This window comes from Chamaea fasciata, unplaced genomic scaffold (genome assembly GCF_029207755.1).
Source record: "Chamaea fasciata isolate MVZ Bird 193981 ecotype frontalis unplaced genomic scaffold, bChaFas1.0.hap1 SCAF_24, whole genome shotgun sequence".
Taxonomy (NCBI): Eukaryota; Metazoa; Chordata; class Aves; order Passeriformes; family Sylviidae; genus Chamaea; species Chamaea fasciata.
Window position 1 is genome coordinate 4325013 of NW_027094109.1, and position 121896 is coordinate 4446908.

Genomic DNA, 121896 nt, shown 5'->3' on the forward strand with positions numbered 1-121896 from the left:
AGCCCTTAACGACGGCGATCCCTCGGAGAGCGCCGGGATTTGCAAATATTGAATGTATTTCCGTTTATGTGGGAATTGAAGGATGGAAAATTCAAGGAAGTGGCCAGGTCCTTAGAGAAGAGCTGGAGTCTTGACCTCTGCTATAGGCTGGACACGCTGGGATGCTTATCCTGGCAGCAGAGCAGTGGGAATAGGGCTGGGATAATGCTCCTCACTGGCAGTGCCATTCCTGCTTGGGAAACGCCCTTTCCTTGCACATCCAGCCTGTGGCTCCAGGTTGTTGTTAGTCCGGGTAGGGAAGAGCTTGTGCCACACTAAAAGGCAGCTTGAATTAGGAGAAGAGCAGGGAAAATACAGTGTTGGTGTTTTTAGGGTCGTTTCTGGTGATGGTCCCAGCAGGACCCTCACCCCTTACTCCTGTCCCAGCAGTGCTGCACCCTCAGCTGGTCCAAGAGCAAGGCTGGGCCCAGGAATTCCTCTGGGAGCCCAGATACGAGGTGTTAGGGCAGGTAATTGCCAAGCTGGGTTGATTTTCCTCTGCATTTCCCAGCCGCGGATGCGGATTTTTCTGTTTTTCTGCAGAAAACCCGCTTTCTCCTCGCCCGCATTTTTGCGTTTGCCAGCGCTGGGGAAGAGCAGAGCGGAGCTGGCTGCACCAGCGCTGCCACTCCTGCCCTGCAGAGGCTAAACCGAGGCACGGAATTGAATCACTTTTTTGTGGGCATCTGAAGCCCCACAGGGAATTTAATCACTTTTTTTGTGGGCATCTGAAGCCCGCAGGTGGGACAGACATAGGGCACGGCTGCCGAGGTAGGAGGAGAATCCTCACCAGCATCCCTGCGAGCATCTCGGGGATTTTTAGCCCAGGGGAAGGATGCACCAGGGGCTGGGGAGGGACCAGAGCCAGGTCTGTGTCCTCCGCCGGCTTTAGCTGTGCTTGTGCCTCCCCTAAACGTGCTGCATTTTTATCCGTGCGGCGTTTCTCCTTCTCGTGCCCCCCCTCCCTTTTTTTTTTTTTCCTTTTTCCTCCTTCCTCTCGCCTTTTATAGGCACGGCTTCGAGGGGCGAGGGCAGCTCGCCAGAGCCTCCGAGCTCCCCTGCCAGCGCCCATGGCTGTCGGGAGCCCAAAATTCACCCCGAACGCCGGCTCTGGTGCGGCACCCGCTGCATCCCCAGCCGCTGCCCGTAAATACATAAATAACGGGAGAAATAAAGCGGCACCTCCAGCAGAACGCCAATGCGGGGCTGGAGGTGCAGCCACCCCCTTGCAGCCCTCACCGGTGAGCAGTAAATGGAACTTTGTTCCCTCTCGGAAGGGTTGTTTTATTTTTTTTTTTTTTTTTTCCCTCATTTGCGGGTTTCTAGCGGTGCTCGAGACCTCCAAGAGGTCTGGGCGCGGATTGCAGTGACTTCCAACCTCGGCTCTTTGTGCCAGCGGGGCATTATCTGCGACTCTCCTCCTTTTTTCCTTCTCCCTCTTTCTTTAAAAAGCCATAAAACAGCGAGTACTGTTCAGCGATTAGGATTATTTGGGTTCGCTTCAGTCCTGGCACGGTGCTAATAAAACAAATTATTAAAAAAAACCCCCAAAACTAACCCGGCGTTAAAGGGTTTGTTCTCTCATTTGCGGAAGAAACCGTCTCACTGTGGGAATGAACAATTAACAGCGTTTAAATGAGCCGAACTTGGTCCTTTTCTCCCATTGTCTTTGTGCCTTTTGAATCATCTGGAATGGGATTTTCTCCGCTGTCTATTTTCCGGTGCGCTAAAATGTTTTACATAAATCAGAGAGAGGGAGCAGCCCCGAGCCGTAACCCCCTCATCCCCGCCGTCCACAGCGCCGGCTAAAACCACGGAAATGTTGTGCTCTGTCACCTGGATCTGTTGCACGATTACAACCTTTGCAGATTATGATTTTTATTATTATTATTATTATTATCATTCCCGGCTATTTTTATTTTTTTTTCCTTAAAGGAAATACAGCAGAGGGATGGGGAGGGCGTTCTCTCCCCGGTTCCGTATCCGCAGGCATTGCTGCCCTCATTAATTAAAAATGATAGCGAGGAGGAGAGCGAGCGGAGGGGTTTGATCTTTACATGGGAAAGGCAGCGTGCAGCCTCTTCTAACACCTTTTTGGCCACGGATTTCAGCTCTTCTCTCGCGCTGCAACCTCAGCGGGCTGCATTTGTATATATTTTATATCTTTATTTTTTTTCCCGGGTTATATCCAATATATAAATATATTGAGTATACAAATATATTGAGTATATAAGTATATTGAATATATCAATATATTCAATGTGTCAGTCTATTCAATGTGTAAGTTTATTCAATATATATGTATATTGATTATAAAAGTGTATTAAATATATAAATATATTGAATATATAATTATATTGACTATGCCAGTATATTCAATTTATAAGTATATTGAATATTGTATAATCAATGTAAGTATATTCAATATTGTATGTTGATTATACAGGTGTATTAAATATATAAGTATATATATTATATATATATTTTATATATAAATATATACTTACATATAAATATATAAGTATATTCAGTGTATTGAATATGCCATTACATTCAATGTATAAGTATATTCAGCGCATTGAATATGCCATTACATTCAATGTATAAGTATATTCAATACACTTATTGATTATATAAGTATATTGACTACGTAAGTGTATTAAATATGGAAGTACATGGAATATAGAAGCATATTAAATACACACCGATATTAACTACTCCGGGAAAGGGATGCGACACGGAAACCAGACATCTCGTGCTGCTTTGAGCGCTTGGCGGGTGATGCTCGGGGCGGGTTTATCCTACCGGGGCAACCCCAGCGGCGGCGGGGGGAGGTCGGGACGGGGGGCTGGGGGCTCGGCCGGGGGCGATGGGGGCCGGAGCCGGGGCAGGAGGGATCGGGGCCGGCTCCCCGCCGCCCGCGGCCGCCGCCGCACCTCAGATGAACCCGCCGGCGGCCGCCTCTGTTGCCAGGGCGTGGCTGGGAAGGCGCGCGCTGATTGGCTGAGACCGCGCGCCGCCGGCCAATGGGAGGGCGAGGAGGAGGGGCGGGGCGGGGTGCGCGTCCGAGGCGTGGCCCGGGTCCCGCCCCATCCCGGGAATGGGGGAGAGATGGCCCAGGGAATGGGGGAGAGATGGCCCCGGGAATGGGGGAGAGATGGTCCCGGGAATGGGAGAGATGGTCCCGGGAATGGGGGAGAGATGGCCCAGGGAATGGGGGAGAGATGGCCCAGGGAATGGGAGAGATGGCCCAGGGAATGGGGAAGAGATGGCCCAGGGAATGGGGGAGAGATGGCCCAGGGGATGGGGGAGAGATGGCCTCGGGAATGGGGGAGAGATGGCCCAGGGAATGGGGGAGAGATGGCCCAGGGAATGGGGGAGAGATGGCCCAGGGAATGGGAGAGATGGCCCAGGGAATGGGGGAGAGATGGCCCCGGGAATGGGGGAGAGATGGCCCCGGGAATGGAGGAGATGGCCCCGGGAATGGGGGAGAGATGGCCCCGGGAATGGAGGAGATGGCCCCGGGAATGGGGGAGAGATGGCCCCGGGAATGGGGGAGAGATGGCCCCGGGAATGGAGGAGATGGCCCCGGGAATGGGGGAGAGATGGCCCCGGGAATGGAGGAGATGGCCCCGGGAATGGGGGAGAGATGGTCCCGGGAATGGGAGAGATGGTCCCGGGAATGGGGGAGAGATGGCCCAGGGAATGGGGGAGAGATGGCCCAGGGAATGGGAGAGATGGCCCAGGGAATGGGGAAGAGATGGCCCAGGGAATGGGGGAGAGATGGCCCAGGGGATGGGGGAGAGATGGCCCAGGGAATGGAGGAGAGATGGCCCAGGGGATGGGGGAGAGATGGCCCCGGGAATGGGGGAGAGATGGCCCCGGGAATGGGGGAGAGATGGCCCCGGGAATGGAGGAGATGGTCCCGGGGATGGGGGAGAGATGGCCCAGGGAATGGGGGAGAGATGGCCCCGGGAATGGGGGAGAGATGGCCCCGGGAATGGGGGAGATGGCCCTGGGAATGGGGGAGTTGGCCCCGGGAATGGGGGAGGTGGCCCTGGGAATCCTGAGACATCCCCAGGTCCGGCCCCATCCCAGGAATGCTGAAATAAACTGGTAATCCTGACATATCGCTAGGTCCAGCCTCATCCCAGGAAAGCTGAGATGTCCCGGGAATCACAAGATATCCTTGAGTCCTGAGACATCCCCGAGTTTGGCCCCATCCCGGGTATCCTGAGATATCCCAGGAATCCTGCCCCATCCCCGGGTCCTGCCCCGTCCCATCCTGTGGCTCTGTGATCACTGCCATTAAGCCCGTGAAGTTTTCCCCACGCAAAGGGAAGGAAGCTCCACGGTGCTGCATCCACTCCATGACAGACAGTGATGTTCAAGGTCCTTTCCGACCCAAACCATTCTGTGCAGGAGGGAGGAGATGGGAGAGCAGCTGGTGGGAAAGCTCAGTTCCCAGCCCTGGAGAAAATCCACCAGGATCAGGGTCTGTGCAGAGGTCTTTGAGCAGAAAGTATCGGTTTAGAAGAGTTCAGCTGAGCAGGAGCCCGTTGTTTCAGCCCCTGGCTGTAAACCTGTCCCTGTCTGGGCTGTCAGCAGTGACAGAGGAACAGCCAGGTCAGCAGATTTTCCTGCCTCTCCCCCGAACCCTTTGCTATCGCGATGCTGCCGCAGCAGAGATGGTTTTCTTACATAACCACCCGGCTTTTCCACAGCAGTGCTCCTCCCCAAGCTCCTCCTGGGCCACCAAATCCAGCCCTCGGCTCGCCAGCAGCCACAGCCCATCTCGGGGAGGGATGGAGCTCCCTCTCCAGCCTCCCTGGGGCTGCTGTCTCTTCTCTTCATCACTTCCTTCTCATTGCTTTTCCTGAAAAGTCATCCCCACCTGTCCCTTGTCAGCCAGGAGCCCCAGACCGCCATGGGGACACATGGATTGCCTCCAAGCCATCCAGCAGTGGCTCCTGGACCCCCTCTGTGGCCATCACTGGGATGCTCTGTCAGAGCCGGCTGTGCCCCTGGGGGTCAGTGGTCCAGTTAACAAAACGATGGGATTTGGGGGGTCTGAAAGGTGATGGTGGCTTCCATGAATCCCTGTGGGGTGCAGGGTCAGAGCGGTGACTCCTGATTGTCCTCATGTATCAGGAGCATCTCCTTGGAGCTCCACGTGCTGGTGTCACCCTCTGAAAAGGCAGCAGGTACCATGTGGGCCAGCGCTGGCTGCTGTTAGAAGCCTCAGGTGGCTGAGGAGCTGTCAGGGCTGCAGGATGGAAGGAAGAAGTGCCCCAAGCTGCCCAGCACAGCTCTTTCCTCCACTGGGGGATGGCTCTTGCTCTGCAGCCCAGACAGAAACCCCACCGGTCCCTGGGGACTCCACCATGTCATTCCTACCAGCCCAGCAGCACCAGGTCTGACCTCACCAGTTCCACTTTTCAGAGCATTTGCATTCGTGGCCCGTGTCCAAAATGTTGGGTTTTTTTTTTTTAAATTTTCTCTGTGTAACCAGAGCTCATCGCTGAGGCAGCCAGTTAACCCTTTCAGTTCTCTGTCCTCCCAAAGCAGAGCTGCTTTTGGGGGGTTTTATGGATTTCTCCAGAGGGTGAGGTGTGCTGAGCGTTCTGTTGCTGTTGGGGTGCACATGGATGTGTAGGGGCAGCCCAAAACCATGGAGCAAAACCCTCACCGCATCCCCACCCATCACCCACAGCCACCTCTGGGCAGAGCCCAGATCTTTGTGGCTGGGGCAAACGTCCATTTCCAAGTTCATCATGTTAAAATAAATGTAACTCCTCATAAGAGCCTGTGGGGGTGAGGAGATGGAACACAGACACACAACCTGGGGCCCTTCTGCGGAACGAGGGCAAAAGTCTGGCCTTGTTTATCCTCATGTAAATTCAGAGTAAACCCAGGCGATTTTGTCATCCCGCGCTCTGACGCATTACTGTAAATCCGACTTTCGTAACTCGGCCATTATTTATGAGTATTACTGCAGTGCCGTGTGAGATCAGGGCAGAGTTATGCCTGCTCACGTGGGTGTTTTAAGGACCACAGCTTGGACGTTGGAGTAGAGGAGACAAAGGCAATCGATCATCTTCGTTTCACAAATAGGGGCGTAGGATTACATGATCTGCTGGAGAGCTTGCAGGAAGCCGGTGTCTGGTCTGGACAGGAAACCGTTTTCCTGTCCTGAAAAACTTTTCGTAGTAGAGGAGGGAAAAAAAAAAAAATCCTGTTTGATGTTTGGGGTGAAGGGTTTCGAGGGCAGGAAAATGAGATCAGAAAGTGCCTGATGAGGGTTTCAGATTTGAACCCCTGGTCTGCAGGGAGCAGAGGAGGGATGTGGCCTGGCAAATACTCACTGCAGGTCAGCAGCTTTCCCCTGGCTGGGAGGGGGTTTATGGATCATTCGGTCCATCAGTGCAGAGCACAGATTTTCTGTCTGTGATCAATGGCGATCACTTGAGCAGGATGGATTCCTGCTCAGGACTCGAGGTTTTGTGTACTGCAGCATGTTCAGAGCACGATAGAAAAGGGAAATACAAAAGGGTTCTGAGCAGGTTTTGCATAACCTGGCAGGACAAAGGCAGTTGGAGGAACAAGCAGGTCTCCAGATGGAAGGCTCTGTATGTGCACTGTATATATCTCCGTACAACATCACCTATTTAATCACCTCATGCCTCAGAATGGGCTCGACTGAACATTCCCATCCCCTGCCCTGGCTCTGGCTGGCATTGCCCTTTGTCTTGGAGCTGCTGGGAAGGATTTCCCTCATGGTTGTGCCAGCTTTTCCATCTCCAAGCTGCCAGCCTGTGCTACCTGCTCCTCCAAGACTTGTGGCTCGGTGGGTTGTTACATGCTGGTATCTGTTGCTGGCACTCAAGGACTTTCCTCCTCCTGCTTTATTTTGCCATTTTATTTTCCCATCTTGAACTGGAGGACTGAAATCACAGAGGAGAAAAGTAAATCCCTGCCTTTCTCCAAGGAGGTCACTTGTGCAGCGTTCACACTGTCCCTGCCTCCCCTGAATCCCACATCCCTGCACAATTCCTCGCTCCCCACCTGATTTTCCATCTCCAGCCCCTGCTCAAGCCCCATCAGGTAAATGCAGCACCTCAGCATCGACCCAGGGGGGGAAAATGACTTTCTAATCTGTTGGGGAGCAGTGTTTCCTTCTCAAATCAGCCTCCTCCTCCCGTGCAGAGCCCGGGAACGAGGAGGTCTCAGCCCGTGTATTGCAGAGGAACTGCCTTTGTTGTGTGTGGGTACTGCAAAATACTTGGGAGAGCTGAGCAGGTATCTTTCAGAGGGGGGAAAAAAAAAATTAAAAGGCAATTAATTAGACTAAATAAACATATATTAGGGTTCAAAATATGCACAGCCAAAATGAGAGTCGCATTCTGGTTCATTAAATCTGAAAAGACTTCACACGTTTTAAACCTGTAATCATGTTCACAGATGCAGCACCCCCTCCCCAACCTGCCCCCCAGCCCCTCCCGCAGATTTCACACCTTGGGAATGGCTATTGTTAAAAAAAAAACAAAACAAAAAAAAAAACACCAAAAAAAGGAGAGAAAAGGAGCAGGGGAAGGTTTGCTGCTGCAGGGCACGGGCAGGAAAATCAGTCTTTGATGTGGCATCTCTGTCGTGGCAGCACCGGGCTGGGTTCAGGTGCTCGAGGACGAGGAGAAGGCACAAAATCTCTGCCCTTCTCTCCTTCCCCAGCCTGCTCCCACCCGACCCGGGGTCTCTGGCTGAGTTCCCCCCCCTGCTTCCAGGCTTCTCCCCCTCCCCTGGAGGGTGTGATGTTACCAGGGAGCTGAGCTGCAGAACATATGGAAACGTCATGCGTGTATATATAGAAGAGGAGCGAAAATGGATGCTCTTGGGTACAATAAACATTAATGTATCTGCAGGGGGGGGCAAAGAATTTCTGCTATTTGCGCCGCTTTGGTGGATGTTTGTCGGGGTGGGGGTTTCACTGCTGTTTGTAGCCATGAATGCGATACATATAATTTATTTGAATTAGGGAGTCGTTCTTTACGTGGAAATTCTGCTTTATTCCGAAGCGGCACAGTCAGAAAAAGGAGGATGTTGTGACTGCGTGCCAGCAGATATTTGTAAGGAGACATTTTGAAAATCTGAAGGGAACGTTTTCAAGATGTTGGGGGTTGTTCTGGGGCACCTTGGTGATTCGGTGCTTTCTTCTGGCTTTAGGTAAAATGAGATCGAAATTCAGATGTTTCTGGTATGCAAATTCTCACCAGCAGCTTCGTGCACCCGTTTATTTCTTTCAGTATATTTTGTTTTCTGATTTTTTTCCTTTTGAAAGAACCAACATCTAGCGAAGGTTTCTCTCTGCCCCGGTGTGTTTGTGTCTTATTCAACAGGGTGCCAGCTCCCTGGGCTGCAGCTCCCTGTATTCTCCTTTTCCAGGGGAGCAATCCCAAGGAATTCGATGCAGTTACTGGGGAAAGTAAGAAAGCCCAGCATTAGGTGCCTTACACAGAAACCTGGATATCATATCAGGCTTTCCGTGCCTGGATATCTTGATCAGTTTAAGCTGATTAGAAAAGCTCCTCGGTTCATTCTTGGGCAAGCTGGAAAACGATCCCTGCTTTGTATAATGAAGTATGTTATCTATCCTGCCCTACAATAAATCCAGAGCGGGGCTGCAGGGGGATTGGCATCTGGTCTAAATTAGCATTGCTCCAGTGCTGTCGGTGAAGTCCTGACAGTGCTCACCAGGTGAGGATGTGGCCCATTTAGGGAGCTCCCGTGGGGTTACAAAAGCAGCATTGAGGACCCCAGTTTGAGAGGAGGAAAGAAGCCGAGAAAGGAACAGGACAGCTTGCAGGGAATCTTAAATGACATTAATTGAAATCTTATCACTTCCTTCATCTTAAGGTGAACCCGGGGCACAATAAAGAGCAATTATCTGCCATCTTCCTTCATCTGTCCCAAGTGCAAGGAGGGGAAGTGTGTATCCATCACTCTTTCTGCTCTGCCTTTTTTTTTTTTTTTTTCCCAGAGACAATCCGATATATTTACAGACCTGTCACCCCTTCCAACCCCTCCTTTCACGGGAGAGCTGAACAAAAGCAGGTAAAAGCAATGGAGCTTGGAAAAGAGGGGGGATCTGGAAACTGGAACCAAGTGAAAACGGGGGTATCAACCCTCCGAGAAGCCACTGAAGGGACTTGAGTTACCACATGCCAGAGGAATGGCCATGAGAGGCTTGTGAGGTGGCAATAAACAGAGCTGAGCAGAGGGCTGCTGCTCTAAAACCTGGAGCAGCACTTGCTGGAAGCTGAGAGAGACAGGGAATTCTTAACAGGTCATGGAAATGGGTGCAGCGCCCAGCACAGGGACCGCTGGCAGATTTTCCCCCAGGTGCCCTCATGAGATGAGATAGAGCCCATGGTCCCGTTTAAAGCCTTAGCAGGGCTGGCAGCAATCCCTCAGCTCTTTAGGAGAGACCCAGAAGCTGGATTTCATCTTGGTGGAGCAGGAGAGAGATGGTTTATGCCCTGTCCTTTCATGTTTTCTGTCTATTCTGCAAACACAGCGAGGACAGCAGTCCTGGGGCTGCTTACTCGGCACAACCAACCCAGACTTTTGTTCAGGCAGCAGGGAGGGGATTTCCACAAATCACAGGAGGAAAACATGACGGAAACCTTTGAGATGTCTGAGCTGGTGGGAAAAGAGGGGCAGAAGGAGCTGGTGCCGCCCAGGCGGTTCTCTGGGGCTCCGTGTGGGGCCGTGGTTTGTGCCCCCACTCTCCCCAGCGGGTTTGAGAGGAGCAGGAAGGGGCAGCGACATCTGAAACGCCAAGTGCAGCCCGTGGCAGCGAGTCGGGGCGTGAGAGGGGCAGGTTCCAGGTGGCTGGGTCTGGGCTGTGTGTACAGAAACTCCAAGGCCATGTTGCTTTCTGACAGCAAATCGATGCCGCTGTAAACACGAGAACAAAGGAGCTCGCAGAGGAGAGGGGGAAGGAGCACGGGAAAGGGAGAGATGGAGAAACTGCTCCGCAGCCAAAGCTGCAACAATGTTGGGAAAAACTGAATGACTTCAGCACCTCTTCATCCCCTGGCCAGAGCTGGTTGCTTGCCCATTCCCAAGGCCAGCGAGGAAGAGGTGGCTGAGGTGTGGGGGCTCCAGTCAGGAGCAGGGGGTGACCCAGCTTCTCCCAGTCCTGCTCCCAGGGTTTAGCAACTGTTCAGGCCCCGAGGCCAGGGGCTGGATGAGGCAGACACTGTACATGTGCAGCTGGTTAGGGCCCAGCGTGCCCCTCCCTTGTGCAGCCTTGTGTCTCATGATGGATATCACTGGCAGGGTGAATTCCCATTCATTTGTCCCGTGGCTTCGGCACTGCGAGCGGTTTCCGTACAGATCCCACAGGAGAGAATACCGTGGAAAAATGGGGCTTTGGGAGCCAAGATGCTGGGATGTTCTTCTGCCCAGCTCTGCAGCAGAACAGACGATCTGGGGCCCGGCAGGTCTCAGTTTGGGACAGGGTCTGGCTCCTGACCTGATGTTGGGGTCACGTCAGTACGTGGGTTTGGGGTTTAACCCGTTGCAGGCTGGTGAGGGGGGTATTTAAGGCAGAATCACAGAATCACCCAGGCCCCGTGCTGATCCACACAGCAGGAACACCGTTTTCCACCAGGACTGAGGGAGTGGGAATGCAGTCAGAGGCTTTGCAGGTACAACATGTCACTGGAAGGCGCAGCCCTGGAGGAAAGCAGGTTTTCTTATTTGGTTGGGGGTTTAATTTCAGCTATTTTCTCTGGCTGTGGTTGGGAAGGCCACATGGAAAAGCTTTAAGGACCCATCCGGGATGGGGAGAGAGAAATTTGGAGCGCTCAACTCAGCCCCTGAGCCTGCCCATCTGTAAAGAATCAGCATAACAGCACTTAATGTACTTCCCCAACATGGCAGTCGTGGGCCTTAATTAAACTGTGCAGGGTGCTCGGAGATCCTCAGATTAAAGGCTGTGTGTACAGTGAATTACAAAAGCAAACAACATGAAATTTTCCATGTGTTGTGCTAGAGCTGTCTTCGTTTACCAGCAACAAATCATTTAATGCACCTCTTACATGGAGCTTGTTTATATGAGATGCGCCTGTTATTCCAGTAGGAGGGAAATCTGGTAGTTCTGATTATTGTTTCTCAATACTTCATCCAAAAAAAAAAAAAAAAAAAGGCATAAAATTTGAATATGATAATAAAATAATACGGTAATAAAATGAGGGGTTTTAAACTATATGTGTGTAGTTAGCTCTGGGAAACCCCATCAGTTTTAACAGGCCTGAAAGATGGCGGGAGGTAAATTTAATATAGCATAAAAAGATAAAGGTAATCCCAGCAAAAGACAAGCGTGGAGCAGTCGCTGGAGTCACCACAGGCAGAGACAGAACATGTTTTGTGTCCAACAATAGCAGCGTACGTGACTTGAAATGCTCTTTCCTTATAAAACAAAATACCCACTGGTTTGGCTTATTAGTGCTAATCTTCAAAGGGAGAAGCAGTGCTGAGGTTCCTGGTTCAATTCAGAAGTTCAGCCCCGCTCTGGCAGCGCTGCCTTGACAAAGTGCCATTGTTGCCCGTGGCCGGGGCCGTGTGTGTGTGTGTGTGTGTGAGGTTTTAACCTTCTGCATTTCCCCTTCTCTGCTGCACGAGGAGTGCCCAGAGCCGAGCGGAGAAAAACGTCTCTGATGTGTGGTTTAACACGTGAAAATGCTGCATTTGAACTTGCGCTGACTCTGCCCAGAGTGGATCGGGTTAAATGGACTATTACAATGGCGGGAGCTCATCTGGAACTAATAATTTTTGAGGCCACCAAAAGTAAAAAGTAAAAGAAAAAAAAAAAAAAAGGTGGGGGGAGGAGGAGGAGGAGGGATCCTTGTTTGGTGGCCAATGACTAAAGCTTCTGCTGCCATCTACTGCACATGGGTGGCAGTAGGGCCAGCTGGGAATGGCTCACTTTGGACCGAACTGGCCAAAAAAAACAGGTTAAAAAGTGAAATATCGGTTCTGTTGAAGACAGAGCTGCCTGTCAGCTCTACCCTCCCATGAGTGGATCTGGGGTCAGGCTTTGGGGGGTTTAGGACCAGTACAGGGCATCTGGTGGGGCTGTGAACAGGGAGAGGAACATGGTGCTTTAATCGCCGCAGGTTTTGGGCTGCGCCCTTTGGCATTGTCACCCCCTTGGCTTTGTGGCCTCTTGGCTTTGTCACCCCTTGGCATTGTCGCCCTATGGCTTTGTTTCCCCCTTGGCCTTGTCACCATTGGCTTTGTCACCCCTTGGCATTGTCGCCCTATGGCTTTGTTGCCCCATTGGCATTGTCACCATTGGCACTGTGGCCCCTTGGCACTGGAGCCCATTGGCTTTGTCGCCTCCATGGCTTTGTCACTCTCTTGGATTTGTCACCCCCTTGGCATTGTCACCCCCTTGGCATTGTCGCCCCATGGCTTTGTAGCCCCTTGGCATTGTTGCCCCTTGGCATTTTCGCCCCCTTGGCCTTGTCACCACTTGGCACTGTTGCCCCTTGGCGCTGGAGCCCAGTGGTATTGTCACCCCATGGCATTGTCACCCCATGGCTTTGTCACCCCATGGCATTGTCACCCCATGGCATTGTCACCCTTGGCACTGTCGCCCCTCACTTAGGATTCACCACCGCCACGGCAGAAGTTTTTGGCTCCATTTCTGGGGGCTTGGGAGGGGCATTACCAAACGCCCCCGGCTCCGTGGCGGGCGAGGAGGGGCTGCAGCACAAATCACCCGCGGAACGGGCGCGGGGTGGGCGACATCTGTTTTGTCTCAGCACGGAGGAGCCGGGCCGGGCCTGGCCCCACCCGCTGGAAGCGGCTCAAGCATTACCGTGCTTGGCCAGACTATAAAAGCAGCCGATTTATTTATGATGGCTGGACCCTTAGCAGGTCACTGGCACGGTCTCCAAGGGCGGTGCGTTCGAATCCCTCCCTGGATTCTCCCTCTTCCCATCTCTCCAGGCTGCCTTCTATTCTTTGTGCCTTCGCTCCCGGGAGATCTGGGCCGGGAACAAACAGCTCGCCATCCTTGTGGCTCTTGCTTGCGAGGTTAAATAAGTTTAGGAGGGAAAAGTACATTTGGAAATGGTGTTGATGCCGAAGAATGAGCCAAACACGCTATTGTCTTCACCAGCCCCGAGTCTGCCGTGGTAATTTGCAGGGTACAGAGACAGGCTGGCTGTGGGTTTCATGGAGCTACTGCAAAGTGGGGCTGGATGGGAAACCAAGCTGGTCCCGTGACTGAGCTCACAACTGGGATTTGGCCTCCAGGCTTCTGTTCCTGGCTCTCCGAGGGATCCCGAGAAAGCCCCAGCGGGGGGGAAGGAAAGCTGTGTCACTTCAGAGCCAGGCTGAGCCCAGAGGGGCCGGCGGCCTCAAAGGGGGAGCGGGGAGCGTGTTGGGAGAGGAGCTGCGGCGCTGCTCTCCGCTGGAGCTGGGGTAGGGGTGCGAACAAAGAGGAGATGTTCGGCCAGGACTCCTCTCCAGCCTGCAGGGTGTGTGTGCTTCAGGAGCTGCCTGGCTGCAGGGGGGATGTTCTCACCCAGCTCTCGGCTTTGGGATTCGGTTCACGTAGGCTGTGGTGTCTTACAGTCCCAGGGCTCGGTGTGAGGCAGTCGCCGTTGAGTTCCCGTTATAGCGTTGAGTTCCCTGGCCTATTTTAGGATGAGGGAAGTACTCTCTGAACTGCTGTGCCTCATCCTTGGCTGCAGACGAGGCCTGGAGTGACCCTCTCAGCTTGGGCAGGGGTGAATCCTGCCTGCTGTTACACGAAGCCCAGGCCAAGAGGAGCCTCCGAGCTCTTCTCCATCTTCTCATTACCCTTTGGGATCTCTCTCAGCCTTGTGGAGGTACAAAACGCACAGGCAGCCATTCTCCCAGAGTACAAAAGCGATTGAGAATGGCTGACTCAAGCCCCAAATGTCCATTCAGGCTCCAAATTCCTCCTTGAACGGTGTCTGCTTCCCTCCCCTGGCTACAGAAAGATCCAGGGAAACTAAGTCTTCTCTTTTGGCCAGGACAGCCTGGAGATGAGAGGCTTGGTGATGTGAATGTCTCTTCTCGTCCACCTCTGCCTCAGGTCCTCCACCCTAAAACATTCCCCTCCTGTAGAGCCAGTGTCATGTTGGAGCTTCAGGATGGATTTAACGGCCTCCTGCTCACTGAGTGTCTTTCCTTCTTTCCCAAACTGCTGTCTAGCCCCTTTTCTATGACCCTCCATCACCCTGGGATTTTTTCCAGCACAACCCCACGCAGGTGCTCTGACAAATAAGAGGTCAGGTCTGCTCCCTAAATCAATCCCAGGTCTGCAGAGCCAGGGGAGAGAAAATCTTCTGGGCATGATGTCAGCCCGACTCTGAGAGTTTGAGGTTGTGGGCTTCTGGATGCCTATAATTTACAGGAAAGAAATAAACCTCACATCCTGGAAGATGCCGTTTTTCTTGCATCCCACACTTGGCAGGTTGGGAGGTTTGTGGTGGGAGCCAAGATGTTGATGGTTAGCATGAATCTTCCCTTCCCACAGACCTTCTCTTCCTTCCTTCCTTCAGCTGGCCTATCTGGGAGCTCTTGGCTCCTCCATCCCAAAATCCAGCTTGAGTTCTTCTGTGAAATATCCTCAGTTATTTCATCTTCCCCGCTGAGAAAGGCTAAACACAATCGTTCAGGAGTCTGGCACCAGGCACTGGGAGTGCTTGCTCAAAGGAGGAGCAGTGAGCCAGAACTTCAGCTGCTCCCTCTCAACATCAGTCCATTGATTCTGTGGAAAGCTTAACCCGTGGTGGGATGGAATTTTTTTTTTTCTGTATTTCCACCTGGTTTCCTCGTTCCTGCAGGCAGGATCCAAATCTCCCCCTCCCTGTGGCTGCAGGAAGCAGCCCCTGATGTTATTTGGGGTAAAGAGGTGAGTTTTTCAGAAGCAGCAGAGGGAGGGGAGCCTGGATCCAGCTCCTGGTTGGGTTTGTGCCTTGTGCTCCATCCAAAGCTCCTCCAGGAACTGCAATCTTCCTCTTTGATGGGTTCTCATCACAGTGGGCAGAAACGTTCTAACTTGCTGTGGTGAAGGCAGTAAAGGCTCAGGGTGGAAATCTTCCCCGTCCACAGAAACCTGCAGGTTTTGCCGGGAGAGGAGGCAAACTTCCATTCCGTTAAAGTTCTCCCAGTGACAGCGCTGAGGCTCCAGAGTCACGTCCAGCAGAAAGTCGGTGCCTGGGACTGAGGTGGAGCTCCTTGTACCCCCTGGGGGGAACAATCTATTCCAGCGGCAGTAGGAAAAAAAAAAAAAAAATTAGCTTCATTCACGACCGAGGGGGCGACGGGGAGGAAGAAACAACTGTTTGTTAACGTTGCCTTAAGCTAAATGTTAATGAAGTGCAACACTTAAGATGCTCGTGCGCCTTCAATTATGTCCACCAAGATCACATGTTGCCTTTCCAATTATCTGGGCCGGGAAATGAGGGACGTGCGAGGAGGCGGCTGCCTGCTCATTACCTTCCCTGCCAGGAGAAATCCTGCCGGATTCCTGCTGCTCAGGTGCCCGGGTGTACCTGCACACACCCCGTGCAGGGGCGGGATTGGTGCGCAAAAGGGTTTGAAGCACAAAAATAACTCTTGGGGTGGTGTTGTGCAAATGTGGAGGTGAAGCTTGGACAGGCTGGAGATGGTATTTGGTGTCTGGAGGTGTTGGTGACCTTGAGGGAAGGGACAGGCAGACGTGACTGCGTTGGGAATGAGGGTGGCACCTCTCAGGATCTGCTGCTCCTTCGGCACAAAACTCAATCTTCCTGATTCTCATCGCCCTTGTCCTGTCACTGCTGCTTGATCAGGAGCACTGACAGGATGGGAACGGCTTCAAACCGACACAGGGCAGGGTTAGATTGGATATCAGGGAGAAATTCCTCCTTGGGAGGGTGGGCAGGCCCTGGCACAGGGTGTCCAGAGAAGCTGTGGCTGCCCCTGGATCCCTGGAGGTGGCCAAGGCCAGGCTGGATGGAGCTTGGAGCAACCTGGGATAGTGGAAGGTGTCCCTGCCCCTGGCAAGGGGTAGAAATTGGATGATCTTTAATGTCCTTTCCAACCCAAACCATTCAGTGATTCTCTAATTCCGTCAGGTTTTGTAAAACAAAAATATGCTCAGAAAAAAAGTCTCCTTTTTCCTGCACTAGACACACAGAGGCTGGACAACAATTTCAGAAACCAGAAAAGTGTTTTGTTTACCCAATCCATTTTTATTATTATCATTAAGTGGGGGGGGAAATGGACAGACAAAAATTCCTTCAAAATTGTGCAATAATACATAGCAGAAATCAATGAATGAAAAACAAACAAACCAACCAACCAAACAAACAAAGGACACAGAGTAGCAATTCAGACAGTATAACATTAAACTTCACTTAAAGAACCTGATTAAAAGTTGACACTACCTCCATGAGAGGCTGGCTGCTTGTGGACTGGTGCAGGTTTGGAAGGATTAATTATAATGCTGCAGCTATTTCCAGGAACAAGGATGCTCTTGGGGTCCAAGAGTAGCTGAGTTATTGCACCATTTCCCTTCTCAAGTCCATTTGAAGGAGACTTGAAAGCTGTTTCAGAAAAGGTGGAGTTTTTTTGCTGAAAAGAATGACATTTGACTTTTCCATCAGCGAGCAGGTCAAATTTGTGATTAAATTTACTCCGATTCCAAGCATGGAGATGCTCACACTGAGCTCTGCCCTGCGAGGAATGGGAATTCTGCTCAGAGAGACTTCCCCTGGCTCAGGTGGGCGTTCCCTGGTGGATGATGTGAGGGTTTTGGACACTCTGGAAACAGGAGGAGTGCAATAACGTGGTGACCACCACGGTGATAACCACGAGGTCACAAGAGGTGGATGCTGGCAGCCAGCTCTGCCCTTCTGCTCTCCCCTCTCCTTCCCGGCTGCTCTGAGCTCCCAAACACCCCTGTAACTCGATCCGTGTCCAAGGAAAAGAGGCTTTTCCCGGGGCTGACACCTGAGGCTGTGTCAAGGTGGGAGCACCTGGAACAGGTCAGAGCTGGGGCGTGAACTCGCAGCACACCAGCTCTTCTGCACACGAAACACCTGAAGCCAGGGGGTTTCACCCCAATTTCCACCCCTCTGTGAAATCCCCTTGCAGTTTTCCTGGGTCCTCAGCCAAACCCTAGAGGGGCTGGAAGCTCCTGCTCCAGCTGCTTCCTGCATGGGCTCTGCTCTCTCTGGGTTCAGGGAGATTTTACAGGGCTGGCAACCCACAGGTGGGGTTTGTTCCGACTGAAAAGAGCCTTTTTCGGACCTTTAATAGGTCTCCAGCCTGGGAAATGGTACCTCCTTGTCCTTTCTTGTAAAAACCAAAGCCCCAACACAAAAAAAGGAAACCTCACAAAAAGCCTGAGCCAAAGCAAAAGGAGCCTCATGGTCCAAAACCTCAACAGATTTTGGTGTTCAACCTTTAGTCTTTTGTTCAAATGGACTTGAGAGCACCCACGGGCATCTGAAATGGATGCAAACGCAAATGAACTGCTCAAAGTTCCTCCTAACCAGGGTATTTTCCACACCTTTTTTTTTTTTTGTTTGTTTTCCAGCCGGATCCAAACATTTTACCGGGTTGCCCTAAAGCGAACCCAAATCACCTCCCGAAATTCAGGGTAGCAAGTCATGTCACATCCACGTAAGGCTACTGAAATGAAACCAGAATGAAATATACATCCACATCCACGTACCATATTTACAGCAGGACCCTCCCACCCCCTGAACGTCTCCGTGAACAAGATTCCGTGCTTCAAAAGTTCATAAAAATATACAATTTACCCCAGAACTGCATCGGTTCCTCCCCACCTGGAGCCCAGACTTCTCTATCTCTACATATAAAATACACTAGCCCTGTGAAAGTTGCTTTGCTGAGAGCACAGTGGTGATTTTTGCAGTGAAGGGGAGGGTTGGGGACAGCTCTGGGTGACAGGGCTGTCCCCACAAGGGGCTTTGCAGTGTCCCCAAAGCCCTGGGCACGCAGGGGTGACTCCACGGAGGGCTCTGCTCTGCCCCACGCTATGTTTTAGAGTTAGATTTAACCAGGAGTGTTGGGGTTTGGGTACAAAATGCTTTGCTCTGCGCCAGTGTCCCCAAGCCAGGAGCCTTTCAGAGTGGCCAGGAGTGACCTGTCCCCCAGGTGATGCTTGGAAATCTCCAGGCGAGGGATTTCTGCAGGATATCAAGTGGTTACAAGGTTCCCCGTGGCATCTGGCTAGACAGAGATGGGCTAGACTCTAAATTCTGCTCATTTTACTGCAGCAGGATTTACCCTGGGGGAGTAAAATATCAGAATTAAACCGCTCCTAACCCTCACCAGAGAGGCACCAGATTTTGGGATGCTACATTGTGATTTTCAGTTACCTGTGCTAAAAAAATTGACTTCATAAAGAAGGGGTTGAATGCTCTTTATCTCTGTTTTTAGGCTTCCTCTCCTGCATAAAACCTTTGGATTTATGTTTTTGAGACTGGTTTCTCCTCTGGGTCAGAGTCTGGTCTCTCTGTGTAGCTGTAACTCCAGGGCAAGCTGAGCAAGTGTGTACTGGGTTGAGTTCACTCAAAATTTCAACTCCTGAACATCACCTGATCCACTGACAAGGTAAAAATATTGCAACTCTGCGAGCTTGCTGCTACTTACAAAAATCTGATTCTAGTTTGGTCCCAGCTTTGGGGAGGGGGGGCGGGGAGGAATCTGTCACCAGTAATTGAAAATAGAGTCAGTATTTCTCTAGAGTATCAAACCACCCAGACTTCAACTTTTTTTTCTTTTTAAATACATTTTTCTACTGTGAAATTAAACGGATCAGTCGCGTATCAAAACATAGTTGGCCTCTCTCGTTTCATCTGTAGGAAGACTGCAATTATAACTTAATTTACACAGCAAAAATACCTTTTTGTTTTTTGTTTTTTTTTTTTTCTTCACAAAAACAGTGTGACAAGACAGTGTGCTGCATTTTCCTGGTGAGAAGTTTTGCATATATCGAGCACGGCCAGGGGAGAGCCCTGAACATCCTCTCCTGTCGTGCTCCTGGCTTGGCAGGTAGTGAGGTTCACAATTTTTTTTTTTTTTTGGTGAAATTCACATTTTGCTGTCACAAAAATCAAAGCTCCAAACAGTGGCAAGCAGACCTTTTTTTTTTTTTTTTTTGCATTTGGCTCTGCAGCCAGTATTGTGTCTGCTGGGAATGCGAGATGAGAAAATAACACGTGTGTGTGTGTGTGTATTTATATTATTTCTAAAGCTGTAGGTAAAACTACAGCTGCTTTTAGGAAATTCCGACGAGGGAGCATCAGATCCCTGCTGTGGGCCAAATTAATTTAAATTTTCAGTAATTATTGCTCTGTGTGAGTGGGGAAAATCGGGATTTGCACACACTGGAGGCTCCCCCTTCCGTCCCACCAATGTGCTGGCATCTGAGGGAAGCTCCACAGAGCAGAGGTATCCTAAAAAATACCTGGGAAATGAGTTTTAAGGTGCAAGTGGCAATTTTTTTTTTTGTTTCAGTGATGTGGTGGTCATAAGCTCCAGATTAATTAAGGGCAGGGGCAGCAGCAGGAGGGGTTTGGGCAGCACATCTTGATGCGGGGATATTTTTGACTTCCCACAGCAGCAGGAAGCTAAAACTCGCCCCTAAAAAAAAAACAAAAACAGTGCTGCTGTACCTTAAGATTGCTCAAAGATTGGGTCTTTGAAAGGGAGAAAAACCATGTGAAAATGAGGGGGTTTATTATCATGGCAAGGACAACGATGGGGATGCCAAGATACGACTGCCTTGCAAGATAAAGTGGCACATGTTCTACACAAGAATGTGTACAATGTCTGACGACTCTGGAAATCTGTTCCGCAGCAGATTTCCCAATAAATTAACACAACAAAAATACTTTCATATAAAACAAAGTCCAAAGGATTTTTTTTTTTTGTTTGTTTTTTGTCCTAAAGTAAAAGCAAAACCTTCAGGGACTATATTATCTCTCTCTCTACATATATAATCTCCTGAATTTTTTTTTTTTAAATAAATTTATTCTCGTCTTAGAAAAATAAAATGAGTAGCCAATTTAGTCAACGGAAAATATCTCACAGACTTAAAAGCATGCCCAGCAAGCATAGCCTTGTAAGACTAAATTAATGTTAAATCAAAGCAATTTGTTACTCAACCAACCTAGTCTGCAATTCACAGTTGATTACTACAAAGTGTATTCTTAAAATTATTATTATTATTTTTTTCTTTTTTTTTTTTTTTTTGGCCCATATAAAAATAACGTATTGCAACTCAAAGTGCATTTTTAAAATAAACAATCAACTATTTTTATCAAATGAAAATATTTACACCATTTGGTTTTGTACAGTCAGAAATGCGCTTCAGGCGATGACCATGGGGACGTCATCTGAAAATCCAGTTATCATCGGGGCTTCGTCGTCCTCATCCCCTGGAAAACCAACCCAAAAGAGAGCTGTTAGGGGCCCCTCAGCACTTGAGACTCTGCTTTGAAGTGTTTGGCCTTGGAAGGAGGGATTTAATTGGATAAAAATATTGGTTGGTGAAACTTTCGGCGGTTGGACTTGATGGTCTTGAAGGCCTTTTCCAAGTTTAACAACCCCATAATTCTGTGATTTGTACTCTGAGACCAAATCCATAGAGATTGTGGTGCCAGAGTGGCCCAAACCATGACGAAATAATCAATCCTTGCCCTGATTTCACATCCCCAATGCGCTTCTAAGTGATTTGCATTGGAAGGAGAGGTCTAAGTTGAAAAAATATCTTTGGCCGGAAAAACTTTTGGCGGTTGAGCTTGATAGTCTCGAAGGTTTTTCCAAGCTTAATGACTCTGTAATTCCATGATTTATACTCTTAGACCAAATCCATCGAGATCGTGATGCCAGAGTGGCCCAAACTACAGTAAAATAATTAATTCTTGCCCTGATGCCACCCCCCCAGTGCTGTCCCCAAACGCCACCAGGGGCCACGTACCCAGATCGTCCCCGGAGGAGAAGATGGCCGAGCCCAGGCGGGAGCTGTAGTGGCTGTTGGCGAAGGCGGTGAAGCTGTTCTGGAGCCTCCTGTGCCTCATGTAGAGCACCACGAAGCCGATGCCCAGGGTCACCAGCAGCAGGAACAGCACGGGCACCACGATGGCAGCCATGTCCGTGGCCCGGCCGGATTTGGTGGCAGAGGAGTCTTGACCTGGTGGAGGGAGGGGACACTGTGGGCCTGAGAGATTTTTAACCTGCTGGCAGCTGCTAGCTTTTTTCCCAAGGAGAAAATTCTTCTTCTCAAAACAACCTTGGCAAACAACTCTCCTTTCTCAAAACAATCTTTCTCCAGGTGGTGTTTTGCTGTTCTTACCAATGGCACTAGGGAGGTGTCGTTCCTATTCGCCAACCATGTTAAGTCTGTATCAGAACACCTTATAAAAGGCAGTAAGAATTAGACAATAAAGCTTTTTTTCTGTGTTCTTTGCCTCTGAAATATTTGGAGTCTTTTATGTCCTACAGCGACAGGACACAAGTGCTGTTTGTACCAACAGCACATCCCTAAAGAATTTATGAGGTTTCCCTGAGTATTTTTTAAGCAGGATGAGGAGAAAACATCACTCCTTATCACTCTACAGCTCCTTTAAAGGAACTGTATAAAGCTGTAGTCAGGGGAGGTTGGTCTCTTTCTCCAGGCAGCAACTGACAGAATAGGAGGACTTAAGAAAAATAAGAGGACAGCCTTAAGCTGCACCAAGGGAAGTTTAGGTTGGATAATAGGGAAAAGTTTTTTACAGAAAAAGTGATAAAGTATAGGAATAGGGATAAAGAGGGATAAAGTCTGCCCGGGGAGTGGTGGAGTCACCATCCCTGGACGTGTTTAAAAAAAGACTGGATGTGGCACTCGGTGCTGTGGTTTAGCTGAGGTGTCGGGACTAGGCTGGACTCGATCTTGGAGGTCTCTTCTCACCTGGTGATTCTGGGATTCTGTGAAATTGGGACTCACCCGTTCCCAGCTCGTCATAGAGAAGCGTGGCCGGCTCCCCACACATCTGCCCCCCGTAGAGGCACCGGGCCTGCACGGTGAACGAGTAGTTGTGGCCTATCTTCAGGTTGGACACCTTGAAGAAGTTGTCCGTGGTGTTGCCCAGGTAGGCTGTGATGTTCATCAGGCTGTCAAACATGTGAATCTCGTAGCCCTGAGGGAGGGAAACACAAACCCCGGATCATTCGGCTGCAGAGGGCAGGTTCGCTCCTTCCAAAAGGGCTTTGAAACTTGGATCTGGCTTTGATGAACTCATCTGGGAGAGGGAAATGTGGAGCTTCCTGCAGGAACCCCTGCTGCTGTGCACTGACCTTGGCCAGTTCAGGGAGGAGAGAATTCTCTTCTCCCAAGTGACAGGAGGAGAGGACACGGCCTCAAGTTGTGCCAGGGGAGGCTCATCTTGGACATCAGGAAGGATTTCTTCACTAAAAGGGTTGTTAAACTTTGGAAGGGCTGCTCAGGGAGGTTTGGAATTCCCTTCCCTGGGGGTGTTCAAGAAACAACTGGAGGTGGCACTCAGGGCTCTGGGCTGGTGACAAGGTGGGGATCAGGCACAGCTTGGACCCAATCTTTGAGGTCTTCTCCAACCTAGATGACTCTGGTTTGGTTTGTCTGGTCCACTCTGTCCTTAGCATCCACCCACACACAGAGCCCAGGAGGGTGAGGGTTTTTTTTGGTGCAGTTTTCTACCTGCCCATGCTCTGACAGACGACATTTCACAGATTTTCTATCCAGGTCTGAATAATGACAACTTTCAGGCTTCCTGGCACGGCAGGGCAGTGTCCTACTCCCAGTGTCCTACTCCCAGTCCTTTCACACAAGGGACAATTGTCCTTTTCTAGCAGGGTAATTATGTTCCTAAAAGGTGACTGATTGCATCTATCAGCTTCAGAGCCTCAGCCATGACATGAATTTTAGTGAGCTCTTCTAGAGGGCTCGCCAAGGACAGGATGGATTTCAGAGTCTGTGAAAGGAGCCTCGCACTGACTGCGCCCCAGGATTATCTGCAGGACAGCAAAACTTACCCGGCTTTCATTGAAATTGCTTTCCTTCAATGCCAAACTCTTCCAGAAAAGCAGAATATGGTCGTTCTCAGTGATGATTTTTAAGGCGTCCGGTGCAGACAGGGGGACTGCAAATGGGGAAAAGTGGCAGCGGGTGAGGCTGTGGCACTGGTGGCACTTTCCTCTTACAGGAATGGAGTCACTTCTGAAACTCGGTGGGACTTTTTAAGGGATTAGCACAAAACTCTGGAAAAGGGATGTGCTGGAGGAGAGGCTGGGAGGGATTTTTCAGTGGTAGGGCTGTAATGGTGATCGATGATGTGTACCCAGCCAAACCGGTGCCTTTTCCACCTCCATTTACCAGGAGAAAAACACTGGAAATCATTTGAGAAGCTTCCTCTCCACTGCTGTTGTTTGGGGGTGCAGTCACCTGCCCTGGGAGGCCTCCCAAAATTGGGCTTTGGCTGTGGGAGAGGACCAAGAGCTGCAGGAACATTTCTGTCCCTTACCTGTGTTGATCTTCATGCTGGATTCCTTGCTCATGTTTCCCAGCTGGACAATCACGTGGTATTTCCCTCCTGGCTCCAGCTTCTTTATGGTGTACTCCACCGTGCTGTTCCGGCTTTTCACTTTGTAGATTTTATCTGTTTTTCTCACCAAATCTTTCACTGCCACGGCATAGAGCTGGAGGGGGAGGAAATGGATGGGAAAAAAAAAAATCTCATTTTCCTGCAGGATTTCAGCTAAACAGTGGTAGGACATTAGACAGGGCAGGTAAAATTAGCTTTAAACCAAGGCTGAGCTTTTCAGATAGCCTGGGAAGCAAAATTCCAAGCCTCTCTCTGGATCTCTGCCCAAAATCAGCATTTACTGGTACAGAGAATGCAGTTAGTGAAACAGATGAGGGCAGGAGGGAAACCTCAGGTTGTGTTTCTCGGTGAACCACAAGGATGCAACACAAACCCCTGCCCTGTCAGAGTTTCCAGCTCTGCTGGGAAGGTTTGTACCTCCAAACCTTTCCTGGTGAAGTCTCTGGAGCAGAATGGGAGGGGAAAAGCTTGCTGAGAAAATGACTGGCCTTCAATGGAGCGAGACCTGAGTGTATTCCAGCGTGGCAGAGAACAGAACCGGGCTTTGTTGGGGCTGGAGGCAGTGCCTTGCCCTCCTGGGCAGAGCCAAGGCCCAGAAAGGTGTTTTGGCACAAGCCCAGGGCTGTTTTTAAGATTTGCTCAGCAACAGATACCCCGGACCTGGCTCTTTTTAAATGCCATAGTCCTGAGCTAATGGCCAGTAGGGAGGAAATGAACATGTTGGAGGTGTCAGCGCTTTGGTGATGATTTCATGTGGAGCACAGACCTGATCTCAGCCTTCCTCCAGCAGAAGAAAGGCAGGGATCTGCCTCTGAGCCAGGATTTTGTGTGCACAGGGACAGGAGAAGGCTCTGTGAGGTGCTGCTGTTGGAACCCTGGAGGCTGAAAATCCCAGGATTTCTGTTCTAAAAGGCACTGACCCTCAAGCAAACACCACATTTGACCTGAGGCCGTGGAACAGGGTTCTGAAATTGAGTGATGGTGCTGGGGTTGTGTAGTTTGAATAGTATTGTGTGATCTCACAGGGTGAAAAACTTAGATTTGGGATTTTAGTACATAGTATATACGTGGGGCAAGATGGAGGAAGTCTAAATCCTTCTTCTTCACCTTCTTCCTCCTTCTTCTTCAAGGGTTTGGGTAGTTTTCTGTAACTGGGTGGAAAAGGTCTGCATTGCGGGCCTTGGGTGGTCATTATTGGGTCAGAAATATAAATGATATCAGCGTCACCTCGTTATTGGGTGATTAGCACTTAAATAACCTTGGAAAGAGTTCGAGGTGCTCCGTTTTACCTTCGTTTTGTAACTTGCTAGTTAGAGCTAAAGAAATAATAAACACCGAGTCCGAACACAAAACCCTGACTCCCGCATTAATCCCGTGCATTAATCACAAGTCACTAATCATTAGCCAAGCCATTAATTATGACTCCTGTGTATTAATCCTGAGCTTGGCAGGAGAAGAAGCCTGATCCACCACGTTACCATGTCCTGGTCGGGCGAGTCGTAGGGCGATTCCCACTTGATGACGGCGAAGGTCTTCCCGGTGTGCACGGCGTGCAGGTGCCGCGGGGGCAGCCGGTTGTCCGGGATCATCTTCACCACCACGTAGTCAGAGGGGGGCCCTTGGTATGGAGACATCACCCGCACCTGGGAGGGAGGCACAGGGCTCAGGGCTGTGTGCTGGTGGGGCCCCGGGGAGGGCAGAGGGGCAGGGGAGGAGGGCAGCCCACCAGGAACAGGTACTGCTCGTCCCGCTGCACCAGCACCGTGATGTTGTGGGCGCTGGTGGTGCTGTTGTGGGGGCTCCTGTACAGCTCCAGGAAGGACGTGGCGTAGAAGATGCCGTAGACCTGAGGAGGGAGAGCACAGCAGGGTTTGGCATGGCCCGGAGCATCCACTGGATGTCACTTTTTAGGGGCATGAAGCAAAGGCCCGTTTCCCTCTGCACCCTTTTTCCTGCTTTTCCCTCTGTCCTGCCCAAGTTCAATCTGCCCACTTGCCTTTGAACTCCCAACCCAAACCCCCTGAGCTCGGCTCAGGTAACAGCAGTCCATTCAGAGGCTGTGTTTAAGCCACTTCTCACTGCAGCAAACAGACAAGAAGCCTTTCTTTGCTTCTGTTTAAAAGGCAGGAGGTTTCTTTCCTATCGGGGACATTCCGAGTCCCGATCAGAAGCCAAATTTATTGAGCATGCAAGGTGTTTATATAGGGTTTTTCACTTATATAGGGTTCTATTTTTGGCAACAAATTCTCATTGGTTACACGTTCTTTATGACCTCGGTTACTTGGTAATCATTACAAAGTTTCACAACATGTTTCTCGGTCACTCCTGCCGCAGGGAGCATTTATCTGTCTGTCTCTCCCATGGTTTCTGCTTGATCAGGCCTCAGATACCAGCTCCATTATACTCTCTGTTCCAATCCCCATACTTTCCCTCATTATCCCCCCAAATTTTCAGGGCCTTGGAATTCAACCCAAACAAAAACAACAACAAAATATCCTGATTTCAGGGGTTTTGTGTGCTGCTGAGGCTCTGAGCCAGAGCCCAGGGTGGCTGGTGAGGGAAGGGTTGGTGCCTTACCACATTCCTGGGGCCGGTCCAGCTGCATTCCACGGCTGTCTGGTTGATGGCCTTGGCCTTGAGGCTTGGGGACACAGGTCGTGTGCCACTGGTCACCACATGCACAAAAGACAGAGGGCTGTCACCCAGCTCCGTCTTAGCCCAGGCAGAAATTTCATAGGGGGTGTGTGCTGTCAAATTGGCCACTGAGCAAGAAGAGAAAGGGGCACTATTAGGTGAGGCAAAGCACTGGGAGGGCAGGGTGGGAGCACGAGGGAAGGGTCAGCGTCAGCAAACAGGAGCCTGCCTCTCCTGGGCTGTACTCTGTGACTTTTTGCAGTAATTCCCTTTACACAGAAGCACCTGCGTGGGACTCTGGAATCCAACCCCAGCCTGTGCTTTTCTGTGCCCGGATGATTTCCCATATCCACACCGAGATTTTCCCAAGCCAGAAAAGTGATTTATAGGGACATGTGCTGTATGCCAGCCCAAGAAATCCTTGCTGCGTTTCTACTCCCTTTGGCAGATTAGAAAATGGAACAACGAACAAAGCCCCATGTGAGGAGAAAGGACTAGTGCAGCTCTGGGGGTAAATCCCAAATCTGCTTGAAATCTCCAGGCAGTCCTCAAAACAGAGGATTCGCTGCTCTGTCCTGTCCAGATTTAAACAGAATTGTTCAAACAGAAACTACTAGTTTAAAAAAAAAGAAAAATAAAATAATCCTATAACCTCTCATAAATCCTTCTGCCTGGTGTTGACCAAAGCAAAACTTTCTATTTTGAGCAGAATTCACCTTTTTGGATGGACTTTTCTCCTTCTATGACCAGAGTCCTTTTTTCCTGCCTGTGGCTATCGAATGTCCAGTAGATGTTGACCACGTAGCCACTGACCTGTCAAGCCCAAGGACACAGAGCCATCAGCTCAGCTGATGCACACAGGGAACCAGGGTTACTGGCAGACCCCTGACAGTCTTTGCATTGTATTTTCCATCCCAATTAAGAGCCCCGGGGCAGTCCGGGAGCAGCAAGAAATGATTTGGCGTGAAATAACTGGTAACCGCAATGCTTCAGTGGGTGACAGCTTCTCCCAGCCACTATTCACCATTCACCCAGCTCAGATGAAAACGAAAAAAAACTCTCACCTTGATATTCGTGGTCATTTTTAGGCTGAAGCTTATGGAGTCCTCGCTGTAGCTCTCAATGTGGATGACAGGGGGAGGAATGACTGGGAGGAAAGAGAGGAAAGACCTGTTAGTGCAGCACAAAGAAGTAAAAATGTTTATTGAGAGGGGACAGATAAAATACAGCTTTCTGTGGTAACTCCCAGCTGCCAGAACAGCACACCCCAACCTTGCCTCAGACATGTCCCCCTCAGAGAAGACACTGACGTCATTTTTTTAAGTTCACCACCTAAAAGCTGCTTTATCTGTGCCTTGCTCAGTGCAGGCTGGGCCTGGAGGGGTCTGGGCAAAGGGATTTTTTCCCTCTGAACACAGCAGGGTGAGCTCCTATCCCAGTTAACAGCTCCCGGCCTTCCCAGGAGCTGCTGAGGGGGGTCAGGAGATAACGGTGCCAAACACTTCGTGCTAAACCTGAAGTCAAAGCTGATTCTGTTCTTTTTTACCTCTGTTTTGCTAAACCATCAGGTAATTCACATTATCTGATTCCTGCACTTTGAGCAGCCTGGTGTTTTCCTTCCCTTTTTTCGCCTGACAAATCGGCAGACAATTTTGAGGCAGGGATGTAAGTTTGGATGAAATACTTGGCACGAATACAAACGACTTCAAAAGGTTCTTTCTTTTAAAAAAACCCAAAAAAAAACAACAGGTTGGGAAGGAAATGATTTACTGTGCTGTTTGAATTCATCTGCTGTTAGACTGTGATGCTGCGATAGTTCTTGGGAGCTGTGGTTGCTTTTTATGGTCTAAACCTGCAGGAGGAGCCACAGTAACCGTGACCTAAGAGGGAGAAGGATGAGCCAGCGTCCCTTCAGAGTGAGAGTGATGGAGTTGGTAATTTCTTGTCTGTCTGGAGGCAGGATTTGGCCTACAAAAGTCCGAGGGAATCTGTCTGCAGCCTGGGAGAGAGGGGACAGGCTCTTGCTCAGTTCCAGGGCAGCACATCCAGAGGAAATCAGTGACCGCTCCAGACACGCCAGGGAACTCTGAGGCAGCTCAGGCTGAGTGAAAAAGTCGCTTTTCACAGGTCACTGCCAACAGCAAAGCTGCCGAACGGTGTGAAAGGCCCAGCAGGGAGAATACAGGCCGGGGAGGTGTCTCTGGGTGCTGCTGCTGATGCTCCAGGCTGACACTCTGCCCTTCCGTCACCTCCTCTGAGCTGACCCGAACAACAACACTTACCTTTGCCTTTGACGGTGGTTATGGACTTGGATTCGCTCCAGTTTCCCACCCCTCGGCTGGTCACTGCAGCAACCTTTGGAAATGAGGGAACACGAGCAACATCACACAGTGCAAACAGAGCGGGAGGTTAGAGCAAGGTTACGGACCTGCCGGGGCTCCTGGGAAAAGGACTTGGAAGCAAACAAAAGCTTAATTACTTGGCAATAAAATGCTTAATGCAGAGATAAAGCCGACTGCTTAAAGTCAATTAGAGGAATCTAAGAGGAGGGAGGTGCAGCCTCTTTGCAGATAACTGCTCTCTTATGAGATCTTTGAGGAGTCCGTGAGATAAGGAGCTTGGGACTCCACGGGCCATTAAGTAGGTGAGAACCACGCCAGGGAAGTCCAAGCCTTGAATCTACTTCCACAGATTTATTTGGGGACGGGTTATATCGGGAAGGAATGCCATGGGAGGAAAGGCTCCAACCAGCTGTGAGAACAACAGATTTGGAGGAGGAGGTTTATGCCCAGGAACTTCCCCAGGAACTGAGGAGGATGGACAACGGCAAAGCACACATTTCCCAGGGCTCTCTGTGCAGACTTTCATTTCCTGCTCTTATTACTTCTGTCTATAATTACCCAGGCTCTCCCCTGTGCAGACATTCCCCACAGGCAGATCTGCTTCTCTTCCCCCCGATACACCAAGGACCGAATTTATCTCTGGCCCACATCCAGTGCAATTGCAGTGACATTGGAATGGGCAATTAGCAGGGAGGATTTTGTAACCCAGCCTGGCCTTCTGGGACAAAGGAGCAAACCAAGGGCCTTGGAACTATAGACATTGGCAGTGGTGGTGCGGGTTGGCATTAAAGGGCAGGGCTTTAACAAGATGGTTTTTTTAACAAGATGGTTTTTTAGCAAATTCTTGGCTGTGCAGGACTTTGGCCACTCAGTGATGAGAGCTCGCTTAGAGAGAGCTTTGGAAATACTCAGAAAGAGCTTTGGAAATACTCACTCTGACTGTGTAGAGAGTGTTGACCTGCAAGTCCTTGATCTCCGTGTAGTTCTTGGTGGTTCTGAGGGATGACCACTCCTTGGACCCACTGCTGCTGTATTCCACCTAGGAGCACCAAAACAAGGCGTGAGGGCTCACAAAGACCTCAGGTCAGCAGGGCCCTCTGGGGCAAAATATCAGCAGAATGAAGGGAGAAATTAGGAACTCGAGGGCTGTGGTGCTGCCTGCAGCCCCCAGCGTTTCTTCTCCCAGCCTGCCTGATGTTCCCAGCAGATTTCCTCCCCAAAATATCCCATTGCAGGCCCACCCCACCCCGGCTGTGTGCTGCTGTCCCCATGCCACCCAGCTGGGCTCAGCCCCCCGCAGGGGCAGCAGGACTCACGATGAATTCCCGGATGAGGCCGTGGGCGTTCACGGGAGGACTCCACCAGCCCACCACCACACCCTCAGCTTCTTTCTTCAGGGACAGCTGAAGGTTGAGGGGAGCATCTGGTACTAGTGGGAGAAAGAGAAACATCAGTGACAGCCACAGCGCCGGGGGGAAAGCATCATCTCCCCGAAAAATCAGCACACGGAGGGATGGACGGCCCTTTCTCCCAGCCCAGCACAACTCCCAAGGCCATGGAAAGACCCTTGCTGTTCACAGCAGGGATCCGTTTCTTTCTGAGCCCAAGGCAGCAGCAATCTGGCCGGCACTGGGGGGAGCAGCAGCTGTGCTTACGTCCTTCGGGCGCCCGCAGCGTGATGAAGTCGTTGGTGTTGTAGACCCGGCTCAGGCACTGCACCTGCACTTTCACCTGGTAGGTGCAGTCGGGCTTGAGCACCTTCAGAACGCTGTTGGTTTTGTTGCTGTGCGTCTCCAGGATCTTCCAGATGCTCTCACCGACCGTCCTGAGTGACAGAGCCACACACCTCCAGTCGGGATGGGATTTTTTTAAGATTTGTCCCCAAAAATGGAACCATTTTAAAAGGTTGCTGCTCGTTTTGGTAAGGCCACACCACCAGTCTTGAAAAGATGCCGTTGGAAAGCCTCAATTAACTGTGGCTTGGTGACTTAGAAGCCCCTGAGCTTTCCTATAACTCTTGCGCTCAGGTTTATTATCTTTGTTCTTGCTGTTAATGGTCCCACAAAGACAAGGCCCAAATGGGAAAAAAAAATGAATATAACAACTTTACCATCTGAGTAACTAGTCAAGGAGGAAAGCAATGCAGCTTGTCACCAATGCCCTCTGGGTGCACCTATTTTGTGTCTCTTTTGCTACCAAATATTAGATTTTCCAAGCAGAACTTGATTAAGGAGCTCTGAATGTCCCAGGCCTGACCCTGTGTGGTTCTCTGCAGTAAATCCAGGCACACCTGTGCTCATGCCTGTCCTTTTCACCTGACACAACAGCAGGGGAGGGGTGATGTACCTGTAGTAGATGTTGTAGACACAGGAGGTCGAGGACATCCTTTTGGGCCGAGCCCACGTCAGGGTGACGTCCCCAGAGAAATCAGCCGACCACTGCAGGTTCTGGACTTTGTACACGATTGTGTCATCTGAGCAGGGAATGGGGAAAGTTAATTTACTGCAGGGAAACAAGCCCTGTGCCCAGGAGAGAAACAGGAGTTTTGGTTTTGACACCAACAAGGGAGGAGGTACAAACAGCACTGACTGAAGGGGTGTCTGCACCATTTAAATGAGATGTGGAATTTATCAGTGGAGAAGACTGAGCTCACAGAGGGCAGTTCAGAGCAGGGGTTTACCCCTGGTGCTCTTAGTTCTACCCAAAATGTCTTTATGCTGCATCAGGCAGGCGTCCCCTTTCCCCTGAGGACAGATAAAAAGTGGCTGTGATGAAACACTGGGAATTTTGGAAGCGTGTGAGTGCAAACTGCTCAGTGTCACCCTTCTCCTGCTGTGATCAGTCTGTGCCGTCCCTGTCACCAGCCAGGACCTTTCTTTGAGTGTTTTCCCTTATCCCATCTTGTGCTCAGCAGCAGGACCCAAGCAAAGGCGGCTAACTGACGTTTGGGGCTTGCCTTGGCGTGAGCTCTGAATCACTGCCTGACCCTCACTGGGACACTTAGGGGAGGAAAGCACCGTGGAACCCAGCCCTGGCAGAGCTGGGGATGGGAGGTGCTGATCTGAAATTCCCCAAACCCGTGCCCTGCTCCCACCAGGCCATTCCCTGCTCTCTCTGTACACGTTGGAGCCCAAATCCCACTGTTGTGGCTTGGCTCTGCTGGGGTGCTCAGCTTTGGTGCTGAACAGAAGCCAAGCAGAGCAGAGGCAAATTGCTGCTGTTTTGCTTTCCCTGAACAGCTGGGATTAAATCCAGCAGGCACACAGGTCCACGGGCAGCATGGCAGGACAATTCCTCCAAGGGAAGAGAGATGGTTTTCCCTTGGCGTAGCAGCTGAGTAGTGTATCTCAGCATCTCCTTCCCTCTCCCCTGAACCTGCTAGCCTCTCCCAATCAATATTTAATTAAAGAACTAAACCTGATTGATGCCCAGCCCCCCCAGCAGCTCAGTGGGGGAGCAGCTGAAGCTCATGGCTGGCCAGAGGCAGTGATCGATCGCTGTCATCAGCCCAGGGCTGGCTCTGTCCCTCTGCCCCCACAGGGCCACCAAGGCCAGCATGGGACAGCCAGGGATGGCAGCAGGCCACCTGCCACATCCCCCAGGGTCACCTTGCAAGGGAGGGCACAGCAGGAGACTCTTGCTTCACCTGTGGGCTGTGTAAAATAGACAGCTTTGCTCCTATCCATCCTAAAATGATTTTTTTTTTCTTTTTTTGCCGTGTCTGAGGCTGCTGGAAGACAAACTGTCAGCACAGAAGCTGCTGGGAAGTTTGTCCCAGCTGGTGATAAATGGGTGAGGAGGTAGCTCGGACAACCGAGCGGAGGCAGATAAATCAAGGATGCTGGGAGGGAAAGGTCACACATCCAGGAGAGCAGCTGTGTGTGCTGACAGGGAGTGAGGGATGGCGCGGGGCTGCTGCTCACCTGTGCAGTTCCTCTCATCACTGCTGTCTGAGCAGTCCAGGTACCCGTCACAGCGCTCGGTCAGCATGATGCAGGCCTCGCCATCCTCACACCTGAAACCACTGGGGCACGACAGGCTGCTCTGAGTGGCTGAAAAAGGCACAAGAGTTCAGGGCTCGAGGCGGGGAAGTTCCCTCAGCAGCACTGGAATGTTTCCAGGTGGTTGCAATGTCAGGGATGGAGCTCAGGCTGATGTGCCAGAGACACTGGGGTGTCTCCTTCTGGCTTCACCTTCAGAAGAACCTGGAGCTTATCCCGTTAAAATCAACAACTGGACTTGTAATGGGAATAGCACCGCTTGGGCTTTTTATCCTTTTTGTTTGTTTGTTTTTTCTTGTAAAGGATTTCTGGTTTCTGTAAAGGATTTTTTATTTTTTCTGTAAAGAATTTTTTTTTTTTTCTGTAAAGGAAAATCCCCAGGGATTTTCACCAGCAATCAAAGCCTCCTCAGAGGCTTCCCTGCCCTCCCAAGGGAAGGATCCGGGTGGGAGCCTGTCCCTTGCCCACACTCACGGCAGTTCCTCTCGTCCGTGCCGTCCTGGCAGTCCCTCACTCCATCACACCGCTTCCAGTTGGGAATGCACTTGTGCAGCTGCTGGCACTCGAACTCGAAGCGGCTGCAGCGCCCCGGGAGCGCCGGGGACGTGGCTGTGGCGTTGGGTCCTGCACAAAGGACAGACGGGCAGGAAAGCACCGAGGCACGGCCGCGCTGGCACCCAGGACCGGTTATACCTCCTGTCACCGGGAGGGACCGGCTGCTGTCCCCGGGCCCCGACTCCACTAGATGGCAATGTCCTTCCATCCAGCAGGCGGAGGGGATGACGCCTAAGCCATCCTCTCTCCCGACTGCAGAGGGCCGGAAAAGCCTCTGCTGGGCAGGGAATGTCCCAGCTGGCGGCTGGAGGGTGACCACGAGGGTGACCCCCAGCACCACGGGACATTTTACAGCCACGACATAAATTAACCCCGCAAGCTGGCAAGGCTCTGAAAGGCCAGAATTCCCTGCAGACGTGATCCGGGAGAAGGGAAGGGGCGAGGGAGAGGAGAGCTTACTTGAGGTGGGACAGGCCTCCTCGTCCGAGCCGTCGGTGCAGTCCCTGTAGCCGTCACACACCCAGCTGTTCATGATGCAGGCGCCGCTGTTGCAGCGGAAATGGTTGGGCAGGCACGTCGGGGGGATCAGCGTGGTAATGGGATGAACTGGAGATCCTAAAAATACCCCAGGGAGAGCTGAGCTGAGCTCCCTGCTCCTGTGTAAGCCCTGCCTGCTCGCTGCTCACCGAGGGGGAAGCAGGTGAGGCGTCACAAGCCTCGGTGGTTTTGGTGGCGTAGTGTCTGTTATCAGGATATTTATAGAGTAAAAAGATGCATGGAAGTGCCCACTCAACCCATTCACGGGGTGTTTTTGGGACCACGGGGGCTGTGGGAAGGCAGAGTGATCCTTCAGCATGTCCCAGTCCCCGCCCTGTCCCTGTCACAGCCTCAGCAGTGTGTCCTTACCCTCGCAGTCCTTCTCATCAGACCAGTCCCCACAGTCGTTCTCCTCGTCGCACTTCCAGCGGTTGGGGATGCAGTGCCCGTTCCCACACTGGAACTGGTAGTACTTGGAGCAGTTCGGGGCTTCTGTTGGGTTTTCTGGCGGGGAGAGGAGAGTCCCCTGAGCCACAGGGTCACCTCAGCAACCCTCAGCACAGCTGAGAGCTGGGAGCACCTCAGGCTGGCCCAGAGAGCACCACCCTGAGCAGCACAAGCACATTCCTTTCTTTTCCTCCCCAGCATTCCCATTCCTCCCAGCCTTCCCTCTGTTGCCACCACTGCTTTGTCTGTGTTCTTCGTGGCCAGACACCGCCCCTGTCCTCAGAACGAGAGCAGAGCCCACCAGAGCATGGCAGAAACGGAGGAGCAAACCGTGCAACTCCGAAACGAGGCTGCAGCCGCCTCGCCTGGCTGGGTACAGCTCCTACAGCCACCCAGGGAACAGTGGTAAATATTGGGTTTGGCTGAAAACTGCCTGTCTGCTCGGGGCTGGGAGTCTGTGCAGTAAATATGGCCACAGAGGAGTTAGTCAAGCACAAGATGTGCCAGGTTTTCTGCGTGCTTCCCTTTACCTGCCTGCAGTATGAGGGAAATGGCACCGAGCTCCAGGTAGGACACGCTGTGATGTGCACAGGGAAAGCTACACTCACACATAACACGAGTGAAAACATGAGCAAGACGGTGCTCCATGCTCCTGAAAGCCAAAGGGAGCTGGAGTTGCAGTGGCAGGAGGCCCTGGGGGTGCTGCTCACCACAGTTTGCTTCGTCGGAGTAGTCGCCGCAGTCGTCCATCCCGTCACACTTCCACACCAGGCTGATGCACACACCGTTCTGGCACTGGAAGCTGAACTGGTCACAGGTCCGGTGGAACTCGGGGTCCTGGGCTGCAGGGAGAGGTTTGGTGTAAAGATCAAGGGCTTCAGGAAAGCTTGAGCAGGAAGGAGCACACTCAGGGGCGATCACCGATTTCTAAGCAGAGCTTTGAGGTCTAGAGCCACCTCCTCGAAGACCTGGCAGCTTCCTGGTAACCTGCTTCTCCCCACGCCTCTGGTTTCCTCCTGTGCCCACCCCTCCCTCGGCAGAGGTGCCCAGTGTGACACTTACAGCACCCAGCATAGCTGGCATCCTCGTCCGACCCGTCCCGGCACTGGATGATGCCGTCACACACCATGGAGTGGAACAAGCACTGCTGCCGGTTCTTGCACACAAAATCCATGTAGCGGGTGCACAGGGGCTCTGCAGGGGACAGGAGGACAGGGGGTGGCACCTCTGCTGTCCTTGCAAACAGCAGCGTCACCCACCGGTGACCTGAGCACAGCAGGAGGATTTTAAGGAAGTAAAGTTCCCAACAAATGGTTTGAGCTTACAGAAAGTTCCCAAATGGTTTGAGCTGTGTCCCTGCACAGGCTGCCCTCACCAAATAACCCCTCAGGGTGGGCACAGGCACCAGGAGGGGTTTGGTCACCTCCCAGCCTGTGCCTTTTGCTGACGCGCCGATTTCACAGGGGGCTCGTGACTGCACGCTAAGGCTTTCCCATTATCTCCCTGGGATAATGGGAAATATCTCCCATTATCTCCCTTCACTCCCAGCGGGACAGGCTGGGGCAGAGCAGAAATGTGTCAGCCCTGAGTGCTGGGCCCCAGCAGCTCCCCCTGCCCCCGGTACCCACCACAGTGCTGCTCATCCGAGGCGTCCGCGCAGTCGTTGATGCCGTCGCAGTGTTTGCTGGTTGGGATGCAGCTGCCATTGGGGCACTGGAAGCCGTTGCACTTCTTCTCTGAAATCCAGAATTGGGTGCATGCTGTGCGTTTTTCGGGGTTTTGTTAAAGCTGTTTTAAGTCAAGCTGTTTAATTAATCAATCTGGGACAAACCCACGGTTGCCCTTCGCACGGTGATCGCTTTGGGAGGGGTGGGGGCTCTCCCCCTGAGTTTGCTGCTGGTTTAGCTGGGTGGCTGTGCAGAAATCCCTCCCACCCGTGGCAGAGCCCCCCACACACACACACAGGGGACACGTTACCACAGCTGGCAGGGTCCTCATCAGAGCCGTCCTGGCAGTCGGCGTCGCCGTCGCACGCCCAGCGCTGCGGGATGCAGTGGCCGTTGTGGCACTGGAAGCTGGAGGCCTCGCAGGTGTGGTAAACTGCTGAAACCAGAGCAGGGGGACACCTGAGGGAGGGGTGTCACCGTGGCCCTGCTGAGCTGAGAGGGAGCCGGGCCACACCACCACACCCTGCTCCTCCCCCTGCACCAGGATCTCCCACCACAAGCAACCACCCCGTGGACCCCAGGCAGGAGAATTCCATGAGTCCCAGTTTTCCCTCTCTCTGCTCTTCTCCCTCACAAGCCTGCTGTGCCTCAGGGGTGGCTTTTGCAAGGTAGAGATCTCCCAAAGCTCTCCCCAAAGGCAGCAGCCTCTCTCCCTTTGATGCCAGCCCTCGGGGTGTGTGGGCAAAGGTGACAGCGGTGGCATGGGGCCAGAGATGGCGAGAAATGTCACCGAGATCAAGCAAGGCTTGGCAGAGCTGCAGAGTCCCCCGTGCAGGGCAGGACACAGCCAGAGAGAGCTTTTAATTACGGCAAACAAGGCTCTTCTATGTTGCCAAAGCAAACAAGAAATACGATTCTCCCTGGGGGTTTTCCTTAGGCTCCTGTCAGGAAAATATCTGCCTGTGGGGTATCTGGGTTGCAGCCTGGTTTGTGTTGTCACTTCAGAGACAAATCTTGCTCCTCCAGCACGAAAGTGCTCAGAGTTATTGAGAAAAGCAATGTTCAACTTAATTAAACGGCATGATCCTGAGTTTTAGGTTAGAGAGTGACATGCTCTCGCAGATATTTCGAAATAGCACAATCTGGTGGCAGTAATATTCTATTAGGTATTCAGCATGAAATGTAATTATTTTAGATAAGAGCAATAATTGCAGCCCGGTGAAGTCAGACGGAATGTTCCTCAAATAATTGTGATCCTCTTAGATAATTCCAACTCGGGGCTTTACAAACCCGGCACACTTTTTTGAAGTAGGTTCCTCTCCCGTAGTAATTCTCTCTCGAGACACTCATACGAGAGATAAGTGATACCAATATAAATTAAACCTTCTTGGAAAGCCCCACTCATGGAATACTAATGACCAGGATCAGCCCTGGCTGCTCCAGGCACGGCAAATGCCACAGGGGTGAGCAAAGAGGAGCTCAAAGACCTGAAAGGGATCTCTTAAATCCCCGTGCCAGAGCCCCAGGACAGCACCTGAGGCCACTCTGTGTCCCCAAGGCTCCGGGCTGCACCAGAGCCAAGCTGCTGCCAGCATTCCAGGGGCTGTCCTGGTCCCTACAGGCTCCCCATGGATCTCTGCCTCGTGCCATGGAAAGCGTTGCTTTTATCTGGAAATATCCCACGTATGGCTGGATAAATGCAGCCTTGTGTCTTTCACTGATGGGCTGGTGCTCTGCCTCCTCTGAGAAGTCTCTTCTCCTGCAAGCACTGAGGGTTTTTTGCTTGCTTGATATGTCTGCTTGATTGTTTCTAGGGGAAAAGACCGAGGCACTGCTTATCTGTTGATTTTTCTGATGAGAAAAAGGCTCTGTGTGGGCGTGAACCTCGGGAGGCTGCTGAGGAGCATCACTGTGGCGGTGAGGAGGGCGGGGTGTTGTGACTTTCCGCTCCGAACACACAGTGAGCCTCACAGGACTTGCACAGGAGGCATAAACAAGGTTATTCCTGCCAGCCAGGCTGCTTTCATACAAGTTGTAAGCAAAACCAAAAAAACCCCAAGAGTTGGGTCTTCTGTGGGGGACTTCCTACTTAGGACACCCTCTTTAGGGTTTTCGAGCCCGTGGAGCACTGAGGCTGCCAGAGGAGGACTGAAACTGCCAAACCAAACTTCCCAAACTAAATCTGCCTCTTCTTCACGTCAAATAACTGTGGAGAAGCCTGTTTTCTGCGCCAAATTAATGGCAAGGAAACAGAGTGAAAGCTGTGAAATGCGCCAGTGCCCACTGATCACTAATCACTGCCTCCCTGCAACACGGGAGCTCTTTTTGCCAGGAGAATCCTTTGGCTGCTCGGCGGCCACAAAGCCACTTCCCATTCCACAGAGCTTTGCCTGTGGGTGCAACCTTGCAGGTTAAAAGCAAAGCTGGGTCACTGTGAGAATCTCAAGAGCTGCCAGCAAATTCCCAGTGAACCTGGGGGAAAGAAATCCTTGGATTTGGAGCATCACATCACCCTACGGTGCTCTAAAAAGCAAGGAAACTGAGGCACAAGACACTGGCTAGTGTCTCCCAGGCTGGAAGTAAAAAGTAGGAGCAGCAGGAGGCTCTGGATCAACACCTGAGCACTCACCAGTGCAGTTTGCTTCGTCAGACCAGTCCCTGCAGTCGTTATCCCCGTCACACATCCAGGACAGGCGGATGCACATCCCCGAGCTGCAGCTGAACTCATCATTCTTGCACTGGTGAGCCTCTGCAAACCAAATACCGGGCTTCAGCTCACGGGAAAACCCAAGGAGCAGAGCAGGAAAGCTGGATAATAACGGCACAGCGGTCTCCCAGCTGGAACAGGGTGAGGGAAGAACCCGTCCCTCATTTCCCAGTACACGATGGTCCTGTCCCCAACTCCCAAATACCCCGTAAATGCTGGTCCTGTCCCCCATTCCCCAGTAAATGAGGAGGAGACAGCCTGGAAAAACAGGAGCATCTTTCCCTTCATCACCTCTGAGCAGCATCCAGAGGAGGAGCAGCTCTGGGACTGCTGGAGCTGCCCACCCATGCCCAGGGGAGGAGGAACTGAGTGTGGGCACTCACCACAGTGGCTCTCATCGCTGTTGTCCCCACAGTCGTCCTCCAGGTCACATTTGTAGGACAGAGGGATGCAGGTCCCCGAGCCCTGGCAGCGGAACTGGCTCTCGGTGTCGCACACGGTGGTCGCTGATGGAGAGAGGAGAAGGAGGTGGTGGTGGTTAGAAAATGGTTTCTGCTGCCTGAGGGTGTGTACTGAGTGCAGGGAAGTGGAGGGGACGGGGACAGAATCCTGCCAGTCCAACCTGAACTCCCGCTCTTGTATTTTAAGGTCATTTTTAGGCACTCCCCGTAAAGCAGAGCGCACAGGGGTCAGTTTTCTCTCTGGGGATTGGGACTGAGACTCCTGATGTCCACTCCCAAGCCAAGGAGCAAGAAGCCAAGGCTGTAGAGCTGTCTGCTCCCCACAAAGGAGACTGAAACCACAGGTGGCGGGGTGAGACAGAGCAGCCAAAGCAGGGGAGAAGCTGGGCATGAGTGCTGCTGTCCAAGGCAGCACCTCTGTGCCAAGCTGGTGACCTCTCCAAGGAATGGCTTTCCCACACCTGGAGCCATTGAACTCAAACTTGGACTCTGCTGGCTGGTACCTCAACTTTGTCAGGGAAATAAGTTCCTTATTAGTACAAAATGGGCATGGAGAGCCTCTCTCCTGGTCCTCCAGTGATTCCTAACTTCAAACCCAGTCCCTTTTTCCACAGTGCACTAATCCAAACCCTTCGGGCTGTGCAAAGCTGTGGAACACCTGCCCCTCCTGCACACATTGGCAGTTCCTAACTTTGCTCAAAAAGGTGACCTCCATCTTTAATGGGGGAAACTGATTTATCATCTCAACAAGAGGCCCCTGTCAGCACTATCTGCTCTCTTTTCCTCATTGGCTGTGCCCTCAATTAGCTTCAGAAGACAATTAGTGCAAGAGACAGTTGGCATCAGCCTCACCAAATTTTAGACACTCGCGCCTCATCTGGTCAGGGGGGTTGGGACAAAACCCATCCAATCTGCTTTGGGAGTTCACCAAAGGAGCTGAGTTACACCCCAGAGAGCCTCCTGCTCTCCCTGACTGTGGAAGGAGCGTGGAGCATGATGCCAGCACAGCAGAAAGCTGACTGTGGCCAGGCCAGGCCCTCCAAGGCAGGACACTCACGGCAGTTCTTCTCGTCGCTCATGTCCCCGCAGTCGTTGTCGTTGTCGCACTGCCAGATGCTGTTGATGCAGTTCCCGTTGGAGCACCTGTACTGGTTGGGCAGGCACGTGTTCTCTGGGGCAGGGGGGACAGCAGAAACGAGCTGGCATGAGGCTGCGCTCCCAGAAACGGGCCGCTCTCCTCCCCAGCAGAGGACAGGTCACGGTGACCTCTCGTGATGGCTGAGGCCACCTCAGCACCGAGCAAGAGCCAGGCAGGACTTTACCTTCCTTTATGCAGGTGTTGTTCTTCATGGCGTAGCCGCGGGGACAGTCACATCTGAGGTCCCCGCTGGGCAGCAGGGTGCTGGCCACCCCCTCGGGGCACTTGCAGCTGCGGCCGTTGTTGGACCTGGGCAGGCAGAGCAGGCTGCAGGGCTTGGAGATGCAGGCGTTGTGCCCTGGAGCAGGGCAGGAGGAAGGGGACAATGTCAGGACACGGGAACGGGAGTCCCAGTGTCACCTGCTACCCCAGGACACAGGCACTGGAGTCCCAGTGTCACCTGCTTTGGGTTCAGAGCCCGTTTGGAGCCAGCTCGGCAGGGCTGAGTGCTGAGGTCACCCCCAGCAACGCCCAGAGCCATCTGCTCCAGGCAGTCTGAGGGCCTTCAAGGGGGCCAGATTGGCCTTCAAGGGACACAACTCATCCGAGTGGCTTTGGAGGTCTGCCAAAAAATGTGAGTTACACCCCCAGAGTGCCTCTTGTCCCTCCAGTCTCCTGAAGGGACCGGTAGAGCCCTGCAGTGGTCTGGTACCCATCTGAAAAATGGGTGCAAACAGCACACGGGGCTCAGCACTGCCTGCTCACAACACAGACAGACGATTAAAGGAGGACAAAGCCAGTGCAGCCCTGAAATCCTGGGGTTTTTTTGGTCTATACAACACTTTGATGGAAAAGCCAGGATGTGTGACATAAACTATGAGGTGCCAGCACAGCCGAGTGACCCGTGAGCTCTCTCCCTGGGGAGAATCTCTCCTGGCAGCCCAAAAGCAGAATAGGAAGACTCATGAAACTCATTCCTCCTGCCTGTGTCTGAGAGCCTCAAGCCCTGCAGGAACAGGGATATATTCAGGAAATGCAAGCCAGGATGGCCCAGAGGGCTGGGAACCTGTGGAAATGGGGGATGAAAACATTCCTAAATCCCAAGGAGGATCATCTGCACGATTACCTGTTGTCTTTCCTCTGTAGAAGATTTTCATATCCATGATCCCGTTCAGTCGGCCGACCAAGATCTCCATCCTGGAGCCGCTGGTTTTGGATGCTCTGAAAATACTCAGCTGTGACCAGTCGTTCCAGTAGATTTCATTCTGAAACACAGGCTTGGCTCTTAGTGGGAGGAGAGGCAGCACCAGCTCATCACTGCTACCTGCCCTGATCACCCTAAATACTGGATGAGGGGGGACATGGAGAGCGAAAAGTGTCCCCAGTCCAAGGGGGAGAGGAAGAGGAAGGCCTGAGGTGGGATTTAAACAGGAATGGGGGTGACAGAGTGATCTGCTGAGTGGCAAACGTGGCAGCGCAGCTGCTTGGGAATGTTGGTCCTGGATTTGACTGCACTTGCCTGCTCATTTCAGGGATTTGTGGGGGTGTTTCAGGGAAGCAGAAAGAGAGCAAGCGTCGTGCCTGCTCCAAATCACATCCCTATCCTTTAAATCCAGCGTGCTCCGTGCTCCTCCAGAGCCTGCACGCTACGGAAAAAAATTACAACAGGGAAAACAAACCTTAAACACTGCAATGGCATAGGGGTGAGGGAGGCTGTCCAGGATCACAGATCTCTGCATCCCATTGAAGTCCACCCTCTCGATCCTGTCCATGTAGGCTTCAGTCCAGTAGATCCAGTGGTCATCCACAGAGATGCCGTTGGGCCAGCGCACGCCCTCCGAGACGATGCAGCCGGCCAGCGACCCGTCCATGTCACTCCTGTAGATGCCAGCCCTGGAGTCCCCCCAGTCTGTCCAGAACATCAACCTGGCGGCAGGCAGAGAGGTTACTCCGAATGCGCACAAAGGAAGCAGGTTAGGAGAGGCAGAGGTTGGAATGCTTTACATTCCACGTCCCTTGCACGACACGCCTTTCAGCGGGGAGCTCTGCAATTCTAACGAACGCCACCAGCAGGTTTACGAGCAGCACAGAGGCTTTGGAGCTGCAGGCTCTGTGGTGGGAGTGCAGCTGCAGGTTACCTTGCCATGAACCGCTTTGGTTTGTCAGAGCTGCATTTGCAGCCGAGGCCAAAGCCCAGAAAGATGTAACTCGCGTTTGGCTCTTGAATTCGAGCACAGCTCAGTTTCTCACACATCGCTGCAGCTTTCCCCACCGACCAGACCAGTTTTACAGGCAGGAAAAGGGATTTGCTAATGGATATGTATGGGTAGGAAGGAATAAACAGTCGGTGATCTGTGCACTGAGGGAGGTGATGCCTTAGTTGGGGACGCAGTGGTGACAGCGGGCTCCACAGGGCTGTGCTGTGCCTGTCCCCAATTTCACCTCACCGAGCTGTCCTCCCAGAGGAGGAAGTGGTGAAGGAGCAGCAGTTTCCTTGGGAATAGCAGGGAAATACTTGTGATGTTTTCTCTCTTACCCATCTCGGGGAACCAGAGCCAGGGCTCTGGGCCGCTCCAGGATGGAGGAGTTGAGGACGGTGAGTCTCAGGTCTCCATCTGGATTGGCAACCTAGACCCAAAACCAAACCCAGGACAGCTGTGTTTGCTCATGGAACTGCTTGAAGCGACACAAAATCCGTGGCAGGCATTTATTGCTCCTCAATAAAATATTCACTGCCACGGGTGGGCAGAGCTGTACCTCGATTTTGGGAATCCCAGAGTTGACCCAGTAGAGCAGCTGGCTGAGAGGTTCAAAAGCCAAAGCTTCCACAGTTTCCAACCCAGTGCTTATGATTATTTCCTGCCCAGAGCTGCCGTTGAGACAGAGACGCTGGGGGGGGGAAAAAAAAAAATAAAAGAAAAAAAATCAGAATAAAAGACGAGGAACTGCCTGAGCTCGAAGGCCAGGTGACAGACAGCTCGGAGGGGAGGAGTAGCAGGACAAACATTTGCATTTCAGGGTGTGAAAGGAGGCGATGCCTCCCTGCTCCCGGCTCACCTGGATGATGTCCAGAGTGACATCAGCCCAGTACAGGCAGTTGTGCTCGTAGTCAAAATCCAGCGCCACAGCCCCCCTGAGCCCGGCCAGCGGCAGCTCCTCGCTGACCCCCGAGGCGAGGTCGTAGCGGTGGATGGAGTAGCGCGTGGCGTAGAGAATGAACTCGTTCTCCTCTGCAACAACAGTGCCTTATTTAGTGGCTGTTTTCGGCTATTCCAGGGGCAAAAAAAAAAAAAAAGGAAAATAGCAGGTGTTTTTCACCCCTGGTTTTAGCACCTCGGGGAGGCAAAGAGCCTTTGTCTCAGTGGGATTAGGTTAATGGGAATGTGGTAATAGCCTCACACGGGGCCGGGAACACACTGTGGGCATTGTCTGGTCCAGGAGGAGGAGGAGGAGGAGGCACGGCCGGCAGAACCTGCCCCGACCCCTTTCTTCCCATCTTAGTGCTGCCAATGGGAAACAAAATACTGATCTCCTCTTCTCAAAACAAAACAAAACAAAACAACAACATTAAAAAGAGTGGGAGTGATGCAATTCTGCCAAGTCCTCAGGGACACCGGCCCCGCGGGAAATATCCCAGAGTGGGTTTTGTTTCCAAACGGAGCCGAATCCAGGTAATGGGATCCTGGTCCGGGACAAAGTCTCCCGGGCATTATCCCACCACCGGTCAAGTCCAATAATGCTATTAATGAGTAGAGCTAATGGCAGTAAGTAACTCTGGCTGTGCATCCCTAATGAGATTATAGGGAGATATGAAACAGATACTGTACATGAAAGTGTTACCATGGAGCGAGGCAGCGCGGATCCCGAGACGATCCGCAAACACTCTGGGAACGCGGCACTTCAAAGGCCGGCCCGGTGGGGACCACAGGTTTGTTTTGCAATCAGCAGGGCCCTTCTCAGCATGCCCAACACAGCTCTCCAAATAGCTCAAGAGGGCTCGGAGGGGTGAATAACGTGTCAGGAGTAAAGCTGAGTGCTGCCCTGGCAGGAGTCCCAGCACTGGGGATGCTTCCCCGGGCTGTTTCGCACCTGGAATATCTTCTGCACGCTGAGAAATTTTAGGGCAGTGCAGGAGAACCTGCTGCTGGTGGGTCTGGCTGCTCTGCTCAGCTCCCCAGCCCTTCCACGAGCCCCTGCCCTGCCTGAGGCTCTGGAGCTGCAGCACGGCAGCAATGCTGATCACGCAGCTCGTGACGGCAGATTAAATTAAAGCTGTAATGAGCAGAATGCAAATAACTCCGGCAGCACAGGGGCACGGGACTGCTACAGTGCCTTGTACGTTCCAGAGGAGAAAATAAGGATGGGGGAGATGAATTCTGGCAGGCAGAGGTGTGAGGGCTCAAGGTCTGCCCTGGTCTGGCCCCAAAGGGACATCGCTCAGCTGCACATGGTGGATGTCTCAGAGTGGAACCTCCCCAAGGGGACCTTCCCAAGGATGGGGGTGTCTTTGATCTAATTCTTGTCTTTCTGGTTGGGCTCAAGCCAGCTACAGCAAGGACGTGACCAGGAGGAAGGGGTTCCTGCTTGCAGCCTGCCCCCGAGGGCTTCACAGGGCTCTGCACTGTGGGCAGAGGCTGCTCCTGAGCAGGACCCTCAGGAGCTCTGGGCACAGCACAGGAGAGGGCGATTTGTAACCCACCCAGGCTCCTGTGTCACAGGTTTTGTCTGAGAGCCCTCTGGGACTCTGTGCCTGGTCCCTCAGGCACCAGCCAAAGGTTTTATGAATGGAGCCCTTGTGCCCAGAGCAGATCCTGCACACACTCACCCGCCAGCGGGCACGGCACCAGCTCCCCCTCCAGCCGCGACTCGATGTCTCCACCCGTGCAAGTGTCCCCAGAGATCTTTCTGTAGCTGCAACACACAGAGCCAGGCAGTTTATTCCATGGAAAAAACCGTGAACAAACCGCCCCGTGCAGCCAGAATAAGCTGTGGTGTTTAATTGCCATGTATGTCCTAACAGGCCCTGTGTTTGCTGCCACTCTTCCGGGTTTTGTGGTTGTTTGGGGTTTTTTTTTTTAACCACCAGTAAGATAAATTCCAGCACTTGGAACATCAGGTTGCCCCCCCAAGCACAGCACATACCCTCGAGTCTTCTTGTAGGTTGAGCCAACAGGGCAAGGGACTGGTGGGTCATAGGGTTTCCCAGCAAACTCAGGGTCAGGGACACAAATTTCTAAGGATAAGTCATCGCTCAGTTTGAAGCCAAAATCACTGCAAGGAGAAGAAAGATGTAGGGAGAGACAAGGAAAAGCAAAAAACGCAGCCATGCTATACCGCGAGTCGATTTGTGCCCAGAATTTTTAAAAACCCAAAGTGACCATTCATTTATTATCGGTATTTAGCTGCACAGAACATCTCCGAGCCAGACAGGATTTTTCAAGAGCACTTTGCAAATCAGCTTTGCCAGTGGCTGGGCAGGCTTGGGAAGGTGAGGCAGCGAGGCAGAGCTGAGCCAGTGTGCTCCGCAAAGCTGGCTGCAAGCCCCAGCCCTGCTGCTTGGCTGGCTCGGGTCACTGCTCTGTCTCTTGGCTGGTCCTGCTGCTAAAACGGGAGTTACAGTGCGGCTGTTCTTTGGAAAACGCTGTGGGGGAGAGAGGTTTTTGTCAGTGGGGTTTTGTAGGGAGCCCAGGGCTGAATTCTGAGGCAGGATCCCACCAGCCCTGCTCTCAGTCTGCTCGTGGTGAGCCAGGCTTGGTCTCAGCATCAGACAGAAGTCTGGTGTGAGCTCCACTGAAAGCCCAGCCCCTGAAAAGCCGTTCCCTTTCTAACCCCAAACCTTTGCATCAGGTTGCCAGAGTGTGTTTCCCGATCCCGAAAGCTGTGCAGTGTCAGGATTGTGGGAATTGCAGTCAAAGGGCAATAGCAGGGCCAGCTGCATCCCTGTGGCTACAAAATCACAAAGATTTTTAGTGGATCTCTGTCTGTGATGGGAAATTATCCATTATTGTTCGGAAGGTGATGGATTAACAATACTTCCCTCTTCTGTGGAACCTTTCAGAGGCTCCCAAAAGGCTCTAAAGACATTAATTAAGTCTCATGCCCTGTTATTAATGAAAGGATGTTTTCAGTCTGTTTAGTTTCCTCTCCGCTATAAAATGAAGCAGCGACACTCCGAGCTACGTAAATTGGATGTTTGCTCACTCGGAGCGATTGGTCACAGATACTTATCTTGGATTTACAATCCAGACTAGAAGGAATTGATTGGTATCTTACCATTCAAAGTCCTCCCTCGTACAAGAGCAGTTGGAGACCATGACCGGCCTGTCAAAGTCCTCCCCATTGAAGCAGGTCGCATGAGGAGTCCTCCTTTTGAAAACGGTTTTATGCCCCAGCAAACATTCATTGCCTCGCTCGTCCGAGGGTGACCACAGCTTGTAGTCATTCTCTGTGCAAGGGACCCCTGAGAGGAGAAACAAGGTTGGGGTGCAGAAGGGTGCAGCTTTTGCAGGTTTAAAGGCAGAGAGAGGCAGGTGTCCCTGGTGCCCAGGAGTGCCAGGCGTGCTGCCATCCAGCCCCACACCACAGGAATGCCTCTTCTCCCAGGCAGGCACTGACAGAAGGAGAGGACACAGCCCTAAGCTGTGCCAGGGGAAGTTTAGGTTGGACATCAGGAAAAAAATTCTTCACTAAAAGAGCGATTAGGTACTGGGATCATCTGCCCAGTGAGGGGATGGAGTCCCTGCCCTCGGATGTGTTAAAACAAGACTGGAGGTTTTTAAAACAGGACTGGATGTGGCACTCAGCGCCATGGTTTAGCTGATGAGGATGTTGGTTGGGTCCTTTCCAGCTAAAGGTCTTTTCCAACCTGGTTCATCCTGTGGTTCCCTCCCCTCTCCACCCTCTCCTGGCACAAAACCTCCCCCAAAGTGCAAAGCCCCAGGCCTGTCCCACAGGGCAAGGCAAGGCAAGGAGCATTCCAGCTGGGAGTGTGCGGCGGCACGCGGTGACAGGAGGGAGCAGGCAGCTCCCTGGTAGTGACAGGGAATCTGAATGAAGTCGTTCTGGTTACCAAACACATCCGTTCCCAACAGAACGTCGAGGGAATCGGTGATAAATTTTAGTCAAGCAAATTCCTCTGCTGGGTTTAACTGCGCTTTGATTAAAATGCTGCCTCGCAATCAAAGCTGAAATGGGTTATAAAACATTCATAGGCACAAGCCTTCAGAAGGAATTTTTTCTTTTTTTTCCCCTTTTCCTTTTCAACAAATTCCTCAGTGAGGAGGGAAGGAGTACAGGGAGAGTACAGGGCACACAAGTGCCTTCAGCAGCTGTGCCCACGTGGGCGTGAGACACTTGGGACAGGGCAGGAGGAGATGCCCTCTCTCCTACCTGCAGAGCCACCCCAGAGATGGCTCTGCCACCTGTCCCCTTACCCAGCACGTCAGTGGTGTTGATCTGCAGGATCAGCCAGCTGTGGCCATTCTCCTTGTAGGAGCCAAAGATGGTGAATATGGTGCTCTTCTCGCCCGGCTCGGTCAGGAGGCCGTACACAAACACCGGCTTCTCCGAGAACGTGAAGACTTTCCAGGTTTCCCCTTCGTTTGTGCTGTACCTGCACAAAAAAAAAAAAAAGGAGGTTGGGAGAGATGCCAGGGGCACGTCCTGCCTGCTGCAGGGTGCTCTCTGCCATCCCTGTGCAGTCCCTGTGCCCTGACACTCACTTGAGCTGGTCGGTCTCGGTGCCTTGGGCGATGGCCACCAGAATTCCACCGTGGTCACCCCAGGTGTAGTAGTGGGGCCCAGACAGTGCCTGGAAGAGAAAACAGTGCTGAGGGGTGAACAGAGCTGTGCTGAATGAAGGGAAAATGGCTTTGTCAGAGACTCTGCCTGACCCAAGCTAACGCTTCAGCCTTGGCCAAATCAAGTATCCGGAGCACTAGAGATTCAAGCGTTTATAGAACACCATCTGCAGATGAGGAGAGCCAGCCCATTTCCCCTAACAGACGCGTGCAAAAGCTGCCATGAGCCCTGGACTCTGCTCCTCCTGTGCTCTGGGCATGGAAAGAATCAGTGGAAGAAGTGCCATGACACAAAACCAGAGTCCATCACTCCTCCTCTCATTTGTCACCTCTGCGAGGCTTTTCTGACACCCAGCAGTGACTTGTTGCCTTCCCAGGACTGCAGAGAAGTTGGTTCTCAGGCTGTGGAAGGTTTTGTGAATGTTCAGAGAGAAGTGGGGCCACGGCATGCTGGAACAAGCCCTGGGGACAATTCATCCATCCATCCCATGGCAAGAAGCTTGGACTTCACACTCACCTACACCTGCAGCACACAATCAGCTTTGCTTTCCCATCCAGGGAGCCAAGAGCACCTCGGAATGAAAACAGGGAGCATGTCCATGCCAGACCCTGCTCACAGGACGTGCTGTCACACTTGGGGACGTTCTTACACAGGCCACTGAGTGCATTGTTCCTTTCTTCTCTGGGCTGTGAAATCACCCCAGTGATGTGCAGAGCAGTGAGCCTCGCAGCCTGCTGCTGGCCAAAGCTGAGCAGAAGGAGCTGTGGTACTGCTGGGTCGTTCTGCACCTCTGCTCATGGCACAGAGATCAGTCAGGAGCTTGGTGCTGCTGACTTTGGATCAACGCTTCCTCAGAACATTTTAACTGTACTCCAAGGCAAACCTGTGGAGCTGGGCACCTGAAAGTCTCTGTTTTGGACACCCTGCCCCATCTGTCAGCTCCCGCCTGGCTGCAGGGTCCCCACAGCTGCTCTGTGGCTGGGTTTTGAAGCCAGGAGCAGCCTCTAAACCACCTTTGGCACCAGCCAGACCTGTGGCGTGTCCCCAGCACCGCTGCAGCTGCCCAGACCTCACCCCGACCACACAGCACTCGCAGGGGGAGAAGGAGGCCGCTCAGTTCCCGGGATTAAATAGACTGCAGATGTTGGAATACCACATTACACTGGCTGCAGAGTGCACAGGCAGACCACAAACACTGCCACAGACCAGAACATCCACTCAGTAAACAGCAGCAAACTCCCCATAAACCGAGGGCAGCATCCCATTTTTCGGGAAGAAGCCAGAGCCTCTCCAAACACTCTCACACACCAAGTCCTGGCTGTCAGCCCTGCCTAAAAGACACCAAATGACCCGTGCTGAGGACAACTCCTGCCAGGAGTAAAGGAAAAATAGAGGAGGGAGCTCCCCTGTGTCTGAATCCACCACCTACACCAGAGGTTCATCTCCAGCCAACCCACGCCTCGTCCTTCATCCAAAACTCCTTTTTATTTGTTTTAAGGCATTGAGCACCTTCCAGCTCATCACCTTTCATGTAACTCATCTACATTGCTGCCAAAATTCTTCCTGTTCCCCCACCACGCTGGCTGACCTGGCAGGTGCAAGAGCAGCCTTACCTCTCTCCACCTTGCTCCAGCACTGCTCGAGACATAAACATTGGTTTTCCTTGCCATGTTCTTGCCAACGGAGCCTGGGAAAACGGGAGAAATCAATCCTTCTTGAGAAATGCAAAGTGATTGCTTAAAAGGAAGCCAGACACCTCCAAACTATTTTTATCTGTGATTGAGGAGATGGTTTTTCACACTGTAAATTAATCCCTTCAAAAGCAAATATTTCAAGGACTATTACAAGTTTTAAAAGCAGATGGGGGAAAAACCCATGGCTGCAAACATGATTAAACAAAATGTGTGCGTTCCTCAGTAACAGAGCGAGACAAACAGGAATTTCTGAATCTTCAAGAAGCCCTTCACAGGGATCAGGAAAGAGGATCAGAACAGAGCAGGCTTCTCACATCTCTGTGCTGCAGTGAAATGTTCATTCTGTAATTACTGTATGGGGACTGCAGCAGAGAAAGGACAGCAAAATGCGCCATTTAATTGCATTTTATAACCTGCCTGTACAAACTAAACACTGCCTGACAACAACACCCCCCCCAAAGCCAAGGGAAAAGCAGTACCAGTGGCGATGATCAGTCCTGGCGCCGACTCCTTGGAGAGGATGGGCATCCTGCGCAGCTGGAAATTCAGCAGCTGGCTCAGGCGCTGGGCCAGGTGGAGAGAGCAGCCCTGGGACAACTGGGAAGGCAGAACAGTGGATTAACATCCACCCCTCATGCTGTCCAGCCCAGCCCTCTCTGCTTGGAAAGGCAAGGAGGGACTCCTTTGTGGCGGCATTGCCGTTTCACCCTCTTTGAGTGAAAAGACCTCCAAGATCACCAAACCCGTCACTAATAAACCACACCCCCATGTTGCTGTAGGACACGAAAGAAAGATGAGAGGCTCCAAATATTTCAGAAGGCAAAGAGCACAGAAAAAAAGGTTTCATTGTCTAATTCTTACTACTTTTTATAAGGTGTTCTGATAGAGACTTAATATGATTGTATAGGAATGGGTGACACTTCTCTAATCCCATTGGTTAAACTAGAGAAACAGCAAAACACCGCCTGGAGAAAGATTGTTTGGAGAAAGGAGAGTTGTTTGCCAAGATTGTTTTGAGAAGAAGCTTTCTTGAGAAATTTTTCCTTGGGAAAAAAGTTAGCAGCTGCTACCAGGCTGAAATCTCTTTCAGACCCAGAAGTATCAGGTTCACACCCCCCAAATGCCACTTTTGGGTGTCTCCTCGCTGTCCCAGTCACCCCGTGGTTACCTGGCAGTCGATGTGCTCCCCGTAGTGTGTCTGTGCCGGGGGCTGGAGCAGCTCCCAGGTGCCGCCCTTGTCGAAGGTGATGACGGAGCGCATGTTCTCCTCGCTGAAGGAGCCGTTGATCAGCGTGGCGATGTAGACGCCCCGCACGCCTTCCACGCGGTGGAAATCCGCAAAGGGCTCGTTGGCAAAGTACCTGCGGGGTCAGCGAAATGGAAATTCAACCCCCTCTCTTCCCTGTAAGTGGGGATGTGGGGGATTGTCAGGCAGAGGTGTATTGTTAGAATTTGGGATGGCTTAATTAACGATACGTAGAACTCTGGTTCGTCGGAGGGTGACGCTGTTTTACACCACAACGACACAGACTCCGAGCTTCAGAAGACTGAAAATGACTCCTCTATTTTTGGGATGTGTCTCCTTTTTATACTATTCTACACAGACCAATTTGATTGGTGAAACAAAGGCAAAACCTCTTCACTCACATTGGTCAGAGCAGAGGGACAGCAAGAAGAAGTCCCTCCTAGGAAAAGGAATGAATCAGAAAGGTACAGTTACAAAAATATTTCTCCAGTTTACAGAAAATTCCCCAGGAAAAGAATTTCAGAAAACCAAAACACCTCAGGGCACGGAATCAGGGCTACAGGAGGGCATCATAGCAAAATTCACTGAAAGACAGATTCTTTTTGTACCGTGTTTGGGTACAATGAAGAGGATTGCTCCTTTAGAGCAACACCTTCTTGTGAACTTCTTTACCAGTAAACAAGTTGGAAAAACACCAGGTGTCAGGAGGGGGCAACCTACAGGGATTGTTTTGGGTTCATCCTCATGACTTCCCAGGCCAGAATGAGAATGTTAGGTGCCCAGCTTTCTCACAGGCTTCAAGCCATTGCCTGGAGCCTAAAATCTATTTTCCGACCACTGTCAGTTCCCACAAAGGTAACGCATGGATCCAGCACAGCCAGAAGTCACGGATGTTGGTCGATGTTCTCGTTCACTGTTGGGTGAGTCCCGTCTTACCTGACCAAGGTGTCGCTGCCAGCTCCCCCTGGGCTGTAGTAGAGCACATTTTCTAGAGACAGGGAGAACTTCAGGCCCTCTGCCTCCGAGATGTAGAGGTTGGTGCGGTTGTTGTCGTGGCTGACACACACAAACACCTGGTCCTCCGAGGCATCAGCAATGTAATATTCCTTTGGGACACAAAGAACAGGATTTATGTGTGTGCACACAGGGAGGGTTTACACACAGGCCGGTTTGGATTTCCTCTTAGCTTGCTTCCACCTTTTTGGATTTTTTCCACTCAGCAGGTGGAAAATCTTCACTTTGCTTTTCCTGTTCTGTTCCCCTTACAGTGATTCCTGTCCTCCGCCCTGCAAAGCCCCCTGGAAGCAGCACTGGTTGCCAAGCCCCGCAAGTGCTGGATCTCTGGACCCCCCTGGGGCTGGGAGTGCACCCCACTGCTCTGCCAAGCACCAAGAACTTGCTTCTCGTGCCCTTCCTCATCCCCACCAGCCTGGGGACACCATGGAACGTCTGGCTCATGGATCAGGGACTTTTTACAAGCCCCGGTGGTGCCCTGGGCTTCCCCACCTTGCAAAAATCGGATGCTCCAGGTCATGCCAGCGCCATGGGAAGAGGTAAAGTCCCCAAAAGCAAGTCAGAGCAGCAGGATCAGCCCCTCTCTGGCGTCTGGGCTTTGCTGCCAGCCCCCATCCCCAGTGACTGTCCGGGTGCCATCGCGTAAACCACGAGATCATCCCACCGTGAGCCTTTGCTCTGCCAACCCCCCTACCCCAGCAGGGTCATCCGAGGTCCTTTCCCATTCCTGCAGCATCTGGAGCTGCTGCTGACACCACGGGGTGTCCTTGGCAAGGCAGGGAGCTGGGAAGCTGCTCGGGAAGCACCACTTACCTTAATTGGGTGCTTGGTAACGAACTGCGCCACCCGCATGGGCTTGCGGTTGAAGGAGACCCAGAGCTGCACCGAGGGTGGCTGTGAGCTGCCGAGCAAACGCTGTGCAGAGCACAGGGACACGTCAGGAGGGGCTCTCACCCCAAAAAATCACCCTCATCTCCACTGGGATCACCCAGTGGACTTCCCTCTCCCTGCATGTGGGCAAAGCGTGGCAGCTGCCTGATGCTGGGATTGCTGTGGCAATTTAAACCCCACTCAGGGTTTAAATTGCCACAGCCAGGGCTCAGCAAGGAGACAAACTGTCCTTCCTGGTCAGTCAGGTGGGGGAAAAGGAGGCTGGTTTTAATTCCTCCTTTTTCCTCAGAGCACACTGTCCTTTCCTTCCTTCCTATTTTTACCGATTTGCGCAAAACGAAAGGCGCCGGCGCGAAGCCGAGAAAGTAAAAAAGGCTGGGGGCAACCTATTTCATACAGGATGCCAACGGTGAGGACCTAAACCCAGATCTAGGCTCCAAAAATAAGCAGCCTGGTTTGTTGGTTTGGTTTTTTTTTTTTTTTTTTCCCCCAGGCTCTGTATCACTAAGCAACCGTGCCTCCCACGGAAAGGAGCAGAAGTCAGAGCCCTGGGCACCGCTGCCACCCCGCCTGTCCTTTCCCCAGCACCGCCCCTGCTGCAGCCAGGCTGGGAGGGAAGTGCCTCATTCCAGACCTGGGGATGTGATTCCCGAACGAGGGGTTTGCAGCCAGCCTCCCTCTGGCTCAGGGTTTCCCAGCAGTGCTCGCCGTGGTGTGGAATACGGGTGATTTCATTGATGTTTAGTCATCGCAGCTGCAGGAGGAAGTAGGGCATGCTGCCCCGGAGTACCCCAGAAGCAGGAAAAGCTCTAAAGCACCCCCAAATGGGGCCCAAACCCTCCTCATGCTTCCAGGATGCTGTCCCTGAGCTCAGTGGCTTCTCTGCAGAGACACAAACCACCCCCAGTGTTTCACCCTACACCAGCAGCGAGCCCTCGATAAAATCTCCGGCAAACCACAGAGCAGGCACAGCGCCAAGGGGCCGGGCCCCGGGAGTTACAGGCTGTACTACCTGCAAGGGAGACTTCTGAGGAACTGAAATTGCTCTGCCAATATTCCCTGCCTCTGTCAGACACTGCTGTGCCTGCTCAGGGGGCCGGAGGTGACACACCCGTCACTTACTGCCTCGGAAAGCCTCCCTGGTTCTGCCAGCAGCCACCCCTAAATAAAGGTTCCTTCTCAGAACACTCAATGGCAGCTGCAGGGGAGAAATGCATCTTGTGTAAAGAAAGCTGCTCCTTAAATTCTAGAAGGATCAGGGCTTCATCCCTCTGATGCTGTTTCTGATCTAGAAAGGCCGGGCCCTCAGAGGAAGCACAGACACTTTCTCGCTTTCTTTCAGGTTTGTTCGAATTTGGCCGAGAGCTGTGAAAAGCACAGAGAAGCTCCGGCTACAGAGGGGCCAAAAGACCACTTTTGCTCCCCCACATCCTCTTTTCTTAGGAAAGCCGACTGAAAATGCAGCTTTCTCTCCAGGCTGGAGCACATTAGGCTGCTTGGACCTGGTCCACATTTGATGGTAATCTCCTCTGACAAGCGGCCTCCTTTAACCACCGAGCCGCCGAGCCACCTCCCCCTTCCCCTGCCACCCCCATCCCGACGTCCTTCCCAGCCATCCTGGGGTTTTCCCCTGGTCCCAGCCCTCTGCAGCCTGACCTACTTCTGCCCAGCCTGCCGGAGGCAGGGGTATGGAAACACGACGGGCAGAGAGCCACTGCTGTGAGCCCACAGGGGGTGGCAGCTGCTGGCAGGCCGGGTGACACCTCTGTGACAAGCCAGTGAGGTGCAGCAGGGAGTGGCACCATCCCTGGCAGATGCTCTCGCCCTCTGTGGCTCTGCACCACATCAGCCCTCGGCGGCGAGCTCCTCGCGTGTCACTCACCACAGACTTGGTTGCAAACATGTATTTGTCCCTGAGCTGGAAGTCTTCAACGTCTTCCAGGATTATCTCCTTGTTTTCCCGGCTCTGGAAGAAGTCTGTGCTGCGGATGACGGTGGAGGCCCCCGAGGGCTCGTGCCGCTCGATGTACACCGTGGTGGGCTTGTCGTAGGGCTCAACCCCCCTGGGGAGGACAGGGAACGTGGTGGGCTGGGAGAAGAAGGCAGCAGGAGCTAGGAGATGGGGTGGGGGGAATAGGCAACACCCTTGGGTGCCAGTGTGGGTGTCACTTGTCACCCTGCTGTGCCACATCCCCACAGTGCAGGGTGAGAGGAGCAGGGGGCAGGGCTGGAGCACGCCCCGGCACCCAGATTCTTGATTTTCACAGCGCAGCAAACAGTGAGAAGCAAGAAGCGAGGAGTGAGAGAAGACAAGAGCTGAGTGCAATACATACCAAGAAAAGGACTTCACGTGTTCCTGAATCATTATCCAGGTCTGGCCAAAGTCGTCTGATTTCCAGAGCTGCAACAACAAAGGTGAGAGGTGCCAGTAGGATTGGGACACAAACAGACCCAATGTGTCCATCCACGGCTACTCTCATAACTTCTTTTCATGTGGCAGCTCCTGGAGCAACAGCAATTTTTCTAACAGAATAACCCAAACAGCAAAAAAACACCCTTTAGCCCTCCACCAGAAGGATTTCCACTATTTCACCTCCAGGTTTTACTCACTGTGTCTATCCAAATGTGCTGTAACTGTTTTCAATCTTTACCCAATAGCTCCAGAGGGGGGAAAAAAAAATGTTTGTATCCAAGCAGCAATTTGTTATTCAGGACCCAAAGCCAAACCACAGGCCCACATGAAACACTGCAGAGGTCACCCTGCCTCAGCTGCCAGTGCTCTGTGGTGAGCTCTGACCACGAGACTTGGGGTGGTGGATATGGTTGGGAGCAGCGTGGATGAAGGAAAAAAACACAGGCAGGTGTTATATCCTCCCTCTCCAGAGGTAAGAACAAGACAGACTGTAGGGAAGGGGGTGTCCTGGCTGATTTGGCCAGCTCTGCATGTGAGCTCAGACACCCTGGATGGCCAAAGCATGAAGCCACGTGGCCCTGGCACGAGGCACGGCGCCTCTCAGGAACATCCTGGCCGCAGGAACATCCCAGCAGGGCAGGGGTAAGATGCTGGTTGCCCACCTGAGCAAAGCGCTCACCTGTTTTTTAGGGTGAGACCTGTCGAAGCCCAGGAGGAGGTTGGGGTTCCTGCTGTGCAGGAGGAGGTCTGCTGCTCTGAAGGGAATGGAGAAGCCTTGGATGGTGTTGCAGAAGTCGGTGGTGATCCAGAGGTACGGGGCGAAGGCATCCACAAAGATATACTGGCAGTGGAGGGACAGACGGGGGAGAAGAGAAGGTCAGGCCAGAGCTCAGGCTGGCAGGAATGAAGGTGCACATCCCAGGGGAGCCTTTGGGAGGGCAAACTTTGGAGGAGAAGAATTCGGCTGTCCCAGCCACCCCTCTCCCGCCACACTCTGAGCGTCACCAAGCCATACAAGCAGTGCCTGGCACATGTCACCTCCGCCCCAGGGACAGCCCAAGGGGTGTCCAGGCTCCCTGTGACAGCAAAGGCCCAGCTGCCACGTCCTCCTCACCCTCTTGTTGTCAGCGGGGCTGTGGTAGAACTGGGCGATGGCCACCTCGCTGCTGTTCCCCCCATCGAAGCTGAACCTCTCCGAAATCTTCTTAAAACTCTTCCCATAGTCATAGGACACGTAAACCTGCAAAGGAGAAGCCCCACAGTGTGAAGCACAAAGTTCTGAGCTCCCTTCTGACAGATTCGGTGAAAACTCAGTGAACTACGAGGCGAGGAAAGATCTGAGATTTTCCCAAGCGTGCCTTGAACCCATGGGGCAGCACAAAGGATATTTAATATTTTTGTGCCTCTGAACCCAAACTTGTGGGCCTTTTTCGTGTTTCTCAGGACACAAGAGCAAGCCAGGCTGCAGCTCAGCAGCCACCATCACCTTGCCTGGCCCAGAAGCAGAAGATGAACCTGGAGAGGCCCAGGGTGTGTTACTTACATCGCTGTTTTTGGGACCCAGCAAGGACAGGCTGTCCCTGGCCAAGGCCACAATCACGTTGCTCTTCTCTCCTGCCCAGTGAACGACCATCTGATTGTGGGAATCATTGAGGCTGACCTGCAACGCCAAGGAAAAGGACACCCTGAGTCACAGCCTCACCCACAGGGACAGCAAACACCTGCTCATGCCACCCTTCCTTGGGAATACCAGACTTTGGGAAAACTCATTCAAAACTCGTCTCTCCTGAACATGTTGGCAGAAGGTGCCCAGAAGGGTCAGTTTTCCGTTTATCCTTCGTTGGACAAACAGGATTCGAGGAAAGATGAGAATGAAAACTCAAACCAAGGACTGAGAAGTGTTTTCAAATCCAGGCTGGTGAGGCCACAGGGAAACAGAGGCAGCTTTCTCCCTGATGGGAAGGAGAGGGCCAGGCACTGATCCCTTCTCTCTGGTGACCAGTGGCAGGGCTCGAGGGACTGCCTCGAGCTGTGTCAGGGCAGGTTTATGTTGGATTTCAGGGAAAGGTTGTTCTCCCAGGGAATGAGCACAGCCCTGAGAGCTGCAGGAGCATTTGGACAACGCTCCCAGGGATGCCCAGGGCGGGAATGTCGGGGTGTCTGTGCAGGGCCAGGGTTGGGTCCCTTCCAGCTCAGGACACTCCGTGATTCCGTGCTGGTTTCCAGCACACACGGATCCCGCCGTTCCCGTGTGTGCTGTATCCGCCAGCCCAGCACCGGTTTCTATGGGGAAGCTCTCGCAGCACCAGCACGGCGGGAGCTGACGGCGCACAGGACAAACCCTCCGTGGCTGTCAGCAGCCAGCAGGGACAGCCGGCCGTGCCGGGAAAGCCGGGGAAAGCAGCTCAGCTCGGCCATGGATGGGTGCCCCGCTCCCTGCAGCAGCAGAGGACGTGCGTGCCTGAGCCCTCGCACGCCGCAGCTCAGCCCAGGGCTGCTAACCCCGCGGCCTTGGGAAGCTGTAAAAATACAGGGATAAGCCCTGCTTAGGCTTGATACCCTGCAGCTCCCGCTGACCCCGGGATCAGCCAGCAGCACCGCCTGCAAGAAGGGGCTGCTCTAACCTCCAGCGAGCGAAACACTTGGAAAAACAAGGTCTTTATTCTGGAAGAAGATGGGGGTGGCGGGGGGGAGAGCCGAGGAGAAGCCCACAAATCCCTCTTATGCAACAGGCTCAGAGGAGGGGAAGGAGAACCCACCCCAAGCCCGGCAGGAGCATCCCCCGGGGCCGGAGCCCCCCGGCTGCCCGGGCAGGGACCCCCCCACCGGGCAAACCCCGCCGGAGCTCCCGGCTACAAACAGATTTAGGTCAGGCAGCAGCAGCAGCTACAACGCCAGGCAGACAGAGCCCTGCGTGCCCGCCGGGAAAAAAAAAATAATAAAAAAATAATAAAAAAAAATAAAAGGAAGCGACGCTGTTTGAGGATGCAGGGAAACAGGACGGAGAGACAGCCAACAGACAGCCTCGGGTGTGGGACTCAGCTCTGCTCTCCCAGTCCCCCTCCCCTGCTCTGGAAGAAGAATAACCCCGTTTAAACCTCCGACATCTCTGTTGGTTATTTTGGGTGCAGCTTTTTTGGGTGACCGGCTGTGCCCGGGCTGGAGTTGGGCACTGTGAGGAACACAGAACTTGGCCCTTTAGATCCTCCCAGCCAAGAGGGGTTTGTCACTACCTCAGTGTCAATTTTAATAGCACTTCTCTCTTTTTGTTTTGTTTTCTTTTTTTTTTTCCCCACAAGAAATCTGACACTTGGAGTTTCAAAGGCAGGAAAACCAGAGGTGACTCCTATCTGCACCTTGGTTTAACAGTAAACCTCTATATCTTTTTTTTCTTGTAAGATAAAGCAGACAGCAAGATCCCTTTTTGGAGACTTGGGAAGTGTAGTGAAACCCAAAAAAAAAAAAAACCCCAAGGGCAACATGTTTGGGGTCAGGGGAACCAGCTGAGCTTTGTTAGTCCTTGAGGAGCCGGGTGAGCTCAGGCAGTTTGAGTATGGCAGGGCCCCTATATAAAGGCAAACTGGAGACAGGAAGGAGGAGTGCTCAGTGGGAAGGTTTGGAGCAGCAGGAGAAGCTCTTACTAGAGGGTGTAAAGCAGGAGAAGGCAGCACGAGGATGCTGTAAGTCTCCCAGGATGGGGTTGTACAGCGGTGGCTCGGGTTTCTGAGCCTCAGACTTTTGTTTTTGCTGCCTTGCAGCCCTTCAGAGCTCGGTGGGGACCCAAGTGGCTCAGGGGAGCACCAAACAGGACCCCACGGACAGCAGCTGATGTCCCATTAACCAGGATGGCCTTTGTGGAATAAAGCTGCTGTTAGGGACCCTGCCCTGCTGCTGTGGCACTGTCACAGCGTCCCCACCTCCCCTAGCAGGGGACACCTGCCTGGGGAACTGGTGTAACCTCTGAACAGGCCTAATGGAAACAGCATTTAGCATAAATTCCATTTAATGGGGAAGTGTTTTGGTCTTTGCCAAGTGATTAAGTATATATGAAATATGCATGAAATTCTAATTTGTCCTCCTAATATGTAGGGTGCCAAATGGAGTCCAGGAGGGGAAAAGTGGAGCCAAGGCACAGCCGAGGCTGCTTGTAGCTGTAGTTAATGGAGTGAATGTTTCTAGCTTTGCTGTGTATTTATTTCTTTGTTAACAGCGTTTTCCAACAAATGAATGGCCTGCAGGAACGGGATGGGAAGAAGACAGCCCCTGGAGCTGCCATCTGAGAGCAGGTATGAGCTTCAGGGATGCAGCTGGAGCCCGGGAGCTCCAGGCTGGGCTGGCAGAGGAAATGTCTGCGAGCTGAGGTGGAAGTGTTGTGCTGAGGCTGGAGAGGTGATGGATGTCAGGAACTGAGGAGACCTGGGTGAGTGCAGTGCCCTGATCCATGTTCTTTGGCAGCTGAACTCCAGCTTCCCTTCCTGCCACATCCCTCTTAGTTGTCTATGCCCCGATGTGGAGTTTGGAGAAGGATTTTGGTTGCGGAGGTGGCTCACCCCCGGCATGTGACAAACGTAGAAGCCCCTGGTTCCAGCATGGTGCAGGCTGGCCAGGGGATGAGTGACAGGCAGGGACAGCTCTCCGGAGCAGCTCTCAAGCCCTTCCCTCACCAGAGGACTCTAAATCCCAGCCTTGGAGCCCCTGCTCTTGTGGGAAGTGTGACTTCCCCGTGCAGAAATCCCACCGCTGGCTGCGGTGAGCTGCCAGCACAAACACTATGTGCTGGCTGACTTGGAACAGCAGTGACAAGTGACAGGACAGCCTTAGGGGCTGTTCTTGGTGTCCAGCAGGCTTGAGAGTTGGCTGTGTGTGTCCCTGGGTTTGTTTTGTTGAGGATTAATGCTCCAGGGCTGGGGCTGCAGCTCAGGCCGGGCGCTCGTGATTCCTCGGGAGGGGATGTGCCCGGACAGCTCGGGGGGCTGAGGCTCAGTGCTGTAAAACTGAGTGCAGAACAAGGATCCCCAGGGATCACTGGGTCTTTTCCCATCCCCACGGTGGCCTACAAACACATGCAGCTCCCCGAGGATTTCTGAGTAGTTAATAAGTTAGTCCTGCTGTTTGATAAGCGAGGGTGGCAAAGAGCAAGGGTCCTCTGCGGCTGTGAGCAGCTGCTGGAACCGTCCAAGTGCTGCCATCAGCTCAGATCACAGCTTCAGGGCTGCCAGGACACGCTTGGAGAAGGGGAACGGGCTAAATTTTGTGCCCAACAGCTGGGGAAATGAGGATGGCGCTGAAGAAGGGGTCAGAAGCAGAGCTGTGCCTTCTGTTAGTCAGAGGCTAACCCCGTGCCCAGGGATAGCACAGGGCTGAAACAGAAAAGGTGTTCTGACCATGCTCCTCCTCATTCCAGCTGGCTGGAAGCTGCAGAGGACAAGTGCCAGGCCTTTGGTGCCCATTCCCTGTCCTCCCCCCGGCGGGGCTTACGCAAGAGCCGGGCCCAGAGTGCCATGGGTGGCTCCCGGCACGCCGCGTTCCCCGCTCGAGCTCCATTACTGCACCTTCTGCTCTGCTCCCTCCCGAGCATCTGTTTCCAGCCCTGCCATGGTATTTTAGAATACAGCCTGTGCCTGCCGTGGCGCTGCTTGTGGCTTGGACTGAAAATGCCAGGGTCTGAAATCATTGATATGAAACACGGGTGACTCATTTCGGAGAGAGCCAGGCCCCCGTGTTAATTTAGTTAATACTGAAATCATCTGCTCGCAGGGCTGGTTTGTCTCTGCCACCACCAAGAGAGCTCTCCCCGAGCTGCTGTTTCCAGGAGGATGGAAAAGGTAGGGGAGGAGGGAGACTGGGGTCAGGGCAGGAATCCAGAAACAAGCCCAGAAACAACCTGGGTTCTCCTAAATCGGCAGAGGGGCAGGGATGTGATGGGAATGAAGGCTTCCCCAGCAGATTTGGGAAGTGCTGATGAAATTCCTTCCCCCGTAATAAAGGAGGAAGGCTGCAGGAGAGGTCCAAAGTGTGCCATGAGCTTGTCATTGCAGCTCTGGAAAGCTTGAGCGGTGCCCCTGGGACACCACAGCGCTCGCAGGATCTGTGAGGCATCTGCTGGAGGGGAAAAACAATGGATAAAAACACAAAAGCCTCTCCCAGCCACCGCGGTGCCAGGAGCAGGAGCTGCGTGGCTTCCAGGGATCAAGCTCTGGCAAAAAGGAAACGCCAGGAGCGGAGAAACCTTCTCAGGGTGGCCACGAAAGACCCAGCAACGGGGAGGGGGAGCTGCTAACACAAAGAAGGAGGAAAAGGACAGGGCCGGGAGGCAACTGTCACCACCCAGGGCACCTCCAGAAGGTTAAAGTCTGATCTGGGGAGGCTCTGCCAGGCTGGCAAAGTAGGTCAAAATTAAGTACGGTTCAATTGCGATGCGGCGTGACTGATGTCTGCGCTCCCAGGGCTGTGTGGTGCTCACCCTGCAGAGCGATCTCTGCCTCCCCTGAGAGGAGCGGGGCTCTCTGCCAGGCCTGTGCCTCCTCAGAGGAGGTTATCTGAGGCCTCCATCGGCACAGAGGGGTGGGCAGGGTCAAGGTCAAGTGGTGGGCTGATTGGAGGTCAGTCGTAGTAAATGGGCTGGAAGTGATGGGAACTCAGCGCTTTTCTTCAAAGGCAGGGTGGGTCGTCAGCAGGAAACGGGAAGGTTGGGAGCAATGAAATAGTTCCCCCCAGAAGGGGAAGAGAAAAATAATGTCAGGGCAGGCACTAACGCTGGTTGAGGGGACAGGGAGGCACAGAGGTGACAGCCACGTGCAGGGTATGAGCACAGGGAGAGGCTCAAGCCCTGCAGTGACAGCAGAGAGGGGACGTGGCTCCCACAGGAGCCACCAGCACTCAGAGAAGATGTCTTTTGTCCCAGCGTGGTTTAAGGCAAAGATTTCTTGTGAGCTGTGTGCTTTAGGGGGTGGCTTTAGATAAACCCTTTCCGGAGAAAGGGAAGGGATGAGCAGGTAAAGGTTAGATATGTTTTAGCAGTTTAAATGGTCTCGTAACTCCCCTCTCCCCCTTGGGACCAGCAGAACCAATCTGGGCTCCTGCCCCTGCAGTTTTTCCTCCCTGTCTGCCACAGCCGTGACACAACACTCGCTGCACGCCCGTCCCCATGGCCACCCTTCAGCACAGGCAGCCAGAGTGGCTGCTCTTCTCCCGCTGGTTTGTTGTAGTCCATGTGGTTCGTGGCTGGTTTGCACCCAGCAGCCAGGATTGATGTGGGATGGTGGAGAGGGTCCAGGGAAATGGAAAATCCTGGAGCCAGGCCCTGTTCCCAGGCCTCAGCAGGGGGGTGTAGGCAGGAGCAGAAAGGTTGTGAGGGGACAGGAGGGTGGTGCTGGTGGCAGGAGCAGGAGGGCAGGGTGAGGTGCCACGCTTGTGGAAGGGGTTCAGGGAGCCCTGCTGGCCCTGAGGGTGAAGTTTGCTTGCCCTGGGAATTATTCTCTGCTGCCATCCCAGAAAAGCCCTGTCTCGTGCCAGTGCCTGCTTCAAACAGTCTGTCCATTGTAACCCTCACCAACAATCCCACAGAGGTGAGGGCTGTGCGAGGGAACAAAACCTGCTCTGTCTCGAGGTGCACGGACTCCAGAGTTGGGCATTTGGTCTCCTGATTGCTGCTGCTTCCGAGTCAGAAAAAACAAGGAAAAGCCACAGAGGGGGTTAGCCTGCTGGTCCTGTTATTTGGTGATGCTCCTGGGAAGTTTTGCTGGAGCCTGCCCAGCAAGGATGTGATCAGCAGTGAAGGTCCGGATAAAAAAAAAAATCCAAGTAACATCCTGTGCTTGTGCTTCGGTGTCCAAGGCAAGAGGGCTCTGAGCCTGCTCCTGACGGTGCTGAGTAAGCTGTGCTCGGCTCCTGAGGAGCCACAAAGGCTTTGGATGTTCTTCCCCTGCTCGGATCCAGCCAGAGCCATGCATCCCTCCCTCTGCTCCCCTGATGACATCACGCACGCCAGCAGCAAACCCCGCTTTCCCCCGCCCCTGAGCTGAGCCGGGGCTCTCAGCTGTCCCACTAGCCCAGCATCAGGACCACAGGACCACCCTGGCAGAGCCAGGGAAGGGCAGAGAGTTTTGGGGCACGAGCCAGTGCGTAGCATATGGCCGAGTGACCTGCCAAAGGCACGGGAGCGGGATGTGTCCCAGATAAGGGACTGCAGTGACACGGCACAGGGATGCTCGCTCCAAGCACTGCCCCTTATGCTGATGGCCCTGAGAGAGGAGTGCTTTGACTGCACGATTTTCTGCTGCTGTTGGACTGCCAGAGAGAGCTGGGGGAGGGAGGGTCACGGGGATTGTTGGGTGCTTGTGACCAGGCACGAGACCCCTGAGCACGGTGCTGCGCGGCTTTTCCGGCTTCCCAGGCATTAGTAACTTGTGCGGTCAGATCTGTAGGACATGCAGGCTCCCTCTTGTCCCTTTGATTAAAGCAGAGCCCTGATTTAAAGCGCTGCAGCACTTGGGAGAACTCAGGAATGTTGTCTAGTGCCGAGCAACTCTTTCTGGTGACACACCTGGGCTGTGAAATCTGTGTGTCCTGCCCGAAAGCAGAGGAAGGAACGGGTGCTGTGTGCTCTGCTGCCTGTGAGAGCATCTCCATTCCCCAGGCAAATCCCCTCTGGAAGCTTGAGGCAATGAGAAAAGCCCAAACAGTGGGAAACTGTTGAACTCCCACGGCTTCCTATTAGTCCTGTCCTGGGTAGTGACAGGGTTACTGCACCCTCCTGGATCTGCAGCTCCGTGTGCAGGTGACAGGGACATTCCTGCTGGAACACCTGGCAGGTGGGCTGGTTGGAAGGCAAAGTGCCACCAAAGCCTTGCCGTGGATGAGAGACAAGTGTCATGTTTTCTTCTAAAATGGGGTAGCTGTGTTATGCTAAAAACAGCCAAACGCTGAGGAGGTAGAGGAGGCGAAGCAGATTTTCAAGGGGAGGAGGAACAGCTTTTCCCTAAACAAGGGAACAGAAGGGCTTTAGGAGCAGCTCCAGCCCTGCGTGTGCCCCTCCAGCAGCTCCAGGGCCGGGCCTGCCTCATGACCAGCTCCTTTTCATCCTACGAGTAGCAAAAAGGGGAAATTATAGAGCACCAGAGGGGAAAGCACTATCCAAGGAGGCAAAGGCAGATGTCACCGAAGGCTCAAAGCCTCTCCTCAAGCTCTCCGTGGGCTGGTCTCCCCCCATCAGCATTTTGGGCACGTGATGGGGACACGGGCAGTGTCAGCAAGGAGGATCAAGTAGGGCAGCAAAGTGCAGACAGCATGTGGGTACATCAAAAATAAAGCAGAACCTTTAAAAGGCTGAAGCCTTCCCCAGCCGAAAGTCCAAGTGTAATTTGTCATCACCACCCGAAAGAGATGCAAAAGAAGGGGGTGGGGGCAGCCTCCGTGGTCCTGGCAGCAAAACTTGCCAGTGAATCGAGCCCGAGCAGGGACACTTTCAGAAATAGCAGTTTCTGTCTTTTCCTGCCACGAACAACTCTGGATTTCCCCAGGATCAGTGGAGGATGGCTTAGACACGCAAGGAGCCCTTCTCACGGGGAAGGACACGGTGCCTCACAAATAGCCATGCCGCCTTCTCCCGGCGTCGCCTCCCCCTGCCCGAGCTCCCCGCGAGCATCCCTGGAGGCGCCGCTGCCCGCAGGGAATCCTGTCCCTTCCCCGGCGGCGGGGATGCCCGGCCCCGATCCCTGCCGCGTGCCCTTGGCTGCTCCCTCTGGGAGCGCATCTCGCCGGGAACGGGCCCGCGAGTACCACCGCGAACGTGACCGCGGCCAGCCGGGGCTGCGGGCAGAGCCGGGGGGCTACGGGGAGAGCTGGGGATGCGGGCAGAGCCGGGGGCTGAGGGCAGAGCCGGGGGATGCGGGCAGAGCCGGGGACGCGGGGAAAGCCGGGGGATGCGGGCAGAGCCGGAGCTGAGGGCACAGTCGAGGGATGCGGGCAGAGCCGAGGGCAGGCGCCAGCGGCGCCTCAATCCGCGCCGCTCTCAGCAGAGAACCCACGCACCGACCCTTCCCCAGGCGGGACGCGCCGCGACCCCCGGGCAAGGATGGGCACAGGGGGGTGACGGATGGAGCGCGGCGTTCTCCGGGGGGCGAGCCCCGTCTGTGCCCCCCCGTCCCCACCCGCGCTGCGGGCTCACCTGTCCGTACACCTGGATGGGCTCGGGCGGGCGCGGCGCGGCGCGGCGGCCCCGCGGGGGCTCGGCGGGGGCGGCCGGGGCCGGCGGGGCGCGGAGCAGCAGCAGCGGGGAGCGGGCGGCCGCCGGCAGCGGCCAAAGCAGCAGCAGCAGCAGCGGCAGGAGCGGCGGCAGGCGGCCGGGGAGAGGGGAGACACGGCCGGCCCCGCCAGAGCTCCGTGTCGCCATGTTCGTGCCGCCGGGGCCGGGCGGAGCGGAGCGCGGCCGGGAGGAGCGGAGCGCGGCCGGGAGGAGCGGCAGCCGCGCCGCCGCCCGGAGAGAATGTGCATGGGCAGCGCTGCTGCTGCTGCTGCTGCTGCTGCTGAGAGCCCCCCCGCCGCTCCCCGCGGGCACGGATGCTCGGGCCCCCACTCCCCTCCCCTCTCTTCTCGTCTCCTTCTCGCTGTTTTGCTTCCTCTTCCTTCTCTTCCCCGCTCTCCGTGTTTTTTTCTCTCCCTCTGCGGAGGATGCTCGGGTGCCCGGCGAGATGAAGTGAGATAAGTTCTGGTTAATTTCTGGGAAATGGGCTAAAGCTCGGGACCCCCTCCCCGCGGTTCTTCTTCCTCTCCTTTCCCCTGCTCTTTCCCCTCCTGTTTTCTCCCTCTCCCTCTCTGGAGGATGCTCGGGTGCCCGTCGAGATGGAGTGAAAGGATAAGTTCAAGGTAATTTCTGTGAAACGGAGTAAAGAGAAACGAAGCAGCCAGAAATCAAGTTGAAGGGAGCGAGAGTGAGTGGAAGGAAACTGTGATGAAGTAAATGAAGCTGCTTAGGAGGGTGTGGAGTGACAGGGCAAAGGGTTTCATACTGGCAAGGTGTAGGGTTAGATTGGATATAAGGAATAAATTCTTCCCTGTGAGGGTGGAGAGGCCCTGGCACAGGCTGTCCAGAGAAGCTGTGGCTGCCCCTGGAAATGTCCAAGGCTGGACTGGATGGGCCTTGGAGCAGCCTGGGAGAGTGGAAGGTGTCCCAGCCCACGGCAGGGGGTAGAACTGGATGAGCTTTAAGGTCCTTTCTAACCCAAACCATTCTGGGATTCTATAAAACAATCTCAAATAAAAGCATTGCAGCCGCTTCTCTCTGGGGAATGAGTGAGGTTTTTCCCCAAAAAAGCCAAGCCGCATTTTTCCTCCCACTTACATCTTGCAGATGTGTCCCTCAGCCTGGGATGTGGGCCTAAAACACCCCGGGATTGGTGGGAAGTGGCGGAGTTGTCCAGGCTGAGGTTTGATAGGATCATAGAGGTGTGAGCCATGAAATCAAGGTAATATGAGTGTGATCAAGAGCTGATTCTGCTTCTGGATGGGAAGGTGAAGGCGTGGAGGATGGATGTCAAGAGGAAAAGGCGCAAATGATTTCACAGGGTTTTGTGACAGATTCCCCCTGGTATGTTTCTGGCAGCCCTCAGAGCTCCTTATCTCAATTTCTGCCATCTTTTTACCTGGGCAGAGCCGGGAAGGTGAGCAAGACACGGTGGGAGTGGGAAGCCGGAGACCCTCAGGGTCTCTCCAGGGCCTTCTGCCACCTCTCCCAGCCACAGCAGGTGGGTTTGAGCTGTGCCAGTGCCCGTGTGCTTCCCACAGAATACTTGGCACAGGTAACGTGCCCGTAACTCACCCAAGTGCAGGCGGTGATGCTTGGTTGGTTGTGCAGGAACAGCACAGGACCGGTGCCAGTGGCCACAGCTCTGATTTACTGGGGCAGTGCTGGACTCCCAGGTGTGGGGACTCCCCTGGCGCTGCTCCCCTGGTCACTGGGCATCCCTTTCAGAAAGCAAATTGTCCCATCCCTGCCTGGGGCTCCTGCGTGTCACACAGCAGGGCGGGAAGGGGAGCAAGGATTTGAGGCAGGAGGTTCAAATGACACTGGGAGATGACAGGAAAGTTGAGCTGTGCCTGTTTCTCAGCCCCTAAGCCAGAGGTGGTTTTTTAGGCGTGATCTTGCTGCTAAGAAATGGCTCAGGCCTCTTGTGTCTCTGAGGTACTCAGAACACACTGATTGTTTTCAGTCCCTTTGCCTCATGTGCACCATTCCATTTCCACCCAAGAAAATGGATGTGGCCCAGCAGAGAAGGAATGGGAGCCTATAAATCCCACGGACAGCCCCGAGGCAGCCTTGCTCCCCCTTATTCCACTTGCCTTAATAGCAGGAATGTTGTCCAGAGCTTTCCCCGAGGTGCTTTCACCTAGAAACCCAGTTAGAGTATTTCAGTTTTCGGGTCAATACAATTATAAACCCTCCTAATGAAGCTTTTAGAGGTCTTGACTCTGTGTAATGTCCCCCTGGAGGACACGAGGTCACCGTGGGCATGGGCAGAGTCAGTGAGGGGCTTTTGTTGTGTGGGGATCCCTGCAGCCAGCTGCTCTCTGGGCCAGATGAGAAGGATTCAAAAAGGACCCGGAGATGAGGAATAGAATAAGAAATAGGAGGAAATGAGGAACTGCCTTTGCTGAGGTGCTAAATGGAGGGAAATGGCGTTTTGGTGGGGGGTTGCTGTCTCTCTTCCAGCCCTTGTTTCACACTTCTTGTAGGATGCAAGTCCCCCTGTGAGCTCCCTGTGGTGGGCACAGGGAGAGAGCTTTAGCCAGGAGCTCTCGGGGTAACCCAGCCCTGGTAAATGCTCACAGATGAATGGCTCTTTCTTTGTGCAGGGAAACACACGTTTCCCTTGCCAAGGTATTTTTTGTTTCTTGAAAAGAGGCGTAAAGGGGAGAGGGGAACAGTGCAGAGTTTATTTTAAGGTCCATCTGGATTTCATCAGCAGCAAAAGCTGTGAACTCCGAGAGCAAGGTGGGGAGCCCCTGGCCCCCTGGTTTCCCTTCCCCTCTTCCTTGAGACCTTTCCCTGTCTCAGCTTTAGAGGTCCCAGAGGGTTTGGGGGCCTGAGGGGCTGGAGCAGCCATTCCCCACAAATCCTCACTGAGAGAGAAAAGCTGCTTAAAGGAACCATTGCTTGTTGCTGGCGTCGAACCGGGGAGCAAAACAGGGATGCCAGGAGCCAAAGACAGCACCACTGATCTCAGAGCCTTCCTCAGAGGAGGATGAGGATGGTTGTAGGGTTTCCTGCAGCGCTCAGGGCTGTGTCAGAGGCACCCAATTGTTGCATTCACACACCACGGGTCACTTTGTGCGCTGGGGTCTCTCTGAGGGGGATGTTCGGTGTGCGGTACAAACCTGCCCTGATGTGTGGCAGAGCACCGTGCGGGGCGTGAAAGGAGGGAAGGAAATGTTCTGTGTGGGGTGGGACAGGGAAGCTCTTGCAGACAAATCAGCAGAAAAGGCTCTGATGTCAGGAAAAGCATGAGGAACGGGGTCATGGAACTGGAGCAGGGACACCCCGCGTGTGTCCTCTAGGAGAGGCAGCACGGCAGAGCCGCTCCTGCCCCACGTCGGGGAAACGAGGAGGAGGAGGAGGAGGAGGATGAAGGGCATCCACGCAGGTGCAGCTCCGGCGATGGCTGCCGTGAGCAACATCCCCATCTTGTGGCAACAGCAGCACCAGGGGACCGGAGCCGGAGCTGCTGCTCCCCGCGCTACAGTGCCCCAAGGCCACCGCGGGGACACCATCTCCCTGTGCCCGGGCTCTGGGTGCTGCAGATCCATCCCGCTGGGAATGGTGTCCAGCACAAGGGCCGTGGGAGGGTGCACTGGGCACCAGGAGTGATGTCATTTCCTCCCAGGGTTTTACTGCCCTGCAAGGACCCAGCTGGCGAGGGTCAGTCGGTCCCAAAGCTGCCAGGATGGGGTGCCCAGGCATGGGGCTCAGCTAAGGTGGAAGGATGGGGTGATGAGAGCTCTGGGGCTTTTCCCAAGGGCCTCCTGAGGATTGGGAATCAGGCTGGCCAAGGTCTGTGATGTTGTCACCGTGTTCCATCTGGGCTGTGCTAGGCAGGGCTCCAGGCCCCAGGTTAATCAGCAAACAGAGGTCAGGGGTCCTGTGCACGTGGGGAGAGCAAGTTGGGCAGGTGAAAAGGTGAAAGCAGAGCGTGACTGTACTGGCAGGACGTGGGACAGGTGTCCCTTGTGCTCACCAGGTGCCACAGGTGTGGTGGTGTGGCCTCGGGCCATACCCTGCCTGGGGACAGCTGAGATGGATGAGGAGCAGAGGGGCTGCCACCGCAGCAAGGGACTCAGAGAAGGGCCTCCATCCCCAGCCAGGGCAGCAGGCCTCCTGTGACTGGTGAAACTGGGGGACCAGGGAACGGGAAAGCACAGGTGTCACTTAGGTTACACCTTAGGAGGTTTGGGGCACTGGAGGTGGCTCTGGCCACTCTGCATTTTGCCCATCTTCTGCTGTTTTGGCCCGAATTTGCTGCCAGCACAGCACGGGTCTGTGACAAGCCCCTCATGGATGCTGTAGGGCAGAAACAGGCTGCCCCAGGAGACTGTGCACGAGCCAGGGAGAAGGGACCAAGCAGCAGCCAAGTTGGCAATTGCGATTTATTGAACACGGGCCAGCCCCAAAGGTGGGGTGACCAGACTTCAGCAGGAAAATCACAAGCCCTTAAGGGGGGAAGCTGGCCACGAACCCTTGAGTGAGGAGAAGCCCCTGCCCCTCACATCTGGGTGCCTGTTCCTCCTCCCTTCCCCCTCAGTGTTCTCAGGGAGCTCGAGAGACCCACCAGGACTCAAAGCACACCTCTGTCCTACAGGCATGATGTTTCCATGGGACATCCCCAGGCAAGAGGGAGGAGGTCGAGTGCAAGAAGTCCCACCAAGGGAGCCATCAGAAGAAGCCACACCACCTCCAAAAGGTAGGGTCCGTTTTCCAAAATACGGCAGGTCCCGATGGACACCATGATGGGAACGACGAATCAAACAAAGGGGCGCAGCAGGGGAACAAAGACCCTGCCACGAGTCACGTTAATTTGTGCCACTGTTCTATTTGTGCCATGTTATTCTTCTTGTAAAGCATCAGCACAGCACTAAAGCAGCGCAGGGACCTTAGCAGAGATCCAAAGGGAGCTGGGAGGGGAAGCAGTAGGAAAACCAGGGCAGATCTGTGGTGTGGAGCAAGGCTGGACACCGCGGTTTTGGGACCGGAGCAGGTCGGACGCTCACCAAAAAATCCCCCCACGCTGGTCACATCATCAGGGACAGGGGCTCTTTGTCCGTGGAAAACAGTCTTGGGTGGCTGGTCAGGAATGGGACAAGATCCAGCCAGAGAAGGGACACACTTGGAGGAAGCCTACTCAGTCTTGGAGGCCACAATCCCGTTGGACGCTCCCGGGTCTTTCTTGGAGGCCACGACGCCATTGGACGCTCCCGGGTCTTTCTCTCGGAGCTTGCGCAAGTAATCGTGGGGGCCTTTGCCCTCGAAGGACGTGGGGCTCTTGTAGGAACCCCCAATCTTGTCCCAGAGGGTGAAATACTGCCCGTAGTTGTAGTCGAAGTAGAGGTGGTGGTCGGTGTGGTGGGCAGAGCCGTTGATGACGTGCCGCAGCAGCCGCGGCACGCGGTAGTCGCCGTCGTGGATGGAGATGGTCCAGACGTTGACGAAGATGTAGAGGCCCAGGTAGGTGACTTTGTGCAGGGGGAACAGGAAGGGGTACACGTGGTAGGGCAGGCTCTGCATGAAGCCATCCACGGGGTGGAAGGCGTGGCTGGCGAAGGGCGTGGCGATCTTCCACAGGTGGTGGGGCTTGTGGAAGCGCTGCGGGGACAGGGGGCTTGTCAGCCGGGGTGGGCCCTTTTAGAGGGTCCCCCAGCCAGATTCCTGGCCCCAAGGGATGCTGTTTGGGCCATCACCACCCAAACTGAGAGGGGGACATGTGCCCTAAAGGGCTTTCAGCTCCCATCACACGGTGACACCTTGTTCAGCCATTCCCACCCATGCATGCACTCCCTGGGAGCATTTTCCCAGCTGGGAAATGTCACCAGAGCAGGACAGGGACTCCTGTCCAGAGCCCCCTGTCCTGTCCCATACCTTATAGAAGAGCTTGTGGTGGAGACCACGGTGTATCCAGTAGATGCCCATGTCAGTGAAGAAGAGGAAGGACAGCATGCTGAGGAAGACACCAGACCAGCCTGGGGGGGGACAGGGTTGTTAGAGGTGGCACATGTGGACATCAGGAGGCTATGAGGGTGTCCGCAGTGGTCCTCGTGGTGGGAGACACGTCTGAGTCATGTCAGAGTCTGCCCCACTGAGGTGAGAAGCGTCAGGCTGTCCCCTGTGACTCAGGGAAAGTGAGTCAGGTGCTGTTTCACTGGGAGCCACGCCCAGGGAAGGGAAGGATCTCTTCTGTGGAGGGTGGAATGTGTCAAGCAGGAGACACGACCCCGAGTGAAGGCGTATGAGTGCCCGCCCTAAAGAGAACTTGGGTTTTTGGCTGACAGCCTGGGACAGGAGATACCCAGGAGGATTTCTTGGGGTTGTCATCGGGAGAAATGGGGGCTGAGGGAGGTGACCCAGGAGGGGAGAGGACAGGGGGAGCAGGGAGGTCACTCACCATACGGGGAGTCCTCGATGTTGTCGTAGAGTTTGCTGTAGCCCCGCACCTCGGCGAAGAACAGGGCGACGGTGGGGACGCTGATCCAGGGCAGGGAGCGCAGGGCATAGGCGATCTCCCGGCTCACCTGGTTCTGTGGGGTGTGTGGCAAGAGGGGTCAGGGGCACAGGGACATCTCCTGGCTCACCTGGTTCTGTGGGGTGTGTGGCAAGAGGGGTCAGGGGCACAGGGACATCTCCTGGCTCACCTGGTTATGTGGGGTGTGGCAAAAGGGGTCAGGGCTCACCTGGTTCTGTGGGGTCTGGCAGGAGCGGTCAGGGGCACAAGGGACATCAGAAACCCCCAATGTCCCTCACCAGGCTGGGAGGGCTGGTGTCTTGGCCACCCCTTTGTCATGGCATCTGTGCCATGGTGTGGGACACAGGGTGCTGCTCATGTGGGGACAGCTGCGCTTGGAGCAGGGCAGGGCTCACGCTGGGTGTTAGGTTTAGGGGGTTGTGGCTCTTGCTTCTGGTCAGGGATGATCAAAGGCAACCGCAGGCTGAGAGGGGTGGATGTGACAGCCAGTGCCACAAGACTGGCAGGTGACATTTGGAATGGACAAGATGATGGCGAGGGGGACAGTGCCATGCAGGGCCTGGGTGAGGGGTCAGCAAGGTGCACCCACCTCCAGGAACTGGGGATGCTTCTTGAGCTCATGGTCGAAGATGAAGTAGTAGCTAAGGGTGCCGAAGAGCAGGTAGAGGGCCAGGGCGCCCAGGTTGGTGATGACAAAAAGGCTGAGGAGCTGGCGGCACGGCTCGCCCTCGGGCCACCCCGCCGGGTACACGTAGGGGGTCAGGATGTGCCTGTCCGCGGCTTCCAGGACCAGATCCATGGTGGCTCCTGCAGGAAATAAAGGAGTCGGTGTGACTGCTCAGAGATGTCCCTGCCCAGCGCCCACAGGGGCGCGGGAAATCGGGTGCCCGCCAGGCTGTGGGCAGGGGGGTGGCAGCGCTGGGATGCCGTCCATCTGTCCGGATCACCTTAGCTGGGACTGGGAAGCAAATCTGGGACATGCAGGTTGTGGGGGTAAAGCATGGAAGCGGGGGGCTCGCCTAATTCTGCGCTGTGTTGCTGTGGGAGGGCGCACCTATGCCGGGGGACAGCGGGCTGCGGGTGGCAGCGGGATGTGGGTCTGGGGTGCAAAACCCCTTTTGGGGCAGCACATGGGGCGCCGGGCTGCGCTCCGTGCCCTGCGGGGCCATTCCCGCAGCGCTCCTCGGGGGTCCCCGGGCAGGCCGGGTGGCCAAGGGGGGGTCACTGTGTCCGGGAGCCGCGGGTGGCGCGGCCGGCGGCGGGGACGCGAGCGCGGGGTGCTGGAAGCGGGGACAGGGTGACGCTGGCGGGGAGCGCAGCGGCCAGCGGGGCCCCGCCGGCGGCGTCCCCCGCTCCGTGCCCCCCCTCCCGGTACCGCATGCCCCCGTACCCCAAATCCCGCATCCCGTTACCTGCCCGGGGTCCCGGAGCGGCGCGGGGCGGGGGCGGGACGGGGGCGGGGCCGCGCGGTAGCGCCACGTGACGTCACCGGCGGAGGCGCTCGCGCCACCTCGGGCGGTGACGTCAGCGGGGAAAAGGGGCCGAGTTATGAGCTGGGGCGGGGTTATGAGCTGTGGGCGGAGTCACTGTTGGGGGCGTGCTTTTGGGGCGCGGCCTGGAGTTGGGCGTGGCCACGAGCTGGGGCGTGGCCGGGGCGGGGCGTGCGGAGCTCCCCGGTCCCTCCCCGGTCCTTTCTCGGTCCCTCCGGTGACTTCCAGCGCTGCCCATGCGGGATTTCTGCCCGCTCCGAGCCCCTTCCTGCTGTCCCTTCGGTGGAGATGGCGGGAGGACATCCCTGGTGGCAGTTTGGGTTGGGGAGGGACCTTAAAGACCATTCGGTTTATACAGGGCAGGTTTACATTGCACCGGAGTGCTCCCAGCCCCGTCCAGCCCGGCCTTGGACACTCCCAGGGGCAGCCGCAGCTTCTCCGGGCACCCTGTGCCTCCCCACCCTCGCACCCAGTTTGCAACCCTTTTTAATTATTATTTTTTATTCTATTCCCCCCGCAGATTCCTCTGCAGCAGCTTTTAGTCAGTCTCCAGACCCACCTCCTCTCTGCCACTCCCATTTCCCTGAGTTTTTCCCTGACTTTTCCCCAGGTTGCAAATCTCTTTTCCACTTTTCAGGTCACACCTTTCCACCTCTCCAGAGATGGGGACTCCAGCAGAGAAGCACAGCAAGGGCTTCGCTCGAATCATCGTTCCTGCTCATCTCTCTACCCAAATTCCTGCTTCCATGGGAATTCTCTGCTTGCTTTTAGCTGGAGAGGTCTGTACTATGCTTTCTTGTGAAGTTCTGCTTTAGCAAATCTGGGAGGAAGGGGTGGAGGGATTCTCCAAACTGTATTTCTGACATTGCCTCAGCCACCAAAAGCACAGGATTTTTCCCAACATGAGCAAAAAATTGTATCCCCCCCAAGCTTATTTTTATTAAGATACTGTCAATTCTTTTGATTGCTTCCCTAGTGGGGAAGGGAAACTTCAGAATATAAAAGTCAGTCCAGAATATTGTATTTTGTTGAAGTTATAGGCATTAAAACTGGATTTTTTTGACAGAAACACTGACTTATAAGGGAACTTGAGTCCCATTTGTTATTTACAAGCTGCTGGTGTCATAAACACAGACAAGTGTAGGACAGAGACAAGGGGGAAAACAATTTCCAGCGGGACTTTTTGGCAAGGCAGCTGAATAAAAAAGTTATATCTTGACCTAAAGTAATTTTCACTGCTAAAGCTGTAGTTATTCCTGTACTAGCCATGCTTACAAATGGAATTTTAACCAAAAAAATCATCACCAAGTCCCTGTAGCCACTTTATTTCAGGGGCAGCACAAGCTGTTTCACTTGGCTTTAAACCTTGTGCTGTTTTAAACTCCCTGCAGTGCTTTAAAATCCCCATGAATAAAGAAATAAACCAAAAACCAGGGTGGGTTGGGTGGCGCAGGGACTCTGGGTGGTATTTTAGGATGTTTTTCTGTGCTCATCTGTCCAACATTCTTTCCTGTGAGCGTGGGCAGGCCCTGGCACAGGGTGCCCAGAGAAGCTATGGCTGCCCCTGGATCCCTGGAAGTGTCCAAGGCCAGGTTGGATGGGGCTTGGAGCAGCCTGGGACAGTGGAAGGTGTCCTCCTGCCCCAGAACCCAAATCTCCTCTGCTCCTTCTGCCCTACATCCCACCCCATGGCAAACCTGCCAGACCCACACTCCAGCCCCAAACCTGTGCCCTCAGCTCTGGTGTGCCCCTGCCTGGCACCCCAAAACTCCCTGTCCATCCCTCCCAGGGACTCTTTGTGTCCTCCCAGGCCCTGCTGCTGCTCCCCGTGCTCGCCCCCATCACACAGAGCCGGTGCTTACGAAGGATTACAACACTCTTTATTCCCACGCAGCCGTTTCACAGAGTACGAACACAAGACAAGACACCGACACAGACAGCCCCCCCACAGCCACCAGCACCCCAAGGCTGCTCCCCAGCCTTCAGCAGGCACCCCAATGCTGCCGTGCCCGCAGTCCCCAGCCCTGCTCTGACCCTCAGCCCTTGCCCACCACGCTCACACGGCAGGGAATTTCATCCCTCCTTCCTCTGACTCTTGGCAGCAGCTTGTCACCACCACGGCACAATGCCGAGATTTCCAGACCCCCGTGGATGAGTTTGGCTCTCTGAACCAAACCTCAGCACCACCTCTGCTCCGGAGAGCCAGAGGGTGACACGGTCCCAAGGTGTCACAGCATCCAGTGCTGGCAGTGCACCGCTCTGGCCGTGACCTGTGCCCCAACACCTACCTCTGCTCGCGTCTGTGAGCTCATCAGACCCTGCTGGCAGCTCCCAAGGACAGTGGAGACGTGCCGCTGTCCATGTGAGGGGACAGCACGTACTCCATCCTGTCCCACGCTAGCGACAGCGGTGTGGGCCACCTACAGCGCACCCCACAAGGGAGAGCCGGGGGAAAAGCTGCAAAACCCCTCCTTGAGTCCACATCAATGATGGAAAGCTGTAAAAAAACACCCCAAACCCCGGTCCCACATCTCGCTGCTGGCGAATACCCTGCTCGGTCTCGCCGTCGCTGCCGCTGTGCTGTGTCACCTTCACGGCCGGCTCTGCGTCCCCTCTCTCTCCCGGTGACTCCCCTTTCCCTCCTCGCAGCATGGCCGGGTCGGCAGCGGCGTGGCCACGGCTGGGGGGGCTGTCTCCTACCCTACAAAGACTCCGGCTGACGCGAGAACAGTTTTTGGCTGGGCGGCGGGGCCGCGCCTACGAGGTCAGGTGCCGCGGGGCTGAGCGCAGCCACAGCCACAGCTGCGCCGCCAGCACGAGGGTCACTCGGGCTCGGTGCTCCCCCGAAGAGCTGGAGGCTGCCAACACAACGAGATCCATGTGAGCCGGGGCTGTGGCACGCACGCAGTCGGTGCCTCCCTCCCAAATGCCCATCAAATCGTGCCAGGCTGGTCCCACCCAAATGCTCTTTGCTGGGCCCCCAAACTCTGCCCACGGCATTTACTCTGCCCTGTACCGTGCACCGTCACCTCCCTTGCAGCTGCCTGGCAGCGCTTCAGAACCTGCCAGCAGTGCCCTCACAGCCCTCAGGTGCCAGGGACAGTGCACACCCGGCTCCCTGCCCTCCACACCCCTTCTGTCCGCAACACGCCACGTGGGCCTGATATTTCTGGGTCTGAGAGATTTTAGCCTGCTAGCAGCTGCTAACTTTTTCCCAAGGAAAAATTTCTTAAGAAAGCTTCTTCTCAAAACAGTCCTGGCAAACAACTCTCCTTTCTCCAAAAAAACTTTCTCCAGGTGGTGTTTTGCTGTTTCTCTAGTTTATCAATGGGATCAGAGAGGTGTCGTTCCTATTCACCGACCATGTTAAGTCTGTATGGGAACACCTTATAAAAAGTAGTAAGAATTAGACAATAAAAGCCTTTTTCTCTGTGCTCTTTGCCTTCTGAAATATTTGGAGTCTCCCATCTTTCTTTTGTGTCCTACAGTGACAGCACCACACATCCCAGCCACCTTCCCCACACTGCTCACCCCACAGCCCCTCGGTTTGGGGGTGGCAGTGCCCTGCTGTGCCCACCCCGACCCCGGTACTTGCCCCTGCAGCTCTTGCCATCCCCTTGCAGTGTCCCTGTCACACAGCTGCACAAAGGCCCGTCCGCCCGGCTCGTGCAGATCTGCTCACAGCCGCCGTTGTCCTCGCACCAGTCCGACCCTGGGCACAAACAGCAAACGGGGACACCTGAGCCGTGCTCCCACGCCCCAAGCCCCTGGGCCTTGGCTGCCTGAGGCTGGGATGGCAGACAAAGCCCGCAGCCTTCCCTGGGCTCCCACACTTACGCTTCCTCCTGATGGGCCCCACTGAGAGGATCTGCTCCTTGAACTCCTCAGCGAAGGCGCTGGCCATCCTCGTGTGCTGAGGGCAGTTCTGTTCGGGGATAAACACCACTCTGTCACCCTCAGCCTCTTCCCAGGGCCCCTCTGTGCCCCTCCAGCTGTCCCAGCTCCCAAAGGGACCCTGCAACCAGGCTCAGGGAGCACAGGTCCCGAGGTGACCTGAGCATCTCCTCCCCCTGCCTAGAGGGACACACAACCCTCCCACCTCACCCCTAGGGCTACATCTCTGGTCACCTCTCCAAAGCCACATCAGCAGGGCTCACTGCACTCTGGCAGAACCCCTCAAATGAAGCATCCCCTCCCCCTGCACTGGCCCCACTCACGATTTTGCAGGAGTATTTCTCGGAGTCGCAGAGGGAGACGGCGCAGTGCAGGTGAACCTCGTCGTAGTCCCCGATGAACTTGAAGACGGTGACATGGAAGCGACAGGTCAGGGACACCCCGTTCTCCTCTATGCCAATGGTGTTGTCCTTCATGTTTTGACACCTGTGCAAAGCACTGATGGCTCAGTGCCACCCTCCTGTGACTGGCACCCTCCCTGTCCCCATAAGGCCCCTCACCCCAGGTCCCACAGTGGGGTGCTTAGACCCTGCCATGGCTTCTCTGGACAAGGGTGTCATGCCCTGCCTCTGTCAACTCTCTCTGGTGTTTCCAACTTCCCAAAATGCCTGTGCCATGATCCATATCCCCCTGTCTCCTGCAGTATTGTCCACAGCATCACTGACACAAGGAAAGTGCTTCTCTCTGCACCTGGTACTCTGTCACACACAGGGCTTCTGGCCATGTCTGCACCAAGCAAATTAACTCCTGCTCTAACCACACTGCTCCTCACCCTTTCCAGATTTGGATCAACCATCTCACTGGCCAAAAGATCCTTGTCCCAGCTGATGCCACCACCCTTCCAGCACCGACAGACAGCATGAAAACCAACGGGGTGGTGGTCGCTCACCCTCCCTCGATGATGAAGTAGCGCAGTTTGTCGTTGCTGTCCCGTGAGGGGGTGGCATAGCACTTGTTCAGCATCAGGATCAAGTGGTTGGAGTCGGCCCCCACCACAAAGACCCCCACGTAGAGCACGTCCCTGGTGGTGAGCACCACCTCGCCCTGCCGGTACGGGTGCTTGTAGGACGAGTTCTTGTACAGGGCCATCTTGGTGGTGAAGCTCCCTTCCTGCGTCGGCACCGTCAGGTTAATCACGCTAACCATGGCAAAAAAAATACCGGCTCAGTTGGTGGAAAGGATTTGAACCCCCAAATTGCTGCCTTGCTTCAGAACCAGCACTGCCTCACCCGTCTGTGACACAGATCCTGCTCCTACCTCAGCATGGGCCGCACCACTGAATCCAGGGAGATCTTGATGTCCAGCTCATAGGCACAGGAGAACTCCACATTGATGGTCCTGTCCCGGGTGATGATGTTGCCTGTGTTGTTGGCACTCTCGATCCACACCGTGTTCTTGTACACTATGTGAGTGCTGTTGGACTGCAGAGGGAGCACAGGGACAGTTAATTCCAGCTGTCCCCACTTCCCTGCTCCTAATGAGTACCACTAAATGAGCTGTGTGACAAGGGACCTGCTGCCCCTCCACCTCTGGCCAGGAAGGGTATGGAATGGTGGGGCTTGGAATTGCATCCTTACTCTACAAATCCTTCCTGTGCTCTCCTTGACCCCCAGCCCATTAAAGCACCTCCCAAGCATCACTTACACTGACCTGCCCCACGCCTGGAGTTGAGCTGGACTGCAGTGGACTGTCCCACACTCCCAGCCCTGTGTGCCCCATGTCCCAGCTCACCTGCACCAGGTTGCCACAGTTGCCTTTGGTGTTGTTGATCTGGAAGGAAATGAAGTCCTCCCCTTCGATGCCGGGGCAGTGGCGGTCATTGACCCGCACGCCCTCACGCTCAAAGCCCAGCTGGAACAGCTTGCACTTGGAAATGGAAACCTCCATCTGGGCAGCCTTGCAGGTCACCTCTGCATCAATGATGTCGTGGGTGGCTGGAGGAGAAGATGACACAACTTTGGATCACCACAAATGGCCCCTTGGCACTTCTTTCCACCACCAGAAACGGGCTGGGATCATCTCTTGTGGTGTGCTCTGCCCATCCTACATCCCTGCTGCTCACAGTGCTCCCAAAGCCAGAGATGCCCATAATGGGCACCCCAGAAAAGCTGTTCCCTGCTCTCTGCTCCCCTCCTGAACTGTACATGGTCAGGGAAACCCATCTTGGCAGAGGTCACAGCCCTCAGCACGTCCCTTCCCAAAGCCCCTGTGGCATAATGGCCCAACGTGGAGCTCGGCACTGACCCCACAGCCAGGAGCAGAGGACTCACTGTTCCCATAGGGCCAGGAGCAGAGGACTCACTGTTCCCATAGGGCGGGGGCTCGATGCAGCCGCACAGCTCCCCGCCGTTGTCCAGCTCGCAGGTGCGGTTGGGGCAGTCGGCGCCCACGCAGGGATCTTCCACCACTCCTGCTAAACAGCACAAGACACAGCACAAACACAACCTTTACCCTCAGACCGTGGGGCAGCCACCTCTAGCCCAGTGGGACGTGGCTCCCCTCGACCTGAGCAGCCCCAGTTGCCTTACAGCAATTCTCCTTCTCGATCCACTCGGTGCCCAGGATGCCGAAGGTCCGGCAGGCTTCTCCGTAGGCAGCCAGCGAGCCGCACAGCTGGACCTTCTTGTGGTTGTAGCAGCCATCCAGAAAGCAGGACTCGTAAAAGGGCAGCGGGTCCAGGAGGCCGTAGCAGGGCTGGAAGAAGCCTTTCATGTCGGTCAGCTTCAGGCAGTAGCTGTCACTCTGCAGCTCCTGGATCTGCACGTTGTCGCAGGAGGCGGCGTATTGCGAATACTGCAGCTCGTTGCAGCTGTGGGCACCGGACACGTCGTGGGGGCTCCTTTCACGGCCAGCCCTGCTCCCATTCCCGCTCCCTCCAGGTGGGAAAGGGCTGTCTGGCCACTCACCTCTTCTGCATGCCGTTGGTTTTCCAGCTCTGTGCCAGCACCACGCTGCTGACGGCCGGCTTGCCCCGCAGCGTGGCGTAGTCGTCGGTGCGGTCGCCGTTGAAGTTGCCGCAAAGGCCGCACACCTTGTTCTGCAGCCGCTCCCCGATGGTGATTTTGATGATGTTGAAACCGTTGTAGCGGATCTGGATGTCGGGGCTGGAGTCAATGACAAGGAAACCCTCCTGGCTGAAGATCTTGGTGGACAGCCCCGTGACGAAGGGGATGGTCACCTGGCTTCCGTTCACCTGGCGCGAAAGAAGGACATGAAGCTGACGTCCCTCCCATATCCTCTGCCAACAGATGTGGGCATGAGCCACTCATAAAAGATTCCACGGCTGCTTCCCACTATCCCAGCTGTGAAAACATTGACAGTAGTCTGGGGCCATTGTGGAGGCCACTGTGCAGCCTGGACTGCCATCCACTATCCCCTCCCCTGGACGCCCCTGACAAGACCTCACCTTGACAGTGTTCCTGTCAGTGATGAGGATCTGCTCCTCGTTGATGTAGAAGTACACGGGGGAGATGATGGTGAGGTTGGGCGAGGACCACTTGTCGAAGTTGATGATGAGCTGGAAGGAGAAGTCGGGCAGCTTCTGGCAGATGGTGGAGAGGACGAAGGCGCAGTTGGCGGGGAAGCGCAGGAAGGCGCCGTCGAAGGTGCGGAAGACGCCGCCGCCGGCCGCCAGGCAGAAGGAGCTGCGGGTGCTGAAGCAGCCGCGGACGCCGTTGCGCAGCCCGCACTCCTCGTCCGACTTGCAGTGCCGGGGGTCGCACTGGATCAGGTTACGCCGGAAGCAGCGGCACCGCCGGGTGCAGTCCCCGCTCCAGAAGAGCTGCTTGGGCTGAAAGAGGGACCCGTCACCTGCTGCCCTGCCAGCCTCTGAGGATGTCTGGGACAAGGTTTACACCCCTCTGTCACACGACAAGCAAGAGCAGAGGAAAGGGTGCAGAGAACGCGCTGGCAGCTTGCACCTACCTTGCAGCATCTCTCCTACCCACACTCACGTTTGCACTGCCACCACAACCTCCCTCACCTCTTGTGCACACACAAAGCCACAGTGCTGAACACCCCCTTGGCCTCTTTCGTGCATTCTGCCAGCCACCAACCCATCTGCAAGGCAGCCCATATGACAGTGCCCTGGTACTGGCTCCTCATGGAACCAGGTCTGAACCAGTACCCCGATACTGGCTCCTCCTGGAACCAGGACTGAGCCAGTACCCCGATACTGGCTGCTCAAAGGCACCTTACACAGAACAGTTTCACTGGCACAAAATACAACCCACTATGATATGACCAATGCTATCAGCACAGCACTCTGCTGCTTCAAACTCCTGGGTGACAGACAGTAGCTATGAAAAAGCAAATTTCATGTGAAACACTAAATCTGTGATGTGTGAACACCTAGCACAATGTGATCATACAATACTGCACTTTGGCATTCTCATCAGAGAGTCTTCCCAGTCACCACCGTTCTCTCCATCCCACCTCCACCAGCTCCCTCCTGTGCTTGACACCCAGGTCACCTTCACCCAGCAACTGCACGATGGTGTTTTTTGGACAGAAATACTCGCTATGCAGCACACCATGGAAGGACATCCCTCTCCTCTCTAGCCCTGCTACCAGCCCACCCTGACTGTCATCCCCACTCCAACTCTGCCCAGAAACATCATCCAGAGGGGGGGAGCAGGCCACAAGAGCTGCATACTTCGTAGTATTTGCCGTCAGAGTAGCAGCCACAGTTGTGGGGCAGGATGCAGCTCTTGCCATTGAGGACGTAGCCGGGGTCACACTGGCAGCCCTCCACGCAGTAGTGGCTGCAGTCGCTCTTCAGCCGGATGGCAGCACATCGGGGCTGGCACAGGGACACACAGCTCTCGTAGTGGCTGTTGGGGGGACAGCTGACAGCTGAGCAGGGGACAAAGCAGACAATACAGATTAGCTCCGTGGGCACAACCAACCTGGCTCCCCAGCAGGGACTGATTCAGGCCTGTCATGCGTGGTGCCAGTCTGTGGCCTCACCACCCCGTGACAGCAGGGCCCCTGAGCCATGAGCTTGCTTGTTAGAAGGGAAAAACGACACAAATTTAATTTTCAGTCTCGTTAGCAAAGACAATTACTTCCCATCCGATTTGCCAGACAGATTGGCTGCCGGGGACGCGTGCGGTGCCCATCCTCAGGAGCCTGATTGAACAGCACATCGTCATCTTATTGACAAGGGGCTGCAGCTTCATTAGAGCAAACACGCACTGCTGGCACTGAGGCTGGCTGATATAAGCCCTGGTTAACAGTGGGGGATGGCTGATGCCTTCTGAGCTTGAGGCTTTCCATTTTCCACCCCTGGCCCTTCTGACCTTGAGGCTTGCCTTTTCCCATCCCTGCTCCTGCTGTACCACGTGCAGTTTGTGACAACTCCAAGAGAATACGGAGTCCCAGACTTCACCCACCTCACCCAGCAGGCGTGGGAGGGATTGGCTGCCAGGCCATTTGCTTCCCCCTCCCTGGCACCCCAGAAGAAGAAGGACCTGGAGGCAGGGTGGCACTTACAGCACGAGGTGAAGTTCCTCCAGCCAGTGACGGCAATGCCCTGAGTCTGGCACGTGCTGGCATAGTTCTGCAGCCAGCTGCAGGCGGTCTGCATGGCCCCCCCATCCACGCAGGTGTCAAAGAGGCAGTTCTTGTAGAAGAAGCTGGGGTTGATCTTGCTGTGGCACTTGGCAAAGACACCACTTTGGCTGGGGATGAGGCTGCAGAGCTGCTGGGGCTTCCAGAATCCTTCCACCTTGCCACAGGCCGGGCAGCGGTCACCGCAGCCCACGCGGCAGAAGGCGTCCCGCTTGGCCCAGCTCTGCACAAAGTCACTGATGCTGGCAGCCGGTGTCCCCCCTGAGGCCACCAGGTCGTCCTCGGGGTTGCCGTTGTAGCGGCCACAGAGGCCATAGGTGAGGTTCTGGAAGGTCCTTGGGATGGTGACAGACAGGAAGGTCTTCCAGTCGTACACCACCTTCAGCCCGAAGTCGGTCTCCACCACGATGTGGAAACCGAAGGCGAAGATGTTGACTTTGCCTTGGCCCAGCTTCAGGGGCAGGTAGAGACGCTCGTCGTTGACCTGCAGGGAGGAGACAAGGCAGGCTGTGAGGGGGAGTCATGGTGGGAACAGAAGGACACAAATGAAAAAGGAAGGTCCCTGCTGACCTCACCTCCACACCCAAAACAAGGCAGCCAAAACAGAAACCCCCCCCAAAAGCTGTGCCTGGCGGCACCCTAGGATGAACCTGACCCCCAGAGAACCTTGTAAGCCATAAGGCCTCACGTCTAGGGCTTTGCTCCACAGTTTGGGAGTCACACCTGCAGAAATAATCACAGCCCTCATAGCCCTGCACTCACCATCACAGTGTACTTGTAGGCACGGTGGATGACGATGTTGTAATTAAAGACCTCCACTTCGACCTGCTTCACCCACAGGGCCAGAGAGGTGTCCCGATCCTCGTTCTTGGCCGTGACAGTGAATGCCGGGAACGTGTCCGAGCGCTCCACCCTGGGCCGGGAGATGGTGGTGCACAGCACCAGCTCACAGCTGCTCTGGAAGTCGAAGGAGTAGCCATCAAAAGTCAGGTAGTGCCCGTAGCCCGAGATGATGCAGGAGGCATCGGTGCGGACGTGGCAGTAGTAGAGGCCGTTCTCCTCCAGGCAGTACTCGTCGTCCTTGCAGGACATGTTCTCGCAGTACACGCTATTGTCCGAGCCGTTGCAGTAGCACAGGAAGTGGCAGGAGATGTCCATCCAGAAGGTCTGGTTGGTGGCCAGCTGCCGGCCCTCGAAGTTGCAGCCGCACTCGCGGCGCGGGATGCAGCGGGTGCCGCGCAGGGCGAAGCCCTCGTCGCACTGGCAGCCCTCCGAGCAGGTGTCCCTGCACACGGGGCCCGAGGCCAGGCTCTCGCAGGTCTCCACGCAGCTCATGCACTCCTCGAAGTGGCTGTTCTCCGGGCAGGAGAGAGCTGCAGGGTTGGCAAAGGCAGAGCCTGAGCCCCCAGCTCCGACAGCACGGGGTGAGGAACGGGCAAAAAGCGGGTGGTGACGGGTTCAGGGGAAAAGGGGAAACAGTCCCAGCATCTTGTGGCCACTGGTTCATCCCATTCCCTTTGCAACCCCTTCTCCCCTCAGTCATCACCCCTCTCACATCTCAGCCTTGTCCTGCCATGTGCCACGTATCACCTCCTGTTATTTCCCGAACAAGCACCTCCCTGAAACCTCTGAGGCAGAGACAGGCACAGCCTTCTCACCATCTACTTCCACACTCAGGATTTTTCACATTTGCTTCTGAATTATGAATGTTCTCCCATCCACAGCAAGTTTACAGCAGCAGCTAAAACCCAGTGTTATTCAAATTATCCTCTGGTGGTGGCGTACGGCACCGCCAGACACCATCTGCGGCTCTGGAACGCTCCTACAGCGCTCCATAAAACTTCTGCTTCCTCCTGAAATGCCACCCTGAGACCTCTTCCCTGGGAAATCTGTCTCTGCTGGCACCAGGAACTACTGTCTGAGATTCCAGCATCCCTCACCAAAAGCTGCTCTGCCTCTGCACGCCCACAAACCCCCAACAAAAGGGCTCTGCCTGGGTTTGGCGGGTTCCAAACTCCCTCCTCCCCACCCTGGGAGATGAAGAGCTCTGGTGGACTCACGGCAGAAGCTGTGGCTCCTCCACTGGCCGATGTCCACGTCGGCGTTCTTGCAGGCGCTGGCATAGCGTGCCACAGAGTCACACAGCTCCGACACGTTGCCCCCGCTCTGGCACAGGCGGAACAGGCACGTCCTGTAGTAGGCTGAGACATTGACCACGCTGTGACACTCCAGGAAGGAGCTGTTGGTGGGGTCGTTGATGATGCCGCAGCTGGAGCGGCTCCGGTAGGACTTGAGCAGCTCCGAGTCGTTGTTGCACGCCATCAGCAGGTCCCCGCACTCGCCGTTGCAGATCTCGTCGAAGGTGGTCCAGCTCTCCAGGAAGAGCTCCAGGTTGTCCGTGAACTTGCCCTTGGGCAGGCAGAACTCGTCGGTGGCGTTGTCGTTGAAGAGGCCGCAGAGGCCCCCGGTGCAGTTGAAGTAGGAGGTGGAGAGGCGGATCTCCAGGAGGCCGGAGTCGTAGTAGCTGATGGCCAGGAGCCCCTCAGACTCCAGCACGGTGCTGTTGTCAGTGCGGTAGATTTCCAGGCGCCCAGAGGGGTGGAAATAGGGCAGCTCCACGTCATAACCATTCACCTACAGGGGACAAGGTGGAGAGGATTCAGGGAGGGTGGTGTGGCTCTGCCCAACCACACTGTGCACATTATAAACACTTCCTGACCCAGACCTGCCCTCCAAGGCGCAGAGCCTCCTCTAAGTGAGGTCATACAGCTTTTTGCCCGCAAAAAGCAATTTTTCTCCCAGGGAAATGGCAAGTTGCTGCAGAAGGAGGAGGCAGGAAAGCCTCCTCAGTGAACAGAAGGAGCAGTCCTGTGGCAACAACTTCACAGACACCCAAAGGGCCTCCACATGATGGTTCAAACCACAGACAGATAAACCCTTCTCCACTGGATCACACCACAAGCCACCACCTCCCACACTGTCCCTGGGCAGCACCTTTACCTTAATGTCTGACAGCCTGGTGCCTCCAATCTTCACCTCTTGGCCGGCTGCCTGGACCCTCACAACACGCGGCCCATTGGGAGCAGAGCCAACCTTCTTCTGGTTGATGTCCACCTCGATGAAGTCTGGCCTCTCTGGGCAGGTCTTGAGCAGCGTGTAGGACTGTTCCAGCGGGTAGGGGAAGGCGATGCCATCAAAGGTCTGCAGCACCTGGTCCTGCCCCACCAAACACACGGTCTCCCGCTTCGGGTAGCAGCCCCGGTAGCCGTTCTCGATGGTGCAGATCTCTCCCTCGGGGCAGGTGGTGTTGAAGCACCTGGCCTCCCCTCCAGCCTGGCAGTGGCAGTGCACAGTGCAGTCTGGCGAGGCCCAGAAGGACTCCCCGACGGGGTAGTAGCGGCCGTTGAGGTCGCAGCCGCAGCCCTGCACGGGGACGCAGCGGTCGGCGCTGAGGACATGGCCCTCGGGGCACTGGCAGCTCTCGGCGCAGGGGGACGTGCAGGCCAGCGGGGCCGTGAGGTCTGAGCAGGTGGCAGGGCAGCTGCTGGCACACACCGAGTACTGGCTGAGCTCCGGGCACTGCACGGCCGCCGCTGTGGGCGCACAGGGGTGACAAACAGAAGGGCCGTGTTACAGCACAGGGCAGGGGCAGCTGCCACCTTCTCACTGACCGCAGCAGAGACGACACAGAGCCATGACCACACAGAGTTCATGACCCACGAACCCCTCTGTGGTAGGATTGGCCCCTCCATTTCCCACCCAGGCCTCCCTGGCCAGGCCTGGGCTTCTCCAAAATAGCCCCAGAGCCACTGAGCTGCCCACAGCTATTTAAGGCGACAAGGATGGTGGACTGACCAACCAGTCCCTGTTCCACTCCAGCCTCCAGCTCTCCTCATGGCAGCTGATGATCTCCAGAGCAATGTGGAACTCCCACCTCATGCCTGACTTGGGCCACACTTTCGCCAGAGCAAGGGTGTGATGCCATGGAGAGGAGGGACCAATCAGTTCTCTCCCAACTCCCTCCAATTCAGGCAATTCCCTCTCTTGGGTTTCCTCTCCCTCCTGTCATCACTCCTGGGCACACAAGCAAACCCCTGGCATTGCTCCGCTCCTTTCAAACACTCACCACATCCCGTCTGACTCCGCCACTCTCCCACCGAGATGCCCAGGGCCTGGCACACGGTGGCATAGGCCTGGATAGCCTGGCACAGCCCGGTGCCATTGTCCTTGGAGCTGCAGAGGTCGTAGACACAGCTGTGGATGAAGGCGGTGGGATCCACCACAGAGCCACACTCCCAGAGGGGGCCCCCGCTCTTGTTGATGAAGCCGCAGTACTCGGGGGTGAAGTACAGAGCCTCGGTGGCGGGGTCGCAGAGGCTGCAGTTCTCCAGGCAGCCCGTGGAGCACCTGCGCTCGGGGTGGGGCACCTGCCAGCTCTCCCCCAGCTCCGGCACGGACGCGGCCATCCTCCCGTCCGAGCGCAGGACGTCGTCCTCGGGGTCTTTGTTGTAATTGCCGCACAGCCCGCACGTGGCGTTGATGTAGGAGCCCGGCACGGACACGGAGGCGTAGTGCTGTCCATCGTAGGTCACCAGCAGGCCAAAGTCAGTCTCCAGGGCGGTGGACAGGCCGCTTTGGTAGACCTTGATTGCACCCAGTTCCAAGGAGATGGGCAGGGACACCACCAGGTCGTCCACCTGTGGGGACAACACCCAGCAGCTGAGCCAGCGCGTGGAACAGCAGGGGCCTCGTGCTGGGACGCAGGCAGGACAGCCCTGTGGTGGGGTCTTGGGGCAGGGACATGCACAGAGGGACAGCCATTGGTAAGGTACAGGCACTTTGTGTCACCCGTGCCCATTCCACAGGACACACCAGGCCCACAGGTGTCATCCCACACTCTCCGGGCTGCCTGCACAGTGCTCAGAGGAGCTGACCTGGCAAGTTCTCCCCTTGCAGTAGAGCTCTTACCTTTGCCTTCCCGAAGCCGCCCCTGGGGAGAACAATCTTGTGCGAGTAGACCTCCACAAAAATATCCCTCAGCCAGGAGACGGAGGAGCCGCCTCGGTTCTCATTCTTGGCCTCCACGTTGAAGTAGGGCAGCTGGGAGCCTGGCCAGCACTGCCTGGCGAGGATGTAGGAGCAGGAACCCTGGAAGTGAAAGAGGAAGCCGTCGAAGGTGTGGTAATGTGGATCTCCGAACACCACGCAGGTGCTGCTCTCCACCGGCACGCACTGGAAGAATTTGGTCTTCGTCTCACACGCCTCGAAGGGGCCACAGGCCATGTCCTGGCACAGGATCTCATTGTTGAAGTCCAGGCAGCGGCACTTGGTGGTGCAGTTGGCGTTGTCCCAAAAGATCTCCCCTTGACGGAGAAACTGTCCTAGAAAGACAGAAAGGGAAAAGCCCACGCTACATCAACTCTTGAAACACAAACACGCTCTGAGCGCACCCTCGGGGTGGTCTGCTGGTCCTGGGTCCTGCTGCTGGGCTTCTCAGCTGCTTTCCTTGTGCAAACTCCCAGCCACTCAGCAAATCCCAAGCTTTGTTTCTAACATTTGGTGCATCCTCTTCGAGTCCTACCCGCACCACGAGTCCCTGGAACGCTGCGAGTGCTGTCACAAATCCGGGGTCAGTGCTGCAACACGCAGGCTGGAAAACTTGAAATTTATTCCACGCATTTTGGACACCCACCACTCTGGTTCTTCTTCAGTACTGCAGGGCACAAGAGGCTTTTGTGCTGTTTTCCCAAAGGAAAAGCCCCATTTGGAGGCGGTTTCCAGCACTTTTGCTGCACTTGCACCGTCCTCCAGCTCTGCTGTCACTTCCACTGTTCTCCTGCTCACATAACTTTGCTGGTCAAAAAGTCACTCTGTCATCAACAGCCCCAGGAGCAATTTGCTCCCATTCAGGAAGAGCTCGTAGTAGTTACGACACCAAAGAGCTGTTGATAAGCGACTTCCACCCCACACACGAGCCCCAGCAGGGCGCTGAGTGATCGCACAGCCCCAGACGGAGCCGACGTGTTACACCGCCAGAGAGGAAGCGGGTGTGGCTGGTGACAGACAGGAGAGGCAGGGAGAAGGCTGGAGAACAAGGGTGGCAAGTCCCCGTGAGAGTTTCTCTCCCCTCCATCTGGCCATTTTTCACACTCCTCCGGCGCGTGGCTTCTGCCGTGCGCTGCCTGAGTTTACCTCTCCTAAACTTTTTGTTCTCTTCCCTGCCTCCTACAAAAAAAAAAAAAAAAAAATAAAAAACAAAACAAAAAAACCCCCACCCAAAACTCAAACTATTTTCCGCTTCCCCCTGATGACAAATGTCTCCTCTTGGCAAGGCCCACGCTCCAACCATGCTGGTGTGGGGAATTTGGGAAAGGGCTGTCATTCGGATCCAACACCTCGTGCTGCATCTCCTCTCGTGGAGGGCAATCAGCCATCCGCTGTGAAATTTAAATCTACTCGCACTCCTCTTGTCACCTGCAGAGCTGAGACTGGTTTTCCGGCTTCTCTGCCAAGTCCTGCCTTTCTTCCTGGGGTCAGCAGCTGGAAAATGCTGGAGCAGCTGGACCCAAAACTCTGCTGGAGCTGCAAGAGCCTCGGAATCTCGTGGACCTTCACTAGTCCTAAAGTAGGACATAAAGAAGCCACACATCTCAAGTGTCTGTCAGCAAATGACAGTCCTCTCTTGCTGGAAAGGCTCCTGGAGCACAGTGGATGCTCCTGACAGTTTTATTTGTCAAATGGAAATGCAATAATCTTTCAGCAGCACAGTCCCTGTGCAGGCAGTGTGTGCATCGATTAATCCCTTTACGACCCCGCGCTGTCAGTGACAGGCACAGACTCTGTAACTGCTGCAGACACATGGCTTTTGTCCTGCCTGCAAAACCTGCTGCTCCTCCTGCACAAACAAGGGAAATGGCACCGCGAGATCAGCTCCCCTAATTTATGGGCAGGAGGAAATTGCTGTCCCCGGGTCCTTCCTGTTGCCACCAATTATCGCAGGAACTCGGAGATGTGCAAGGACTGAACCCTCTCTTGTGTTTCTGTCCCTGCAGCTGCAGCTCATGGGGATGCCCTGGCAAAAGCGCAGATCCTGCAGCACCCCAACAGCATCACCTTTTGCTACACTGCACCCTAAAATTTGGGGACAAGCAGTGCCGTTTCTCCCTTACCTCTCAGGCTGCAGCCGTTGGCCGGGTCTATTTCTCTGCCATCTATTTTGAAAGCCCAGCGCCCAGGGACGTTTACGTTGGTTGTTTCCTCAATATTGACAATGTCTGGGGTTCTGGAGCCTGGCATGCTGAAAAAGTTGGTGAGATTTCCACCATTGAAGCCAGCCTAAACCAGAGAGAGAGAGCAAATTCCATCACCCTTCTTGGCAACGGGAAAGCGATGCTGCGCTTCCTCACTTCTCTGTTCCACCCTGAGTGCGTCTTCTTTAGTTTTAACAGCTCTTTCTGGAGATTTCTGTTTTCAGGTAACCTAAATTTCCATTTTCAGGTAGCCTGGATGTGAATGAAAAGCTGAACAGGCGCTACAAGCAGAAGGGATGTGCACTCACAGATTTAGGTTTGTATAGTGACATTTGTGTGTACATGGAGATCTAAGGGTGTGTGAATTGAGGGGCCAAAATCAAGTGTGGGAGCAATGCAGGGAGAGAAGAAGTGAGGGAGCAATGTGGGGATGCAGGATTCCTGAATTTCTTATGCAGGAATGTCCCCTTCCTCAGGCAGAGGGACTGGACTGGCTGTGGCACTGCTGCCACCACCAAATTTTGGAGTGCTCATCCAAAACTTCAGTGCAAGGCAATTTCTAGTGTTGCTGAGGGATTGAGGGGCCCGAGCAAGCATGGAAAAGCCATAGGCTGTCATCCAAGGGCTCAGCACGGATGGGGATCCGGGAGCAGGAGCCTCACCTGAGCCATCACCCCGCCGAGACCAGTGAGGGGGTCCCCTCCGCTGGCCGTGCCCGTGGTCCAGCTGATTTCGTGGTAGTTAAACAAGGCAAAGGATGAGACCCCGTCTGTGATCAGGACAGCCTGGAACGTGTTCACCTGTGGAAAACCACGGGCACATTCACAGGTGATGCTGATTTTCTCCTGCCCTTCTGCCGCATTGATGTCTGAGCCTCACAGTGAGGAGCAGAAGTGGAATGAGACCCAAAACCGCTTGTTCTTCCTACCACAGCTCCAGCAGCTCCCATTCCTGCTCCTTCCTCCACCCGGGGGCACGTGAAGACCATCTCTGATCCAAGGGAACACCAATAGATGGCAGCACGAGAATAAGCTCAGGGGAAGGAGCGGCGGGCAGGATTTGGGTGGCTGTGAGCTGTTATCTCCCATTACCCTGTCTTAGCTTCATTCCTGCATTATCTTCCCCAGCTTCCCTTCCACATTCATACCCTACAACGCTGCTGAGGGTGGATTACATCCAAGCCAGCCATGTTTATCCTGCACTTTGCTGGCTGCCAAATCCCCTCCCGACCTGCTAAATCCTCTGCTCGTGTTCTTCCTTTCACTAGAAATGACTCTGCATTTCCAGCCCCACAAACTCCAGGCACATTCCAGCCCGGAGCCAGGTGGGAAGAGCCCATTTTTCCCTTCTAGGGCTGTGCAGATAGACAGTAGCAGCTCTTTCCCTCGGGATATCCCCTCTATCCCTGCAGATCCAGCAGCAGAGCTCGTCACTGGGAACTCAGTCTCTTCTCTCAGCTCCCTGCATTTTCCTGTCCTTCCCACCCTGGGACCACGCCATGAGAACAGCTCCTCCTGCCTTTGAGCAGGCAGGATTTTAGCAGGGCACAAAGTGTGGGCTGCCTCTTCATTAGTTAATCCAGAGCAAGCCTTCGAGCCTGGCTCCCTGGGGAGGAAACCACAGCCACAAAAACAATTCCCAGGTGATTGGGAAAGCCCAGGGATGGAATCATCTCCCACTGGGCGGCACCAGGGCTGATCCTGCCAGGAGCCCTGAGCACTGCAAGCAGTTGGTGGCCGCTGGAGGAAGGGCAGGGCTGGGGGGCACTCGGCACCACGTTCCATCCCCTTGGAGCAAACCCACTGGCTCTGAGGATGCCTCAGAGGGGAGCCCAGGGGATGTCACTTCCAAGGAAACCGGGCCCTGCCAGGAGAACTCTCCAACTCGGAGACGAAGCAGCTCTGGGAGCTGCCAGGAGAGAGACACAGAGAGAGAGAGGTGTGGGCAGAGCTGCCTCCCAGCAGCTGCAAATGGCACAGTTCACACCAGGGCAAGCAGGGCAGGGAGATAGAGCAGAGCCACTTCCACTCCTCAGCCTTTCCCCGGGATTCTTTCTCCCACTCGTGGTTTCCCCTCGCTCACCTTTGCCAAGGTTTTTGCTGTGCTGGGAAGTCACAAACACGTCACTCATAAAGGCAGTGGCACTTGAACAGCTTTTCCTCACAGGAACAAACCCTGCTCTGCTCAGGAGCCTCTGGGAGGGTGGCAGGAGGTGAATCCTACATCCAACTCTCCTCATGAAGAACACTTCCATCAATCTCCAAAATTCCCCTCTTTGGGGCTCCCGGCCATGGAGCACCCTCTCTGTCCAACCAGAAAATGAACCTATTTGCTCAGGTGACATCTCCAGGCAGCACCTGCAGCGTCCCTGAGGCCACATTCCCAAATTTTCTGCAGCTTTTCTGCATTGCGATGGAATTCCTGCTTAAGTTGCACGGTGCTATTCCTCGTGCCAACCCCGAGCCCTGGCTGCTGCTGAGCAGGAAGGCTGCTCTACAGCAAAATAAATGGCATTGTGTTGCAAATGTAATTCTTCAGGCAATACACGAATCTCTATATTGCTCGCCGTCTGCAAATACATGTATATATATAAATATATATATATATATGTGGGGTTTTTCTGCAAGCGCTGCCAGGACTGGCAAAAAAATATGCATCAAATCTCAAGCTTCGCTAACAAATGGAAAAGAGCTGAAGTGTTTACCAGAGCCAGCTCCTTGAGACAGGAGAAGCTGGGTTTTGGCACTCACAGCACACAGGCTAATCCTGAACAACCCAGACAATAGCTGGGATCCCTCACTTGCTATTCAGGAATGGGTTGGATGAGGCCTGGGGCAGCCTGGTCCAGAGGAATGAGGTGATCTTTTCCAACCCGAACCACTCTGATTCTTCCCCAAGCTCCAGCACGGGCCCTCCCAGCAGTGCAGCAGAGACCTCCCCGCATCAGCTGCAGTCACAGCTCACAAATTCACCAGATATTTAAAAGCTGCCCGTGCCCTGACAAACATCCCACTGCCATCCCCCTCCTGTGAGCTACAGCTCACACATTTGTGGCCATGTGACACGGCCGAGTCATTAGTGTGACTCTGATCAGCGTGATCAATCTCCCGTGCAGGCAGGGAGCTGCCATCAGAAACGTCTGGATTTGTATGCGAGAAATGCACTGTGATCAAGCCAAAACATCCTAATTGGTGTCAGAGCCTTGCTTAGATCCTACAGACACTGAGGAGGCGAGGCTTTCCCTGGAGATCTTAAAGCAGGGAGCCAGGCTCCTGCAGGCTCCCAGGGGACAGAATGAAAGGACCGTGCTGCTCCTCTGCCCAGAAGGGAAGTGGGGAGCAGGAACACTGTGGGCTCGATATTCCCTCAGCCTGAGAATTGCTGAGCTCTTCCCAAAGGGAACTTTTCAACAGTTTTTCTTTTTCCCAAAACAACCCCGTGTAAACAAGATTCCTTTCCCATGACAACAGGTGTTGTTGGCTATTTCTGTTACTGAGCCAAGGGGAGAGGTGTCAGCCCTATGGACCAGTAACGTGACTTTTGAACGTTATGAATTGTAAATTTTGGACTGAATGAATTGTAAATAAACCTCCTGATTTCTACTGCCTCCTGACTGGAGTCAAACATCTTTATTTCGTGTTTCATTGTGACAGAACACCAAGCGTCTCACTCAATTTCACCCACAGACAAGACACGAAACACACCCACGAGGCGCTGCTTACCGGCGTGGTGCTGCTTCCCCCGTAGAACGTCACCTCCTCCCAGGTGACGATGAAGACCCAGAGGGCAGAGAAGGAGGCCATGTCCCTGAAGTGCCTGCGGATGTCCCTGGAGGCCCTGCGGAGCAGCTCGGGCTCCGTGCTCTCCCTGTAGTAGATCTCCCCGCGGATGCCGTTGTGCACGTCGGCCCAGAAGGGCGCCACGAAGGCGCGGCCGTCGGTCAGCGGGAAGGCCTCGGGCGTGAACTGGCTCACCAGGGCGTTGAAGGAGATCACCCCGTTGTTGTTGACCTGTGTGGAGACCCCCCCCCCCCCGCCCACTTTTGGTTTTAGCAAAATGAATCAGCGCAGAGCTGCTGGTTTGCCGGGAAATGCGGGGAGAGAGGATTCGGGTGCCTCACTCGGCAAAGAACTCTGAATTAGGTCTGCAGTTACTTAAACAGCTTCAAATATTTTGGGATCTCTCTGCAGTCCCTGTGATCTGAGTTTCTTTCCTGAGGCAGAACAGCAAGAATGTTCTGAGCTCCCAAAAACAGCCACGACTTTGGACAGGTACATTAAACCCAGCTTCAAAACAAACCCGGCTCATTTTTGGGGTTTCTGCAGTGTGGAGGTGTCTGTGCCGTGATTCCTCCCAGTTGTGTGCTCAGACTGGTGCAGAGCTCCATGGAAGAGGATTAATGAGCTGGAAGGAAAGCTACACTTGTTTTTCTGTCTCTGTACCACGTGAGGGTTTCCCTGTCACCCTTAAGAGAAGCGTGGAACTAAGCAAAACCCAGGATGATAAAATTGACCCAAATAGGAACACCACAGACACAGGGTGAGCAGCCCGACCATCCGGGCACAGATTCAGCTTCACCCTAGCCACGGTGGCCAAGAGTTGGTGCAGGAAGCCCCAAAAGCAGGACAAACTCCTGAAAAGTCTTCTAAACAGGGTTCTACAGGAGGGGCACCCATCAGAGCAGGATGGCACCCTGAGACACTGCCTTGGCCTCCTGGGATTGCTCAGCTTTGGGAGGGATGTGGGTGCTGGTGACACAGGTGGCTCCATGGAAAAAGCTTTGGCTTTGTCATCTGTGACACGTCCTGGGGCTCCCCAAGAGCAGGGAGGTGCCACCTCAGCCTCCCCAGAGTCTGCTGGAGATGCGCCCCAAAAGAACACTTTGTGTGAAGAACGGACACCAAATGGCACTGCTGCCCTGGATATGCTGGAATCCCCCAGCACACGAGGGTTTGGAACGGGGTTCTGCTTTCCCAGTGCTGCTGTGCACAAACTCGAGCTGGAGAATGGATGAGTCTCACTTCTGATCCCACAGAGACCACAAAACTCGGGATGTGGCACAGTCACTCTGACTTAGGCCCTGTCTAAGGTTTAGGTGAGCTCAGGTGACCCCTCTCAGCCCAGCTCTTAGCCAGGCTTTTGCTGTGCCATCACCTGGGTGCAGCAGCCCCCCACAAAACTGTTGCCCCTTTTCTCCCCTGCAGGTCCTGCATGTTCTTGTTCCTTGTCATGGAGCAGGAATAATGTCCCTTGTGCCAAGCCCTTCGCTTTGCTGTACCATTTAATCCCCCACAAAGAAAATTTATTGCCTTTTAGATTCCTTTCCTATGAACATTATCCCATTAAATACACCTTTGACTTTCTTAATCATAAAACCTATCAGTTCATGAAATCTAAGAACTTGTCAGGTAGCTGCTAATAAATCTTCCAGTTCCTGATGACAGGCAGAGCGTGTTTAAAATGCAGCCAATAATGGCAAGGAAAAGGATGAAGGGAAGAGCTGCTCTCTCTACTCACATAAATGCTCCTGTACGGGGCTCCAAAATAGATGAATGGCACAGAGATCTTGATTTCAGGCGAGCTCCCATCATCGACTTTGGGGGTTTTGGTGTCGTTCTGCCAGAACGGATACAGGCTTGCCATGGTGTGAGCTGGAAGGAGAGGGAGAAGAGTCCTCAGGGCAGGGTCAGGACAGTCCTGAGTTCAGAGAGGTCACAGAAAACAAAAAAAAAAACCCAGAAAACACAGCACCAAGCCCCAACACCAGCAGCCAAAGGGCGCTTGAAGGCAGGGCAGAGCTGCTGGCTGTGGGGCTGGCTTTAGGACAGGCCCAGGAGAAAAAGCATCCCCCAGGTTACTCAGGGCACAGCAAAGTGACCCCAAGGTGCACCCCAGCTGCAGTTTTTCCTCCCCTGGGACTGTGACCAAGTCAAACCCCCCAAGTCTTGGCTTCACAGGAGGACACCAGGTCCATGCCCTGCTCCAGGATGGGCAGGACTGGCTGTTCCACAGGGTGAGGCGCTCAGGGGAGCAAGCAGCACCAATTCCAACCCCCAGAGCCACGTTCCTGGCAGTGCCCACCTTCCTCCTGCCTGTTCTCCCCTGCCCGTGTCACCTCAGGGCTCCTGGCCCGGGTGACACCTGAGGGGTCGCGACTGCTCCCACATTTCCGGGCAAAATTAACTTAAATTAACTTTCCTGCTAAAAGGCACTGCCAGAGAACATAACTGTCACTCCCAGAAGTACTTCAGAAGACGGGTTTGACACATTTCAGCCTGCTGCTTTTTTTACCAGCCTAAAATCCATCAGCCCGAGGCACAAGCAGCCACTTCAGGCCCCAGGGCACACATCCCTTCCTGTCCCAGCCACCGCCAGACTTCTGCTGTCATTTCACGTCCCGTTCCTCCAGCCAGCTCCTCACAGAGCAAAAGGAGATTTTTCTGGGTTTGCCTCCCCCTTCTCCCCTCTTTGATGTAGGAAAACCTCACGACATTCAATCTGGGATGACAGAGCCCCCGGGCTTGGAACAATCCCGGCTCTGTTCACCTGGATTCAGGACATGCTTTCATTTATTTATTTTCCTGCCCTGAGCTCTTGGGGGCCGCCAGCCGAGGCCAGGTTGTTTTGTGTTCCCATGGACAGGGAAGGAGCTCTCTTGATGCCCAGCTCTGAGGATGCTCCATGCTGGGCATTAAGGAGTCACTGATTGACCCTCCACAGGCTCCAAATTTTAATGGGAAAAGGGAGACAAGGGGAAATCTGGCCTAACCCACTGATTTCCTAAGACATTTGTGTGCCCTGAGTGCCCTGTTGGACATAAAGGGAGGTGGCACTGATGGTGTCCAAGCCACAGCCCTGCATCCACAGACATATCCAAAGGGCCACAGCAAAATCCCTCCTGCCAGGCAGTAAAATAAATCATTTCACAGCTGTTACACACCTGATGAGTTATCACAGCCAAGGCACAGCTACAAGACGGGGATTTTATTTCTTTTTCAAACAGGAGGCTCGGCAGACATTCCTCAATTCTTCTTTAGCTCTGCTAGTGCCACACTACCACACCTGCTCAGCAACCCTAACACAGACATTTCCCAAACTCCTGCTTCCACTGGAATGCTCCAGGTGCCCACACAGCCAGATAAATTATAAACACAGGCATCCCTGAGGATTCTCAGTCCCTCCCTCCCCATGGGAAACACTCAGTTCGCCCTGGTTGTTGTTCTTGCTCCAGCCGAGGAGCTGGGGGTGCTTCCCAAGGAGCTGGGGGTGTTTCCCAAGCCCTCTGGAGTTTTTCCCTAGCCCTCTGGGATCATTTTCCAAGCCCTCTGGGGTCTCTGGGCACAGCCCAGCTGGGGAATCTTTTCCTGCTGGGAGATACTCACCTCGCTGCCATGCTGTTATCACCAAAAGGGCCACCCAGGCTCCCAGAAACGATCTCTTGTTCATCCTACAGAAGGAGACAAACCCAGCCATGCATCACATTGGTAGGAAAACATCCTTGGGGCGATTCCCGGAGCTGCTGGCATGTGGGGGTTTCAGAGCTGGAGGTCCCTCACCTGCCAGGCAGCCCTGAAATGCCCGTCCCATGGATTGGTGTGAGGAGAATCCCCTGGTGGTAACAGCAAATCACCGCCAAAGGAAGCCCAGGAACACCAGGAAGAGCTCATTTCGTGTTTGGAAGCTGTGAACAGCCACGGCTCTCTGTGGGTTCCTCATTCTCCTGAGAGTTCAGGAGCAATTCCTGATCCACTTAGTGCAGGGCTGGCCACTCCTGGCTCCAGACAGCAGAGCTCTGATGTGCTCTCATGGTCCAGGGGCTTCAACTTCAGCTAATCCTCTGCCCTGGCTGCCACCACAACCATCACTCAGGGGGTTGGATGAGCGTGGAAGGAGCACAAACATTTACACAGCTGGGCAGCTCCTTGTGCAGCAATCAATGAGAGGCAGAGAGAGCACAGACACAAAATGAAAGGGAAATCCCGTGCCAGCTCTAATTCCTTCTGTGCCTAATGCAATTTGTTACTCGTTATTAATCCAATAGAAAATATTGCTCCAACACCTGCTTTGATTTCTTCTCCCGTCGATTGCGCTCGGCTCAGGGAGAGCTCGCAGGAAGGTCTGGAGGGAAGGTTTGGAGTTCTCCCAGAGTGCTGGGAAGGGATGTGGGAGCTTCCCACACCAACTGTGTGCATCATGTACAGCCTGGGTGTCAGCAGCAGCCTCCCCACCTTCCCAGCCTTAAAAATCTCCCTAAAAACCCCTTTGTGTTCTCCCCATGGATCTGTTTTTATGGAAAATGTGGGTCAACGGATCCAACTACTTCTAATGACACAGAGCACAGGATTACAGGGGGAACAGCCCATCATTTATCCCACATCATTCCCACTTGACTCCCATTACTTGGAAAGTTTGGAACACAGCGGAAGGGAAGTTCTTTGCTCACATCAACGCAACTGCATTGTCCATTGGTAAAAGTTCATTCCACCAAGGAAAAGTTTTAGCACATTCTCTGTCTTGGGAAGGTGAAAGGAGAGTGAGAGAATTTTGTACAGATTGTAAATCTGAGTCTCACTAGCAGAGACCAGCAGAGAGTGACCAGCGGGGACTGTGGCAGTGCGAGGACAAGAGCAAAACAGGACAGACAGCAAGGAACACGCTATTGAACACACCCCATCCAAAACTACCATTTTTTAGGTATGGGAAAAAAAAAAATTACCAACCTGATTCATAGGCTAGAGGAGCAACCAGGTCTGAAATTTTAGACCAGTCTTGGTAGAGCAGGGCGAAATCCTATGTCAGTGGAGAATGCATGCCCGTCCTCCCGTGCCAATTACTGCTGATGACTGAAACGATGGCTCAGTCCTTTGCTCTCCAACTTGAAAACTCCGTTCTCCTCACGGCTCTTCCAGGGTTGGAGCAGTGTTGAGTTGCAATCACGACTGTTGTTCCTCTATTGATAACCAGCAGGCTAATCTGGAGATCAGATTCTGGCCTGGAGAGGGAGAGGAGCCTCTTTCTTCCCCAAAAGCTCACCCCCTTCAGGTGGATTCAGATGGAAATGCCAGAGAGACGGAGCTGGGCTCGCAGCTCTGCTGCTCAGGGAACAGAAAACCCAACCCTCAGAAGAATCGAGCCCCTTCCTCCTTTGTGTGAAGGGGGGAAAAAAAAAAAAAGCCCATCTATATAAAGTTACAGGATTAGCATTAAACAGTGCTAGGCTTAAAGCGCCGTTCAAAGGCACTGCCCTGGAGTTTCAATGGAGTTGCTTTGCCATCCAAGTCCTGCTTTCACAGGTGGAAAAGGAAAAACTCACCCAGTCCAGCCCCAGGGAAACTTTCCTTGCTGTTCCCATTTCCATCCTCTCTGGAAGGACTGGTGCTCATGGGGAGCTTCACTGGGGGGCTGCTGTTACCATCTTCGCTCGTACAATTGCAGTTTCCACAGGGATTTTTCCCTGCCTCCGGCATCTGGCCTGACCACAGCTCTACATTGGAGCCCAGTCTGTACCCCAGGAAAGATTTCAGCTGCTTTGAGTTGGTTGACACCCATGTTGGATGAGAGGGAGAGCTGGAACAGCAGCCGAGCCACTTTAGAGCTGATTTTTCAGCCTGTGGCAAGGCTCAGGTCAGACGGGCACTGCTCCACCCCAGCAGCGGGAGAACAACCTGATCTCGGCTGATTTTTCCCTCTGACATTGTAGGTGGGGGACTTTAATTCCCTATTTTCCCTGCTAGGAGGTCTTAATTCCTCTTGTGCTCCTCACCCTTTATCAGGAACAGAGAGGAGTCAGGAATGCTGGTAGCCCAACACATTTTTCTCTGGGTGCCTCCAGCAGTTTGTTCAGCAAGTTTCCCCCCAAAATGCTGTTTCTTACCTCAGCAGTCTGTTTTAGCCCATCAGGGCACCAGGCAGCTCGCTGCCTCCACAGCAAATCCCAGAATTTGCTTTCCCTCCATCCTCCCAAGCATGGCCTTGCTAGCAGGAATCTTTCATTTTTAAATTTATTTTTACCCTTTTCTAAGCCAACAGCTATTTTAGGAGGGCAGGGGGATATCAGCACTGACTGATATTCCAGGGGCAGATTACTTCCAGCCTGTATCCCAGCTCTTCCCTTCCCTCCCATACATTTTAAACACAACCAGCTCCAGGAAAATCAATCGACTCTCCTCGTTCTGTTTTGTAACACAGAGAAAACTGGTGAAAATAGGTTTCCCTCTGCTCCTTTGTCAGTTTAATATTCTGGTCCTGTTTATCGTGGACAAGTGAACACTGATGAAGTTTGATTAGGTCTCAGTGTCTCTTTGGGGAAGACTTTGTCTTCCAGCCTCTCTTCTTTTGGCAGGGGATGTTCCCATCGTGCAGTGCTGAACACATTGGAGCTGAACAACCAAACACTTTTTCTTTTTTTTTTTTTCCCTAATTCTTTTAGCAGGAAACTTCCTCCCATGCCTTCCCTCAAGGAAAAACCAGCATTCAAAGGTGCCACAAGGGCTTCTGTGGCTGCCTGACCTTGGCACAGCAGCCACAGGCAGAGCCGTGTCCCGTTCCCATCTCAAGGGCCTGGCACAGCCCATGGAAGATGCCCTGGCAAGGGGATTTGCCCAGGAGCTCTTTCCCACCCAGAGGGGCATCTCTCTCCTCCTGCCTCCCCCAGGGTCATTTGGTGCAGGCCAGGAGGGTGAAATTTGTTTTAACCCCAAGGCCAGTCCCTCCCAGCTTTATTCCTCACCTGGAAGTGGGGATGAGTCCCAGTCATGGGGAAACACAGTCCAGAAGAGGAATAGATCTTCCAGCTCTGGGACTTCTCCTTTTGGCAGGTGCCACCTTGCACAGGTGAGGTGGCCGTGCCCAAGCTCAAGGACAGACCACAAAGCCATCAGCAGGACAAAAAAAATCTCTGCAGTTCTCACTCACACCTTTGGGGTGACAACAAGGGAACATTTTTGCTTCGGGGGACACAGAAGTGCAAAGCTCAGGACACTGGGGTTTTTTTGTGTAAAAACTTACATAAGTTTATTGAACTGATCCAAACCAATGACCTATTTTGGCCTGAATTCCACCGCTACGTCTGCGAGCAAACCAAAGGCAAATTGTGGGAGCGGGAGGTGTATCCCCAGGGAGAGCAACCAGAATAAAAAACCAGATGCACTTACAGTTCTTCTTCTTCTCTGAAATTACATATGGATGCAACATTATCAGGGAGGCAAGAATAGATCTTCACGTTTAAATTATATTTGAAGTTTCCAGGAACAGCAGAGAAGCAATCACAGAGGCAAAGGCCCGAGGTGGCTGAAGCCCCTCTAACATTGCTCTGGGGAAGGCGTCTCTCTCCTGCCTACAAAAGTGCCACATCCAAACCAGGGAGGCACAGCTGCCAGGAATTCATATTTTAGCCTCTGGGCTGCTTCAAGCACCTCGTCTGCATTCTCAAATCTTGCACACGAACAGAACTTACAGAATCTCACTGATAAACGAGGAGGCAAAGCCGCCTCTGAGGGATTCCAGACCCGAGGAGGAGAGGGCACAGGGACAGCCTGTCCCCAGCAGCACTTCCTCTCTCCAAGCCACCGTGGGTCACACCTGCCACCAGCACGCCTGCAGCTCCCAAAAAAACGAGGTTACAAATCCCAGCCAGGGAGCAGAAGACAACCAGCACCCCGTGCAGATCCATAACAGCGATCCGCCTGGAACATCTGGCCAAAACCACGGATATTCAACAGGAACACATCCAAAACCACAAGGGCACGGCGTGGAACTGGGCACACGGAACCCTGTGACACTTTGGTATACAGCTGTCACCCAAGTCCTCGTGGAGCAGGTGCTGTGCCCGTGGCAGACTTTTCTGCATGAACTAGCAGGAACAACACAACAGCTCTCGACAAAAGTCGCCCTCAGATAGGACACACAAGCCAGGGAAGGTTGCAAATCTATTTTGTTTTCTCAAGGGGATGTGACAGACCCAGGGACCTCCAGCTGAAGCAGTGGCTGGACATGGTTTGAATCAAACCTCCTGCCACATCTGCACCCTCCCTCAGCACCCAAACCTCCTCTCCCACTCAGAACCTTCTCCTCTCGCCCCAAGACATGGTCCCTGTTGGGTGGCACACACACAAGTCCCTTCCCCACCAGGTATCAGGATTTGGGGTATTTTGCCACATCCTTGTGTGCCACTTGGTCCCAATTCCCACAGCTGATCATCTCCACACAAAAACTCTCTCTGGGTTTTGGGGCTGAGTCCTTCTCCTTGGGAGGCCAACCAAGATTCTTGGTTTCTACCCCACAACTGCTCCACTATCTGCACGCAAGGTGAATGCCTTGAGAAAAACCTTCCCCTGGAGAAGTGGCAGGGTGGTGATTTCACACCTAAACAGACCAAGGGAGCAGGGTTGGGTGTCAGCATCAAATCCCCAGCACCCGTTAATCTTCTTGCGTTCTCTTTTTCCATCTTCTAGTTCCCACCAGGTCTGCCACAACTAAAACCAGGATTTACTGCCAGTTCTGAGCTGGTGACAGCACCAATCCCTCCATGGACAGCCCAGTTTTTTAGTGGGCAAACGAACTCAAAAGCACGTACTTGGCTCTTCTTTATCATCCCATTCCACTTGTTAACGGCCTTTGTTTATTCTCTTCTCTGAAACCCAGACACTTAATTGTGCTGGGGAAGTTGGTCAAGAGTTACAGCATCTCATTAATAGCAGGTACAACGCCATAAATACACCCACAGAGGCAATTACTGCTCTGGAGAATTGGGTCAGAGATACTTTTGCATTCCCATAGGTCGCTTGCCTCGGACTCTGCAGCCACTCAGGGATAACCTACTTACACTGGAGGTCAAGGGCTGAAATAGGCTTCTAATATTAAACAACCATATCTTCATAAAACTTTGCTTTATAACAAAATATCTTATTAACCACAACTTTTCCTATTGGTAGGTATGTATATATCATACAGAAGTGTTGGCTTAAGGGTTCTGCTTATCAGGAAGGAAAATTATTTTCGCTGCCCAAATGGAAAATACATCTTCAGTAAAGCTCTAGCTTATAAAAGCATCATTTTATGTTACACTGCCAGTATCTCCCTGCTATTTAGTTTACAGGTACCACGGATCTATGGAAAAATCTATGCTACCTATGGAAAAAATCTCACTCCCTTCCCTATTGCTCATCTCAACGGGGCCAAGAAATTGCTATTTTTGGCAGGGGCATGAGGCACAAATTAGTAACTTGTTTAAAATCCTCCCGTTTTAACCCTTGCTTTGGATAAGGAACTAATCCCCTCTGAACAATCCCCACATCCTAAACCTGAAGACTATGAGATAATAATACTTCATCCCCCTCCCCACTGACCCCACCCCACAATCCAGGTAAAATGTGAAGAGAAATACACAACTCCAAGAATACCAAAGGAGCTCGGTGATGTGGGCAAAAGCATCCTGGGAAAGAAAGTGCACGTGGGGATAAAGGGAGCATTTCAAAATGAAGGTCAGGAGTTCATGTGTAACTAGAGCCCTCGCTGCACAGCTCCAAAAACTGCTCTGCAGCTGCTTGGAACCAGGAAATTGGGGAAGTCTTGAACTTGGAGCAGGGAAGACACAGGAAGGCGAAACGAGAGAGAGAAAGGAGGATCTCAGTGAGCAGGCAGGGGAATCTGGCCTGCAGTGGAAAACAGGGACTACGTGAAGCAGCAGCACGCGATGCCTACGAGGGGCACGTGGGGGAAGCCAAGAGAGAGAGAGAGAGAAAGAGGGAGAGAGTGAAACCTGCTGAACGGCCAACGTGAGTCCAGCTGCTTTGCTCCTCCACTGCCAGAGGCTGATCCGAGCCAACACCTCCTGCGAGTCCGGGCCCTACGCAGGGACCCCCGGCCAGGGGCCCCGGGGAAAGTGCTAGGTTTGAACTGGTGCAACAGCAACAAACACAAACTTCAACTTGACTCTTCCTCTCTCCCGGGAGAGGAATTTTAGCCATTCCACTTGCAGCAGCCACTGGTACAAGGTGAAGTGCAGGGGAGGATCTCTTCAGCATCAGGATGGACAACGGCCAACGGGGGAAGCTCCTCTTCAACCCCTTGTTGACCTGTTGCTCTAAAAGCCCTTCCAACACAGCGCTCATCCACCACGTCCCAAAATTCACTTTCCAACACACCTTTATCCCCACAGGCTGCAGGCACCGTGTGAGATGGGTACAGCAGCCAAAACCTCTTTTTTTCGCCAAGAAATCAGGTGGATATAGAGCGTGCACTTTGGAAAGAAGTTCTGGGAAGTTCTTCTTTTTCTCCCCATTTTGTGCACTCACGGAAAGCAAACCAGTGGAGTGAAGTGGATGCACTAAAGTACCTGAGCTCTGAATCAAGCAGAATACTGATGGAGATCTTTCCTGTGAACTCGAGCACAACAAAAGGTTGAGACAGCACCAAGCTGCAAGAAAATACTACAGCAAGCTCGAGCCACAGTTGGATAGCTAGGCCAAAGGGAGCTCTGGTGGAGCAAAACACCAAAAAATTTAGGAAAAGAAAACGACAGGTCAAATTCTGCACCGAGCTGTCTCCTCCCTTATGGACCCTGGCATTGTTTAGCTTGAACAACTGACCATTCATGCCAAATCACGAGTATACCGGAGCATCAAAGGAAACATCAAGGTATTGCCCACACTGAAACACACATCCTGAAGTCAATTGTCACCTCAAGGTCACCTGCAGTGGATGGTGGGCATGGTTCTCAGATCAGGGCACTTCCTCCGGGCTAAGAAATCACCTGCTACAGAAACACAACCAAACCTCAACCAACCAACCGAAATAAAAACCTTGCAAAGAACTCCTCAATGCATGTGTGTGGGTGTGTGGGGGCGTGTGGGTGCGGGCAGAAAGGCTATTTCATTCTGGGCTCCACGTAGATTTTATCTCCATCCCGGATGCCGTAGGAATGCAGCGCCCTCGAGCTGTATTTCATCTCCTCGGGACCAAAAGGAGCCTCCTGGTCCAAGTAGAAGAGCAGCATGTTGCTTGTTGACAGCTGCACCACAGTTTTTAAGTGCTTCTTCAGCTCTGCCACAGTCTGGTCGAGGCGGATGGACATCTCCTCCACCTTGTCCTGGAAGTGAACCTCCACCTTGGCGCTGCTCTGAGGCCGCAGGTCCACCACTGCCAAGGGCTCCAGCTTCCCGTACTTGGTCACCAGCTCGTGATACCTGGAAAATGCAGCGAGTTCAGAGTCATGGTGCAGCCAATGCACATTTCCCAGCTCTGAGAGCTCCCCACATGAGACGACACTGACCCTGATTCCAGCCTGAAGCCCCAGAAAGGCCAAGCACTCCAGTCACTTTGTCCCACAGTCCCCAGGCTGCACCGTGGCACTGACACGAGCTCAGGGTCCCACTAGGGAGAAGTATCTTGCTGAGGAAGGTGAAGTTACCACCAGCCTGAGATGTTCGAGCTGACTGGTCTCAAACCAGCTTCCTGACAGAACTGAGCAGCACAGTTTGGGCTCCCACAGCTTGAGAAATCCCAGCCGTGGCTGCAGTGGGATTTGGAAGAAAGAGAGGACGCTGTGCTCACAACTCCACACCTCCTGCTCCAGTGAAAACACTTCACTCAAGAGTGCCAGAACCAAGCCAGTGCTCACAAAAAGGACACAACCTTCCATTTAGATTCCCAGTACCTGTGACCTCACGACTTAACTGATCATCAGCCATTCCTGCTGTTTTCCAAGAGGCCAGCTAGGTCCCAAATGTTACACTCCACTGAGCACAGGGTCATCAAGATCACCAAAGCAAGGTGAGCTGCTGCACAGTTTGAGAGCTGATAACAAGCAGGGCACTTCTTGCCAGCTGATCCCTCACACCTGCTCTAAGACAAGATGGGAATTTTACTAGCAGAGGCACACACTCCAGTGACACCCTGTCCTTGCAGCCAAGTTCTTTGAGTGCTCTTCCCAAGGTCCCTGCAATGGAAAATCTGTGTCACCCCCACCCCCCTGGTATGGCTCCCATCGGGCCAGGCTGGATCTCCCTGCCTGGCTGGGAAAGAGGAGGAGCGGCAGCACAAAACACAATGGGATTGGGATGACAAAGGCTGGGAGCTGCCGAGGACAGGTAACGTTTCAGAGCCCCTGCACAGAAAGGGCTTTGTGTTTCCGATCCCAGGCGGGGCTGAATGCGATGGGCGCGGTGTCACAGCCCCGCGGCAGCGATGGGATCTGGCAGCCCGGGTGACCCCAGGGAGTCCTGCTGGAGGCAGGAATGTTCCTGGAGAACAGCAGCCCCTCTGTGTGCTGGGCACTGAGGTAAGGGCCGCAAGGCACTGGATTTCCCCAGTCCCACGGACACAACCAGAGGGTCCAAAGGTGGGATGGTGCCCTGCTCTCACAGGCACTGGGGTGGTAGGAGCAGCCCCATTTATCTGGGAAAGCCATTAGTGCTGAGAGAAAACAACACTCCCCTCCTTTAACCCACCTGCAGGCAGAACAAATGCCAGCCAACCTGTCAGAAGTGAGGAGGATTTCTCTTTCTCTGGAAGGATTTGCCAGCAGCAATATCCGACGGGAAAGAGGGAGAGAGGAACCCCCTCCTGCTGCTCCAAACCCTCAAAGGGGCCTCCTGTGCCCCTCTGGGACATCCCTTCAATTCTCAGCAGCAGCTTCTGGGCCAGCCACAATTACTGCCATGATTCATGCACTCAGAGTGAACTGGGCTGATGGTGGGGAGAGGATAAAGAGGGAGACAAATTTCAGACAGGCTGAGAGAGAGAGAACCACCACGAGAGAGCCACGATTACCCACATATGTGCTGTAAATATGTGGTGGGTCAAGCTGTCTGAAATTTTCTCGTCTTGAGGAAGGACGGAACGAGCTTTGCAGCCTGCTCCTGAGTATGTGAGCTGCAAAGAAAGTGTGTGAGTGACTGGCTGCCCTCAAATCAATCAGGACCAAGGCAAAATGGTACATGGGTGTTTTGGACCCCAATAATAGGCACCCTGGAGACTTTTCTAATCACCCCTTGCAGCCTGGCAGATGCTGAGGCTGCTGAAGATCTGAGCCTGGCTGAAAGTGCCTGTGATACTCTGCAGATAAACAGTGGAGCAGACATGCAGAGGGCTCATTAAAACCCCCCAGACACGAGGACGTCACTCCACGAGACAGCCAATATTGGATTGTGCTCCCTACAGCCACGACATCCACAGAGATAAATTGTTCCTTCCATTTCCCTGCCTGCCTGATCCCTTCCAGCTGCAGACAGCAATGCAGCAAGCAGGGGGGTTCTGGTGACAGAGCTTATCACAGGCTGCACCTTGCCAGTCCAGAGGGGGGAAGCTGTCCTCTGCTCCCACTGGGAACTTTTCCGTGCTCCAGTTGTTCTCCCTCTGCTCGAGGCAGCACTGCAATGCAGATGTCAGACCCCAGCCACAACATGTGTGTCCTGATTAGTTTCTAATTGCAAACCGCTCTTGGAGCCACCACACCAGATTTGGGAGCGAGGAAGGGGAAGCTTTAGCAACAGACAGACACAAAATCCCTCTGCAAGGAATGCCAGGTCTCCCTTCGGACAAGGGCTGCTGACTGTGGGCCCAGGAACTGAAACCCTGCACTGGGGACACTCTCAGCCATCTGCAGCCTCCCTAGGAAGGAGTCTGCAGTGGCACCCAACCCCTCCAGGACAGAACAAACCTCTCTGGTAGCTGCAGAAGCCTCTTGGAAACACTGCACGGATGAAGGGATTTGGACAAAGAGGCCATTGACCATGGAAAGAGCAGTAGCAGTGTCTAAAGGCTAAGAAGTCTGAGGGGGAGGTAATTTTTTGAGCAGAAAGCTGATGTGTTGGTCAAAATCAGCCTGGTTTTCTTGGATGGGTGAGATCCCACCTGCAAACCCATCCCAGTGGTGTGTGGTGATGTGTAACACACAGCCTGTGTCCACGTCCTCGGCATCATGACTGCCCAAAGCTGGACCCCACTGTGTCCTTCCCAGCAATATATGGATCACTGACATTCTGTCACCACCAAACACATGAAATATGAAAAGTTATGAAAATGAATCCCTTTCGGGAGTGGCACCATGAGCTCACAGTCCCAGTCTCCCCCTCCTCTCCTGCATTCTGTCTCTGCTGTTATCCCTTCCAATATTTCCTTCAATTTTTATGCTTCAAGGCCCTCTAAAATTACAAGTCAGGACTTGTTGTCAGAAAAAGGACCAGCTGTCTTGTCTCCCTCTGCCTCTGAACTGACCCCAGCATGCTTTTAACAAATACTACAATCACTGACCCTATTAATATTCACACAAAATGCCATGCCCTCATTCCCCATTCCAGCCTTCCCACCCCCGTACTGGATTGGCAAGTCAATATCCAGTGCTTTAGAAAAACAAGAAGCATTGTAGCTGAGAGTTTAGCAGAGGAAAACACTGAGCAGATTCCATTTGTCATCCATGCCAGGCCATACCTGTGACCTTCAGTGTGTCCCCACCTCTGCCTGTGCCCTCAGAGTCACACACACACTCCTGTCCTACCCCTTTTCTGTAAAAAAATGATAATAAAGCTTTGCTGTCCAAAAGCACAGGAGGGTTTAGGGCTGAGGGCAGGTAAAGGCAGTGGCCTGATGCTCCATGGTCCCTCCTCAGCCCATTAGAAGCAGTAAGTGGATGCTGGCACAAAAAAAGATACAGACTGAACAGCATCTGTCCAAGTTCATTAGTTTACCAAGATGAACGGATCATTGGATGTACTTTTTTGGCAAAGAAAACCCATCAGGCTCGTGATTTGCAGGCCTGAAAGTGAGGGGACAGCTTCCCCTTGCCAGCCACATTCCACACACCAGATGGTGCAGAGGATTAGATGCCCTGGCCTGGCAGCGGAGGGCACGATGTGTCCTGGGCTGAGTGTCCTTTGTGCACTCCCAAACACAGGTGGATTACGAAGGGAGCCACGGGAGAGGCCAAGAAACAATGAAGGTCATGAACTGACCACTCCTGTTGTTTAATGGCACTTGAAACAGGAACTATTAAGAGCAAATCTGACTCAGGAGTGACCCTACAAATCATGAGACAACAACAGTATAACAATTTCAGCCCAAACAGACTGAAGGAGCCATGGCTGGAGGAAGGTGAGGGATGTCTTTATCATGGAACAGCTGGCACGTATTTCCCATCACCTGGCCAGTCCCCACCCTTCTGTCCCTGCCTCTCCACTGCAGGAATTCCTCCCTGACTTCCCACCTGCAGGAATTCCAGAGAACTCCTACCTGAAAGGCACCTCCTCCTCGGGGAACTCCATGTAGTAGCGGATGAAGAAGCGCTCCGAGTCCTCGCGCTCGCCGTCGGCCACGATGCTGCCGTTGAGCTTGGTGATGGATGGCAACCTGCAGGCACACACCAAGAGCCACAGTCAGCCAGGAGGGGAGCCCAGACAGCCTCACCAACAAGGCAGCCACATCAAAAGGGCCTCAGCTTTAACACCGTGAGGATTCCTGCCAGGAAGCTCAGGCCTCGATCCCTTTGACAGAGCAGGGGAAGTTCAATGTAATTTCTCGAGAGCCTTCGAAATTTAACATTTTCATTTCACCACAGATATGCATCACACGTGCACAGATTTGTAGGAGACTCACAAAATCCCCTGAGAAGTAGAGCAGTCAGATTTAACATTTTCACTTCTGTGACTTTTCCACAAAACAAGCTCCAACCTTTCTGCACTCACACAGAACTTCATCTCCTGCCAGCCTCTTCCTCGGATTACCTGCTCCAACCCCTTCCTTGCCTTGTCACGTTTCTGCTGAGCAGCACAAACCAACAGACCTGGCTATTAGCAGCTTCCTGCGCTCCTCGGTGGTGTAAGACTGCAGCAGAGGAATTCCCAGCAATTTCACTTCCTCCAGCTTGGGGAAAGAGTTTAACTTGTCAATGTCTTCCCAGCAATGCAGACCTGCTCAGGAGGAAAGATTTGTGTTAACAAACACAGAAAACACATCATGGATCCAAGATAATCAGACACAGCCAAAGAACATATGTGACAGGAGAGTGTCACTGCTGCTCCTTTGAGAAGTTGGCTTTTTGCTCACGATGTGCTGCTAAAAAAAATCAACATTTGCTTACAAGGCAGAGGAGCTGAAATTCTCTAGTGCTGTTTCAAGGTCTAGAAGGATGCTCTCCATGGCTTTTTTATGGACCACTCAACCTTTGGCCTCACTGCTGGGGACTGACCAGCATCAGTGATGTGGTGTCTATAAAGGGATGCTGCCTTCAGAGTGCTAAAGCCACCAGCACTTCTTTCATTCCAGGCATCACTAAACTGCCATCAAAAGGCTTTACCTCATGTACACAACCACCTTGGGTCCCATTTCTGCTCACAGCCCAATGGTGAAACAGTCCCAGAAGCCATCCAGCCATTTAATGGAAAAGGTTTTAACTCGTTTTCAGCCCCCTCTAGACCTCACACTTGGCCTAACAAAGCAAGCAGGGAGGGCAAAATAAAACAAAGTGAGGACTGAGCCCAGCGGAGCCGTGACTGCGTGGTGAGATCAACACAACTCGTCTTGGAGTCTTCACCTGCCAGAACTTCAGAGTGCAGCAGCTTTCTCTAAAACCCCCCAAAAGTTTTAACAAGCTCCTTGGGATCCCTGTTTGACTTTCAGCTTCCAAAACATCAAAATGCAACACAGAGCTCGGAGTTCTTAAGCACCTGGCATCAAAACTGCAAAACTACTTACCAGAGGAGCACTTGTTCCTCGATGAGACAGTGCTTTCAAATGCAGCTTAACAGGCTTTTCCTCCTCTAGTTAAGCTTTTATTACAGGGATTCCTTGATGCTCACGTTGTAGGGCATGTTAATGAAGTCCCTTCTACCTGCCTGACACTTCAGCGGCACTGGCACAGCATATAAAGCCGTAAAGAACAAAAGCTGCTGGTGCATGAAGCACTCCTGCAGATGAATTCCTGGTGTATGTGTCACACACAAACACGTCAGAGCCCCCACGAGCTGCCCTGCAGCTCCTTCTCTCCCAGCACAGGGTGCTCTGCCCAATATTCCGACTGCTCATTCTCTTTCTGGAGCGTTGGCTGGAAATTCTCTGGGGCTGGAGTGTAAAAGCAGCTTCCAGCATCACTTGTGAGGCTGTAATGACTGAGCACAGATGACAGACAGCTTCTGCTGGGGGATGCTTGATCCATGCTGCCTACCTGCAAATGTCCTCGTTTTACCCGAGATAAAGCAGGGAATAAAGGCAAAATGGGATTCTTTCATCCCCTCCACTGCCAGACATTTATTTATCCTTCCCCAGCCAGGAGTACCTGAGGCAGGGATGGGAAACAGAGGGAAACTACCAACATAAAAAAAACCTTTCCAGCTCATTTTTGACTAACTGGTCCACACTGCTCTGACTCATCTTTTGATAATGAGTGAATACCCAAAGCAGCAGGAAAATCCCACAGATGGGCAAGTTCATTGCTTGTCATCTATACAGGAGGAGAGACTCTGATCAACCAACAAAACCCATCCCAGCTTCCAGGCTCTCACCTGACTTGTGCAAGTTGATGGATCTTAGGTTGGGGAAGAGCCTTGCCAGGGAATCTTCTGACTCCTCAATGGTGGTGAGGTTGTTGTTAGCCAGGATAAGCGTGTCCAGCGATGGAAACATAATTCCCAACTTTCGAATTTCAGTCCAGTCTTGAAGGTTATTGTCAGTTATGTGGAGTAGCTTGAGAGACTGACAGCAAACTGGAGAGCAAGACACTGTCTCGTAGTCATTAAGGCACAGGAAGAGCTCCTCCAAGCTGCACAGGGCAGAAAGGATCATGTCATCAATTTTTTGTGATTTTAACACAACTTTCTGCAACAGCTCTGAGAACCTTGGTGTAGAGAAGGTCTTTGAGCACTCCACAGAGAGTGTTCCAACTACATCTCTGCTCCCATCCGTATCTTCAGAGATTAAAAGAGCCTTTTAAATGTCCCCTGAATTTCTCCCAGTACGGTGTAACAGATTGGTTGGGGTTGTCTTCCACATCTGTGCCCAACAGGCCGCCAACCCAGCTCCAACAGTGACTGGGACCTGCTCCCAGTGCCCTCAGCTTAATTTAAAATGGGGTTTTGATACAACACTGATGATGATTTTTTTCCCCACATCACTGCCATGGATTCCCAGTAAAGAAAGAACAGATCCATTAAAGAAAGAGCAGGTCCCACTAAGTTTTCAGACAACTGAACTCTCACAATCCCAGGGAAGTGTAGGCTGGCCACACAGGACATTGTGCTGTCCCCATCTCTGCTTACAAAGCCACACACAGAGGGATCTGTCATCAAAACAAACCCACTGAGGACATCCATGGGAGCAGAATGCCAAGGTGGCCCGTGACCAAAGCACAGAAATCAACACCTGAGCCGAGAAAAGCAGGATGAAATACTCCTTGACAAGTGGCCAGACCCTCAGACGTACCTCTCATTTAACAGGTATGCCCTGCACCATTCACTGCACAGTGACTCACAGGGAAGTGTGACATTTTGGGGGTCATTATCCATCTCTGGTATTTAGGTTTGGAGGAGGAGAAGGCCTGGGCTTTGCAGCACCACCCAAGTTTGGTTTTTAGGACAATGCAAAGCACTCGCCTGGAGTTCCCAAACTCCCAAAGGAAAACATCCCTTTTTCCCTACTGCTGTTTGCGTCCTCACTGCCCCCTCATCCCTCAGCACACGACTCCACAGCCCAGCCTTGTCCTGAGTGCAGCAAACCCCCAGGTTCCCAGGCTTACTCTGGCAACTCCTGCAGGATGGTGTGCACTGTTTCCCAGGAAGCTTTGCTGTTGTTGAGCACAAGTTTGCGGACGCCAGCGAAAGACCCAGCGCAACTTCTCTCTAAAACGGACAAACTGAGAGGGTTGGAACTCAGGTTTAGAAACTCCAAGTGGGGGACGTTGGACACAATTTTACTGACCTGAGTGGGGAGGGAAGAAAAACAAAAACAAAACAAAAAAAAATAAAAAGAAAGAAATGTGTATCAGGCAGTAATCGGAGCTCTGGCAATAATATCCCACACCTCCTAAAAGGGGCCCTGTGGAATCACCACAAAGCAATGATATGGGGAAAAACATAGGGATATCTACCTGTAATTCATACTCCAGCCATTCCTGATCTAGATGGATTGGTTAATTACTCATTCTCCTCAAGAGTTCATTTAATTACACTCTAGGAGCAGCTTGATAAGAGAAAGGCAGTCCCTTGGGAGAGGCCATAAAATCCACCTGAACCCCAAGGCTGAGCAGCCGCACATTCCAGGAGCCAGCCCTCGCTCACAGGGGGCCACGGGCTCTTCTCCTGCCTCCCTGGCCAACACTGAGCACTTGTCCAGCTTCCCACTGCTCCCCACAGAGCTCAGCCAACCCCTAATTCCCTCCTGGACTGGGGAAATGAGTGGGAAGCAGCTTCCAGCACCAGCGGGCATCAGTGCAGAAAATAATTCTGAGAACACCTGGCTGGAGAGCTCCACCCCACAGAGCTCTGGGATGGGCAGAGATGGGCACACAGAGGTCAATAAATGGCCCAGCTGTTGGCAAAGGGTGATTGTCTCATCAATTCAAGTGTGGCAAACATGAGGTAATGAGTCCGCCTCACTTCACACCTCCTCTCAGGTGGTGACATGGTTTGGGTGCTACACTTCAAGAATTAAGTAGGCAAACTGGATGACATCAGTCCAGCAAAAACACAGGATTTAGGAAAAATGGCTTATGTCGGATGATTGGAAGAAGGGTATTTTTTCAGCATTATACTAAAATAAGGAAAGGAGACATTAAAGTTCTTCTTAGTGGTATAAAAAGCTGTTGTATAAGGAGCAGTGATGATGCTCCTCTTGCCTGCTGAGAACAGGGCAGGCAGAAATTGGCTGAAATTGCAGCACAGGAGACTTAAATTACACAGTTTAGCCTATGAGGTTATTAGCTAAGCATGGGAACAGGCTACCCAGGGATCTGGAATCCCCAGCACGGGCAGGTTTGAGGGGTGGGGAGATATTTATCTGGTGTGGATGGGCTGTGAAAACTTAATCCTGTCTCAGAGGAAGGGGCCAGCACACAGAGAAGCCTTTCAGTTCCAGGGCAGCCTGAAGAGACTGAGCACAGAGCAGAGTGTGAGATGTGTGAGTGACCAGTGTATGACCAGATATGAGGTCAGCCCCACTGAGCTGGGACACTGCAAACACGGCATTCCCTCCCTGCTTAAAGACATGAGAATCTGATGGCACAAACCCCCATGATATCCTGGTTTTCTCCACTTACTTCCAACAATAAACACTAACATAAAAGCAGAGCATAATCCAGTGAGGAACTTAATGACACTTGAATGGATTGAGATTGTTTCACTCCTGTTACATTGCATTTATTGAACATTATTTCATCCAAGCACTTCAAAGGATTTTACAACAGCATTTAGCATTAATTAATGAGGCTGCAGAAAAACCCTTTATGGTAAATATTATTAAATCTGTTCTGCAGATAAGGCAACAAACGAGGAGAGGGAATAAATACCTTGCCCACCATCACAGTGGCAAAGCTGGGAATCAACCGCCAGCTACTCTGCTAAAAACTAAACTGCTCATTAACTTCTTGGGATTAGAAATGCCAGTTCCACTGCTTCGCATGATGATATAAAACAAAAATACAGATTTTTCACCCACAGCCATGACTGTAAATCACAAGGTAAAGGAGTGAAGTGCCACACTGGATTAATTTCATCACATGTACTGCTCAGTTGCTGTCGCAGTAAATGAACATCACCTTCAGAAATGAGAAAGAAGCCACAAGAATGGAACTCTCATCAAAGCAACGCGTTTGCAGCCAGTACCAGCTGTGAGAGGCACCCAGTGAGGTGCCCATCACCATTTTACCTCGTGCCAGTCTTCCAGTTTGTTGTCAGAGAGGTCAAGCTCAAAGACGTGGGCGCAGAAGGCGGCGATCTCGTTCTCGTCCCCGGCGCAGGTGATGCCACAGCTGTTGAGCACCAGCACACTGGGCAGGTTCAGGCGGTCTGCCACGGGAGAAAACAGCAGCTGCCTCAGCTCAGCACTGCCTTGGAGTTACACAACCCAGCCCCAAACATGGATGTTACAGCCAGCAAGAGAAATCTAGCAGTAATGTCGGAATTTACACCGATTCCAGGCTAAACACGGATTTTATAACTGACACCACCTTGAAGTCTTGGTTGTAAACATGAAGTACCTCTCCTATCAGTGCTCTTCAGTTCCTCCATGTATTTCTGTGTGTTTCAGGCCTGTCCTTTCTCATTTATGGCCTGTCTCCTATCTGTCCTTGCCACAACTTCTGCTCTTCCCCAGGCAGCTGCTGCTGCAGATAGGACACAGGACTAGGGGAGTGCCAGCTGCACAGTCAGACTCACTTATCCTCTTACCCTGAGCCCACGTGGGCCTAGTAACAGCCAGGAGGTATTTAAACATTTCTTAGGAGGTATTTAAACATTTCTTAGGAGGTATTTAAGCATTTCCTTTCTAAGCTTTCCCTTCCCAAGGTTCAGTGTAGAGCATTCGGCATTCATGCAAAAACTCAGGTCTCAGCTCTGCCTTTCCATTTCTGCTCTGGTTTTGCTTCAGCTCCTCCTCAGACAGGTAAATGTACTCAAAGCTACAAGCAAGGACTTGGACCTCAAGCACAGCCTGCTGTGCTAAGGCTAAACCATGACAAAAAGCTGGGGGTTTGTAGCAGGAAACAATTTCCACACAAGAAATCCAGGTTGAGGCAAGGCAAGCCATCAGTCTTACATTCCTACAACATGGCTTTCCCACCTCTCTGGAGGACCGAAATCCATTAAAATCTAACCACAAGCTTTTTCCTAAATAGGTGGCCCCTTTTCTCCTTAACACTTGACAGCTGCACGACAAGAAAGGGATTCTAGCAGCAAACAATTACCTGGAGTGATCTGGGTTTCCAAGTTTTCTGGCTCACAAGTGTTTGGTTTCTTAAAAGGACAGCGTGGCACTTTGGGAATTACCAGTGCAGTATTTGTAAGTCATGTCTCAGTCACGTTTTAAGACGTGGCCTCTTTTCAGCACCCAAACAGCTCAGGTGAGCAGGAGAGAGGTAAATTTACCTGCAGAGAGGGCACTGCCTGAACATTCCATCAGGCATTTTTTCTGTTCTTGTTCATTTTGAGAGCGTTTTATCCTCAGCTGAACTCAGGCCCTTTTTTTTCTCCTCTGTCAAACCCAGTTATTGGAAACTTCATCCAGCTGATTTCCATGGCCATTTTCCCCTTTGGGGCTGGTTATGACACAAAATTGACCTGATGGATGTTTGGATTACTCCTACAGATCATGATGGGCAAGACGTGTGACACAAAGAAAGGGCAGCTCTGATGGGATCAATGCAAATCTCAGACCCAAACCAAGAATTAAATGCCACCACCAGAGCGTGAGGGAAGACTAAAGGGTGTCACATGGATCTAGTTCAGAGGAGATGGTGACACAGATTCTGCAGTCTGGGAGGCTCAAGGACATACACGAGCAGCCCAGAGCTTCAGACACACATCTGGCTAAATTCCCTCCAGGCAGCAAGGTCAGGAGCACAGGAGAGGGGAATTCTCCACTAGGTCACAAAGAATTTGGTGCCCTGAGAAGACAAAGTACACTGCAAAGAAAAGCAGCCTGGCTGGAGCTTCAACAGCTCCTCACTCTGCTTGAAATGTGTCCCCTTCTGTGTACACTGAGCTCCTGGCCCTGTAGGCATCAAAGCAAGCTGGTGGCATGGGAAACAACCTCACATTTAGACATTCGATGTATTTTTAAGCCACCTCTGCCAAAACATCTGTTGCTGCGGCCAGTAATAAAATAGGATCAGTGGCCTGAAGAAATTCTCCAAGGACTGCTGAACCCTCAAAACACAGACTGCACAGGGCCTTAGGTCCATCTTCCACTCACAGGGCTGGAACCTGGTCATCTTGAAGGTCCCTTCCAACCCAAATGATTCTATTCTATTCTCTAATTCTGATTCTGTCGTGCCGTAGAGAAATTTGTGCTTTTTACAGCAACCAGTTCAGTCACTTTCTACCTTTGTTAGAATCCAGACTCTCAGATCTCCAGTGAAAAAAAAAAAAAAAAACCAAACCACATTGTGATGGCTCTTTTTCTGGGCAATTCAAGGTGATTCCTCTTTGAGTTGATGCCTCCCAGCACCCTCCCAGATGCTGAGAAAGATCAGAATTTACCTTTCATGGGTGAGCCCTGTGGAGTTGCCGGGACATGCACCCCCATGCCAGGCCCACGGCGGTAGGGGAAGTTCTCAGGGCTGTATTTCTCACACAGAACTTGCATGAAACTCCTTCCACTGGGCTGGTCCATGCTCCCTTCTTGGACTTCTGGTTAAAGAAGAGAAAAACAGAGCACATGAGCGGGCAGCAAGTAATAATCACTTCTAAGAGTGGGGTTGAGCACACAGGGAAAGCAAGCAGATGGGTCACGGGTTTTATTTCTGAGCTGCAGATCATCCAACAGGTCTATTTCAAACTCAAGATTAAAGTGAAACATGACTTGAACCCAAAGCCAGAGGGTTTGGTGCTGCACAAACACAGCATTACAGGCCAAGTGCAAGACTTCCTTACCCCACATGCTCTTCCAGGATAATTCCAGGCTGCAAAAGGTGACTTCTGTACTTGTCACTCGTGCCCCTCCCACGAGGACTGCGAGAAGTGCACAGCTCTTCTCAAACACACTTGCAGGGCAGGCAGGAGGGGAAGGAGCAAACAGCTGTTTGTGAGGAGGAGATTGCTCCACCAGCTGTTTGCCAACTTCCCCTTTCTGCTGTGTCACCGAGCATCGCTTGGCCAGGCCGAGAGGCAACTTCTGCCAGTTCCATTCTGCAGCTGCCTAATGCATCTGGGAGATAATAACTGTGCCCTGCGTATCTGGGCATGGCACAGAGCAGCACAGGAACAAGGCCTGGCCTCATCACGGCCTGCTGAGCTGCCTGGAGAGATACTGAGAGTCAGCTGGGAGTGTTTTTGGCACTAGGACCCCCCCGTGGCCCTGCCCAGCTGGGACTCAGCCTCGCTCTCTGCCTTGTTTTTCCCGTGCACTTGGCATTGGGTGGGTTTGTCACACAGGAGCAGAGTTCATCACTGAAGAGATTGTTGTTTCCAGAGGTTTCCTAGTCCTGCTGCCTGGACACAGCAGCACAGTCCTGAACGTGCAGGCAGCAGTGCAGGCTTCCTACAATGTACCATGAGTCAGAGGGCAGCTTTTCCACTAATTACTGTAAAATTATATTTTTAAACCTCAGGCTGGGGCCACACATTCATTGCAAGCCATGTTGCTAATCTTGAATTAAAGTTGTTGTTTTTTTTTTTCCCTTAGACTGGTTAGGGGCAAGGATATAAACCTAGATATAAAATTCTAAACAAAAGTGATTTTCACTGAGGCTCCCTTTGCTGAGAATCAGCTGTTTAACAAGTTCCACTTCACTTCTTCACGACCAGACTACCTAAAACCCACCAGCCAAAAGGATTTGAGTACAATAAGCAGCAACTGACTGAAGCATCTTATCATTTTTATATCATATATGAAGTTTAAATACCACAAATAGGGACTTACAGGATTAGTCTTAAAAAAAAACCCACCCAAAAACCACCATTTTCATCTCTCAACAGCTTGGTTGATTCATAGCTCAGACTTGACTCATGTCACTACTCTACCTAGAATCAAAAAACAAACCCTCAGACTGGAGTTTGACAGGAACAAGGCATTTAGTTTTAGGCTAAACCATTCCACGTGGTGCAGGAACAATCTGCACTGACAGCCAAGGCTGGAAGGCCTCGTTCCAGGGTGCTCTGGGAGCTCAGCACCATCCACAGACAGCCAGGGCTTTCCAAACACACACCAAGACCTCCTGGTCTGGAAATTCTGGAACTCCCATGTGCACAAAGCCTTCTGTCCTTCACGTGGCTTTTCCACCAGCTCCATCCCTCTTCATCTGCTGAACAAACATCAGCTGGGAAATTCCACAGCAGAAACTCACCTTAGAGGCCAAAAAAAAGGCGTTTTCAGCTACAATGTGAGAGCAACCCAGAACTGAGAACAAAAACTGCTGACATTTACATCCAACAGCTCTGAACCCCCAGCATCTTCTTCCTCAAGCTCCACTTTTGAACCCCAGAGCCACTGTGAGATGACAAACACGTCGTGGAGGGGGCAGTCACCTTTCCCACGGGATTTCACATCCCCTGTAATCATCTGAACCCCCACAAATGCCTGGGAGCAGGGAGCAGCAGGATGTGCAAAGGGAATGACAGGTCTCAGGGGAATGCTGTCAGCACAAGGTGACCTGCAAGGTGCACGTTTCTGAGCACAAGGAACAGCCCAGGGCTCAAAATAACTCTGGCTTTTCTAAACGGCAGCACGGAGTGCAAACGAGGCGCTTGGGCTCTGAGAGGTGTCAACAAACGGCCTTTGTTGTTATTTTTAAGTGCTCTGCTGCAGGGCTGTGGCCCCGGTGAGGAAGGACAGAGAATCCCACAATGGTTTGGGTTGGAAGGCACCTTAAAAATCATCTCGTTTCAATCCCTCATTCCAACACCGTGGTGCTCCAAGCCCCATCCAGCCTGGCCTTGGGCACTTCCAGGGATCCAGGGGCAGCCACAGCTGCTCTGGGCACCCTGTGCCAGGGCCTGCCCACCCTCCCAGGGAGGAATTTCTCCCCAATATCCAGCCTAAAGCCACTGTCTGACACTTTGAAGCCATTTCCCCTTGTCCTCTCACTCCAGGCCCTTGGAAACAGTCCCTCTCCATCTGTCTCCCTGCAAGGTCACACTGAGGTCACCCCAAAGCTTCTCCTCTCCAGGTAAACAATCCCAACTCTCCCAGCAGAGCTGTTCCATCCCTCTGATCATCCTGGAGCCTGCCTGGACTCTCCCCACCAGCTCCAGCTCCTGCCTGTGCTGGGATTCCCAAGCTGGAAGAAGCACTGGGAAGTGTCTGGAAAGAGGAGCACGACCCTGCCTTGAGACTGATTCCATGGAAACCCAGTTTTGGCGAGTGAAAAGAGAACACTAAAAGCAGCACGGAAAACGTTTCCATCCCCTGTGCTGGGAGCCTTCCAGGAGAAGAGGAGACCCTTCAGGAGAATGACATCATTAATGAGATGCTAATGAAATTCCAGTGCCACTCAAAGGCCTTCGGGGCACGTCCTGAGCAGTCACACCCCAAACACATCCTGACGCGTTTGTCCACACGGAAAACAAAGCTTGAGGAATGACAGACGGCACAAACATCCCTCTGCAAGGAGCTGGAGCATCGTCCTCCCCAGACTCGATTCAGGGAAATTATTTTTGAGATGATCTCGAGAGGCAGAGAAGTGAATCACAGAATGGTTTGGGCTGGAAGGGAACCTTGAAGATCATCACTTCCACCCCTCGGTGCCGTGGGCAGGGAAATCCCAGCAGGATTTATCAGGAATTGTAGCAGGGCAGGGAGCCTGACCCTCGGAGCCACCAGGACAAGCCACCCAGGCAGGTGAAACTCTGTCAAGGCTCCCCTCAAACCCAGCAGGGCTGTTTGCTCCCACGGCACAGCACTGTGCCGAGGAACCAGAGAGCACACGGCAGACACCTGAGTTATCCCCTGGCACGCTCCTGGCCCGACCCTGCCCCTGCCCCACTGCCCCAGCCATTATTCCCTGCAGGGAACCCCTGTCCTGCCTGCGGAGCCAGCCCCGGCCCTGTCCGTGCTGCTGGGCCCGGGCAGGACGAGCTCACAGCTGCGCCGAGCCCCCGAGGGCTCTCCCTGCTCCTCACACTGCCTGAGCCTGTCCCTGTCCCCTCACAGGGCCTGTCACCATCCCTCTACACGGCCTCTCCCTGTCCCCTCACACTGCCTGTCACCGTCCCTTTACACGGCCCTTCCCTTCACGCAGCCTGAACCTGTCCCCGTCCCCTCACACGGCCTGTCCCCGTCCCCTCACACGGCCTGTCCCCGTCCCCGTCCCCTCACACGGCCCCGGGCTGGCCCCGGCTGACAGCGGCCTCCGCGCTCCCGCACCGCGCCGCTGCCGGGGCCGGGGGGTGCCGGGGGTCGCCGGGCGGTGCCGGAGGCTGCCGGGGGTCCCCGCTGTCCCCCGCTGTCCCCCGCTGTCCCCCGCTGTCCCCCCGTCCCCCGCCCCTCTCACCCAGGCCCGGCGGCCGCGTCCCGCATCGACCCGGAAGCAGCTCCAAACATCACGTGACGCCGCGCGCGGTCACGTGGCGGGGGCGCGCCCCCCGTCGCCGTGGAGACGGCGACGCCGATGACGTCATCCCCGTCACCAAGGAGGGTTTCCTTGGGATGCGACGGGAAGAGCGGTGCCAGCGCACCGGGGAGGGGACCCTGCCCCTCTGCTCTGCCCGGGGAGGCGCATCGGGAGCGCCGTGTCCAGCTCTGGGCTCCTCAGCACGGCCGGGACAGGGACATCCCGGAGCGGGGCCAGCGGAGGGTGACAGAGGGGAAGGGACGGGAGCATCGCCCTGGTCCCTGTCCAGGGACCTCACCCCTGTCTGTCAGTGCCTGCAGGGTGGGCTCCCAGCAGGGCCCAGGCTCTGCTCTGGGGAACCAGCAGTGGCACAAGGGGAATGGGCAGAGACTGATCCCAGAAGTTCCACCTGGACAAGAGGAAGAATTTTTATTGCTCAGTGACC

At 53.5% G+C, this 121896-nt stretch overlaps 4 protein-coding genes across 14 annotated transcripts; all 4 read right to left on the bottom strand.

Moving 5' to 3' along the window:
* Positions 1-16296: 16296 nt before the first annotated feature.
* On the bottom strand, positions 16297-65678 carry SORL1 (sortilin related receptor 1). 2 transcript variants are annotated; one of them, XM_066203342.1, is made up of 48 exons: positions 65439-65678; positions 56814-56930; positions 56385-56510; positions 55950-56111; positions 55191-55258; positions 54740-54920; positions 52780-52881; positions 51889-52058; positions 50875-51067; positions 50186-50303; positions 49626-49699; positions 47934-48022; positions 47646-47824; positions 46486-46672; positions 45355-45483; positions 45038-45123; positions 43270-43442; positions 42970-43101; positions 42749-42840; positions 41892-42138; positions 41339-41477; positions 40397-40570; positions 40132-40245; positions 38997-39119; positions 38536-38655; positions 36217-36342; positions 35868-35975; positions 35302-35433; positions 34950-35081; positions 34162-34296; positions 33715-33870; positions 33175-33324; positions 32623-32751; positions 31046-31172; positions 30355-30524; positions 30016-30128; positions 29634-29738; positions 28640-28712; positions 27422-27504; positions 27074-27170; positions 26301-26485; positions 25450-25569; positions 25202-25366; positions 23643-23817; positions 23155-23261; positions 22091-22283; positions 21083-21295; positions 16297-20540 (listed from the first exon to the last, which is right to left on the bottom strand). In XM_066203342.1, exons 1-48 carry the CDS (start codon positions 65661-65663, stop codon positions 20473-20475), a joined length of 6582 nt encoding a protein of 2193 aa, XP_066059439.1. In that variant the 5' UTR covers positions 65664-65678; the 3' UTR covers positions 16297-20472. The 2 variants fall into 2 exon arrangements, with proteins under 2 accessions (XP_066059439.1, XP_066059438.1); XM_066203341.1 differs by having other exon boundaries at positions 36217-36339; positions 65439-65663.
* A 4221-nt stretch (positions 65679-69899) lies between these two features.
* SC5D (sterol-C5-desaturase) lies at positions 69900-73476 on the bottom strand. Of its 3 annotated transcripts, none has more exons than XM_066203353.1 (5): positions 73410-73476; positions 72587-72804; positions 71920-72052; positions 71397-71497; positions 69900-71123 (listed from the first exon to the last, which is right to left on the bottom strand). In XM_066203353.1, the coding sequence occupies exons 2-5, from the start codon at positions 72794-72796 to the stop codon at positions 70659-70661; spliced, it is 909 nt and encodes a 302-aa protein (XP_066059450.1). In that variant the 5' UTR covers positions 72797-72804; positions 73410-73476; the 3' UTR covers positions 69900-70658. The 3 variants fall into 3 exon arrangements, with proteins under 3 accessions (XP_066059450.1, XP_066059451.1, XP_066059452.1); XM_066203354.1 differs by lacking the exon at positions 73410-73476 and adding an exon at positions 73388-73408; XM_066203355.1 differs by lacking the exon at positions 73410-73476 and adding an exon at positions 73052-73071.
* A 1802-nt stretch (positions 73477-75278) lies between these two features.
* On the bottom strand, positions 75279-101192 carry TECTA (tectorin alpha). 7 transcript variants are annotated; one of them, XM_066203343.1, is made up of 25 exons: positions 99576-101192; positions 98983-99405; positions 97645-97709; positions 95780-95913; positions 93985-94272; positions 90925-91062; positions 90182-90347; positions 87981-88393; positions 87139-87709; positions 86013-86605; positions 85073-85646; positions 83775-84385; positions 82935-83496; positions 82096-82295; positions 80848-81231; positions 80348-80634; positions 79970-80250; positions 79744-79854; positions 79173-79375; positions 78699-78862; positions 78331-78579; positions 77705-77867; positions 77325-77412; positions 77083-77199; positions 75279-76345 (listed from the first exon to the last, which is right to left on the bottom strand). In XM_066203343.1, exons 3-25 carry the CDS (start codon positions 97706-97708, stop codon positions 76245-76247), a joined length of 6462 nt encoding a protein of 2153 aa, XP_066059440.1. In that variant the 5' UTR covers position 97709; positions 98983-99405; positions 99576-101192; the 3' UTR covers positions 75279-76244. The 7 variants fall into 7 exon arrangements, with proteins under 7 accessions (XP_066059440.1, XP_066059441.1, XP_066059442.1 ...); XM_066203344.1 differs by having other exon boundaries at positions 98983-99763; positions 100992-101014; XM_066203345.1 differs by lacking the exons at positions 98983-99405; positions 99576-101192 and adding an exon at positions 97819-98022.
* Positions 101193-101248: 56 nt separating this feature from the next.
* Positions 101249-121436, bottom strand: TBCEL (tubulin folding cofactor E like). Of its 2 annotated transcripts, none has more exons than XM_066203352.1 (8): positions 121392-121436; positions 117442-117591; positions 115112-115251; positions 112986-113167; positions 111757-112013; positions 110040-110166; positions 109490-109606; positions 101249-105447 (listed from the first exon to the last, which is right to left on the bottom strand). In XM_066203352.1, exons 2-8 carry the CDS (start codon positions 117572-117574, stop codon positions 105129-105131), a joined length of 1275 nt encoding a protein of 424 aa, XP_066059449.1. In that variant the 5' UTR covers positions 117575-117591; positions 121392-121436; the 3' UTR covers positions 101249-105128. The 2 variants fall into 2 exon arrangements, with proteins under 2 accessions (XP_066059449.1, XP_066059448.1); XM_066203351.1 differs by lacking the exon at positions 121392-121436 and adding an exon at positions 117835-118713.
* Positions 121437-121896: the final 460 nt, after the last annotated feature.

What these genes read in the sequence shown, in the direction of transcription:
- SORL1 (XM_066203342.1), bottom strand. Translation starts at nt 65,663, where the DNA reads ATGGCGACACGGAGCTCTGGCGGGGCCGGCCGTGTCTCCCCTCTCCCC. An exon ending in AGGACTGATCATCGCCACTG is followed by an intron (nt 49,700 to 50,185) that starts GTACTGCTTTTC and finishes CCGTTTTCCCAG; the next exon opens with GCTCCGTTGGCAAGAACATG. An exon ending in CTATGACGAGCTGGGAACGG is followed by an intron (nt 21,296 to 22,090) that starts GTGAGTCCCAAT and finishes TCCCTCCACCAG; the next exon opens with GTCAAGACTCCTCTGCCACC.
- SC5D (XM_066203353.1), bottom strand. Translation starts at nt 72,796, where the DNA reads ATGGATCTGGTCCTGGAAGCCGCGGACAGGCACATCCTGACCCCCTAC. An exon ending in AGCATCCCCAGTTCCTGGAG is followed by an intron (nt 72,053 to 72,586) that starts GTGGGTGCACCT and finishes CACACCCCACAG; the next exon opens with AACCAGGTGAGCCGGGAGAT. An exon ending in CATCGAGGACTCCCCGTATG is followed by an intron (nt 71,498 to 71,919) that starts GTGAGTGACCTC and finishes GTCCCCCCCCAG; the next exon opens with GCTGGTCTGGTGTCTTCCTC.
- TECTA (XM_066203343.1), bottom strand. Translation starts at nt 97,708, where the DNA reads ATGAACAAGAGATCGTTTCTGGGAGCCTGGGTGGCCCTTTTGGTGATA. An exon ending in GCCCCCGCCCTATGGGAACA is followed by an intron (nt 79,376 to 79,743) that starts GTGAGTCCTCTG and finishes CTTCTCCTCCAG; the next exon opens with CCACCCACGACATCATTGAT. An exon ending in AGAAATACTCCTGCAAAATC is followed by an intron (nt 77,413 to 77,704) that starts GTGAGTGGGGCC and finishes ATCCCCGAACAG; the next exon opens with AACTGCCCTCAGCACACGAG.
- TBCEL (XM_066203351.1), bottom strand. An exon ending in ATCCTGCAGGAGTTGCCAGA is followed by an intron (nt 112,014 to 112,985) that starts GTAAGCCTGGGA and finishes TGCCCTGTGCAG; the next exon opens with CTTGGAGGAGCTCTTCCTGT. An exon ending in GAGGAGGAGGTGCCTTTCAG is followed by an intron (nt 105,448 to 109,489) that starts GTAGGAGTTCTC and finishes TGCATTTTCCAG; the next exon opens with GTATCACGAGCTGGTGACCA.